The following is a 144,179-nucleotide window of genomic DNA, read 5'->3' as shown; positions in this document are numbered from 1 at the left end:
GAAATTAGGTGAAAGAGAGAGAGATGCATTCAATTAAGTTACAGAATCGTCAGTTGATTTTTAAAGCTATGTCGATGTACCCTAAAGTGTCTAATTAGGTTATTAAATTGATCTAATGTCATCTAAACGAGTTATATGTGAACAATCAGAGGTCATACCAACATGTGACGGGTCCTAGGGTGGGTCGAATCACACGAAACAAAGGAGAGGTCAAAAGCGAAGAACGAAGTTAGAATTTGTTTTATTAATGCCCTACCTTGAACACGAGGATATGTAAATGAGACGGGGGTGTACGACCGACTGATGTAGCGGTTTCTTTCCCATCTCAAGTCAACGCGGGTGTTCATGGTGGTACTTTAACTCATACTCGGACTAAACTAGTTTCGTAGTTAATTATAACAATCGATAAACGAAAACGATAAACAAACAAAAACGAACTATAAAAAAACAATCATAAAAAACGAAATAAAAGGGAGAAAGAGGAGGATTTGATGGACCCTCAACCTACATGTATCGTTGACACCGTCTTGGGTCGTAATCGATGGTAGATTTTATCTCGAGAGGCCGTCGTCGACGAAGAAACAAAGCAAACAACACGTTTTTTGCAAATCTGGACAGCGACTTTCAAACAGCGATTTCTCTCTCTTTTCACGGTGAAAATTCGATTTAAAAGATGTTTTGAAAACTAGAAAGAGAGGAGAACAGAGATCTTAAAGCAACCCCTGCTCGTTTTGAGTTATTGGGTACGAAAAACGAGCACAAACAGAACTGGACAGACAGGAAAAAGCCGCGAAAACAGAGTGTATAACACTCTGTTTTTCGAGGGAATTCGTGTACTCTCAAGGGCAATTTGGCTCGTAAATCTTTGTCTAATATGTATATGGATGTTTTATGGTTAATTTGGAACAAGAAACTCGAATTTTGATGGATGTTTGAAGGAGGAACGAATTGTATTTCGAAGAGGACACACAAACTGTTCCAGTTTGCAAGTCGGTTTTGTGGAGGGTTTTTGAGAGGCAATTAGGGTTTGTTTCTGGAGTTTAAAGCTTGTGAGTGACGGTTATATGTATGGATAACTTAGAGGAATGAATGTATGGTGAAGGGGTCGTATTTATAAGGAGTTAAAGTAGGGTAAATGGGGGGAGAGGCAGTCGGGCCTGTTCGCGCATAGCTGCTGTCCAGCAGCTTTTGTGAGGGTTTGAGAGGGGTTTTCTTGGTGGTTAAGCTAAGGTAATATGGGTAGGATACTAGGGTATGGGTTAGGGTTAATGGGCACGGGTTTTGGTGGTATTTGGAGCGGGTTTTGGGCTCGGGATTTGAGCTGCAAAACAGGGGGGCTGCTTTGTGTTTTGCGGGCTGGTTGGGGGTGATTTGGGACGTGATTTGGGCCATGGATATGGGGTTCGAACTGGGGTTGGATGGGTAGTGGCTTAGGTTGATTAGTGTACTCGATATTCGTGCCAACTCGTAAAGAAAACGGGCTCAAAAACCGAGCTAAAATCGAGCTCAAAAACGTGTGGCTGAAACGAGTTCTTTTTGATTTTTAAATCGATTTTTCAAATCAATTAACACATTAAAATAAATGATTTTTCAAACCAAATATACTCATAAAATGATTTTTCAAATCAAATATTTATTTTATTTTTGATAAAATAAACTTGGGAAAATAAATTCAAAACAAAATAAAATAAATTGGATTCACCTAAAAAAAAGCTATAATTTAAATATCATTTAAATTAATAAAATAAACTCACTTAAAAAAAACATTAATTTAAATATCATTTAAATTAATAAAATACTTCATCGACGACGCACATTCTACATCGTAAAACGAGCTCCAAATAATGACAATGACAACTAAAGAATACATGTGTCCTATCATCATCGGGTGTTTGTCGGGTTCTCTATAAATTCCAATATCGACGGATACGGGTATCTACAATGATTTTAATTGCTAAACCCAAGATTTCTTTAAATTTTACCCAATTCCTGTTAATTTTGATCTATTTATGATTTCTTTGTCAAAGTTTAATATTACATTTTCAGAAATTTGACTCCATTTTGAGTTTAAAACTGAAACCTTTACTTCTATTATGGCTTTTGCAAAAGGAAATTTGAGTGGATTACCTTTTCTTTTGATTTTAACGTTGATGGGATGTTAGAACCCGTTATTAGAGACGTTTAATAACTTGTTCTACCCTTGTCGGCGAGTGATTTTTGTCTTAAATTTGTTTTTGACTTGGAAAGTTAGCTTTCTTGTGTGCACGACAAGAGCAATTTCTTTCCATGAATGAGACTTATACTTTCGAAAACTCTTCATAAATGTTGTTGAAAGCATTTTGATTTTTGATCTCTACAAATGTTTTGGTATTTGACCTTATCTTTGATTTGGAATGTTTGATGTTCTTGAATGCGCAACGAGAGCACTTCCGTTCCTTTGATGAGTATTTGGTTCTGTCGGAAATTCTACTTGAAACTTTTGAAAGAATCTTAATTCTCACAAAGAGTAACCTTTCAATGTTTTAGTCGCTGAAATTTCAAAAAGTACAGTTTCATTTTTATAACCTTTCATTTTCTACTTTCAAGTTTTGAGGACGAAACTTTTTAAAAGGTGGGGTGATTGTAACACCCGCGAATTTCTCATTTTGACATTTATAATTTATTTAACCATTCTATTACTTTATTTTACATTTTTAATTATTTAATTTAATTAATTTTATTTTAAACACGATTTTTATGAAAGTAATATTTTAAAGCTTAATTTATATAAAAATACGTATTTTAGTCGGATAGTATTAATAATGATAATAATAATAATAACAATGTTTCCGTCTTATGATATAAACATAATTCCGTCTATTATAAGACCATCACATTTTCGCATATGAGACTATTCTCGACCTATCCTATACCGACAACACATACACACACTCACCTACTTTATACCCCTAACTAATATAATAATCTCTCTCTCTCACCCACACTTACAACCCACGGTCCAATCCCCAGCCCACTTACCCTCATTCATTCTTTTCGAAAATATCTGACAAAACAAACCAGCAGCTTCAGCAACAATAAACCCAAAACGAGCAAAACACCATTTTTAGCCAATTTCAAGCTCGGATTTCAGGCTCGTTTCTCCATCGTTTCTTCTAATTTTTGTACCATCCTCCTCCTTACTTCTTCCTTCATCTTTCTAGGTAAGAAAGCTATGATTTTGTGGTGATTTCAATTGGACCCGCCTCATTAAAGTCCCGATTTTCAGCTTCCTTATTTCGTTTTCTTCCTCCCAGCTAAAGAAACTGATGAACCGGAGGGAAGCTCGTATTCTTTAAGCGCTTTCCTCGGAGTTTTGAAGGGCAAAAAGGTAACGGTGATAGGTTACTCGACAAACATGTCGAAATTTCTATCTTACATGTCGTTTTTGTGTTCTTATTTAATAAAGTTTAATTCTTTACCCTTTTTATTGTTTGTATGGTAAATGTGTCTCGTTTCGATGCCTGAATGGAACGGCATCATCCTCTGTTTCTCTGACCGTCGAAATAATGGTCGCGGACTGTTGTTGTGCAATTTCTAGTAGTCGAGATAGTGGTTGTGGATTCCTGTCACGGTCTGGGTAGGGTCTGTTTTGATGATTTTAGCTGAGTTTTTCCGTCTCAATGATGGGTAAATTGGCCTGTTTCCCTGGTGGTCTTGAGTGTCGTTGGGTTAGCTTTGTTTTTCAGCCGAGAAAGGGGTGTTTACAGTCTGTTTGTGTGCCCTGTTACGGCCTGCACTTCGGCTTTGTCCTTGGCGGGTCAGTGGGTTGTTTTGGGACCGTTTGTTTGTTCTTGGTTTTTAGGACGATAAAATGTCGTTTTGTAGGACGGGTTTTCTGAGTGGTTCTGGTTGTCTTTTGGGACTGTCTATGTTTGCTTATCTCACTCGTATTTCCATCTTAATCTCGCCTCAAGTGTTGTCTTAAAGTGGGTTGAAGTGGACTGTTTGGGTGTCATTGTTGGAGCCGTGATAGACGGACTTCGTGCTGTTTTGTGGGACTGTTTCGGTGCTATTTTGGGGACGGTCTTATGAAGATTTCGGGACAGTTTGGGGCGGGTAATTGGTACCTTTCATGGACTGTTTTTGGAGCTGTTTTCGGACAGCCTAGTTGCGGCTGCATTTAGACGGGATTGGGACAGTTTTCACGGTGAGTTTGGGTTGTTGTGGGTGGTAGTGAGCTGTAAAAAGGGGGTGTCCGAATGGTGCCAATGAGTCGTGGCTATGGGTACCCTTAGGCGCCTAGCTTAGTTTATTTGATATGTTTAAATTTCCGTCTCCTTTATACTTAAAGGCTTCTTGTATCGCTTACTTGAATGGATGCTTTGGATGAGGGATTGTGTCGTGTGTTGGACTGCTTTTGGAGGATGGGTCACGGTGGGGCTGAACAGGGGCTGGCCGTGGGCTGTTGGTGTTAGCCACGGCCCATGGTTGGTGCGAGAGGATGGTGACTCGAGTTCATGAAAATGGTTGAATACCTTGTGACTCTTTATGCTTTCACTCTAGTTGTCTTCACAATTTTGATGACTTAAGTTTTGGGCTTACCACAAAATTCTAGTTGGACTCCTCATGTCTATTTTGTTGGACTTGTATGAGTAAATAGTTTGGGCCAACCTTATGCTTAGTAGTAGGCTCATGAAGGAATTACTTGAGTGGATCTTCATTTTAATCTGTAAATTTTCTTTGACGTAAATTATTCACTACTACTTGTTATATTTTATTTCACCGGCATGTATAATTGTAAAATGAAATGTTTATTTTATATCTTACAAGTATGAAAAGATGATTATAATAATTACTTGTAAGAGTCGTATTCTTGTAGAAATGTCATGATATTATCATATATGCTTGGTTTACATTTACGCCTTACTTATGCCGTTCTGCCAAGTATTAGTTTACGCCGCTCTCGTGCCGTTCTGCCGGGAGTTGGTTGATTTATGTTTTTCCCGCCTCTTTGGACTGTTCTGCCGATTGTGGGTTACCTCATACCGTATTCTGGTGACAATGCCTTTATGCTATACATTTTGCTTGACTTGTCTTTACGCCTCTTTCGGACTGTTCTGCCGATTGTGGGTTTAGCTCATATTTTTCCGCCTCTTTCGGACTGTTCTGCCGATTGCGGGTTCTCGACTTCCGTTCTGTCGATCGAGTCTTGGATGCGGACTGTTCTGCCGCATGTCGAATCGGGGACCGTTCTCGCCCGAGAGTCGGCGATTTAGACTAGGACTGAGTCTTGGGAGTACCACTGTCGTCCTACCAGGGGAATTATATATTTATATATGAGTAGTAGAGGTCTTGCTTGGTTATAGATATTGGTATTTGTCTGTTGTTTGTCTTGGTCCTATCGGATACTAGGGGTGAGCTATAAGCCCTCTAGTTGCGATATGATCGTCGGGATTGATGCTCCCATCCGTTCTTATGGTGAGATGCAAGCCATAAGTATGAATGTGACATTAGTAGCCACGTCCCGTGCAATGTTTGCTAAGTGGTTTTCCAAATAATGGCTACGGTTTCTGTTCTTGTAGTTTGCATTGGTTGATCCCTTACTTAACTGTTTCACATGATTCGGATTCTAATCTCACATCTATGTCGTATTTCCTTGAAATGCGTGCTTTTGCATAAATGACCGTATCCTTGTCTTTCATATTATTTAGTTGTCTCACATTAATAGCTGAATCTTTATTATGCTAATGTTGGTCCATCTTGTTCCATCTCATTTAACTACCCTGTTTACATATAAACTTGATATTCTTATTTTTTTGTAAGTATCTGATATGACTTACTTATTTTAGTTCTTTGTCATGTTCGTTTCGACATTTTGTGGCTGGGAGAACCTTGAGTTACTCCCCACTGACTGTGGCGTTCATGTTTACATGAATGACAGGTATTAGTTGGTGCATCTATGGGGTGAAGACTTGTGTGAGCTAGCGAGCACTTTGGCATAGTAGTTGGTTTATTAGGATTGCTTAGATTTACCTTTTATTGTATTGTCATTCGAGGGATATATTTTCCCTCACCTTGACTATCACGTTTGTATAATTTAAACTTTGTTTCCGCATTCTTTATTTATGTTTTGGATTTTAATGAACCCGCGCTTTAAATTTTAAAAGTTTCAAAAATTCCCTATAATTCCGCATTTTATTTAGTTATATTTTCCGTTTTATCGCGGGGTGTCACAGTAAGAGTCCGTCTATTTGGTCACAAATTGGGGGAGGGGGGGGGGGGTTGTAATTGGTTTTCTAATTAAAAGGTTTAAAGGAAGAGAAGCAAAGAAAGAGCAATAAAGACAGAAAATGAGAATAAACTATAAATAGAAAGGGGACATGTCAAGATTTCGGTTCACTACGGTAGTCCGGTGACTCAACTGTAAACAACTCAGATAAATTACTGTGAGACGGATATGGAAAGGTCCTTCCGGTCCACTTTCTATCCTAAATTACCACTAACTTAACTTCCGTCCTCGTCAGGGTAGTCTACTGTTCATAGCAGGCCTATTTAGTCCAATCTTCCGATCCAGGATTAAATTTAACCAGATTAAAAGGGTGACTCATAAGCGTGCACTCAACTAAGTCGGTAAATATAGTTATATTGCTATGGGGACAGAACCTCACAATTAATTCATCTAACCTATTTACTACATCGTCACATTTCTACCGTAGATCCCCTAATCCCAACATGAAATGATTTAGCTACTCATATCGCTAATGTTGTCCATAATAACAATATTGAAATAACTAATATAAAGCATGGTGAAGTAATATTTAAAATGCATAAAAGTAATTAGGGCAGAAAATTAAAGGAACTAAACAAGTAGTTAAGATGAACAAAAGAAAGATTAATATTGAAAAGGGAGAAAGAGATTACAATCGCAAGAATCCGGCGTAAAGAACAAACAAATCAGAGCAAAATAACCCCGAAAGCAAAGTTACAGTGAAAAGGGAGAAAGCAACGCAGTCTTAAAAATGATAGATAAAAAACTGAATAATGACTAGAATAGATCGGATGCTAATGACCTAGTTATGCTGCGTTTAAATAGAAAACTAACTAAGTCCAAAATCTAAAACACACTCATGGACTAAATAAAGCCCATGACAGCCAAAACCACTCGATCGAGTAGTCTGAAATAACTCGATCGAGTAACTCTTCAAGTAATCTACTCGATCGACCAAAATTGTTACTCGATCGAGTAACCCCTAATTCCAGCTCTTCTTGATCGAGTATCATACTACTCGATCGACCAACCAATGCCATAGAAACCACTCGATCGAGTGATTAAACAACTCGATCGAGTATTCTTCCTCCAAAACAGCTCAAACTCATGACCGACTGCTCCGTAGACCGTTCCTTCACGCATCCCAATGCAAGATCTCACTCTGAACAATCTCGTCTCCTCAATATGCATGCAAAAAGGGACGAAAATGGTACGATTCCACTACTTTCGCGTTTATTTCTACAGAATGGACAAAACGAACCAAAGTAGCCAATTCGGGGCATAATACTATATAAACAGTACAAAAGTCTATGGAAATACGTGCTGAAATAGGCTAAAAGAACTATACAAAATGCACGTATCAACGATTCGTATCTACTTTTCACACGTCTCCACTACTACAAGTCCAGGCAACTACAACGCCCCTTTAACAACGCTTGTTAACGAAAATCACCATAGACATTGTAGAACGTATGACGCGAATTTTACTAAAATTAATTACAACGGTTATGGTTATATAACCGTTGTTATAAGTTTTAACAACGGGTCAAACATGCACAACCGTTGTTAATAATTTGGCGTAAAATTGGCGCAAAGTTAGTGAAAAGTAATCACAACGGTTATTTTTTAAACCCGTTGTTAAAGCTTTTTAACAACGGTTTTTGTTTAACAACCGTTGTCAATACTTTCCATACTATAAACCATACAAACACAGATCAGCTACAGCCACAAAACACAAATCTTAACACAAACACAAACACAGACAAACACAAACACAAACACAAACACAAACACAAACACAAACACAAACACAAACACAAACACACACTTTCTCATCGTCTCTTTCTCTCTTTCTCATCGTCGCTTTATCATCTCGCTCGTCATCCTTTGTTGGTTTCATCGTCTCTTACTTTCTCTAATTATCGTAAAAATCTAAGTAAATCCTTTGTTGGTTTCATCGTCTTTCATCGTCATTAATTTCTTTTTCTAATTATTTCATTTGCATGTATGTGTTTTTATCGATCATTATGTTATTTCTCTAAGTATTATTCGCTTAATTAGCTAGTAAAATAAATTAAATAAAATAAAACAAAGAAGAAGCAAGATGATAGAGAGGAATGCATGATAAACTTAATTAATATATATATATATATATATATATATATATATATATATATATATATATATATATATATATATATATATATATATAAATACATAAATTAAAAAAATAATTACATTGATAAAAATGCAATTCTTATATTTTCATAGAGAGTCTTATTCTGTTCTATGATATCCATCCTCTACTCCTTAGCTATTTGGAGGTTTCGTTCAGCAGTTGCTATATCGTCATATAGCTGCAACAACTGCTGCTCTGTCAAGCCATTTTTTTCGGCATCCTGTGCGGATCGAGCATCCACAAGGTAGCTCCTGAAACTGTCCTCAATGTGGAGCAATCGGCGGATGAAACTGTTGTTGTTCTCGGTCATAGTAAGAGTCTTAAGGATGGTATCATTCATTTTGTTGATGAAGTTTGGAGTTTGTTTGAAAGATTAATTAGTGTTTGGAGTTTGTTTTAGCAGTTAGGGTTTGGAGATAGTGAGATATAATGGAATGGTGGTTGAGATAATGCATGTATTTATACTAAGTAATGTGTCGTTTGAGTTGTTTTTTAATTAATACATGTTTAGAAAGTTGTGCCATAATCATCATCATATCTCTCACTGCTGTTTCAAATCTTATTATAACCCTTCTCATTCCATATATTGTCCATTCATATGCAGGGATGTCAGTAATAATGCATGCATCGGAATTATAACGGGCCGTAATTATGCACATACATCTAGTAATATTTAATTTAATTTTTTTTTTAAAAAACAAACAACAACGGTTATTGAGAAACAACCCGTTGTCTTTAGTTATAACAACGGTTTTTTATATTACAACCGTTGTTATAACTTTACCACCAAAATTGAGTCACACTTTCCACAACGGGTTTTTATGCTTAAAACCGTTGTTAATAGTTTTAACAACGGGTTCCTTAAGAAAACCAACCGTTATTAAAACCTTTTACAACGGACGCTTTAACAATGTCCGCTTTTTTATATAACAACGGTTTTTAACCGTTGTTATAGCCTGTATCTGTACTAGTGCTCCTAACACGTGTCCTTCATCGCACCGCTTAAAAAGCAGTAATCTAAGCGACATCTCTTCGTAACACACATTCGATTTTTTTGGATTCTTTTATTAAAAATCCCTTTTACTTTATAATAAAATATCTTCCAGAACTTCTTACTCCATAAGAAAATCCTCAAGTCGCTTTTCAAAAACTTTCTTTGTTTTAGAAAAAATCTTAAAAATTACCATGGCATCTTCTTCATCTGCCACCGTAATTGGACCAATTCGTTACAACTCTCTGCAAGGAAAAGATCTCACTGCAATCTATTCGATTGCAAATACACACAACGTAATTTATCACCCCCTAGGGTTAGTTATGGATCTTAAACCCGAGATGGTGATTTTTTTTACGCCACCTTAGGCCCTTTCATTCAACCACTCCGATATGTCGACGGCGATAAACTCTTACTCAAAGCCCAACAAGGCCCGGCCTCTCACTACTTGGATACTTATGATACCCGTTGTGACACCCCCATATACCAAGGGCTCTTAACAAGACCTTCCCTAGCATATAAGGGCATCACCATCTCGGTTGCCCGAGGACAGTAATAATCAAATGTCGATAAAAGAACAATTAAGTTACATTACAGTGATTAACAAACTAAGATATACAAAGATACAACTCGGACTACTATCAACTATGTGATCTACACTTCTGTCATGACTCGTGAAAGACTCATCCCTCCAAGTATCCAGCTATCATCCAAGACATCACCTGCTAAGACTGACTGCTCACCATAAGGGATCACGGTAGACACAACAGAAACAAACAAGAAGACAAAACCACACAAGGTCAGTAACTGAAGAGACACGCCAACCACTGACATAACAATGCAGACACAACAACACACACACCAGCCACATCTCCACCAATCAATCATCGTCACCGACTGTTCACTGGACCAGACTTGCCAGTGGGGGACCACAGCCGTTCCCACCTAAGCCCCGCTCATCATACAGAGCAATAACCCTGTCCCATTAATGTGCACATCCCCTCCCGTGGCGTGTTTCACGGAGGGTGAAACTAGGGCGTGAAGTCACTCCCGCAAGTGACTCCACTCAGCCGAGGACGCACCTCGAGAACCAGAGACAAACAAACACAATCAGCTGTACCACAACAACGACAACGAAACAACACAATACCAACCAACAATCACAATTAGACCACCACACCTACACTACAGCAATCAAATCACATCAAAAGACACTCTAGACAATCAACAGTACTGCGTAGGTGAACCTACCTTTAGCGCACCGCAGCGACTCCACTTCCGATCACAAGATGTCATACAACCACGCAACACACCTATACAAACAGTATAATCATCTATCATAACCACTACAACCCTAACGGAAACGAACAACGATAATGATGATGATGATGACATACCTACGTATAGCATTCCGGCGTCAAGACCGCTACCCGACTCAAGCAACTTATCCCTATGGCACAAGCATCCTTAAAGGCTCCCATGGAAGGGGCTATGGTGAAGGGAAGAAGAAGAGACGACATTTAGGTTTAGGGAAGAGAGGCGGAAATGATTTGCGGTTTCTCAAAATACGATATATAAATCCCCGCTGTAAAGACGTTACTCGATCGAGTAACTAACTTACTCGATCGAGTGACTCCTACTCGATCGATCCTCCAGGCTACTCGATCGAGTGGCCTCGACTAGATCGAGTACCATACACCCAAAGCTTACTACGTCACCAGACATCGCTCGTAAGGTTTTCCAAAGGCCAAGACATGTCACTAAGGTCGATCAACGTCAGTCAACGGGTCCCAAAAAGGACGGGTATTACAGTCTTCCCCTCTTAAAAAGAACTTCGTCCCCGAAGTTCGACTCATCCTCTCCCGAACAACACGACAAAGAACCAAGGTTGACACCCCGTTTACCCTACACAGGTCAACATAACTGTTTAAAAATACTATCCCACTACGTATGTCCATCAAACATCATCATCATCATCCACCTCAGCGCACAGTACCCCACATCACTCCCATGGATTACCGAACTCATACAAAACATAAGGACGACCAACCCGACTGTCACTTACACTGCTACATCACATTATTCAAACATGCACCAACACAACCACAAGACTATACTTTCATTCATCACCGGCCAACAATTACCACTTACAAAACATATAACGCAACGGTCTTATCATAGATTCACAACAACACATGTTCCTGATTTACACCACATATGTTTCATTATACTCGATTACTTTAACCGCACAATACCATTCTGCTAATAACATTGAATTCCCAAGTCGTCATAACGAATAACTACTGAAATAAAGTATACAACATGATACCACTTTGTGACACCCCCATATACCAAGTAGCCTTAACAAGACATTCTCTAGCATATAAGGGCATCACCATCTCGGTTGCCCGAGGACAGTAATAATCAAATGTCGATAAAAGAACAATTAAGTTACATTACAATGATTAACAAACTAAGATATACAAAGATACAACTCGGACTACTATCAACTATGTGATCTACACTTCTGTCATGACTCGTAAAAGACTCATCTCTCCAAGTATCCAGCTATCATCCAAGACATCACCTGCTAAGACTTACTGCTCACCATAAGGGATCACGGTAGACACAACAGAAACAAACAAGAAGACAAAACCACACAAGGTCAGTAACTGAAGAGACACGCCAACCACTGACATAACAATGCAGACACAACAGCACACACACAAGCCACATCTCCACCAATCAATCATCGTCACCGACTGTCCACTGGACCAGCCCTGCCAGTGGGGGACCGCAGCCGTTCCCACCTAAGCCCCGCTCATTATACCGGGTGATAACCTTGTCCCATTAATGTGCACATCCCCTCCCGTGGCGGGTTCCACGGAGGGCAAAACTAGGGCGTGAAGCCACTTCCGTAAGTGACTCCACTCAGCCAAGGATGCACCTCGAGAACCAGAGACAAACAAACACAATTAGTTGTACCACAACAACGACAACGAAACAACACAATACCAACCAACTATCACAATCAGACCACCACACCTACACTACAGCAATCAAATCACATCAAAAGACACTCTAGACAATCAATAGCACTGAGTAGGCGAACCTACCTTTAGCGCACCGCAGCGACTCCACTTCCGATCACAAGATGTCAAACAACCACGCAACAGACCTATACAAACAGTACAATCATCTATCATAACCACTACAACCCTAACTGAAACCAACAACGATAATGATGATGATGATGATGACATATCTACGCATAGCATTCCGGTGTCAAGCCCACTACCCGACTCAAGCAACCCATCCCTACGGCACAAGCATCCTTAAAGGCTCCCATGGAAGGGGCTATGGTGAAGGGAAGAAGAAGAGACGACATTTAGGTTTAGGGAAGAGAGACGAAAATTATTTGCGGTTTCTCAAAACACGATATATAAATCCCCGCTGTAAAGACGTTACTCGATCGAGTAACTGACTTACTCGATCGAGTGTCCCCTACTCGATCGAGCCTTCAGGCTACTCGATCGAGTGGCCTCGACTAGATTGAGTACCACACACCTAAAGCTTACTACGTCACCAGACATCGCTCGTAAGGTTTTCCAAAGGCCAAGACATGTCACTGAGGTCGGTCAACTCAGTCATCGGGTCCCTAAAAGGACGGGTATTACACCCGTTCCCTTGCCTTTTACCTAGACCCTTTTCAAATTAATCGGGTTGGAGTCTCCAACCCAATCAAGGGATGGTGCAATGGCAATGATAAAAACAAAACTCTAGGAATCAGCGCTTGGTACAACCGCCAATCCATGTTCCATGACAAATGGGCAGAAAATCGAACCAACCCATTCATTTGTTTAACGCATTATAACATTCTCCCCTTTGACAGTACCATTTGTTCGGTACTCGTGTCATTATGGAATCCAGCGTTAAACTGCTTCTTCCTACCGCATGGCGCCATGACCATTACTTTGGCTTATATTAGTTACCTGACTGGTTTATCACCAGTTGGCCCAGCCAAAAATTTCATTTCTTTGGACAAGAATGAGCTCTTAAATGAGGCAAACGTCTCTGCAAAGGAGCGTTTGAATTATGGGATCAGCGCATTGCTGCGCCCAAGAAAGGTTTCTCGGAAATCAAGAAAAAGTTGAAAAGTGCCCCCCAGTTGAATTTGAGGACATCATCTTCCTTGCTTATGTATTCTCCAGGCTCTTAATGCCTAAGAGCGGTGGATGCGTTCGCGGATTCATTCCACTTGCTGCTGAAATTCAATTATGCACCGGACCAATTCCTCTGGCGCCTTTGGTGTTAGGCTCAGTCTACAGAATACTTCGATGCTGGTTGCTCGTAAATTTCCTGAGGATGATGACAAAGAACCAGGCCTTACTCCAGCTTGTAGTGGTGTAAGTGGTCCCCTATGGCTTTTATCTTGTTGGGCAACTCTCTATTTTCTTTACTATAGCGTCATTGACCTTAAACTATCTGGAAAGGCAATGTCAACCTTAAATGCTATAGACTTGCCGAATTTTTCATCAACGCTACCAATTTAAACTTATCTAAATCAGGCGACATAGTCGACTCTTTTCTTTGTCAAAGAAATTCGCTTTGCGCTGTTACTCAGTGTTATGTGCAAGAGCACCACTTATATGATTCCCCAACTTCTCTGTTTAAGTTGATTCTGCTTCCATGGATGAACACCATGGAATTCTCTGTTCTTAAAGAACCAACTCAGGAAATTTAGGACAACTTTCTGTGTCCTAGGGACTTACCGTATTCCCCATTCCTAACTACTAATTTTGGTGCGGAGGTATATAACCCTCAACTTGTTGCACCCCAATTTGGCCTTTTCAGTCTTTTGCAATTCCATTCTTGTGGTCAATAAACAGTTTATGGCATGATAGAGTAAAATTAAACGTTGCGGACGTTCAAAAGCTCTTTACCATTGTTGTTCTAGTATCTGTGACACAAAGCTGGCACTATTGTAACACCCCATACACCAAGGTGCATTACTAGAACCACCTAGTGCATGAGAATGCTACCATCTCGGTTACTCGAGGCATAATAATCAAAAGTGACAATCAAGAAACGTATTTTAAGTAAATAAATTTAAAGTGTACATCAAAATCAAAACTGCAAGGTACGATACAACTGTTCTACACCAAATCCAACTAAAGTAAATAAAATGTCAAGACACAACAGCGGAAGACTACTATCTGACTGGTGGTGACTCCAGCCCCATCTAATCTCGCACATATCCAACGATACCTGCTAAAGAACTGCTCACCATCCCTGAATAGATCACCACAGTTTTCAAAACATTTAAATGGGGTCAGTTACTGCATAAACAATATAAGATAAAACAACAAACCATTACAGAATCACAATCTCCAACACCGTCTCATCACCAATCATCTGACTACACACTAAAGTGTGTAACCCTGCCAGAATATCCATCGCGACAGATATTCCACACCACTAGTGGGGGACCGCAACCGTTCCCACCTAAGCCCCGCTCTTTTACGTCGAGCAAATAACCCACGTTCATTAATGTGCACATCTCTCTTGTGACGGTGTAGATACCCAGTATCTGCACCTTCTAAAAACCGCCCGATGATAATCGGACTACAACGTGTTTTTGACATGCGCGCTGGATTGGCTATACATGAGACGGTTTAATGCATTACTCGGATATGAAAAATGATTACAAAAATGGTTTTCTAACTTTATTTGCATTAAAATAACACTATTTAGAGTTAAAACCATCTTTAGACCCAAAACCAACTCATAAACCCGCAACTCGAGTCAATCTGAGTTAACCTGAGTTAACCCGAGTATTTAATGTCAAAAATAATGCCATAAATGGTTTTATCATGCCATTTGCATTAAAATGACTCTAATTAGAGTCAAAACCGACACCGAGCTAAAAACCGGCTCAAAATTTAAATCCCGACTCAACACGGGTTAAACCCGAGTCAAGCACACAAAATACCTACCCTAAATAACACCCAAAAACCATCTTATTAGATGACCATATTGTTACACGACATCCTATTTCAATACCACAAATCACAACCAACAAAACATTGGTTAGAACAAAGGCCACGCCCAAATTGAAAAGGACATGACACTACAAATGATAATCATGTGATTCTAATTGGAGATGAAAGCTTATCTTCTTAGATTTCCAACGCCATGAAAATCCCTTGTTTCCGACAAGTAACAAAGAAATGGCGGCCATTTGAAGTTTAGTGCGCGAAGCAGGAAAACTACTCGATCGAGTAATATAGTGCTCGATCGAGTACTTTATGTGCTCGATCGTGTACTTTGGATCTCTTGATTGACTACCTTGATTCTTAGTGTACTCGATCGAGAGCTTTTGAGGAAGAAATACCACCCCACATTTCTCTATAAATACCCACCTTCACACACCATAATACTCACGCGAGCGTCCGCGCCCTCACATCTCCCTTAAACTTCTAGACCTCAACTTCCTAAGTCATAAATCGACACGTGTTTTCGACTTAGTGATTGAAAACACAAGCCTTACACATTTGTTTGTACCATCGCCGTGCATTCGACCAACTCAACACATTAATCAACATGTTTTTCAAAAACATATTTTCAACACATTTTCAAAACAAAATCCTTTTTAAGGCACTCTTTTAAACTTCTTTTGATACCGAGTAGTCGCATAAAGAACAAACCGTCTCAAAAGTCGTCTACCTTGCAAACATCATAACATGTAAGTTTGAGGGTGTAAACAACTCACTTATTTCATGTCTTTACTATTTTTATGACTTTATAAATATGAAGAATTCATAACATGATCCAAAATACGGATTGATCGAGCCAAAAACGGATTTTGACTGGAGACAGAGGCTGGTAGTCACCACTACCAACCTCGCGCCTCTTATGGGGTCCCTGGTCAGAATCCAAACGTGTTTGTGCTCGTCTTTCCTATATTTCATTTCATATTTGCAATCGGTTTTTACCATTTCAAATACTTTAAATCATTCTTACAACAAGCATTTCTAACCATAAATCGCAATCACCCTTGCTTCCTTATACCATGACGGTTTAATCCGTGACTCGGTGATATTATGTGGTTAATTACATTTTAAAGGGTATTCTAACACTCTTTTATTTTATTTGCCATTTTTCTCATCTATTTACACTTGCAAACCTATTAGTCAGAATTCATAATCATCCTTGGTTCTTTATACCATGTCGGTTTAATCCGAGTATGATGATAAATATTGACTAATTACATAAATGAACATAACATATTTAGTTCATATCAAACATTTCTTTTTATTTCTTTTATTTTCATCCTTGTCTTGACCATATTGGATATCACCCGTGGTTAAAATAAATACCATGTCGATTTAATTCAAGTACAGTGATAAAACGGTTAAGCACACACATTTTACATTTTTATTTGTAAACTATACTTTTCAAACATGCAAAGCCAAAAATGAATATTTCTAACATAATGGTAATTATTCCAAGTCATGCAAATCATAGTTGCAAATCATTAATCACAAAAGCGATTTTTAAAAAACTAGGAGACGCCCCTTTGGGTCGGCTCATGGCTCGCGCCCGAAGAGGCCGTCTGTTTTCATATTTCAAAACTTGAACAACCCTTGTTCTCTCGCCAATGGGCTCGCACCCTAATGGGCTGTCTGGCACTTTTCTGATTCGTTAATTTTTAGCATTTATCTAGGACGATCCCGATTATAGTTAGCCCGAATACATGACGGACCAGATTGACAAGTTTATGTTTTTACACTTTGTCATTTGACACCCTTTTTCAAATAATTGGATCGTGTTAAGCACCATAACCTAAACTTGGTAAATGGTTGTCTAATTTTCGTTTTCACATGCAAATCAATCTAAATCCAACTGGACATCAATTACTTGATATTTGGATAAAAAACCGACTTAGCAAACTTTCACATGTTAGGTTAAACTTGTGAATGCACATTCATGCATTTAAACCGTTTTATTAACTTTTGCACTTAAACAACCACGATCGATCAGTAGAGGCCGCTAATGCGAGCGGGATTGGCTGTCTGATTAAAGGGCTTCCCAATACCTACCCTCACCCCTTACTCAGAACCTTTGGATAGTGGACAACCTTATCCATGGCAACGAGAGTCATTCTAGCGATATAATGCTAAAGGCGGACGAGTCCTTATCTTTAGTACCAATGTCAAGCACCTTTTTTTGCCTTGATTGACCAAGGTATAAAGTGGATTCGAACAGTTTCCAAGCATCCCATAATTGCTTGGTGGTGACTCCGAACATATCTGCATCGTTTCGAGACCTTCACCAAAATGAAACCGACCGATCTAAAGCGATCCGATCGAAAGCATTTCTACGTCTCTAAACGTGGCTTTCCGACTGCTGCATGTCCATAGATTGGGTTGGTGTGCAGGTGGCCCTTGTCTACAGACTGGTAAGTGGCTTATGTCAACAGATTGGCGACTCTGTTGGGGAGAACTAGGACACTTGTGTCTTTGTGATTGTTAGAGGTGAAACTTGAACGAGGCCGTGGTTAAAGTGTATTAATTGATATAACGGTCATAAGTCGGGTTCCTTGTCCGAGCCCACAACCTAACCTTTATCGACCAATTGGCTTGTCTTGTCGGCGTGAGGTTTCTCATCCTCGCGTCTCGACTACTGATTGCGTCAAGCATACCGTTGGCGTTACACATTTCTGTTTCATCAAAAGGCTTTCCCTTCCTACGTGAACGAGGCTAGGGCGCCTTTCATACACATTTTGTTTGGATTGACATCCCTTTCGATGATCGGGGTTTGATCACTTGGTGGGTAACCACCCTTATTAAGTCAAAACCCTTATTAACCAAATATTATCGCCGAGTCACAGATTAAACCATCATGGCATGAAGACCCAAGGGTTTGATCGCTAGATGATAAAAAAATTTACATTTGCAAAACCACATTAGTCATACATGCATAATCATCCTTAGTTCTACATACCATGTCTGTTTAATCCGAGTACGATGATGAACTTTGACTAATTACAAAGCAATGAACTTAATAATTAGTTCATATTAAGCATCTTTTTACACTTTATTTACAAAGCAATGAACTTAACATAATTAGTTCATAACAAACATTTTTACATCCATTTTTACAAAACTATTCATGACAAGCTTGCAAAAGCGAACCCGACATCGAATATTATCAACATAATGATAATTATTCCGAGTCCCGTTCTTTATATTAGCACAAAAGCGGTCTTAACGACCTTTTTAACAAAACGGGTTTTTACACCCTCTTTTACAAACGATTTCACAAACAATTTAATAAGCATTACTAAACAACTAGGAGAGGCCCCATATGTCGCCGAACGGCTCGCGCCCAAGCTAGCTCCTGTTTTCTACATTTTAAACCAGGACAGGCTCCCTTGAATCGCCTCATGGCTCGTGCCTCAATAGGCTGCCTGATGCTGCTCCTGTTTCCTTTTACGCACTCGTCCGGGAAGACCCCGAATTTGGTTAACCCGAATACAGGACAGATCAGATTGATGAGTTCCCATTTTAAAAAACACTTCTTTTAAGACAAATGGATTATGTTAGGCACCATAAACGTAACTCGGTAAAAGGATTTTTAATTTATGTCTTGCATGCAAATCAACATTAAATCGAACTCGACATCAATTACTTGATATTTAGATAAACAACCAACATAGCAAATCTCACACGTTAGGTTTAAACTTGTGAACGCGCATTGCAGCAAGAGCTAAGGACCATAGCCTTAACTTTCTGAGTAATTACCAAGCTTAGCCTAGCCCTGACCTCCAGTTGCCAAGCAATGTCCTAAGTTTACCAACTTATGGCCAAGCCACAGAAGGCCACAACCTAGCCATGCCAGGCCAATGTAGCAGAGATCAGGCCAGCATCAATCCATTTCCTACAAGTCAATCAAGCCAGCACCAGTCACACCAGCAGCAGCTACCCTGGCTAGCTGAATCTCTTTTCAATTAAGTCCAAAACAATCCAAGGAGCCAGGCCAGAAAACCATTGTCATCCACATAAATTAAACTGAAGCCAAGCTGCAATTGGGACAAGAAAAGCATAAAGCATAAAACAACTTTCCATTTCTGGCTAAGCATTTGAAGACTGTCCTTAAAAGAACCTTGGCCTTGTCCCATACATTTTCAGATATAACCTAGTGGAAGTCAAGGCCTCAACCAGTCTTTATGCAAGCAGCCAAAGTTAGGCAACTGGCCAATGCAACAACCTGTCACTTTCACCTGCAATTGCCTTTTGTTTTTTCTTCAGTTTACTTATTTTCACTTTGTATCCGTTGTAAAATATTTCCCCTATGTTTGTTTGCTCCCTAAGAACATTTGCTGGCCCTTGGATGAGATATCTAGGGTTTATTTGTAACTTCAAGACAAGGAAAGGCGTATATAAGGACCTTTACCTCCACTGTTTTCAACAGACTTTTATTAATGAAAAACCTTGAGATTTCTCTCAACAAATCAAAATCTTATGAACTTTGCTTAGTCTTGGTTATAAATCAGGCTTAATAGTGTTTTGTGCTTGCTTAGTGATAAGCCCATAATTATTTATGTTTTTACCTCGTATTCGTATATTGTTAGTGTCGTCTTTCGGGTTAATTGAGCTATAGTATTATGTATTTGTAGTTTCAGGATTTAATTACTAAGATTATTATTATACTTATAAATTGGCTCACTAAGTGGGTTTTGGTGTAACAGATTACAACTCAAGTGGGCCATGTTACGGAAATTGGATCAAACAAGCAGAGGAATGCATGTATGTACACAAGCACCGTATGAACAAAAGCAAAGTCAAAGCAGGAAGCCCAACAAAGTGGACCCATATTTGATGAAGTCCAGAAAAACGTCAAACAAAGAAATGCAGGAGACAAGAAACAAAGAAGCTACTGGAAACACAACCAACGACGAACGAGATGGAAACTCCATCTCGAATTCGATCTCGTCCCATATTTTAATCACAAAATCTATCTTATATCTCACAAAATTTGATCCATATACCGACTTTGTCAAGTATAAATACCGATGATTTATGTCAGAATAAGGGAGCCGAATACCTAGATATTTTCAAGATATTGAGCGATATGGAGTGACGATTTGAGACCTAATTGGGTCGTGAGAGCAGTAGGAGACCGTACTCGGTCGGAGTCTTAGCACACCTCTCTTGTATTCAATTTATGGTTTATTTTCGTTGATTAATTTTAGTATTGAAAACAGATTGGTTGTCTAATTGTTAATCTTTCATTTATTTGTATCCAAAACTTTACTCATTCTCGATTGACAGTTGCAATTTTCAGTTTATAATTTGTTATCTTATTATGGTCTGAGATTGTTAACTATGCTAATTGTGTGATTCTGGCTTAGTTCGAGTTACATAATCTGAGTATCAACTAGTTTAGATTAATCTCTGCGAATTGGGGTTAGCCTAAATTAGGAGTAAAGTTTGGTAAGTTAATCTTTAGGTAGTGACGACACTTTAAGTGTTAATTGGGTTAATGACGTCTTCTTGGTTCGATAATGCTTCTAATCGGGTCATTAGTAGGGTGCGACAAACTTACATTGGTTAGTTAGTTTAGAACTGATCTAGGCTTAGTTCAGGTCGGTCTTAATCTAAGAGAAGATAGGGAGTTCTTGTTAACTTGAGTTCCACGTTTAATCTATATATAAACTGGAGATTTGACGTAAACAATAATCAGTTCACAAACTAGAATTACCAGTAGAATATGTGCTTAATGGGGTATTTAACTTCGCATCTAGCTTTAATATTTAGTCCTGTTAGTTTAGTTCAAAACTACAAACAAACTCCCTCCTAATCGTACATAATGTTAATAGCCGTAAATATGTAAATAAATGGTATATATGTAAGTTAGTGAATAAAAGTACTCAATAGTTAATTAGTTTTCCAATCTCTCAGTGGGATCGACCCTACTTATCCTTTACTATGTTTATATTTTTGAGGTTAAGATAGGATTATAAATTATTAATTTGTATATGCTTAACGACACGTATCACTTAGATACTTATTAAGTACCTGGTGGTGTGTCTTAGACAATCCTGTTCTTGTTGTGATTTGTTTGAGTCACATTGTGTCTGGATTTGTCATAACTTATGCTTGCTATGGATGTGTCAAGTTTAGATTTTCAAATTGTTAAGCTAATATCATGTGCTTGTTGTGGTTATTGATTTTATAATTATATCCCTCTTTTAGCCAAAATTTATCTCAGAAATTAATCACAGTTTCAGTCAGGCAAAATCTTTAGAAATTGTGTCTGTCAGTCTGAGTTCTTCAATTTATTAAAATTACTTAGTCAACTTGGAAATTCCTGAAATTTGGCACAGTTTTAGGTCATCATTAGGACTAAATTTTCACAAAAATTCCAACATTTTAAAGGCTCATTTACTATTTTTGCCAATTTACTGAAGATGATTGCATTACAAGCTGTGTTGGGAATTTGTCTGGATTCTTTTGAATTTTCTGATAAACCCTATTGCTTACACTGCAAATTGGTATATCAGAGCCAGGTTATAACACAATTCCACCTTTGTGTTAGCCTTGGATTGAGAGTATTGTGAATTCATCAAACCTACCTACAACAAAAACACAAAAACAGCCATGAGTGAAGAAAGACTTACTGGTATTGAAGCAAGGATAGAGACTCTAGTAGGAAATGTGGATACACTGCTTAATGATTTGCACACAGTAATGGAGAGGATTCCAAATCATAATCCAAAAAGACAACCACTTGACAGAGGCAGAGGTAGGGCCAGAGGCTTCTTTGTGGGAGCAGGGAGAGGACAACCACCACATTGACATAAGTATGAGTCAGATTTTGAAGAAAGCAACAGGACTCAGAAGGAGGTTCATGAGCACATAGACATGCATCTAAAGGTAGAAATCCCTGAGTTCTGGTAGCCTAAATCCTGATGACTTATTTGAATGGATTAGGGATATTGAGAAAATATTTGAGTATAAAGGATACACTGATGTTAAAGCCTTTAAAGTTGCTGTCTTGAAATTAAAAGGTTATGCTTCTCTATGGTTTTATAATTTGAAATAAAAACTTAGAGAAGGGAAGGAACCACTTAGGTCTTGGTCTAAGCTTAAGAAAAAGATGCTGAGTAATTTTATCACTAAAGATTACACCCAGGATCTCTTTATTAAACTATTAAAACTTAGGCAAGATGAGAGACCCATTGAGACCTAGTTGAGAGAGTTTGAGCAGTTGACCTTGCAATGTGAGATTAATGAAAAACCTGAGCAAAGGATTGCTAGGTTTCTAGAGGGTCTTGAAAAAAATATTACTGCAAAGTTTCGGATGCAACCACTATGGTCTTATGATGATGTGGTAATCCTAGCTCTCAGAGTAGAGAAAATGGGAAAGCCTAAGCCTGTTGTGTCTAAACCTAAGCCAGTTTATAAACCTTACACTGGTGTCAGGATTAGTGAAACACCCAAGCCAGCAACCCAACCTACAGGAGACAAGGGGAAGACACCCATGAACCTAACAATTAATCCAACTGTAGCAAGGAACAAAATAAAATCCGTTCAGTGCCAAGGTTTTGGCCATTTTAGGAAGGATTGTCCTTCCAGCAGAACCCTCACAGCTATGGCGGTTGAAGAATAGGAAAGGGAAGGCTTGATTGAGTATGGGGAAGATGAAACTTTGGTCCTTGAGGAAGTGGAAACTGAGGGAGGGTTAAACCAGGAATAGATTGTGGCCCACCCTAATACATGGCACAGTCTAGTTTTGTGGAGAGTTATGCACTCACAACAAACTCCACTGGAGCCTGACCAGAGATCCTTGATATTCAGGAGCATGTGTACTATCTAAGAAAGAGTGTGCAACATGATTATTATTGGGGGGAGATATACCAATGTAGCCTCCACCACTTTAGTTAGCAAACTAACCTTACTCACTCAGGACCGTCCAAATCCATATAAGCTAAGGTGGTTGAACAAAGACTCTGAAGTGAAAGTTGATAAGCAATGCCTTGTGTCATTTTCAATTAGCAAGGTGTACAAAGATGAAGTCATGTGTGATGTAGTCCCTATGGATGCCTACCCTCTGTTGCTAGGGAGGCCATGGAAATTTGACAGGAACACCATGCACCAAAGGAAGGATAATACTTACAGTTTTAAGCACAATGGGAAGAAAGTCACCATGACTCAATTGCCACCAAACCAGATAAACTATGGAAGCCCTAACATGCCTGAGAAGGTCAATGGAGTGCTATTCTTATCTGAAGCAGCAATTATTAGAGAGATCACACAAGACGAGCCTATCATAATCTTATTGTCAAAGGAGATCAAGGAAGGGGAAAGCACTGCTGTGCCTGCAGAGGTTAAACCTCTCATTCAGAAATATAAAGATGTCTTTCCAAGAGAGCTGCCTCATGGATTGCCACCCTTGAGAGGGATTGAGCATCACATTGACGTTGTGTCAGGATCTTGATATGACTCTTAATCGCGCATATTTAGTCCCTTAATTGAACCTAATTTGCATACTATTATAACATTTCATAGCCATTATATCCGTCAAATCCTTTCTACTTTGCTTTCCTAGTGCATTTTGTATGCTTTGTAGGAAAGAAGAGAATGAGGCGGAATTCCCGTCCCCCGTGCACATTTGGAAGGATGTTGACAACCCTAGATGTGCTAGTATGAATAGGAGGCAAGAACGACGACCGACAAAGCGAGAATAAGGAGTATGCAAAGATTAAAAAGGACGTGAAGCAAAAGGATCACACTGTGCAACAATTCGAGCGGACCGGCATAGCAGGATCTGAGCGTCCCGTACTGGAGACGAGCGTCTTCCTCCCCTCCTGATCCGAGCGTCTCCTCTCCTGGTCCGAGCATATCGTGGTAGCACTAGTGACGTGATATGCTCATTTCCTCGCAAGACTTGCATTTCTCCACTTTAAAACTTAGCATTGTTATTTACTAATCTAACCTTACTTAACCTAATAATGTACTACTATATATACTCCATTTGTAATATTCACGAGGACGCCAAGAGGTTCCCATAATAGAAAATCCTCTTAGATTAGATTAGGAGTAGATTAGAATAGATTATTCTTTAATCATTCCACAAAATCACACATTAATCTTTTCTTAATTATTGTTCAAGTTTATTATTATTGGGTAATTGAAGATTATTGGGTTATTATTGGAGGATTGACAAATCTTCATCATTCAATCAACTTCTCGTCTTTTATTCTTTTCATTATTATTTGGATCATCTCAAGTTTGGTATAATCTCTTTACTCTTTACTCTTTACTCTTTATTTTTGATTTCCTCATCTTCTTATCATGTTTATACTTGTTCTGATGATTGACACCATTAATGACATGTTTCCCATGATAATGAGTGAGTAGTCCTTTAGCTAGGATTAATGGGAAATTAGGGGAAACAAACATGGGGAATGATCCATGCTTAAACTAATATGTTTTCATAATTAAATTGCTTGCTTGTTGTGATTTCAACTTAAGCACATGTTATGTTGATGAAATGCGAGCCTATGAATCCTTGCATTTTTTACCCATCACCTATCGTTTCAATGAGACTTGTAAGCTTATACACTAACTCGAGTCTCATTAGACCATGCATAGAATTGAATAGGAAGGACTAAGTCGACTTGTAGGTGCTGTACAATCTAATCGATTCGGCTCTGGGACCTAAACCTTCTTAGGTATTGTAAGCTTATAAACCAACTCGATCCCATCACAACAATACGTGCTTGCTATATAATTGAGAACATGTTTGTACGATCAACTCCCATGAATCCCTTAAGATCCCATGACATCCTAGTATCCTTTATTATTTGTTTACACCTTTATTGCTTGTTCTACTTTGTTTGTTGCATTAGTTTAGAACACAACTACAAACCCAAATCAATTGTGACACTAGCATAAATTGAGATAGATTGACTTAGAACCCAAAGCACACCATCCCGTGGATCAACCTCGGCTTAACCACTAACTAGTTGTTTGTTGAGAATATAAATGTTTTTGATTGGGAGACACGACGACACCTCCCATCAGATCTGTATTGCCTAACAAACTTGCTTACAGGAGTGATCTAAGAGCAACCAAGAAACTCCAGCAAATTGAGGATCTAATGAGCAAGGTCTTTGTAAGGGAGTCATTGAGTCCCTGTGTTGTGACTGCCTTGCTGGTGCCAAAGAAAGATGGCACCTGAAGAATGTGCACTGATATCAGGGCCATAAACAACATTACAGTCAAATATAGGTTTCCAATTCCTAGATTGGATGATATGCTTGATGAGTTGAGTGGTGCTAAGATCTTCTCCAAAATTAATCTCGGGCAAGGGTACCACCAAGTCAGAATTAGGGAAGGAGATGAGTGGAAAACTGCATTTAAAACTAAGCATGGGCTTTATGAGTGGCTTGTGATGCCATTTGGCCTGTCAAATGCACCCAACACCTTCACGATATTGATGACTGAAGTGCTGAGGACGTGTTTGGGCAAATTTGAAGTAGTTTACTTTGATGACATTCTGGTTTATAGCAACAATCCATCTGAGCACATCAAACATCTTAAAGTTGTGTTCATAATTCTCAAAGAGCAAAATTTGTTTGGCAAACTGGAAAAATGCACCTTTATGGTTGAAGAGGTAGCATTCACGGGCTACATTGTATCTAGAAGGGGAATTTATGTTGATTAGGAGAAGGTAGCATCTATACAGTCATGGTCAATTCCTAAAACGATCACTAAGGTAAGGGGATTCCATGGGCTGGCTTCATTTTATAGAAGATTTATCAAAAATTTCAGTTCAGTTGTTGCACCTATCACTGAGTGTATGAACAAAAGAGAATTTCAGCAGACTGAGAGTGCCCAACAGTCCTTTGAAAAGGTTAAGAAGCTGATGTGTGAAACTCCTATTCTCAAACTGCCTGGTTTTGATCAACTGTTTGAAGTAGAGTGTGATGCCATTACTGTTGGGATTGGAGCAATCCTAATTCAATACCAAAATCCTGTGGCATATTTCAGTGAGAAATTGAATGGTGCCAAGCTGAAATATTCCATCTATGATAAAAATTTCTATGCCATTGTGAGGTATGTGATGCACTAGAGCCATTACTAGAAACCAAAGCCATCTGTGCTGCACTCAGACCATGAGGCTCTGAGATTCATAAACAGCCAGCATAAGCTCAGTCAACGACATGCCAAATGGGTAGAGTTCTTGTAGTCCTTCGCTTTTTCAAGAAAATATAACGAGGGCAAGCTCAATGTTGTTGCTAATGCACTGTCCAGGAGACACTCCCTACTCACAGTCGTTGAGCAAAGAGTTCTGGGGTTTGAATTTATGGAGGAGCTGTACGAAGATGATTCTGATTTTTCGGAGGAATGGATCAATCAAACTGAGGGTGGTCCAGCTCAGGGGAAGAAATATCTACTTTAGGAGGGATTCTTATTCCATCGGAACAAGCTCTGTGTTCCAAAGGGGTCATACAGGGACCTGTTAATCAAAGACGTTCATTCAGGGGGCTTAGAAGGACACTTTGGGGTTCAAAAAACTTTGGATAGCTTGCAGGATCAATTTTACTGGCCTAGGATGATGGGAGATGTCCATTAAGCTTGCCAAAAAGCCAAGAGCGCATTTGAACCAAGACCCTACACCCCTCTACCAGTCCCTGAGAAACCTTGGGAGGATGTAAGCATGAACTTCATTGTTGTTCTTCCAAGAACTACTAGAGGAAAGGATTCAGTCATGGTAGTGGTTGATAGGTTCAGTAAAATGGCCCATTTCATTGCATGTAATAAAACTAAGGATACCGCAAGCATAGCTGAATTGTACTTGAAAAAGATTGTGAAGCTGCATTGGATTCCAAAAACCATTGTGTCAGATAGGGACATCAAATTCATGAGTTATTTTTGGAAGACACTATGGAGACTCTTGAAAACCAGGCTCTTGTTCAACACATCCCACCATCCACAAACTGATGGCCAAACAGAGGTCACAAACAAGGCTCTTCGGAGAATTCTGAGGTGCATAGTTAGAAAGTCATTGAAGGGGATTTGAAGCTAGAATAGGTAGAGTTTGCATTCAATAGAGAACCCTCATCTACCACAAGACACAGTCCTTTTGAATTTGTCTATGAAATGAACCCTCTCATGCCTATGTACCTGTCTTTTATGCCAAGAGAAGAGGTAAATTGGGATGCCAAGAAAAGAGCTGAACAAATGTTAAAACTACACAAGTCTCTAAGAAAGCAAATTGAGAAGTCAAATGAACAATACAAGAAGCAATCCAAGGTCCCTAGAAAGAAGAAAAAGTTAGAGGCAGGGGACTTGGTATGGCTGCAGTTAATGAAGGAGAGGTTTCCAGCAAAAAGGGGAAACAAACTAATGCCTAGAGCTGATAGACCTTTTCAGGTCATTGAGAAAGTTGGAGCCAATACTTATATGATAGTTCTACCTGGTGAATATGGGGTGCATGGGACATTCAACATAGGCGATCTCAGTCCATACTATAACTCACAAGAAGAAGAGAATACAGGCTTGAGGTCAAGCCCTTTTGAAGAAGGGGGTTGCAACAAGAGCTAAGGATCATGCCCTTAACTTTATGAGTAATTACCAAGCTCAACCTATCCCTAGCCTCCATTGCCTATCAATGGCCTAAGTTTACTAGGTAATGGCCAAGCCACAACAGGCCACTACCTAGCCATGCTAAGCCAACGCAGTAGAGACCAGGCCAACATCAATCCTATTCCTACAAGTCAACCAAGCCAGCACCAGTCACACCAGCAATAACCACCCTGGTTAGCTGAATCTCTTTTTTAATTAAGTCTAAAACAACCGAAGGAGCCAAGCCAGAAAACCAATGTCAACCGCAGAAATTAAAGTGAAGCCAAGCTGCAATTAGGCAGGAAAATCATAAAGCATAAAACAACTTTCCATTTCTGGCTAAGCATTTGAAGATTATCCTTACAAGAACCTTGGCTTTACTCCATACATTTTCAGATATCACCTAGAGCAAGTCAAGGTCTCAACCAGTGTTTATGCAAGCAGCCAAAGTTAGCCAACTTCCCAATGCAATAACCTGTCACTTTTACCTGCAATTGCCTTTTGTTTTCACTTCAGTTTACTTATTTTCACTTTGTATCCGCTGTAAAATATTTCCTTTATGTTTGTTTGCTTCCTAAGAATATTTTATGGCCCTTGGATGAGATATCTAGGGTTTATTTGTAACCTGAAGACAAGGAAAGGCCTATATAAGGACCTCTACCTCCACTATTTTCAACAGACTTTTATGAATGAAAAACCTTGAGATTTCTCTCAACAAATCAAAATCTTATTAACTTTACTGAGTCTTGGTTATAAGTAAGGCTTAATAGTATCTTGTGCTTTTTTAGATACGTATTAAGTACCTGGTGGTGTGTCTTAGACAATCCCGTGCTTGCTGTGGTTTGTTTGAGTCATATTGTGTCTAGATTTGTCATAACCTATGCTTGTTGTGGTTGTGTCAAGTTTAGATTTTCAAATTGTTAAGCTAATCTCATGTGCTTGCTGTGGTTATTAGTTTGATAATTATATCCCTCTTTTAGCCAAAATTTATCTTAGAAATTAATCACAGTTTAAGTCAGGCAAAATCTTCAGAAATTGTGTCTGTCAGTCCGAGTTCTTCAATTTATTAAAATTTAATTATTCAACTTGGAATATCCTAAAATTTGGCACAGTTTTAGTTCACCATTAGGACTAAATTGTCACCAAAGTTCAGTAGTTTAGAGGCTCATTTACTATTTTTACCAATTTACTGAAGATCATTGCATTCCAAGCTGTGTTGGGAATTTGTTAGGATTCTTTTGAATTTTCTGATAAACCCTATTATTTATACTGCACGCATTCATGCATTTAGCCCGTTTTATTATCTTTTGCACTTAACCAACCAAGATCGATCAGTAGAGGCCGCTACCGCGGGCGGGATTGAGTGTTTGGTCGGGTCGCTTTGAGCTTAGATTTCGGTTGCTTGTAGTTAGGAGCACCTAGACCAAAACAATATTTATAACTTCACAAACAACTCTACTATTAGTAAAGAGGCAAGTAAAGGTCGGATCCCAAGGGACGGGTATTGATGTAGGATTTTCGATTGCAAGTAGTGGTGTCTAGGGGTGTCACAATTTGGGTTGAGATAAGAAGATCACTAAACTAAATTACAATTAAAGTAAACAAGCAAGATGACTAAAATGAGATGTAAACAATTGATTAAAAGCACTAGCGTGCCATGGGTTCATAGGGGATTCATGGGAATTGATTATACAAATATATTCTCAAATTATAAGCAAGCAATTATTATTGTGATAGGATCGAGTTGGTTTATATCTTACAATCCTAGGAAGGTTTGGGTCCTGGAGCCGAATCGATTAGATTGTACAACACCTACAAGTCGACTTAATCCTCCCTACTCAACTATATGCATGGTCTAATGAGACTCGAGTTGGTTTATGTCTTACAAGTCTCATTGAAAAGGTAGGTGAAGGGTAAAAAATGCAAGGATTCATAGGGTCGCATTTCATCAAACATAACAAGTGCATAATTTGAGATCACAACAAGCAAGCAAATAAATTATGAAAACATATTAAATTAATCATGAATCATCCCCCATGTTGGTTTCCCCTAATTATCCATTAACCCTAGTTAAGGAAACTACTCACTCATTATCAAGTTTAACATGTTAACAAGGTTGTCAATCATATTAACAAAGCAAAACATGATGAATAAATGAAGATGATTCACAATAATCAAAAAGGGATTAAGAGAGTTATACCTAATGATGATTCCAAAATAATAATGCAAAGAATAAAAGAAGTACTTGCTGATTGATGGAAGGTTGTCAATCTCCCAATAAACCCAAATAATCTTCAATTACCCAAAATAAAGGATGAACAAAAGAGAAATTAAGGAAATGAGATTTGTATTAATATTTGATTAGAAGTTGATTACAAGATTAAAGAGAGATTAGAATAATATAAACTACACTAAAGATTGATAAGAAGAACATGATAACCTAATTAGACTAATGGGGTATTTATAGTGGGGATTAGGTGCACAAATTAGGGTTACTAAGGGCTTAAATGACGACTAAGTCCTTGAGGAATCGCTCCTCTCAAGAAAAGATGCGGGTCTCCTTTTAGCTAGTCTTCCAAAAATATGCGCATCTTTAATGGAAGGAAGAAGAGGACGTGTCGCTCTGGAGAAGAATCCGAGCGTCCAAGGTTGGGACGGGCGGATTGGGGAGCTGCTGGACGAGCGGCTGGGTGGCTTGGACGAGCGTCCTGGGAAGCTGCTGGACGGGCGTCCCGATGGTTTGGACGAGCGTCCTGGGATTCAGCTTCCTTTTCTTCTTTTCTTCTTTTCTTCTTCCAACAATCCTCCGGGATTTTGTCGGGGATGCAAGGATCTTTTTCATCATTGCCCATCTACTACATTATGTACAAAGGCCTTCTTGTCTTGTCTTCACTTTGATGCTTGGTCATTAGATTCGATCAATTTAGCTCTATTTTGCCATGAAAATGCAAGGTTTGCACTCCTCTCCTACCAAGGAAACAAAACCTCAAAGAATATGTAAAACAAAGGAATAAAGATAGTAAATGACACAAATATGCACTAAAAAGCATAGGAACGAGGCTAATTCGGGGACTAAATATGCTCAAATATTGATCACATCAAATATCCCCAATCCGAACCTTTGCTCATCCCGAGTAAAGAGGTGACAAAATAAGGACCCTTATTTAAACTATTCTACTAATATAGCCGATATGAGACAATTAGCGGGTCTCACTCCGCCCCTTCAACTCACAACAAGACAACCATGAGGTAGGATGCCTTCTTATTAGGCAAGGCGGGGCTTGCCAAAATGGCGACACATCCAAGCATTAAAGCACACAAAATCAAGTTATGTATGCATCTACAAAAGAATAGCCACTTTCCTCATCTAATTGGCGGAAATTATCTAAAAGGGAAGCAATTCAAGGGTACACACTCCTTCATAGATATGGTTTCTTCAAACTACTAAGCCTAAAAGGATACCAATAAATCACCTCCAAGTTGTGTCAAGCTAGGGTACCTTTGTCCTCAATCGTTAAATGCTTTTGTCAAGAATAGACTCCCTATGGTGTTAGAAACACTGGAGGATCACCGAATTCCCCCTCTTGCCTAGACAAGAAGGAGGGTCGTCCCCTCTCTACCATGCACAAAATGGATACGATGGATATAAGGATTAATAGTAATTGAGTTTTATTTGGGAGTTTGCTTTTGTTGTTGTTTTTCCCCCAATTTCTTATGGCATTTGACATTTGAGAACACTTTCTTGCCATTTCTTTGATGTTTGGCATTTCAATACTTGACAATTTTTCAACTTTTTGCATTTTCTTTTGAACATTTTCAAAGTCACCTCAATTAGTAACGAGGGTGCCTTATATTTGAAGCATAGAAGTTTTTATTTTTGTTACTCCTCTTTTATTTTGATGCAATTTGCAAACTTTTTGACTTTTCATTTCATTTCTTGAACTCAATTTGAATAATTTTTGTGCCCATTCCCTTTTTGATGACAAAATGTATGGTAGAACATGGATGAATGATGGTTGCATGGTTTCAAGGGTCACCTTGGAATAAACGGTAGCTAAGGAGTTATCACACCATAAGGTACTCTTGACTAGGCCTTAATCAATGGGTCAAAGGATACTAGCATGACACATCCTAGGGTGTTTTACAAGTATTCTAACAAGCAAAGTCTTAAGAAGAAAAAGCATCTACTAGGGCCTATATACACTTGTCAAGCTTCCCAAATAGATGGTTTCACAAAATTTTTCCGAAATGCAACTAACATATATACATCCTAATGCATATGCTTCTACCAAATAATATGCCATATAAGCTAAATGCAATCCTAAATTCACATTGTTTTTACCGCATCAATCAAAATAAAGCCACATAGTCATTAACATAGAGAGGAAAAATGAGATTGGAAAGATCATACCATGCGGTCTTCAATATCCTCATGTCTCGGATGTAGCGTAGTCAATCAATGTGAATAAGGATGAACAAACACAGTATATACAAAACAATATATACAAATCCATACTAAAAAGGAATGAACATGTTTTTGGATTTTCAATTTTTTTGGATTTTTTGAAATTTTTGATTTTGAATTAAAGTCAAGTTAGAATTTCCCATCCTCACACTAGTATGGGCATTGTCCTCAATGGCCAATACGATAGGAAATTATGCAATGAATATGCATGATTTCTAAACTAAATGCAAACTATACTAAGTTACACTACATGATGCATGTGTTTTTTTTTATGGCGGAGAGCAATATTTAAGTTAGCTCCCGATGCATATGCATGGACTTCCCCAAACCAAAATAGCTCATTCACAATTGCCGGATCTCGGCGTGCAAGAATAGTTTCGGATAAGAACTGGTAAGTGAGCCTTAGAATAGGGTTTTGGATGTGAAATACTAAACATTCCTTGATATACAAAAAGTCTCGACCGGTCATGGCTCTCCACAATGGTGCCACACTATACTTCTTAGGTTTTGATGTTCGGGTAGGCGAAACATCCAAACCGAGTACATTTGCAAACTAAACAAGAGTCATCATCCTTGTTACATTCTCCAATCTAAACTCTATGCAAATTGTTTTGTTCAAAGTTGTGATCTTTAAGAAATTTAAGAACTCAAGAACAAGAGGTCGGTAGGTTTGCTCATGTAAGTGAAATAAGGTAGAAAGACCAAACAACTCAAAAAGGGCTTCCGTTTGATGGTATATTCCAAGCTTTCTTAAAGTTTCATGGCATAGAAATTTGGTAGGAAGAATATTCTTACCAAGTAGTCGGTGAAAGACAAGCCTTTGAACATCGTTCACAAAGTCAATGTTGGAAAAATCGTCAAGCTTGGTGAGATCCACAATCTCTTCATGTTCCCTCCTTAGAGTGTTGATGTGAGAAGTAGATGAGCTTCCTCTCACTCTTGGTCTTCTTCTTTCCCTAAACGAAGATCCTCTTGGTCCCATTCTTTGATTGTAGATTTGGAATTTGACTTGTTGAAATATGGAGACGCTCTTTGTGAATTAGATCTTGCTTTTGAATCTTTTTGAAACCCTAGAATTTGGGGGTTTTTGTTTTTGTGGAGTGAATGAGTGCTTCGGATATGTTTTGGAGTCATAAGAGAGGGGGTTTTTATATTGTAAGTGGAAAGAAGGATGAAGTGTCACAAATTGTGTGGTGGGGGAGAAAATTGATTGCGAAAATCGGGAGTAAAAGACACAGGGGGACGAGCGGCTTCGTCATCGGGACGCTCGGATTCTTGGGTGCTGGGATGAGCGGATTCTAAGTGGGACGCTCGGATTCTTTTACAGAGAAAAATTCCAGATTTTGAAACAGCCAGGACGAGCGTCCTCAGGTTGGGATGAGCGTCCTCAAGTCGGGACGAGCGTCTTTCAACAGTAGGACGAGCGACTACTCTGGGAGACGCTCGGATTTTGTTACAGCGAAAAATCCCAGAAACTTTTGCCAACTAGATGAGCGGATTCCTATCACGACGAGCGTCCGGAATAGGACGAGCGGATTAGCACATGAGATGCTCAGATTTCAGGTCAGAACTAAACAGCTGCTTGTCAGCTCCAGTAGGATGAGCGGATCAGCAGGGCGACGCTCGGATTCTCTGCTTGGACGGGCGTCTTCCTCTCGGGACGCTCGGATTCCTCCTGTCTTTCTTTCCCTCGGATAGAAGTATTTCCCACACTTGAAAACTAGTTCCTTCATTCATCAAAATTATTAGTGACCCTCCCTCACTTACTCTCATGGAAAGAATCATGTTTATAATAGAAATGCAATAAAATTAAAAGTACAAGTAAGAAGGGTTAGTATATTTACAAGTGGTGGTTTAGGGAGGACTCCACCAAACTCTCCTTTTGATGATTTCTTCAAGGATGAGGAGGCCCGAGGTAGGTGACCTCGACCTCTCCAATGAATGCTCCCTCATAATATGGCTTCAATCTTTGGCCATTGACCTTGAATTTGCTTCCATCTTCCGATTTGATCTCAAAGTCTCCATACTTGCCTACCTCGCTGATCACATAAGGACCCATCCATCTAGAGTTCAACTTCCTGGGAAAGAGTCGATATCGGGAATTGAATAGAATAACTTTATCTCCTTTGTGCAAGGCCTTTTGCTTGATTCTCTTGTCATGAAGCAACTTCGTCCTTTCCTTGTAGATCTTGGCGTTCTCATAAGATTGTAGTCGGAATTCTTCCAACTCTTGGATTTGTATCATCCTCCTTTGACCACTTAATTTGAGATCAAGGTTGAGAGCTTTGATTGCCCAAAAAGCTTTGTACTCTAACTCAATTGGCAAGTGGCATTTTTTCCCATAGACAAGCTTGTAAGGGGAAGCTCCTATGGGAGTCGTATAGGCCGTCCTATAAGCCCAAAGAGCGTCATCAAGCTTCATGCTCCAATCTTTACGAGTCTTGTTTACAACTTTCTGAAGAATTTGCTTGATCTCTCTATTTGAAACTTCAACTTGACCGCTTGTTTGAGGATGGTATCCTAAGCCGGTTCTATGTTGAACACCGTATTTGGTCAAAAGGGATGTGAGCTTCTTCTCGTGAAAATTCGTTCCTCCATCACTTATGATTGCTCTAGGGGCTCCGAATCTTGGGAAAATTATTTTCTTAAAGAGCTTAGTAACCGTTTTTGCATCATCGGTTGGGGTGGCAATTGCCTCCACCCATTTTGAGACGTAGTCTACGGCCACAAGGATATATTTATTTCCCTTGGATGTCATGAACGGCCCTTGGTAGTCGATCCCCCAAACGTCGAAGATCTCCACCTCTAGTATGCCCCTTTGTGGCATTTCATTCCTCCAAGAGATATTCCCCGTCCTTTGACAAGCATCACAATGAAGGATGAATTCCCTTGCATCTTGGATTATCGTAGGCTAATAGAAGCCCGATTGAAGAATTTTTGCGATGGTTCTCCTTGCTCCGTGGTGTCCACCGTAAGGTGATGAATGGCATCCTTCCAAGACTCCTTGAATCTCCCATTGAGGGATGCACCTTCGCGGTAGAGCCTATCACTACACTCCTTGTAAAGATTTGGGTCATCCCAAAAATACCTCTTTACTTCGAATAAGAACCTCTTTCTTTGGTTGTAGTTTAAGTTTGGAGGGAGTACTCTTCCAACAATATAGTTAGAATAATCGGAAAACCGTGGGGTGATATGTTTCTCAATTTGTGTTTGAATAGCCATCATGATATCATCGGGGAAAGAGTCATTGATCGGTGTTTCTCCTTCTTCATCATGAAACCGGATCCTTGACAAATGATCCGCCACTACATTTTCGGCTCCATTCTTATCTCTTATTTCTAAGTCGAATTCTTGAAGAAGCAAAATCCATCTCAACAACCTCGGTTTTACCTCTTTCTTTATCAAGAGATGTCGAAGGGCACGGTGATCCGAAAAGACAATCACTTTGGATCCAAGTAAGTAGGAACGGAATTTGTCCAAAGCATAGACAATGGCAAGAAGCTCTTTCTCGGTGGTATCATAGTTCGCTTGGGAAGAATCAAGAGTCTTGCTTATATATTAGATAGCATGTAGAGCTCTCCCTACCCGTTGGCCAAGAACCGCTCCAACGGCGTAGTTACTAGGATCACACATAATCTCGAATGGTAGTTCCCAATTTGGAGGTTGAATGATCGGTGCCGAGATTAGTGCTTCCTTAATTCTATTAAAGGCTTCAACACACTCATTAGTGAAATGGAATTGGGCATCTTTAAGTAAGAGTTGAGTGAGGGGTTTCGCGATTTTTGATAAATCTTTTATGAAACGGCGATAGAAACCCGCGTGACCGAGAAAACTTCTCACCCCTCTAACATTCACGGGAGGTGGGAGTTTCTCTATCACCTCAACCTTAGATTTATCGACCTCGATGATATTTTCCGAGATTAAATGACCCAAAACAATTCCTTCATTGACCATGAAGTGACACTTTTCCCAATTTAAAACAAGACTAACATCTTCACATTTTTGCAATACGAGAGAAAGATTATGCAAACATGAGTCAAAGTCTTTTCCATAAACGCTAAAATTATCTATAAAAACCTCCATTATGGTCTCTAAGTAGTCGGAAAAGACACTCATCATGCATCTTTGAAAAGTAGCGGGGGCATTACACAAGCCAAAAGGCATCCTCCTATATGCAAAAGTACCATAAGGGCATGTGAAGGTGGTCTTGTATTGGTCATCCGGGTGTATAGGGATTTGAAAGAATCCCGAATACCCGTCAAGATAGAAAAAGAACTTGTTGGAGGCTAGCCTCTCAAGAATTTGGTCAATGAATGGTAGGGGAAATGATCCTTCCTTGTTGCGGAATTCAATTTTCGATAGTCAATACACATACGCTAACCGGTGATCTTCCTTGTGGGTATTAGCTCATTCTTTTCATTTGTCACTACCGTGATACCTCCTTTCTTAGGTACTACTTGAACGAGGCTAACCCACAAAGAGTTCGATATGGGATATATGATTCCCGCATCAGTAATTTCATAACCTCTCCTTTAACAACTTCTTGCATGTGGGGGTTTAATCTCCTTTGAGATTGGATGGTAGGTCTATGGTCCTCTTCTAAATGAATTCTATGCATGCAAAAGTTGGGACTTATCCCCTTGAGGTCATCTAGACTATAACCTATAGCCTTTTCATGTTGTTTTAACACATCAAGCAATTTTCCCAAATGGTTTTCATCAAGTTTGTCATTAACAATCACGGGTTTTGTCTTAGATTCATCAAGATAAGCGTATTTCAAATTTGGAGGAAGGGGTTTTAAAGTTGGGACTTGTACCTCACTTTCCTCCATCGAAGGTTCATTAGGAACTTGCTCCATTTCCATTAGACACTCTGAAGAGTCTATTGATCCAAAATACTCAAGAGGGGGGGGGGGGTGAATTGAGGATTTAAAACTTTTGAAAGCTTTTTCGATTATGTGTATGTAATTGATTATTTAAAGTTTATTGATTAAACTTTAACTAATCAACTAGTGAATGTAAAATGAAATAAACAAACGAACGGAAGAACGAGGAGACACACGGTTTTTGAAGTGGTTCAGTTTCACAAGTCGAAACCTACGTCCACTATTCTCGATTAATAAATTTAGTACCTTTCTACGGATTATAAATTTACTAACCCAACTCGTACAACTAACTATAGCTGTAACTCAATGAGTACCGTTCAATACTCGAGTGACTAACTTACGCTAATAAGAAAGCACTAATGATTCTAACAAAGGTTCACGTTAATGAACAAGTAAGAAATAAACTAAGCACTATTATCTTATAACGATGAAAATAAGAACGAGTATACGAGTTTAAAAAACACGACCTTTCAAAATAACAAATCGGTTTTTCTGCTTGAAAACACACGGTTTGCTTTGTAAAATTAAAATCAATTTTTATGCTTAAGGTCTCTACTTTAAATGTTGTAAATAGCAAAGTATTTATAGGAAAGAAAGAGAAAGGCAATTCGGTTTATAGAAACCCTAATTTGCCGAATAAAAGAGATATGTTAACAAATCATATCTTCTATTATCTCTTTCCTAAAAGCCTTAAAAGATAATAAAGAATATTCCAAAAGATAGAATATAATCTATTCAAATATTATCTTTACTATAAATTCTAAGATATGATAAGATTTCCCAATATATTAAGTAAGATATATAAGATATGTAAAGATATTAATACAGAATAAAATCTTTACCAAATATACCCTAGGTAACACAAGATGTCACGGCTCATAAGCCTCGTGACTCGTGCAAACACTAGCTCAATATATGGGTTAGAATTTAGGTTTTAAGAGAGGTCTTGTTAAAACCCTAATTAGTAGCAAGGTCCAACTCATAAGTTGGTCCAAAACAACTACTAGTCAACGTCCAACATAAAACCAAACTCCGCATTAAACCGGGCTTTATTATATAAATACTTTTATCAAAACATTTAAAATAAACTATAAATAATTTTCAAAACAATTTTGAAATATTATAAGTCGTGTATAATAAACTCAGCATCTCAATGTTATAGTAGGAGAGCTATAACAATGAGTTCTTTTACTAGTAATGTTATAGCTACAAAGCTATAACTTTACCAATTCAAGAAACTCATTCTTGGTTATCATTACGAGATAATCACCTATACTATTCTAATCTTCAAGGAGATCTTCGAGTATAGGCTACGTCATCATCCAAGCTTGATTAATCTTTAGACGGATTTCGTCTTCATATAAATCTTGAATGAATCTTTATATCGTTTGATCTTGAATAGAGGCTTGAACACTTCATACTATCATCACAATCTTCTTGTTTGCTCGCGTGTAATAAGTTGATTCTAAAACACTTTGACAAACGATTACACGCAACAAGTATATAAAATGTAAAGCATCTTGACATCATCAAAACATAAACATATAAGCTATTTAGTTCAACAAATTCCCCCTTTTTGATGATGGCAAGCCTCCTAATAATTGTGACTAAGAATGTAAATTCCCCCTCAATATAATACCGTCATCTTAATAATAAAGATCAACGCAAGAGCAAAATGATTTATCAAAAATCGAAACTTTAAGGACTTTAAGAGACAATCGGTCTTGACAAGGAGAAAGCTTAGGTAGATGCTTACTATAGACGTTCTTTCCCCCTCTTGACATCATCGAAAAGCTAAGAACAAATAAAAAATGACTAGAATAATATAAGACGAGACAAGAGATAAAACGTCATAGAAAATAATATTATCATACATAACTAAAAGCATTGAGAAGTTTAATTATTAAACAAACTTAAGAAAACATGCATAAAGCCGATGGGCCGAATAGAACACATGTTTAAAGAAACACTTGGGCCATAATCCACAAGTGCGTGCCAAAATTGGGCCGAATGATAAGTTTGTGAAACACACCATATGAAAATAAGAAAGAAAGCTAAAAATAGACAGAGCTAATTATGGTAAGGCAAGGGTAGATCAAATGTTGCGGGTGCGGTAAGGATTCACGTAGTCGGGCCGAGTACGATGCTCTAAAGCATCAAGACGATCGAAAGAACTCCGCACAAGCTGAGAAAGAGTCTGAATACTCCTTTCAAAGTTGAGCACTTTCAGGGACAGAGCTTTCGTGGTCTCCAATGTAAGCGATTGATCACTTGCCATAGCCTTCCCGTGCATGACCAACGCTCCACCTTGACTTGTGAGGAAAGTAAGACGGTCACCATGTGGGAACACTTCCCCATCGATTGCCTTCAATTCCCGTTCAAAACCCGCTAATCTCTTATCCACCGTTTCCATCAAAGAATACACCCGAGAAGCATCCAAATTCGACTCAAAAGACCGAGATGGTTCAACCCGTGACAATACCGTAGCCAAGTTGGTTGAATGCTCCTCAAACTTCTCCATTAAACCACTCATAAACCCTTCCAATTTCGCTTCCATAGCTCCAAACCCGAATCATCCGGGGTTTTCTCAACATCCTTAACAGTAAATCGGGTCCATCAACAACAAGACCCATAAGCTTGATCAACCGATCACACATGCAATCCCGTGCACTTACACCGTAATTATCCCGTCCCACCACTTGTTTTATCTCCAACAACCGAGACACCCACATCCCATATGGTAAGTCGATTGTTGTACTCAATTTCTCCTTGGTAACCGTGAGACTCGTTTGAATGATACGATGCAACACAAGATTAGCCAAATTCACTTTTTGTCCCTCCAACCATGAATAGACTACAATAGCCTCATAACTCGAAACTTTATCACGACCTCCTCTCCTCGGCACAACCGTGTTCCAAAGAAAGTTCAAGAGGAACATGATTTTTGCCGAGAGGGGACGAACCACAATGTTACCTCCGTCCGTCCCTACCTCCTCAAAATACCTTTTATCTAACATCTCCTTTTCACTCACCACATTAGACCATTCAAGACTCGGATTAACTTCAATTCCGTCATCGGGAACAGAAAAAGCAGAGCAAAAATCCGAAACAGAGACCGTCACATCAACCTCATTAACCACCGCATGCAAGACTCTCTTCTTAATTGACACACTAGCAAAGAATTGAACCACTTCAACCGGATAAATAGGACCCAAAAACTGACTAATGTGACTCCACCCTTTAAAATCAAGAAAATCAACAAAGAACTTAAGAGCGGGAATATTAATCAACCAAGATTTGGGATAGTACCTTCCTCCATGAATAGAATACCTCAAAACACGATTAACAAGGATGCTTTCGTCATGAGTAAGCCGAACACGATTTAACCCTTCCTTTGTTGCGGCTTTCGAAACATCCCGAAGCAAGGTACGAGCAACACCGTTCCGAACAATAACCTCGGGTTCCTCCATATCTTCACCTTCATCAACAACTACCTTATTTTTCCCTTTAAAAAGACGGCGTCTTTTACCTTCGGACATCGACTCGTCCCGACCACGAAACAGAGGCGTAGTTGGGTTTGGTTTAGGTGAAGAGAAATTAGTGGAATTATGATCATTAGATGGTAGAGGTGATGATGGTTTATGAAAGTGGCGGCTTTGTTGATGGCGAGTTGAGGATCGGGTTTTTGCATGGTTAGGATTCATTATGAAGGTGATAGTTGAATAAAGGAAGTGATGGTGATGGTTGTGTAAAGAGGATGTTGGTGATGATGGTAGAATTTATATAGTAAGAGATAAAATTTAGGAAGTAAAATTGTATATGGAAAGCTAGCCGTGTAACATCGAAGGTGATTTTAAGGAAATTTGTATGTGGATTGGAAAGACAAAAGACACGGTGTGTCATATTTATTTTATATAGAATTAAGTTTGTACAATAATAAAATTCTAAATAACAAATAGAAATTTATAACAAATATATATTCCTATAACGAAATTATTCATGCAACGCAATATACGGACACAGTCATACAATCTTAACTTAACTAGTCAGTCATAGGAAAATTGAACGTGTATAGAAACTTAGGTACCACTGATTAAACCAATTTGCAACCGTACAGTCTTAAATCGTTCTCTAGCTAATGATTTTGTCAAAATGTCTGCCAATTGTTTTTCAGTACTACAAAACTCGAGTTTTATATTCCCTTTCTCAACATGGTCTCGAATAAAATGATGTCTTATTTCAATGTGTTTGGTACGGGAATGTTGTGCGGGATTTTTAGAAATAATAATTGCACTAGTATTATCACATAAAATAGGAATACATCCTACATCAATACCATAATCACGTAATTATTGCTTAAGCCATAATAATTGAGTACATACCAGTCCTGCAGCGATGTATTCGGCTTCAGCAGTTGAGAGGGCAACCGAATTTTGCTTCTTCGAACCCCACGTAATAATACATGGTCCAACAAATGTAGCGACACCCGACGTACTTTTTCTGTCTAGAGAACATCCTGCATAGTCGGCATCAGAATAACCGACTAGATCAAAATTACACTCCAACGGATACCATAAATATAGATTGGCCGTTCCAATTAAGTATCGTAAAATTCTTTTTACGGCCGTCATATGCGATTCTTTGGGAGATGATTGATATCTCGCACAAACGCATACGCTAAACATAATATCGGGTCTACTTGCGGTCAAATATAATAGTGACCCAATCATCCCACGGTAAGTTGTTTCATCAACTGATTTACCGTCTTCATCCAATGTCAATTTCTTGTTCTCGACCATTGAAGTAGGCATAGCATGAGAGTTTTCCATCCCGAATTTTCGAATTAATTCTTTAATATATTTATGTTGATGGATTTTAATGCCTTCTTCAGTTTGTTGTATTTGCAGACCTAAGAAGAATTTTAATTCTCCCATCATGCTCATCTCGAACTCGGAGGTCATTAACTCAGAAAAGTATTTGCACAGGCTTTGGTTGGTAGATCCAAAGATAATGTCATCGACGTATATTTGAACAACTAACAGGTCTGATTCCTCGGATTTTAAAAATAGGATTTTATCAACAGATCCTCTACTGAATCCACTGTCAAGTAGAAACTTGGATAACCTGTCGTACCAAGCCCTAAGTGCTTGTTTTAATCCATATAGGGCCTTATCCAACTTGAAGACGTGATCTTCAAATTTTCTATTTTTAAATCCGGGAGGTTGTTCAACGACAACTTCTTCCTGTAAATACCCATTCAGAAATGCTGTCTTGACGTCCATCTAGAAGAGCTTCATTCCTTTATGTGCAGCGAATGCTATTATAAGTCTAATAGCTTCAAGACGAGCGACAGGTGCGAAGGTCTCGTCATAATCTATTCCTTCTTGTTGATTATAACCTTGGACCACCAATCTTGCTTTGTTTCTGACAATGACTCCGGCATCATCTAGTTTGTTCCTAAAGACCCACCTTGTTCCAATGACTGAACGATCTTTTGGTCTAGGAACTAAATGCCAAACCTTGTTTCGTTCGAAATATTGCAGTTCTTCTTGCATGGCTATAATTCAATCCGATTCTGCAAGAGCTTCAATGATATTTGATGGTTCGATCATGGATAGAAAAGAGTAGAAGGAGCAGAAGTTATTCAAGGATCGTCTTGTTTAAACACCTTTCTTAATATTCCCTAGAATATTGTCCATAGGGTGTGAGCTCTTGTATTTCCACTTTGTTGAAGTGCTTGGTTCATCATCGTTATTTGAGCTTGTCCCAACTTCATTTGGATCGGAATTGGAGGAAGTTCCCCCTGAATCCAATCCGGGTGTTGTATTAGAGCCGATTATAACCTCGGACTCTACACCTTGATTTGGATTCAATGTTATAGTAACATCATCTATAACATTGGTTTGGGAGTCCTTATCTTGAGTCAATGTTATAGTATCATCAACTATAACTTTGTTTTTCTTCTTTTTATCTTTTGAGGAACGATTAAGTTCATCATTCGTTCCCTCAATCTCATTATCTTCCAATTCCAATTTCGGGGAATCGTCTCTTCAAAGACGGAAGTCGGGTTCATCCAAGTCTTCTTCCTCATCTTGTATAGGCTTATCAAACACGTTATCCTCATCAAAGATGACATGGACCCTTTCTTCAATACAAAGAGTTCTTTTTTTGAAGACTTTGTAAGACTTGCTATGATCTGAATATCCTATGAAAATCGCCTCATCACTCCTAGGGTCGAACTTACTTAACCTGTTTTTACCGTTTTTGTGAACAAAACATTTACTCCCAAAGCAACGGAGATGGGAGATATTAGGTTTACGACCTCTAAGGAGTTCGTAGGGGGTTTTCTTAAGAATAGGTCGAATCATAGCACGATTATGGATGTAACAAGAAGTACTAATGGCTTCAGCCCAAAAGTTACGAGGTAAACCACTACACAAAAGCATTATACGTGCAATATCTTCTAAAATTCTATTCATACGTTCAACAACACCGTTTTGTTGAGGAGTTCTTGGTGCAGAAAAATTATGCCCTACACCATTAAATCTACAATATTCTATGAAAGCTTGATTGTCAAACTCGGTGCCATGATCCGTACGAATAGATACAAGATTAGTCTTATATTTGTTTTGAACTCGTTTCATAAGACAATCAAATTCATCAAACGTTTCATCTTTTGAATGAAGGAAGATAGGCCATACATACCTTGAATAATCGTCTACAAGAACAAAGACGTACCTGGAACCTCCTCTACTTCTTACCTTCATTGGTCCACATAAATCCATGTGTACTAATTCCAAGGCTTGATTTGTGCTTACTACTCTTTTTGATTTGAACGATGATCTTACTTGTTTGCACCTAGCACACGTGTCACACATCCTTTCTTGGTCGAACTTGATCTTAGGTAACCCTTCAACCAAGTCCCACTTCTTGAGTTTGTTCAAGGTCAGTGAGCTAATGTGACCAAATCGTTTATGCCATAGACAAGGATCATCAAGAGTGACTTTCATGCATGAAAAAGAGTTAGTAGGCACAGCATTTAAATCTACCATATAAACATTTCTTTTCCTGTGGCCTTCTAGGATAACATTGCTAGTTCCTTCAATAATAATGCGACAACTATTAGTATGAGAAACTACTTTGTTACCTTTGTCGCATAGTTGAGATATGCTTAGCAAGTTATGTTTTAGACCGTCCACGAGATAAACATCACTGATCGCGTGAGACATAGAAATTCCGATTTTGCCAACGCCGATTACTATTCCCTTTTTGTTGTCCCCAAACGTCACTCTTCCTCCGTTGAAGGGCTTGAGTGAAAGAAACAGGTTCTTATATCCGGTCCTGTGTCTTGAACATCCACTATCAAGATACCATTGATTGTTTTCTTTCACTAATTTTTGCAGAAAGGATTAGATACAATTTTTAGGTACCCAAGCTAAGTTGGGTCCCTTGTGATTAGTTACTCTATATACTAAATCCTTTCGAATCCACACTTGTCTAATAACCGTTTTTCTAACTCTTGGTTTATTATGCTTGGGAGAAGTTCTTGGGTTAGGGTTTTCTCTTGATCTAGGAACTTCTCTAGGTCTTTCATGACTATTTCCCTTGTGAATAGGTCTACTAGGTTGAGATCGACAAGGGTTTTGTGAGGTGCTAGGTTTCTTGCTATAGTCAAAGGCCATGTCATAGAACCAACGAAATTTATTGTTCCTTTCTTCGTTAGTTTCATTAATGGGGGTTTCATCATTCTCGTCAACCGTGTCAATAGTTTTAGCATGGTCGGCATTTTTTCGTATATCACGAGCCTTTTTGACACAATTGATTTGGATGTGACCCATATGACCACAATAATTGCAAATCAGGTATTCAGGAAGATCAACATACTTCCTTTTTCTGAAATCAAAATCCGAAGGTGTTGATTTGGATTTAGAGTGATCTCTACGGCTGTAGCACTCATGTCCGAACCCCATCTTCATATTATTGTCAAATTGTTCGGTTAGGAAGTTTATGACTTTTGTGCTACCTTCCCACTTATCATGGACCTTTCTAGCATGAAGAAGTAGGTCTTTTAGGGTTTTAATTTCCTCTTGACATTTCGTGTGATCTACATCATTATCTTTTTTAAAGTTATCACGAAAGTCTTGGAATCGTTTGTTAAGAAGGAACACAACATCGGAGTGTTGTTTCTTAACATTGATCATATCGGACTTAGATTCCTTTAATTGCTTTGAAAGAGAATCTATCTCTTTCATTTGGTCTAAGATCACTGCTTCATCAGATGTGACCTTAGTTTCCAAAATCTCTTTGGCTTTTCTAAGTTCTAAAGTTATAGCTTCATTAGTTATAACTTTGGCTTGAAGGTGCTTGATGTTAAGCTTTAGGTCTGAAGTTATAGCTTCATTAGTTATAACTTTGGACTCTAATAACTTCTTTTCAGCCATAGTAGAATCTAACGTTGTTGCTTTCTCAGCTATAACCTTAGATTTCAACTTCTTAGCTTTGGCCTTCAGAGTATGATTCTCTTCCGCAATTTCGAGAATCTATTCCTTTAGATCTTTTAATTCCAAGTCCTGTTCGTGAAATTTATCAAGAGATTGTTCAAAGAATTCAATTAAAGCACTTTTGGACAATTTCTTAACGCGTTTTTTAAGCTCAAGATAACTTACCTCTTCATCATCATCTTCGTCTGATTCTCCGAGAAAGCAATAATTTGATTGAGAGTTAGTGCTTTTATCGTCGCTGTCAGAGATTAGGTCAAGACTAACGCTGCTAAGATAAAGGTTAGCAACTTCGTCGGCTTCAGATTCCTCATCATCTTCTGAGTCAAGCTCTCCCCAACACGAAGCCATCATAACTTGTTTGAATTCTCTCTTTGTCTTCTCACGTTTTGTCTTGTCCTTAATCTTCTACCAAGTTGGACAATCCTTGATCATATGACCAGATTCTCCACACTTGAAGCAACCTCTATTTGCGAAGGACGACTTTGATTCAGTAACCTTTTTGTTGGATGATTTATTGTTGTTGTTGTAGGATGATTTTGTTTGTTTGTTTCGAAATATCTTATTTTTGAAACAGCGTGTAAACAGAATAGTTTCATCCTCTAGTTCAGAGTCAACTTCTTCGCTCTTCAAGGCCATGCTCTTATTTCGGCTTGGTTCAGCGTCATCCTTGTTAAGAGTAATTTCATGGGACATGAGAGCACCGATGAGTTCTTGATAGGATAGGTTTTCAAGATCTCGTGATTCCTCCATTGCAGTGACTTCAGCACGCCACTTCTTAGTCAGGCTCCTAAGAACCTTTCTAGCAATGTCCTCGATCTTGAATTTCCTACCTAGCTTTTTCAGTTCGTTTATGATGCTTGAAAACCTTGCGGACATACTATCTAAGGACTCATTAGGCTCCATAATGAATAGCTCATATTTTTGCATAAGCAAGTCTATTCGGTGCTTCCTAACAATGGAAGTACCTTCATAAGCTAGTTCAAGCCCATCCCATATCTCCTTGGCCGTAAAGCATGAAGAAAACCGATCAAACTCCGTAGAAGTCATTCCGTTTTGCAGGAGACTTATTGCTTTGGAGTTCTTTTCAGCCTTCTTGTAATCGGCCTCGACATGGTCCTCTTCTTTCTTTTCATAGGTAGTGCCTTCCTCGGATGCTACAAGAATTTTGTGCGGTCCGTTTTGGATAATCCTCCAGCACTCCCAATCGTGACATTTCACATAGTGAGTCATCATGTCTTTCCATAATTCATAAGTCTTCCCATCAAAGATGGGACACTTGAGATATTTGGAATCCATTTATCACGTGATAGGCCGCGGAATATAAAACAATAAGATAAATAAAAAACAAGATAGATCAGCCTCTTTGCGGTTAGGCAATCAAGAGCACGAGGCTCTGATACCAATTGAAGAGTCTATTGATCAAAAATACTCAAGAGGGGGGGTGAATTGAGGATTTAAAACTTTTGAAAGCTTTTTCGATTATGTGTATGTAATTGATTATTTAAAGTTTATTGATTAAACTTTAACTAATCAACTAGTGAATGTAAAACGAAATAAACAAACGAACGAAAGAACGAGGAGACACACGGTTTTTGAAGTGGTTCAGTTTCACAAGTCGAAACCTACGTCCACTATTCTCGATTAATAAATTTAGTACCTTTCTACGGATTACAAATTTACTAACCCAACTCGTACAACTAACTATAGCTGTAACTCAATGAGTACCGTTAAATACTCGAGTGACTAACTTACGCTAATAAGAAAGCACTAATGATTCTAACAAAGGTTCACGTTAATGAACAAGTAAGAAATCAACTAAGCACTATTATCTTATAATGATGAAATAAGAACGAGTATACGAGTTTAAAACACACGACCTTTCAAAATAACAAATCGGTTTTTCTGCTTGAAAACACACGGTTTGCTTTGTAAAATTAAAATCAATAGTTATGCTTAAGGTCTCTACTTTAAATGTTGTAAATAGCAAAGTATTTATAGGAAAGAAAGAGAAAGGCAATTCGGTTTATAGAAACCCTAATTTGCCGAATAAAAGAGATATGTTAACAAATTATATCTTCTATTATCTCTTTCCTAAAAGCCTTTAAAGATAATAAAGAATATTCCAAAAGATAGAATATAATCTATTCAAATATTATCTTTACTATAAATTCTAAGATATGATAAGATTTCCCAAAACAAGAATATCTGTTATCATAAACAAATATATTAAGTAAGATATATAAGATATGTAAAGATATTAATACAGAATAAAATCTTTACCAAATATACACTAAGTAACACGAGATGTCACGGCTCATAAGCCTCGTGACTCGTGCAAACCCTAGCTCAATATATGGGTTAGAATTTAGGTTTTAAGAGAGGTCTTGTTGAAACCCTAATTAGTAGCAAGGTCCAACTCATAAGTTGGTCCAAAACAACTACTAGTCAACGTCCAACATAAAACCAAACTCCGCATTAAACCGGGCTTTATTATATAAATACTTTTATCAAAACATTTAAAATAAACTATAATTAATTTTCAAAACAATTTTGAAATACTATAAGTCGTGTATAATAAACTCAGCATCTCAATGTTATAGTAGGAGAGCTATAACAATGAGCTCTTTTACTAGTAATGTTATAGCTACAAAGCTATAACTTTACCAATTCAAGAAACTCATTCTTGGTTATCATTACGAGATAATCACCTATACTATTCTAATCTTCAAGGAGATCTTCGAGTATAGGCTACATCATCATCCAAGCTTGATTAATCTTTAGACGGACTTCGTCTTCATATAAATCTTGAATGAATCTTTATATCGTTTGATCTTGAATAGAGGCTTGAACCCTTCATACTATCATCACAATCTTCCTTGTTGCTCGCGAGTAATAAGTTGATTCTAAAACACTTTGACAAACGATTACACGCAACAAGTATATAAAATCTAAAGCATCTTGACATCATCAAAACATAAACATATAAGCTATATGGTTCAACACACTCCATTCTCATGGCATATTCAACTTGTTCTTCAAACTCATTAATCTCGCCATACTCAAATTCCATGACAAATTCTTCTTGCTCTTCGGCTTGTAGGATGTCTTCTATGATTGCTTGCTCTTGTTCCATAGGTTGATATGCTTCCACAAGGATGTGATGTACCAATTCGGATTGCTCATGAGTAAGTTCTTTGTTAGCTAGAGCGGCCTCAAGAAGATCTACCCGCAACTCCCAATGTATATTTTTGGCCTCACTTGCTTCCAAGGCTTCCAATGCTTGCATAGGGTCTTTGAAGAAAGGCATACTCAAGTGGTCCTCAACAAAACAATCTATAATATCCATCTTGCAAAATATCAAACAACTCGAAAATAATTAGAACAAACCTTGAGGAATTTTACTTCCCCAAGGCAAAGAAAGACACAACTAATAACAATCAAAGAAAATCAAATCAAGGTAACACCGTCACCGGCAACGGCGCCATATTTGGTCGGGTCGCTTTGAGCTTAGATTTTGGTTGCTTGTCGTTAGGAGCACCTAGACCAAAACAATATTTATAACTTCACAAACAACTCTACTATTAGTAAAGAGGCAAGTAAAGGTCGGATTCCAAGGAACGGGTATTGATGTAGGATTTTCGATTGTAAGTAGTGGTGTCTAGGGGTGTCACAATTTGGGTTGAGATAAGAAGATCACTAAACTAAATAACAATTAAAGTAAACAAGCAAGATGACTAAAATGAGATGTAAACAATTGATTAAAAGCACTAGGGTGTCATGGGTTCATAGGGGATTCATGGGAATTGATCATACAAACATATTCTCAAATTATAAGCAAGCAATTATTGTTGTGATTGGATCGAATTGGTTTATATCTTACAATCCTAGGAAGGTTTGGGTCCCGGAGCCGAATCGATTAGATTGTACAACACCTACAAGTCGACTTAATCCTCCCTACTCAACTATATGCATGGTCTAATGAGACTCGAATTGGTTTATGTCTTACAAGTCTCATTGAAAAGGTAGGTGATGGGTAAAAAATGCAAGGATTCATAGGCTCGCATTTCATCAAACATAACATGTGCATAAGTTGAGATCACAACAAGCAAGCAAATAAATTATGAAAACATATTAAATTAAGCATGAATCATCCCCCATGTTAGTTTCCCCTAATTACCCATTAACCCTAGTTAAGGAAACTACTCACTCATTATCAAGTTTAACATGTTAACAAGGTTGTTAATCATATTAACAAAGCATAACATGATGAATAAATGAAGATGATTAACAATAATTAAAAAGGGATTAAGAGAGTTATACCTAATGATGATTCCAAAATAATAATGCAAAGAATAAAAGAAGTACTTGATGATTGATAGAAGGTTGTCAATCTCCCAATAAACCCAAATAATCTTCAATTACCCAAAATAAAGGATGAACAAAAGAGAAATTAAGGAAATGAGATTTGTATTAATATTTGATTAGAAGTTGATTACAAGATTAAAGAGATATTAGAATAATATAAACTACACTAAAGATTGATAAGAAGAACATGATAACCTAATTAGACTAATGAGGTATTTATAGTAGGGATTAGGTGCACAAATTAGGGTTACTAAGGGCTTAAATGACGATTGTCCTTGAGGAATCGCTCCTCTCAAGAAAAGATGCGGGTCTCCTTTTAGCTAGTCTTCCAAAAATATGCGCATCTTTAATGGAGGGAAGAAGAGGATGTGTCCCTCTGGAGTAGAATCCGAGCGTCCATGGGTCGGCACGGGCGGATTGGAGAGCTGCTGGACGAGCGGCTGGGTGGCTTGGACGAGCGTCCTGGGATGCTGCTGGACGGGCGTCCCTATGGTTTGGACGAGCGTCATGGGACTCAGCTTCCTTTTCTTCTTTTCTTCTTCCAACAATCCTCCGGGATTTTATCGGGGATGCAAGGATCTTTTTCATCATTGCCCATCTACTACATTATGTACAAAGGCCTTCTAGTCTTGTCTTCTCTTTGATGCTTGGTCATTAGATTCGATCAATTTAGCTCTATTTTGCCATGAAAATGCAAGGTTTGCACTCCTCTCCTACCAAGGAAACAAAACCTCAAAGAATATGCAAAACAAAGGACTAAAGATAGTAAATGACCTAAATATGCACTAAAAAGCATACGAACGAGGCTAATTCGGGGACTAAATATGCTCAAATATTGATCACATCAATGTTTGATTAAAGGGCTTCCCAATACATACCCTCACATCTTACTCAGAAACTTTGGATAGTGGACGACCTTATTCAGGGCGAACGAGAGTCATTCTAGCGATATGATGCTAAAGAGGAACGAATCCTTATCCTTAGTACCTATGTCAAGCACCGCTTTTTGCCTTGGTTAACCTAGGTATAAAGTGGATTCGAACGGTTTCCATGCATCCCGTAATTGTTTGGTGGCGACTTCGAACATCTCTAACATCGTTTCGAGACCTTTGCCGATATGAAACCGACGAGTCTAAAGTGATCCAGTCGAAAGCATTTCATACGCCGCCAAGCGTGGCTTTCCGACTGTTGCATGTCCACAGATTGGCTTGGGGTGCAGGTGGCCTATGTCCACAAATATACAATGATTAGTCATTCACTTACGAGGTATAAACATAATTTACAACAATGGTATCTAAAATACCATTTTTGAGCCGCGTAATCTAATACCCTTGTGAGGTACTCCATACAAATTGTAAATAATAAGGGAGAGAAATGATCTCCCTGCCTGAATCTTCTCTTCCCCTGAAAGTACCCAAACATAGCTCCATTTAAATTCAAAAAAATGGTGGTAGTAGAAACACAAGTCACAATTAGCCTCCTGAACCTTTTAGAGAATTTCAGAACCTCTAGCATTTGACCAATAAACCCCAATTCTATTGAATCATGTGCATTTTTGTAAATACATCTTGGGGAAGCATTCTGTAATACTACGCGATTCTGGACCTTGGGTACACGGTCGAGTGGTTGTACTCGACCGAGTAGATGGCTAGTGTGTTTCTGTCAGGCTTCTGCCTAGGTATCACTTGACCGAGTTGGTGCAACACTTGGTCGAGTAGACCATACTCAGTCGAGTGTCTCCGGTACTCGGTCAAGAGCCCGGTCTGGGGTCGTGTTTTGTGTGGTTTGATTAGAATGACAGTTAGTTAGATTAGTTTGTTTTCTTCCACTGATAGATAGTTGGTTTTGCTTTGAGTCGTAATCAATATCTTATAAAAAGTTATTAAGTTATCTAAGTTGTTCTTTTATTATCTATTTGATATAACCTACCTCGGGCAACCGAGATGGTAATGCTTTCATTTGCTAAGGTAGGTCTTGGTAAGGCTATTTGGTAAATGGGGGTGTTATAAAGTGGTATCTGAGCGACAATTTTGGAACCTAAAACCAATGTAAAAAATGAACATAGGGCGTCTAAATAAAATGAATCTAGGTAGAGTTGTTTAGAGCTACGGCAAAGGTTTGGGAGACGTCCTAAAACCGCAAAATTGCGCTCATAACCTTGAGCCGGTCACTACGAGGTGTGTCAAGGAGATCGTTGTGAATATGTGTGTTTGTATGTACGTATAGAGTGAATGTGTGTATACTACAAAAAGGTGAAGTATCATGGTGTGGAGTATATGGAAATGAAGTGAAAGATATAAAAGTGGATATAGTGTGGCATGTTTGATGTGACTCTTAATTGCGCACATTTATTCCCCTAATTGAGCCTCTTTTGCATACTATTATAACATTCCATAGCCATTTTATCCGTCAAATGCTTTCTATTTTGCTTTCCTAGTGCATTTCGTATGTTTTGTAGGAAGGAAGATAATTAGGCGGAATTCCCGTCTCCCGTGCATATTTAGAAGCTTTTTGATGATATTGGATGGACTAGTATGAAGCAGAGACAAGAATGATGACCAAGGATGTAGGAATAAAGAGTATATAGAAGGATCATAGGCTTACAAGCAAGGATGACGAGAAGGAAGCCATTACATAAAGAAATTACTCGGAACCCAAACCAAAAGTTGCTCCTTTGGCACTGAAAGTATGCTAGATGAAACGGCGTCAAAAAATCAAGTGGTCTAGGCTTTTGACTCACTCCAATAGGAGTCCGTATGAGGAAATGACGTCCGTTTTACGATCCGAGCTCAAATAGACAAGCTGTCCGCCAATCTGCGCGTCCCGAGACTCAAGACGCTCGTCCCCAGACCCATGACGAGCATCTCCCCTTCAAGACACTCGTCTTCCTTTCCTATTATCCGAGCGTCTCCCCTCCAAGACGAGCGTCTTCTCCCCTCATAATATGAGCGTCTCCTCCACGATCCGCTCAGATCACAATCCAGGGAGCCCGTGCCTATTCTCCAGACGTTCGAGACGAGCATATTGTGGCGGGACTAGCAACGTGATATGCGCATCTTCTTCGAGAGGAGCATTTCCCTACTCACCACTTAGCAATGCTATTTACTAATTGTGGACATGGGCCACGTCTCGGTCTGTGGATTTGGGGTCACAAGCCGATCTGCGGTCACGGGCCACCTACGAGCCCACTTCGATCTGTGGACGCATAGCGGTCTCTTTGAAAGCCACGCTCGGCGGCGTAAAAAATGCTTTCGACCGGATCGTTTTAGATCGGTCAGTTTCGTCTCGGTAAGGGTCTCGAAACGATTAGAGATGTTCGGAGTCGCCACCAAGCATTTGTGGGATGCCTGGAACCCGTTCGAAATCCACTTTATACCTCGGTCAAATCGAAGCACAAAGCAGCGTTTGACATAGGTACTAAAGATAAGGAAATCGTCGCTCTTTAGCATCCTATCTCTAGAATTACTCTCGTACGCCCTGGATAAGGTCATCTACTATCCAATGTTTCTGAGTAAAAGGTGAAGGTACGTATTGGGAAGCTCTTTAATCAGACACCCAATCCCGCCCCCGTTTAGCGGCCTCTACTGATCGATCTTGGTTGGTTGAATGCAAAAGTTGATAAAACGGTTTAAATGCATGAATGCGCATCCAATAATTTAAACCTAACATGTGAGAGCTTTCTAAGTCGGTTGATTTAATCCAAGTATCAAGTATAAGATGTCGAGTTGGATTAATGATTGATTTGCATGCAAGACGGAAATTAAACATCCATTTACCTTATTAGGTTTAGAATGCATAACATGATCCATTTGTCTTAGTAAGGCATTTTGCAAATATGGTTTTGGATAATCAAATAGTCATCTGATCCGTCCTATATCCGGGCTAACCGGAGTCGGGATCGTCCTAGACTAATGCTGGAAGGGAACAGGCCCTGTACCAGACGGCCATATGAGGCGCGAGCCAACCGGCGGTGTAAGGGGCCTCCCTCTGGTTTTGAAAATGAGAAATGGGGAGCCTGTTTAGGTGCGGGTTAGCCCACGGTTTATGTGTCGTGTTCTGACCTTTTAGAAAACTTTATAAAATGTGTTGAAAATGGGTATTTGACCCGGTTTGATTTGAAGGGGTCGTTTAGACCGCATTTGTTGATTTGAAGAACTCGACTCGAATAATCATCATTATTTTGATGATATTCGGTGTCGGGTTCGTTTTGACAAACTTGACATGAATAGTTTTGAAAATGATTATGGACTAATTGTTTTAAGTCCATTTGAATGTTATTAGTCGGTACTCATCATCGTACCCGGGTTAAAATCCGGCATGGTATGTAGAACCAAGGATGACTTTGTGTTGGGGACTAATATGTTTGTTTGAAAACGTAAAGAAATGAAATAAAAGGCTTTAAAATACCTTCTAAATGTCATTAACCAAATATTATCACCGAAACACGGATTTAACCGTCATGGTATGAGGAACCAAGGGTGAAAAATGCTTTATGGTTAAAACATGTGAAATAAAATAACAATGGTTCGAAAATACTTGAAATGGTGAAAACCGATTACAAATATGGAAAATGGATTAAGGGAAATGACTAGAATAAACACGGTTGATCTCTGGTCTGAATACTCCATTTAGGCGCGGGCTAGTTGGCGACCTAAGAGGCTTCTGCCTCAGACCAAAAATCAGTTTTGGCTCGTTTATTCCATGTTTTGGCTCATGTTATGCATGTTTTAGCATGTTAGAGTCATGAAACAAATGAAAACATAATAAAAGAGGATTTTTACACCCTCATACTTACATGTTTGGTTATGGCGAGTGACCGACGTAAGTGTAACAACTCGTTTGATCGGAAAAAATTCGGTTTAAAACCGTTTTGGTAAGTAAAAAGAGTGTTTTAAAAGTTTAGTGATGGTGTAGTGGTCGAAGTGGTCGGTCAAGTGATTTAATGCAAGATGACGGTACCAAACAATGTGTAAGGCTCGTGTTTACGATCGGTAGGTCGTAAATACGCGTCGGGTTGTGACTTAAGAAGTCGAGTCGAGAATTTTAAGGGAGAAAAGAGGGGGCGGACACTTGCGTAAGTCTCAAATGGGTGGCATTTGAGGGGTATTTATAGAAGAATGAGTGGTTGTGTGAGTTTTGAGCGACGTGGCCACCTGGGTTGCTCAAAGAGGCACGAGCCACGTCGCGGTTCTTCGAGTTGTGTTGTCACTTTCACAACAAACGCAATCATGATTTGTTCTATCCTAGGTTTTTTAGTCACATATTTGGTACTTGACCAACATGAATCCGGGAAAACTTAAGGTAGAAGGTTTGAAATGTTTTGTTTTTGGTGGTTGACTCGGTTTGACTCGTTGTTAGAGTCGGGATTTGAATTTTCGAGTCGGTTTTTGGTCCGGTGTCGGTTTTGACTCTAGTTAGTGTCATTGCGACCCCGTCGTCGTGCATTAAACACTCCAGGTATTTTTGAAATGTTTTATTTTCGAAATCGTTTTAAGTTTTTCGACGTAAAGTTGTACACAAACTGTCGATCAAACGCCGCGATTCCAAAGCATGTTGTAGTCCGATAATCATCGGGTGTTTGTTGGAGTCTCAGCAGATACTGGGTATCTACAGAGCCCCCACTTTGACTGAGGCTTAGACAGGGCGAAAGTCAAAGTAGAGTCCCCAGGTCAATTAAATAATACAACCTGGAGACCCAAGCGACGTCGAGGCGGCTCGAAAGGATTCGGGTCAAGGACCTGCCGTCGGGAAGGGCGACTCGAGGGTATGAGCCGAGGACCTGTCGTCGGAAACAGCTTAGAGTCTGTCGACTGTCCGTGTGGGTCGTTTAAAGTCCGTTAGACTACGTACAAAGGCTCGCCAGCCATAAGAAGGAGTCATACCTGAGGCATCTTCGGATATGTCTTCGCATGTTTGCGGATAAAGGCTCGCCAGCCATTGGCAAGGAAATGTACCCGAGGCATCTTTGGGATCTGTCCTTGAAAGGTTGCGGACAAAGGCTCGCCAGCCATGATAAGGAAATGTACCCGAGGCATTTTCGGGATGTGTCCTTGAGGTGTTGCGGACAAAGGCTCGCCAGCCAATGGTAAAGAAATGTACCCGAGGCATCTTCGGGATCTGTCCTTGAAAGGTAAGGAAATGTACCCGAGGCATTTTTGGGATCTGTCCTCGAAAGGTTGCGGACAAAGGCTCGCCAGCCATTGACAAGGAAATGTACCCAAGGCATCTTCGGGATGTGTCCTTGAGGTGTTGCGGACAAAGGCTCGCCAGCCAATGGTAAGGAAATGTACCCGAGGCATCTTCGGGATCTGTCCTCGAAAGGTTGCAGATAAAGGCTCGCCAGCCATTGACAAGGAAATGTACCCGAGGCATCTTCGGGATGTGTCCTTGAGGTGTTGCGGACAAAGGCTCGCTAGCCAATGGTAAGGAAATGTACCCGAGGCATCTTCGGGATCTGTCCTTGAAGGGTTGCGGACAAAGGCTCGCCAGCCATGATAAGGAAATGTACCTGAGGCATCTTCGGGATGTGTCCTTGAGGTGTTGCGGACAAAGGCTCGCCAGCCAATGGTAAGGAAATGTACCCGAGGCATCTTCTGGATCTGTCCTTGAAAGGTAAGGAAATGTACCCGAGGCATTTTCGGGATCTGTCCTCGAAAGGTTGCGGACAAAGGCTCGCCGGCCATTGACAAGGAAATGTACCCGAGGCATCTTCGAGATGTGTCCTTGAGGTGTTGCGGTCAAAGGCTCGCCAGCCTATGGTAAGGTCGGTTAATGGACCATGGGAATAGCCGCGTCAAATGGGCTTGTTTTGAAAGTAGCGAACTCGTGATGCCGCTGGGGAAATAGTGAGTATGGATTTTCACTATCACTGTTTTTGGAATGAGCGGGTTCCGCGAGGAAGCCCCCTACTGGTATTTGAAAGAATAGTGAATTTGACATTTTCACCATTCATCGTTCCTCTTTGAACTTGAAGTTGCGGTTTTGATCGCCGTTTGTTTAAATTTTGAAGGAAAATAGCAAATTTGAGTTTGCTATTGCGTTTGAAGTGACGGTTTATATGCCGCCGTTGACATTTGTAAGAAATAGTGAATTTGGAATCTTCACTATTAATTGAAGTGACGGTTTATATGTCGCCGTTGACATTTGATGAGAATAGTGAATTTGGAATCTTCACTATTGATTGAAATGACGGTTTATGTGCCGCCGTTGACATGTGTGGTGAGAAAAGTGGAATTCAATTTCCGACTATTATTTTGAGCATGACGGTTTTAATTGCCGTCGCTTGAAATTTGGAGAAATAGCGGTTTTTGAATTTTCGCTATTATTTTTGAAATTTTGAAGGAAAATGGTGAATTTTGATTTCACCATTATTTTTGAAATTGGCGGTTTTGATCGCCGTTTGCTTGTAAATTTTTGAAAATAGCAAAAATTCAAATTTTCACTATTTGCTTTTGTTTGTCTTTGAGGAAATGACGATTTCCAATATCGTCAAAGAAAACTTGAAGTTTATCACGGGAAATTGGGCTAAAGCCTAAAATCCGCTGAAAAGAGCAATGGGAGGCCTGGTTTAGGCGCGAGCCACCTGGCGAACCAAAGGGGCTTCCCTATTTTTCTGTAAAAGACGCAAAGTTGGTCCGCATATCAACCTCACTTCATCTTCTTCCTTTCGACACAAAAACCGCAAAAATCGCCATTTGAAGGACCTTTGCTAGCTTCCACTCGTGCCATCATCAACAATGTCGTCTCAAGGTATGTATTTCCTCTTGAATCCATTTAAAATTGTTGATCCTTAGCTTGATTGAATTAGGGCGAATTTTACCCTAGAAAATCGAATTGGGCGTTTTTGATTGAACCCATTTCAAGTGAAATTGATGCTTGCATTAGGTTAGAAACCTGTTTAGGAGTATAGGGGTGCTTTTAGTTTGCATTTTGGTCCCCGTTCCCGCTCCCTATGCTCGAAAAACGTGAGTGAGGCGAGAAACCGTCTCATTTCATGACGCCAAGTTTATTTGCTTGGGTAGTGGGTCCCAATAGGTTGCATTGTAGTTGGGAAAACCCATATTCGCCATTTATGGACCTTCGTTGGATATTGTGTGCAAAATTGGATTTTTGCCTTTTGTGACGGTCTTACGCCTGACAAAATAAGCGTCTGTTTGGGCTTGAATTGAGTCAGTTTGCCTTGAAATGGACCTTATTGGTAATTTAGGTCGCCTTCAGGCGTGATAAAATCACGTTTGCCTTTTTGCGGTCGTTTTTGAATTTTGACCGGTTTGGGCTCAAATTAGCATATGAATTGCCTTTTTGAGCCGTAGAAAAATACCCCATTGTGTCGGGAATGTATTTTGGTTTGTAGGCGGACCTCGTATGGGTCTTGAAGTGTCGTTTTTGTGATTTTGACTCGTGTTTTGCTTGAAAAGAGGGGCGAGTCGTTTTTGTGTTTTTTTTTTGTGAACTTTGTTTGGTTGGTATTTTGGACGGGATTGCCCTTGTTTTGCATTGCAGGTTGCGTTTTTTTTGGATTTATCCATTTCATGCCGTCGTAATGCCGAAATTTCGGCTGATGTTTTTTGTTTGTTGTTTTTTTTTGATCGCAGGGTATCGTTTGGGACCTATGGGGTCCGTCGTTGAGGCTTTGGAGGAGGAAGTCGATCCTGGTGGGGCTGTAGCGGCCGAGGAGGCTGCCGTATTCGAGGCGGTGGTGGAGGATGCTTCCGTAGAGGAGGAGAGGCGGCTGATGCAACCGGCTTGTCCTTTTCGTTGTGGCTCATAGACAGGGTGGCTGATGAGTGGGGTTCAGTACTGGGGTGGTGCATCGCATCATGGTTCTTGGCCTCCTCATCACCCGAAGTCTGCAAGACACTGTCTTTATTTTTGTCGTGGAGCAGGAACGGGGTATTACCATAATGTTAATCACCTCTGCTTCCGTTGTTGCTCCTCTGTTCCCTATGTTGCTCCCTTTCTTTTCTGGTCGGGAGGGTAGGGAGTGCGTAGTTCGGTAGGTGGCAGATAGCCCCCAGTTTATTGTCTTAGGCCAGTGTCTGTATGATAGACGGTTGTTTTAGGCCAGTGTCTGTATGATAGACGTCCGCATTGGATCTTGTTTGTACGGTCAGTTGCTCGTATCAAACGCGTGTCGATGTATTTTGCGTGAGGCGGTTTGTATACATGTGTTTTTGGATTGTGGTTTATTTTGTGATTTTTGGCTTTTTTGTGTTGTGTTTCGGAGGAGCGCTGTCGGCTGTTGATTCTCCTTTTGCTTTGCACCAGTTCCTGCATCGTTAGTGTAGAAAACAGGCAACACATAGCACATATGCGAAAATGCAAATACGTAGAAGCATTTTGATTGAAAACACGTAAAGCATTTGTTTGAAAATCAAAATTAACCAAGATGACTTGAAGTTAAAATTGAAATTTTGAAATGAATTTTGAAAATTCCGTGACAAATCGTCACGTTCGGAATTCAAAAGGAATTGATTTGAAAATTTGAGCAATTAATCGTGTTGTGAATTAAATTGCGTCGAAATTATTGAAATTGACTCGAAAAATTCAAACTCAAACCGTCAGGAAAGAATTTTTAGAAAAGGATTTTTGCGAGTATATTTGATTTTTGAGGTCAAGACTCGAGTTTGTGAGTGCTTGAATTTTTGAGGAAAATTGATGTCGTGTTATCAATCTTCGATTTTAAAAATTTGATGGAAAATTGCGAAAAACGAAAAATTTTCGGAATTTCGACTGACATAGAAATGATCCATCGCGGATCGGGGCGACTAGCCCTTCCCCCCTTAAAAATAGAAAGAAAAATCCGTATGTTTAAAGCTCCGTCATGAAAACCGTGTCGGATTTCGTAAAACGCGAAAACAAGAAAATGTGAGTGTGAGGAAACACAAAATATCCTGAATCATCCCGAAGAGGCGCGAGCTTCCTGGCGGGAGGTTTGAGGTGTCAGGAGAAAGCACAAGTTGAAAGAGACAAGTCAACAGCGGGAATCCTGGGGAAGGTCCAAGAGGCGCGAGCAGCCTGGCGATGGAAGCCGGCTCTCCCCTTTTTCTGAAAAATGCGCTGATCATTTTGTATAAATAGGGATGTTTGCGCTCCATTGTTTCATCATCCGAAACACAAAATCATCTCTACAAAACCTCTTCTTCTTCCACAAAAATATTTCATGGATGCTTTTGAGAACGCATTGCGACAATGGTGCCGGGATTTGTCGCCTCCCGAAAAGTTACAACTCGCTTGCATGGGAGTTGGTCAATTGTTGGTGCTTCGTCAAGTCAAGGTGCAACCTTCATTTCTTGAAGCATGTTCTCGGTTTTGGGATTCGAAACATCATGTTTTTGTTTTCCCGAAAGGTGAGCTTTGTCCTCTTGCCGAAGAAGTTGGAGCCATTGGTGGGTGGCCGGGTTGTGTTCCGGTGCTTCCTCCGACTCGGTTGTGCTACAAGGAGAAATTCCGTTCCATGTTGGGCTTGTCAACAAGCCAAATCAACTTTCTTCTTGCTCCACATGGCGTGGACATGTTGGCTCTTATCAAAATCTTTTCAAACCGATTAGATGTTAATGTCTCGGAGGTGGCTAGGAGAAGGGCTCTTGCATTTTGCCTCGTCCATGTGTACCTCTTTGTTGTTGTCTTGAAGAAGGAGGGGCCAAGATGCCATGGTAGCATGACCCTTATCCATGTGATTGAGCAAATGGAGCATGGTAGAGATCCATCATGGTTGGTGTTTGGAGAGATTATCCAAGCTTTGGACAAGGAAGGCTCTTGTGGAGAAGCTCCCTCTTTCGAATCCCCGAGGATCCTTCAAGTGTGGCTATTGGAGAGGCTAAGGTATGTAGAGCCTCCGGTTAATCCTTCTTCTTACTCCTTCCATCCCCTTACCATGAGGAAGAAGTTGTACCCGGATAGTTTTGATTCCACCGAGGCCTATTGGGCCGCAAGATTGGCGGAGGAGGGTGGTCCTCATATCCGTTGGGTGGTGCCGTGGTGGCGCTTGAGGTCCTTCACGGGGTTGCCCGCTTCGGATGCTAGTTCTCGTTCTTTGATGGTGGTGGGTTTGAAGGTTGTTTCCTTCATTTATCCCAAAAGGCTCATGAGGCAAATGGGGCGTCAACAAAAGGTGCACGCTCAAGATACTCTTGTCCAAGAGAATATTTTCCGGAACTCCGAGCTTGTGGAGTTCTTCGAAAGGTGGTGGGCCACTCGGCCGCTTTGTAAGGTGCCAAACCCCGTTGCCACGACATGGGTGACTCCCGCTTATGTCAAGTGGTCACGTGCTCCGTCCTTGGAAGAGAGATCCAAATTTCGTAAGGACGAGGTTGTCGATTTGAAGCATCGAGAGGTTGGCAAGGCCAACCGTGCCTTCTTTGAGGAGTATGTTGATGGAGCTACCCCCGATGTGATGAGACCACCAAAGAGGAGGAGTTCCGGCCACAAGAATATGGTGGGCCGCGCATTGGCTCCTCTTGGGTCGAATATGGGGTCTTGTGATAGACTGGAGGCCATTGCCGTCTTAGATCCATTGAGGATCCGTTCCGAGGAGGAAATCCATGCTAGGCGGGCCAACAAGAAGAACAAGGGGAAGATGTACTCCGAGGGAAAAGGCAAGGGTAGAATGGAAGAGTGAAGACCTCCATTACCCACTTTATTATTATGTTGTATTATTTTTGTGAGTTTTTATTATGTTATACTAGCTAGTTATTGTGTGTTTCGTGCTAGTTTTGTTATGTGAGGTGTGTTAGTTGACACCTTAGCTTCGACAAGTTGTAGACTCGTCGAGCTCTGTTTGTTGAAATTGTAATCCCTCCCATTATTAATTAAATAAGAGGATTGTCCGTGTCGAAAATTGTGAACGCTTGTTTCTTCCATCCATTTGGTGAAGGCAATTCAATTTGAATCGTCCTAAACAATTGCACTTGGGAAAGTGGTATTTTTGTGGAAAGGGAGAAAGGCTTATTTTTGTATTTTGTTGGAAAGGGGAATGGTTTCCCTTCCTCTTTTTTGATGGGGATGTTTTTGTATGTGGGTAATGTTTTTTTTATTGTGGGAATGGTTGTATCCTTCTTGTGAAAGAAAGGACTGCCTACGTATTCACCCGAAGAGGCGAAATCAAACCATGATCGTAGTTCGAAATGTCTTGTAAATTTGAATTGGGTTTTGTGGTTGTATCCCTCAGGCGTAAGAGGGACTGCCTACGTATCCACCTGAAGAGGTGAAATCAAACCATGTTCGTAGTTCAGGGGGTTGTTTTGTTTTAGTGCAAATGGACGTTGCCTTTGACGGATCAAAGGACATTCGAAATGGGCAAGGTGCCGCAATTTAGACTCGATAAAACATGCAATTTCAAATCAGAACACGTTGAGGAACTTGACTTGAAAAGGGTTGAGGTCGTTGCTAGTTGTAAAACTAGGCTAGGTCGTTGGTTGCTAGGGTTCAAGGGTAGTATATCTTGAGTTGGTCTAGGTTGGTCGGGTTTGTAAAGTCTTCCCCATCTAGGTCACTCAGTCTCACTGCGCCCCCCCGAAAGTATTTTCTTGACCAGGTATGGCCCGGCCCAGTTGGGTTTGAATTTTCCCCTCGGATCGACGGGTAACGGTGCTCGAACTGACTTGAGGACCAAGTCGCCTACCTGGATGTTTCTGGGTTTAACCTTCTTGTTGAATGCCCGTTGTATACGTCGTTGGTATAGCTGGACGTTGTGCAAGGCGTTGAGTCGTCGTTCGTCTAGAAGAGTGAGTTGTTCGTACCTTCGACGGGTCCATTCCGCCTCAGGGATTTGACTCTCTAGTAGGATGCATAGAGATGGGACCTCTAACTCTACTGGTTAAACCGCCTCCATACCGTATGCTAGGTATAAGGGTGTGGCGCCTGTCGGTGTTCGAATGGAGGTTCGGTATCCCCAGAGTGCGAATGGGAGTTTGCTCGGCCAATCGCGGTAGTTGTCTTGCATTTTCTTGATAATGGTGACAAGAGTTTTGTTCGCTGCCTCCACCGCTCCGTTGGTTTGGGGACGGTAGGGGGATGATCGATGTCGCTTGATCTTGTACTTGTCCATCAAAGCTTGAGTTTCCGCCCGGAAGTGAGAGCCTTGATCGCTGATGATTTTATGGGGTACCCCATATCGGCAGATGATGTTGTTTTGAATGAACTTGGCCACTTGTTTGGCGGTCAAGACTGCATATGACTGTGCTTCTACCCATTTGGTAAAGTAGTCGATAGCGACGAGGATGAAGCAATGCCCCTTTGTGCCTATCGGGTTGACTTTCCCGATGATGTCGATGCCCCAGGTTGAGAATGGCCAGGGTGATGTCTTGGTGTACAAAAGGGATGGTGGTATGTGTTGTATGTTGGCGAAGATTTGGCAATTGTGGCAATGTTTGACGTAGTTACGGCAATCGGCTTCCATGGTGGTCCAATAGTAACCTAGCCGCGTGATTTTCCGTGTAAGCATCATTGCACTCATGTGAGGGCCACATTCTCCGTCGTGAACCTCTCCCATGACTTTTTTGGCTTTGTGATGGTCAATGCATAGGAGGAGAATTCCTTGGGCCGTTCTTTTGTAGAGTTGATTTTGGTTTATCACGAATTGTGATGCAAGTAAACGGATGGCTCTTTGTCCTCTTTGATCAGAGTTGGGAGGGAATTCATTTTTGGTTTTATAATTGAGGATGGCTTGGTACCAAGGTTCATCATGGCTTTCCTCGTCGTCGATAATGGCATAAATGTGAGCTGACTCGCTCCTTCGCTCGACACATAAGGGCATCGTCATCATGTCGTCAGGTATGTTGACGAGCGCGACAAGTTTTGCCAGGGCATCATCAAATTGATTTTCCTCTCGTGGCAGGTGGAAGTATTCGACTTGGTCGAAGAACTCGGCCTCTTGACTGATCTTGGCTTGGTAGGGAGCTAAGCTGTCAGATCGGATTTTCCATGATCCGGATACATGATTGATGATGAGTGAGGAATCGCCGTTGACCCTCAGTCTCTTGATGCCAAGTGTAATGGCTGCTTATAGGCCGATGAGGCATGCTTCATATTCAGCGGCATTGTTGGTGACGGCGAAGTCTAGCTTGACCGAGATTGGAACATGTTCTCCCTCCGGTGATATTAGAAGGATTCCTACCCCGAAGCCTCTCAGATTAGATGCACCATCGAAGTATTGGTCCCATGCGTCGGAGTCGGCGCAAAGGATGTCCTCGTCAGGAAGTGACCAGGTGTCGGTCGTTAGATCCTCGTTGACGAGATTTTCTGCTAGGAAATCGGCAACTGCTCTTCCCTTGATAACCTTGTGGGGTACAAACTTGAGGTCAAATTCGGACAGCATGAGTGTCCATCTAGACAGCCTTCCGTTTAGTACGGGTTTTTCGAAGATGTATTTGACCGGGTCCATCTTGGAGTAGATGTGGACCGTATAGCTGAGCATGTAATGCCGCAGCTTCTTAGTTGACCATACTAGGGCAAGGCATGTCTTTTCCAGTTGGGTATACCTCGTCTCGTACTCAATGAACTTTTTGCTGATGTAGTAGATGGCTCGCTCTTCGTTGCCAACTGTTTGTGCTAGCATTGCTCCCATGGCCGTGTTGGTGACAGTCAGGTATAGGGATAGAGGAATCCCCGGTTGAGGTGGCATGAGGATAGGAGGTTTGGATAGGATTTCCTTTATCCTGTCGAACGCTTTCTGACAGTCGTCGTCCCAATCAGCGTGATCGGAGGCACGAAGCTTTTTGAATATCGGTTCACAAATCATAGTGAGCTTGGCAATGAACCGGCTGATGTATTGGACCTGACCGAGAAATCCCCGAATCTCCTTCTCGTTCCTAGGCCGAGGCATTTGTTGAAGGGCTTTGATTTTGGTTGGATCAATCTCAACGCCTCTTTTGCTGACGACATGTCCCAAGAGTTTTCCGGAGGTGACCCCGAATGCACACTTCTGAGGATTTAGTCTCATGTTATATTTCCGCAGACGAGCGAAAAATTTCCGGAGGGCACTGATGTGGCCGTCCCGTTCTTTTGATTTGACAATCATGTCATCGACGTATACCTCTACCTCCTTGTGCATCATGTCATGTAGGAGAGTAGTAGCGATTCTTTGATAGGTTGCCCCGGCGTTGATGAGGCCAAAAGGCATGACCGTGTAGCAATATATACCCCACTGTGTAGTTAACGCAGTCTTGTACATGTCTTCCTCAGCCATTTTAATCTGGTTGTACCCAGCATACCCGTCCATGAATGATAGGAGAGCATGTTCGGCAGTGTTGTCCACCAGAATGTCAACATGTGGCAAAGGAAGTCGTCTTTTGGACTCGCCTTGTTCAGATCCCTGAAGTCGACCCAAACCCGAATTCTTCCGTCTTTCTTTGGTACGGGCACAATGTTGGCCACCCAAATGTAGTATTCGGACACTTTGATGAACCCACCTTGAACCGTTTGTCCATTTCTTCGTTGATTTTTAGGGCCCACTCAGACGCATCCGGCGTAGCTTCGCTTTCAGTTTAGCCCCGGGTTTAATGGGTCTCCTGCTCTGCAATTTCTCTGTCAATCCTGCATATCTCTCGTAAGACCAAAGAACACGTCCTTGTATTCGTGGAGGAGGTCAATGACTTGCTGTCTTTCCGAGGGGTCCAGGGTTGTCCCTATCCTAAGTTCTTGAGGTGTATTGTCGGTTCCTACGTTAATAGGTTCGGTTTCCTCAATGATGGGGGTTTTGGTTTCCCGTTTGTCAAGTTCTTTGGCTAGGTGAGGTGGGTAGTCACTCAAGTCAAATTCCTCATAGTCATTCAGAATTGCATTGCAGTTAAATTGAGACGAGCCATAAGCAAACTTAGCGTTCATTAAGTTGACACGAGCGAAAAGCTCGGAAAGGATAGACATATCGTGGTCAGTCAGAGGTGACACAACAGAGGAAGCGGCCCCTGGAACAGGCTCCAGGTTGTCACCTTTCATGGGAGTGGGGGTGACCCTAGTAGACTCAACCTCTGAATCAGCCACGACTTTGTGATAAAACAGTGGGAAGGGGACCTTGACCGGGACATTAGGAGCATTAGGAGCTATGATAGACTCTGACTCCGACTCAGACTCAGACTCAGATCCTTCTTCACTTCCCTCCTTGAACATAGGGCCCTCTCCAGTTGTTATCTTGAGAATGCGGCCTTGGCGATCGGTCCACTTGACGGTTTTCCTCCAGCCTTGGGTGGCTTTCTCTGGGTCAGTATCGGAGATCAAGGCGGTTGGATCAAAATGATTGTCCTTCAGGGTGATGTTGATGATGTCCTCATAGTCGAGATGTTTGACGTTATCTTCCCCAAAGAGGAGTGTGACAGCTTGTCCGTCAAGACATGGTGACGGCTTAGACTCAGTTGATGCAGCTTCGATGTTGTCGGGGATAAAGTAGCAGTTCTGGAAGACTTCCACTCCCCGGTACCTAGCCTTGGCCACAGAGTCATAGATTGGTTCCGGAAAGCCATGGTAGAGCTCGGACTCTCCCTCGGGGACAAAGTATCCGTTGAGAGTCAGATGGTAGGGACGGAGGATGACTCCGTGCTTCTTGCGTTTTTGGACTAGGAGGTTCATCTCCTGGATATCTTCGTCAGTAGGCTCGTATCCCTGTCCAAAGGGAATGTTGGGGACCTTAGCCTGTTTCAAGGGAGGCAATGGGTTCTTCAGTTATGGCGTTTGACCGTGAGGTTGGTGAACGGGTCACGATCAGAGGGCGTTAATTCATCAGTTATGGCGTTTACGGCTTGGAAACCCCACATTTCATTGTCGTCGTCCTCAATGGCTTGGGAGGCCATCCCCTTTCTCATAACTGCTTTGATTGGGGAAGCGGGAATTGTGATCGTTTTCCCGTTGAAGGGGACCCTGATCTTCTGGTGGAGAGTTGATGTGACCGCTTTGACGGCGTGAATCCAGGGACGTCCCAGGAGCATGTTGAAGGATGCGTCAATGTCGACCACTTGAAAACTGGTTTGTCTTTCCAGTGCTCCGGTTGCGACGGTCAAAGTGATAAGCCCGGCAACCTTGCGACGAGTACCGTCGTAGGCGCGTACTCCTTGATTCGTTGGGACCAAATCAGATTCCTTGATACCCAACCTGTGGGCAGTCTTAAGAGGAATGACATTCACCGCGGAACCGTCATCCATGAGGACCATGGGTATATTTTTCGGGAGGCATTGTACGGTGATATACAGGGCCAGGTTATGATTGGCTCCGAATGGAGGGATGTCCTCGTCAGAGAAGACGACCGGGTTGTTTAGATCAGTGGCGTCCCTGGTCATGTGCGCCACTATTTCTTCTGGGGAGGAGGTGGAGGGCACGGTTAATTTTCCCAAGGCCTATCGATGCTCAAAAGATGTTGCGATCAGTTGCCAAATTGAGATTTCGGCTTTCGCTTTCTGGAGCTGTTTCAGGATTGAGTTCTCGGGGGCCTTTGGTTGAGTGTCCACCTCTGGGACGACTTGGTCATTCGTTGTTGGAACGACCGTTGGATTGTTCGGATTCCGATAGGGATGTCCGGACCGGGTGAGATGTCCGATTTCTTTCGCCCGTTTCTCCTTCCCTGGGATGATATAGACATCCTCAACATCATCTCTCCATATGCCGTTAATTTCGGAGTCTCGAGGATACCTTGGAGGGGTATACCTCGGTGGGTAGTTCTTATGAGGGATATTTTTGTGAGGGCCATTTTTATGGGGGTAGTTATTTTGAGGGTAGTTATTTTGAGGGTGATTTTCGTGAGGTCTATGCCAGAATGGTCGCGGGAGCAATCCATCCTGGGGTGGGTAGTTTTGAATGCTTGGGGAATTCTCCCTTGGGCGCGGTGTTGGTGGATTGAAGATGAGTCGACGGTAGGCGTCGTCGAGTCGGGTGATTCTCTCAGAGAGGCTGGCTATGGCCTCCTCAACTTGTTGAAACATAGTGAGCATGGTGGCAGCACTAAACACAAACACTCCGTTTGAAGGATCCTTTTCTAAAGCATTTACCTCGTCGTCAATTGGCAGGATGAGGTGAGAGTAGTCTAGGGTCGGCTCATAATCAGAGATAGCATGGATCCCCAAAGGATTCGTTTTGTTATTCGGCTTAGTTGGTGGGGGTAAAGGCAAATCTCCCTTCTCAATCATGTATTGAATAAGGTGCTTGAGCTTGAAGCAATTTTCGGTATCGTGCCCTTTCCCTCGATGATACTGACAGTAGGCGTTGGGGTTCCAAAACCGGGACTTCTTGGCATCAGTCGGATCTGGGGTGGGTCTGATCGGTTGTAACTTCTCTTGGTCCATGAGCCTTTTCAGGGCACTTGCATAAGTCGACCCAATGTTGGTGAACACTCTCTACGGGCGTTCAGTTTTCTTAGCAGGTGGTTCGACAAGGTTGACCTCATCAATCTTGTTCGTCTGACCGTAAGGGCGAGATCCGGTTGAGGTGGATCCCTGGTAACCTCTCCCAGTAGTCTTGGCTAAGACACCCTTTCGGAGGTCGTCCTCAATACGCGTCCCCAGAATCTGCAGATCTTGAAAAGTCTTGATATTCTGATACCTCAGTAGGTTGGCATCAACTGGACGGAGATTGTTGACAAACTTTTCCACCAAAGTTGATTCACATGGCTTACTGACCAATTGAGTACTCACCCTCCTCCAACGGGTTAGGAACTCAGTGAATCCTTCCTTGTCGTTCTAGGTTAGCACTTCGAGAGTACGTGTATTGGCCTGGATCTCGACATTATCGGCATACTATTTGGCAAACTCAACTGCGATCTCATCCCAAGTAGTAAGGTTTTTCGGATCAAGGGAGTAGTACCATTGGCGAGGAATCGGCTCCAAAGAGGATGGGAAGATCCGGGTAAAAAGTTCCTGTTTGACCCCTTTAATGGCCATGTAGTCCTTGAAAGCTCGTATATGGTTGAGTGGGTCCTCCACTCCCTTGAACTTAGGCACATCCGTCCTATATCAGGGTTAACCGGAGTCGGAATCGTCCTAGACTAATGATGGAAGGGAACAGGCCCTGTACCAGTCGTCCATATGAGGCGCGAGCCAGCCGGCGGTGTAAGGGGCCTCCCTCTGGTTTTGAAAATGAGAAATGGGGAGCCTGTTTAGGCGCGGGTTAGCCCACGGTTTATGTGCCGTGTTCTGACCTTTTAGAAAACGTTATAAAACGTTTTGAAAATGGGTATTTGACCCGGTTTGATTTGAAGGGGTCGTTTAGACCGCATTTGTTGATTTGAAGAACTCGACTCGAATAATCATCATTATTTTGATGATATTCGGTGTCGGGTTCGTTTTGACAAACTTGACATGAATAGTTTTGAAAATGATTATGGACTAATTGTTTTAAGTCCATTTGAATGTTATTAGTCGGTACTCATCATCGTACCCGGGTTAAAATCCAGCATGGTATGTAGAACCAAGGATGACTTTGTGTTGGGGACTAATATGTTTGTTTGAAAACGTAAAGAAATGAAATAAAAGTCTTTAAAATACCTTCTAAATGTCATTAACCAAATATTATCACCGAAACACGGATTTAACCGTCATGGTATGAGGAACCAAGGGTGAAAAATGCTTTATGGTTAAAACATGTGAAATAAAATAACAATGGTTCGAAAATACTTGAATGGTGAAAACCGATTACAAATATGAAAAATGGATTAAGGGAAATGACGAGAACAAACACGGTTGATCTCTGGTCTGAATACCCCATTTAGGCGCGGGCTAGTTGGCGACCTAATGGGCTTCTGCCTCAGACCAAAAATCAGTTTTGGCTCGTTTATTCCATATTTTGGCTCATGTTATGCATGTTTTAGCATGTTAGAGTCATGAAATAAATGAAAACATAATAAAAGACGATTTTTACACCCTCATACTTACATGTTTGGTTATGGCGAGTGACCGACGTAAGTGTAACAACTCGTTTGATCGGAAAAAACTCGGTTTAAAACCGTTTTGGTATGTAAAAAGAGTGTTTTAAAAGTTTAGTGATGGTGTAGTGGTCGAAGTGGTCGGTCAAGTGATTTAATGCACAATGACGGTACCAAACAATGTGTAAGGCTCGTGTTTACGATCGGTAGGTCGTAAATACGCGTCGGGTTATGACTTAAGAAGTCGAGTCGAGAATTTTAAGGGAGAAAAGAGGGGGCGGACACTCGCGTAAGTCTCAAATGGGTGGCATTTGAGGGGTATTTATAGGAGAATGAGTGGTTGTGTGATTTTTGAGCGACGTGGCCACCTGGGCTGCTCAAAGAGGCGCGAGCCACGTCGCGGTTCTTCGAGTTGTGTTGTCACTTTCACAACAAACGCAATCATGATTTGTTCTATCCTAGGTTTTGTAGTCACATGTTTGGTACTTGACCAACATGAATCCGGGAAAACTTAAAGTAGAAGGTTTGAAATGTTTTGTTTTTGGTGGTTGACTCGGTTTGACTCGTTGTTGGAGTCGGGATTTGAATTTTCGAGTCGGTTTTTTGTCCGGTTTCGGTTTGACTCTAGTTAGTGTCATTGCGACCCCGTCGTCGTGCATTAAACACTCCAGGTATTTTTGAAATGTTTTGAAATGTTTTATTTTTGAAATCGTTTTAAGTTTTCCGACGTAAAGTTGTATACAAACTGTCGATCAAACGCCGCGATTCCAAAGCATGTTGTAGTCCGATAATCATTGGGTGTTTGTTGGAGTCTCAACAGATACTGGGTATCTACACTAATCTACCCTTGCTTAACCTAATGATGTACTACTATATATACTTGATGTGAACATTATTTGCACACATTTAGTCCCCTAATTGAGACTATTTTGCATACTATTATAACATTCCATAGCCATTTTATCTGTCAAATGCTTTCTATTTTGCTTTCCTAGTGCATTTCGTATGTTTTGTAGGAAAGAAGATAATAAGGCGGAAATTCCCGTCTTTTGTGCATATTTGGAAGCTTTTTGATGATATTGGATGGACTAGTATGAAGAGGAGGCAAGAATGATGGCCAAGTATGTAGGAATAAAGAGTATATAGAAGGCTCATAAGGTTAAAAGCAAGGATGACGAGAAGGAAGGCATTGCATGAAGAAATCGCTCGAAACCCAAACCAAGGGTTGCTCCTTTGGCTCTAAAAGTATGCTAGATGGAACGGCATCGAAAAATCAAGTGATCTAGGCTTTTGAATCACTCCAATAGGAGTCCGGATGAGAAAATGACGTCCGTTTTACAATCCGAGCTCAAACAAAGAAGCTGTTCGCCAATCCGCTCGTCCCAAGACTGAAGACGCTCGTCCCCTGAAGGAATCCGCTCGTCCACCCCTTAAATCCACTCGTCTTCCCCTGCTACAGTCCGAACGTCTTGCTCCAAATCCGCTCGTCTTCCCCTGCTACAATCCGAGCGTCTCGAGACCAATCCGCTCGGATTCCCTTACAACAACTTTCGTGTTCTTCTTGTTCTATGAAGGATGCGCATATTTTTCAAAGACCGGCGAAAAGGAGACCGGAGTCTCTCTTGAGACCGGCGATTCCCTACCCAACAATTAGCATTATTAAATTACTATTTTACCCTTACTTAACCTAATGATGCTCTATTATATATACCCCATTTGTAATAATCAAATCATCAAGTTTCCTTAGATTAAATCAAGCTCTCTTAGCTAGAAAAAAGCTTTCTTAGATTAGATTAGGAGTAGATTATTATAGATTACTCGTTAATCGTTCCACAAATTACACATTAATCTTTCCTTAATTATTGTTCAAGTTTATTATTCAAGTTTATTATTGGGTAATTGAAGATTATTGGGTTATTATTGGAGAATTGACAACTCTTCATCAATCAATCAAGTTTCTTATATTATTCTTTGCTTTATTATTTGGATCATCTCAAGTTTGGTATAATTCCTTTACCCTTTAATCTTTATTGTTCATTTCTTCATTCTATTATCATGTTTATACTTGTTGTGATGATTGACACCATTAATGACATGTTTCCCATGATAATGAGTGAGTAGTCTTTTAGCTAGGATTAGTGGGTAATTAGGGGAAACCAACATGGGGTTAGTCATGCTTAATCTAATATGTGCACATAATCAAATTGCATGCTTGTTGTGATTTCAACTTATGCACATGTTATGTTTGATGAAATGCTAAGCCTATGAATCCTTGCATTTCTTACCCATCACTTATCTTTTGAATGAGACTCGTAAGACATAAACCAACTCGAGTCTCATTAGACCATGCATATAGTTGAATAGGAAGGACTAAGTCGACTTGTAGGTGTTGTACAATCTAATCGATTCGGCTCCGGGACCCAAACCTTCTTAGGGATTGTAAGATATACACCAACTCCATTTCATCACAATAATAAGTTCTTGCTATTTAATTGAGAACATGTTTGTATGATCAACTCCCATGAATCCCATATGATCCCATGACATCCTAGTATCCTTTATTATTTGTCTACACCTTTTATTGCTTGTTTTTACTTTATTGCTTGCATTAGTTTAGACTCACCAACTACAAACCCAAATCAATCGTGACACTAGCATAAATTGAGATAGATAGACTTAGAACCCAAAGCACATCATCCCATGGATCGACCTCGACTTAACCACTAACTAGTTGTTTGTTGAGAATATAAATGTGTTTGATTGGGAGACCCGACAACAATCTCACCATCAATGTTGTGTTTAATTTATATGTTCGTATGATAAAGTTTCACCTTGGGTACTGGTTTTACGAGTGTTGAGTTGCTATTGTTTGCATTGTTAAGGTTTAAGTTGTTTTGTTAGAGATATTTAATTTGTATGAAGTCTTATTATGGAAGGGTTGTCTTAAAACTGTCCTATGTCAAGTTCAAGGAATGATATTGATGTGATTCCATTTGGAGGTGATAGATTGTTCTTGTAAAATTATAACGGTAGATCGCACGCCCAAAATGACCAAGATATGAGTGATATATGAACATTTTACGAAAACTGGACATTACGGAGAACTGTGTAGGGCACTCGCCGAGTGGACATTTGTATCTACCGATTACCCCGTACTCGATCGAGTGAACCTTTTACTTGACCAAGTATCCCTAATACCTGATTTACGTTCATCTAGTCTCCCATACTCGGTCGAGTAGACTGAGCACTCCACCTAGTAACCCCTGTTATGGTCTTATGCTTATATTTAGACCCTTTTGCATGTCATATTTATTTCAAAGATGTTCTTTTGCTTCTTTATGCATTATTTTACATATGTATTGGTTTTATTGCATGAGTTAGCCAGATCTTATAATGTGGGGAGTATCATATTGCGAATATCATGGTTAGTGAGCATCAAATGAGAGTGTGGCGGATGCAAGAGAAGTTGATGAGTTTAATTGGGTCAAGGAGCACGTTTTTTGAGTTGTGATGGATGTGAGCTTGAGGAATACAGTGATGAGCATATGTGGTCAAGTGGTAATGTAAGTTTAAGAAATGTAAGAATAAAGGATTGATTAGATATATGAGTCGATGCAATTTGGGATTTGCATGAATTGACGGAAGGGAATAAGAACACTTATATTGGCTAAGGATAGATGTGATAGAGAAATGTTATAGTAGTATGGAAGGGATGATGTCTAGCGAGCTTAGATTGATTCATGCCACAATGTAGATTGGTATATAGTCGTTGAGTGTAAAAATATGGATGTGATTACTTGGGAAGGTAATAGTATGAAGTGAATTTTGGTTTCTGGAGATATTGAGGAAGGATGTAAGTAACTAAAGAGTAATCATTGAGTATTTGGACTTATTCGTGGTGAGTGAGAGTGAGTAGCATGTTTAGAGACATTATTAATAAGAGTGAATAAGAAGTTACTGATACGAATTAATGGGATTGGAGTTTTGAAGCAATGAGAAGATAACGATAGTACTGAAGAACTACGAGGTAAAACTATAGACATGAGTTGTTAATCGGAGTTGTCGAGTGTAATGGGAACATAAGGGTGGAAGTAAGATGAGTGAAGGTTGACATGAATTATGGGACATGAATATAACGAATCATGATGGCTTAGAGTACTATAATTAGGATCCGAGTGTAAATTTGAAGGTCTATGAGTGTAACTTTGGTCCTTTATGTGTAACATTGGTCCTTTATAAGTGTAACTTAGTCAGACCACCGACAAACACCTCCGCCGTCCTCCATCACCACTTCACCAGCCCACACTAAAAAAAAAGGAAATCTAAAAGATAAAAAAAAGATCTGAAAAAATGAGTGTAAATTTAATAAAATAGGAGTCTAACTTTAATAAAATACAAGTGTAAATATGAAAAATTAGTGTAACTTTAATAGAGTAAAAGTGTAAATCTGAAAAATGAGTGTAACTTTAAAGAAATACGAGTGTAACTCTAATAGAATACAAGTGTAAATCTGAAAATGAGGGTAACTTTAGTAAAAAGACGAGTGTAACTCTAATATAGTAAAAGTGTAAATCTGGAAAATAAGTGTAACCCTAATGAAATACGAGTGTAAATTTAATAAAGTATAAGTGTAAATCTGAATGAATGAAAAAAAAAACTACATCTGAAAACAAAATAGGGTGTAATCAAATATTAAAAGAAAATGAAAAAAAAAACAAATATGCAACCACACGACGAAATATGAAAAAAAATATACAACAAGACAAATATTAACAAGACGAGATTTTAAAAAATATATAAGAAAACGATATTTGCAATATAAAAAAATAAAATAAAGATCTAAAAAACAAAATAATCTTTCATACTAACAAATTAACTACAACCACCATCATTTTTTTTTTCTAAAAAAAAAAACAGATCTCAACGTAACTAAAAAAAAAAAACGAAACAATAGCAACTGCAACAAAACATAACCTGTGACACCTCCATACTCCAAGTGCCTTACCAGGAGCACTCAGGTATAGGAACATCACCATCTCGGTTACCCGAGGCAATGAATATCATAAGACAATAACGAAACGTAATTTAAAAGTAAATATAATTTAAATGTTTACATGCTCAAAGTCAAACTGATAAATCAAATACAAGTTCCAAAACCAGATGTCTACTAGCCGAAACTGAATACTAATGACATCTTCTGACACAGCGGAATACTCTTCTAATCCAAGTGATAACTCATCCCAGCTAGCCCAAAAGCGTCATATCAAACCTTCTCAACAACTGCTCACCATCCCCGAATGGATCACCACAATTTTACAAAACAAATAACGGGGTCAGTACTAATTACACGATATAAATCAAACACGAAGCAACTGCCAAACAACTCAATCAACATATCAAACCCCAATCTCCAATATCAATCTCCACACAACTGACTACACACTAAAGTGTGTAGTCTTGCCAGAGTACCCATCGCAACAGATACTCCACACCGCTAGTGGGGGACCGTAGCCGTTCCCACCTAAGCCCCACTCATCTCATCGAGCGATAAACCCATGTTCCTTAATGTGCACATCCCTTCTGTGGCGGGTTCCATAGAAGGCGAATCAAGGACGTGAAGCCACTCCCGCAAGTGACTTCACTCAGCCAGGGACGCACCCCGAAGAACACAGACAGTTAAACAGTAACCACAATACAACATCAACAACCGTCTGAAACAATCAACATATGAAATCACAACCGTCTGAATCAATCAACAATCACTAACTACAGCACAATCACCACAAATCATGTAATTAATACTAAGTAGGGAAACCCTACCTGGAGTGCAATCACAAATCAGACGATCAAGCAGCTGTCTCAAAATCTCTCCTCTACGAATCCGCCTCCTATACAAATATTCATACAATTACTCTCTTAACCATATAAAACATAAAAACCCCCAAATCCCCAACTTAGGGTTTAACCAACATCAACCAAAAGCTATTAAAACGGTACGTAGAACTTACCCTTGACGCAAGGATCACAATGATATCAAAAACAAATGAAACCGACTCCTTTAGCTCCGGGATTTGTCAATAAAACGGAAGAACAAAGCAACGTAATATGAAATCTCTCTTAATCAGTGAATTATGTTTGTAAAAGTGTTTAAGAAAGATGACAAAAAGTATTATATATTAATCCGCCTTATTAACAAACCCGTCCAATAATACCCGATAACCGACCTACTCGATCGAGTAAGTCTCGTACTCGATCGAGTGCCACTAACTCGATCGAGTGCCAAGGCTACTCGATCGAGTACCCTACAAGCAGACTACTGTTTCGTATTCCAAACCTACTTACTCGACAGAGTAAGTCCCACTCGATAGAGTACCCAGAGACTCATAAAACCGCAGTATTACAGTCTTCCCTCCTTAAAAAGAACTTCGTCCCCGAAGTTCAAACCACAACAAAACAAAAACACACTAACACTCTCCCGACACAACAACAAATACATAACTCAACACAAAACTCCAAAACATGCTCACCAAACCAAACTCGACCCGACTCAAACAGCTACTACTATATCAAAATCAACATAAAAATATGCAAAAACACTTCGTGACCATCTTCTACCCCCTAAAAGAAACAAGGTTACGTCCCCGTAACCATACACACCTGATAAAAAAAAGACGGGTAGCGCTCTCTCATGGCCTCCTCCGCCTCCCATGTAGCCTCGTCAACCTCGTGATTAGACCAAAGAACCTTAAGCACCACTGTCTCACCATGTCTAGTCTTCCTAACCTTCCGGTCAAGGATCTGTTTAGGCACCTCAAGATAAGACAAGGACTCATCCAGCTCTATGTTCTCCAACTCTAGCACATGTGACGGGTCCCTATCATACTTCCGCAGATGAGACATATGAAACACATTATGTACCCTATCTAAAGCAGACGGTAAAGCTAACCGATAAGCAACCTCTCCAACACGGTCTAAGATCTCATATGGTCCAATGAACTTCTGACTCAACTTCCCTTTCTTACCAAATATCATGACTCCACGCATAGGGGACACTTTCAAAAGAACCTTGTCTCCAACCTGAAACTCTATATCCCATCGATGTAGATCTGCATAACTCTTTTGTCGATCCTGGGCCGCTCTTATCCTCTCTCATATCATCTTAATCTGCTCTACCATCTCGTGTACCATCTTTGGTCTTAAAACCACTACCTCAGCTGTTGAACCATATAGTGTATATGTTTATGTTTTGATGATGTCAAGGTGCTTTATAATTTATATACTTGTTGAGTGTAATCGTTTGTCTAAGTCTTTTAGATTATCCAATACAAACAACAAAGGAAGTTATGATGAAAGTATATAAGAATCAAGCCTCAATTCAAGATCAAACGATTTGAAGATTCATTCAAGATTTATGTGAAGATGAAGTCCGTCTAAAGATTAATCAAGCTTGGATGATGACGTAACCTATACTCGATGATCTCCTTGAAGATTATAATAGTATAGGTGATTATCTTGTAATGTTAACCAAGAACGAGTTTCTTAAATTAGTAAAGTTATAGTTTTGCAGCTATAACATTACTAGTAAAAGAGCTCAATGTTATAACTCTCTTACTATAACATTGAGATGCTGAGTTTACTGTACACGACATATAATGTTTTAAAATTGTTTTTAAAATTGTTTAAAGTTTATCTTTAAATGTTTTGATAAAAGTAGTTACTTGATAAAGCCCGGTTTAGTGCAGAGTTCGGTTCTTTGTTAAACGTTTACTAGTAGTCGTTTTGGGTCAACTTATGAGTTGGACCATGCTACTAATTAGGGTTTCAACAAAGCCTCTCTTAAACACTAAATTCTAATCCATATATTGAGCTAGGGTTTGCACGAGTCACGAGGTATATGAGCCGTAACATCTCGTGTAGACTAAGATATGTTTGGTAAAGATTCTATATCTTTACATATCTTATATATCTTACTTAATATATTTGTTTATGATAAAAGATATTCTTGTTGGAGAAAATTTTATCATATCTTAGAATTTATAGTAAAGATAATAATTGAATAAATTATATTCTATCTTTTGGAATATTCCTTATTATCTTTTAGGCTTTTAGGAAAGAAATAATAGAAGATATGATTTGTTAACATATCTCATATTATTCGGCCATTAGGGTTTCTAAAAAACCGAATTGCCTTGCTCTTTCCTTCGTATAAATACTTTGTTCTTTGCAACATTTAAGATATATACCTTAAGCATAAAAATTGATCTTATTTTTACAAAGCAAAATCGTGTGTTTCAAAGCAGAAAACCGTTTTGTTATTTTTGAAAGGTCATGTGTTTTAAACTCGTATATTCATTTGTTAAATTATCGTTATAAGATAATAGTGCTTATTTTATTTCTTACTTGTTTATTAACGTGAACCTTTGCAAGAATCATTAGTGCTTTCTTATTAGCGTAAGTTAGTCACTCGAGTATTTAACGGTACTCATTGCGTTATAGCTAGAGTTAGTTGTACGAGTTGGGTTAGTAAATTTGTAATCCGTAGAAAGGTACTAAATTTATTAATCGAGAATAGTGGACATAGGTTTCGACTTGTGAAACTGAACCACTTCAATAACCGTGTGCTTCCTCTCTTTCGTTCGCTTGTTTATTTTATTTTACATTCATTGGTTGATTAGTTAAAGTTTAATCAATAAACTTTAAATTATCAATTACATTCACACAATCGAAAAAGATTTCAAAAGTTTTAAATCCTCAATTCACCCTCCCTCTTGAATATTTCGGATCGATAGACTCTTCAATTGGTATCAGAGCCTCGTGCTCTTGATTGCCTAACCGCAAAGAGGCTGATCTATCTTGTTTTTATTTATCCTATCGTTTTATATTTCGCTGCCTATCACGTGATAAATGGATTCCAAATATCTCAAGTGTCCCATCTTTGATGGGAAGAATTATGGATTGTGGAAAAACATGATGACTCACTATGTGAAAGGTCACGATTGGGAGTGCTGGAGGATTATCCAAAACGGACCACACAAAATCCTTGTTGCATCCGAGGAAGGCGCTACCCATGAAAAGAAAGAAGAGGACTATGTCGAGGCCGACTACAAGAAGGCCGAAAAGAACTCCAAAGCAATAAGTCTCCTGCAAAACGGAATGACTTCTATAGAGTTTGATCGATTTTCTTCGTGTTCTACGGCCAAGGAGATATGGGATGGGCTTGAACTAGCTTATGAAGGTACTTCATTGTTAGGAAGCACCGAATACCTTTGCTTATGCAAAAATATGAGCTATTCATTATGGAGCCTAATGAGTCCTTAGATAGTATGTCCGCAAGGTTTTCAAGCATCATAAACAAATTGAAAAACCTAGGTAGGAAATTCAGTACTAAGGACATTGTTAAAAAGGTTCTTAGGAGTCGGACTAAGAAGTGGCGTGCTAAAGTCACTGCAATGGAGGAATCACGAGATCTTGAAAACCTATCCTATCAAGAACTCATCGGTGTTCTTATGGCTCATGAAATTACTCTTAACAAAGATGACGCTGAACCAAGCCGTAATAAGAGTATGGCCTTAAAGAGCGAAGAAGTTGACTCTGAACTAGAGGATGAAACTGTTCTGTTTGCACGCCGTTTCAAAAATAAGATATTTCGAAACAAACAAACAAAATCATCCTACAACAACAACAACAAGTCATCCAACAAAAAGGTTACTGAATCAAAGTCATCTTTCGCAAACAGAGGCTGCTTCAAGTGTGGAGAATCTGGTCACATGATCAAGGATTGTCCTACATGGGAGAAGATCAAGGATAAGACAAAACGTGAGAAGACAAAATGAGAATTCAAGCAGGTTATGATGGCTTCGTGTTAGGGAGACCTTGACTCAGAAGATGACGAGGAATCTGAAGACGACGAAGTAGCAAACCTTTGTATCAGCAGCGTTAGTCTTGATCTAATCTCTGACAGCAACGATGAAAGCACAAACTCACACTCAAATTATTGCTTTCTTGGAGAATCAGATGAAGATGACGATGAAGAGGTAAGTTATCTTGAGCTTAAAAAACGCGTTAATAAATTGTCTAAAAGTGCTTTAATTGAATTCTTTGAACAATCTCTCGATAAGTGTCACAAACAGGACTTGGAGCTAAAAGATCTAAAGGAACAGATTCTCGAAATTGCAGAAGAGAATCATACTCTAAAGGCCAAAGCTAAGAAGTTAAAATCTAAGGTTATAGCTGAGAAAGCAACAACGTTAGATTCTACTATGGCGGAAAAGAAGGAATTAGAGTCCAAAGTTATAGCTAATGAAGATATAACTTCAGACCTAAAGCTTAACATCAAGCACCTTCAAGCCAAAGTTATAGCTAATGAAGCTATAACTTTAGAACTTAGAAAAGCCAAAGAACTTTTGGAAACTAAGGTCACATCCATGAAGCAAGATCTTAGACCAAAAGAAAGAGATAGATTCCCTTTCAAAGCAATTAAAGGAATCTAAGACCGACATGATCAATGTTAAGAAACAACATTCCGATGTTGTATTCCTTCTTAACAAACGATTCCAAGACTTTCGTGATAACTTTAAAGAAGACAATGATGTAGATCACACGAAATGTCAAGAGGAAATTAAAACCCTAAAAGACCTACTTCTACATGCTAGAAAGGTCCATGATAAGTGGGCAGGTAGCACAAAAGTCCTAAACTTCCTAACCAAACAATCTAACAACAATATGAAGATGGGGTTAGGACATGAGTGCTACAGCCGTAGAGATCACTCCAAATGCAAATCAACACCTTCGGATTTTGACTTTAGAAAGAGAAAGTATGCTGATCTTCCTGAATATCTGATTTTCAATTACTGTGGTCATACGGGTCACATCCAAATGAACTCCGCCAAAAAGGCTCATGATATACGAAAAAATGCCAACCATGCTAAAACTATTGACACAGTTGACGAGAATGATGAAACCCCCATAAATGAACCTAATGAGGAAAGGAACAATAAGTTTCGTTGGTTCTATGACATGGCCTTTGACTACAGCAAGAAACCTAGCACCTCACAAAACCCTTGTCGATCTCAACCTAATAAACCTATTCACAAGGGAAATAGTCATGAAAGACCAGATAAATTCCTAGACCAAGAGAAAACCCTATCCCTAGAATTCCTCCCAAGCCAAATAAACCAAGGGTTAGAAAAACGGTTATTAGACGAGTTTGGATTCGAAAAGATTTAGTATATAGAGTAACTAATCATAAGGGACCCAACTTTGCTTGGGTACCTAAAAACTGTATCTAATCCTTTCTACAGGTAATGGTGAAAGAAAACAATCAATGGTATCTTGACAGTGGATGCTCAAGACACATGACTGGAGATAGAAATTTGTTTCTTTCACTCAAACCTTTCAACGGAGGAAAAGTGACATTCGGGGACAATAAAAAGGGAAAATTAATCGGCATTGGTAAAATCGGAATTTCTAAGTCTCACGCGATCAGTGACGTTTATCTCGTGGATGGTCTAAAACATAACTTGTTAAGCATATCTCAAGTATGCGACAAAGGTAACAAAGTAGTTTTTCATACTGATAGTTGTCGCATTATTATTGAAGGAACTAGCAATGTTATTCTAGAAGGTCACATGAAAAGAAATGTCTATATGGTAGATTTAAATGATGTGCCTACTAACTCTTTTTAGTGCATGAAAGTTACACTTGATGATCCTTGTTTATGGCATAAACGCTTTGGTCACATTAGCTCACTAACCTTGAACAAACTCAAGAAGTGGGACTTCGTTGAAGGGTTACCTAAAATCAAGTTCGACCAAGAAAAGATGTCTGACACGTGTGCAAGGTGCAAACAAGTAAGATCATCGTTCAAACCGAAAAGAGTAGTAAGAACAAATCAAGCCTTGGAACTAGTACACATGGATTTATGTGGACCGATGAAGGTAAGGAGCAGAGGAGGATCCAGGTACGTCTTTGTTCTTGTAGACGATTACTCAAGGTATGTATGGCCTATCTTTCTTCATTCAAAAGACAAAATGTTTGATGAATTTGATTGTCTTATGAAACGTGTTCAAAATAAATATAAGACTAATCTTGTATCTATTCGTACGGATCATGGCACCGAGTTTGATAACCAAGCTTTCATAGAATATTGTAGAGTTAATGGTGTAGGGCATAACTTTTCTGCACCAAGAACTTCTCAACAAAATGGTGGCGTTGAACGTATGAATAGAACGCTGGAAGATATGGCTCGTACAATGCTTTTGTGTAGTGGTTTACCTCGTAACTTTTGAGCTGAAGCCATTAGTACTTCTTGTTATATCCATAATCGTGCTATGATTCGACCTATTCTTAAGAAAACCCCCTACGAACTCCTTAGAGGTCGAAAACCTAATATCTCCCATCTTCGTTGCTTTGGGAGTAAATGTTTTGTTCATAATAACGGTAAAAACCGATTAAGTAAATTCGATCCTAGGAGTGATGAGGCGATTTTCATAGGATACTCAGATAATAGAAAGGCTTACAAAGTCTTCAATAAGAGACCTCTTTGTATTGAAGAGAGTGTACACGTTATTTTTCATGAAGATAACGTGTTTGATAAGCCTTTACAGGATGAGGAAGAAGACTTGGATGCACCCGACTTCCGTCTTTCAAGAGACGATCCTCCGGAACTGGAATTGGAGGACAATGAAATTGAGGGAACAAGTGATGAACTTGATCGTTCCTCAAAAGATAAAAAGGAGAAAACCAAAGTTATAGTTGATGATATTATAACTTTGACTCAAAATAAGGACTCCCAAACTAATGTTATAGGTGATGTTACTATAACATTGAATCCAAATCAAGGTGTAGAATCCGAGGTTATAATCGGTTCTAATACGACACCCGGATTGGATTCAGGGGGAACTTCCTCTATTCCCGAGCCAAATGAAGTTGGGTCAAGCTCAAATAACGATGAAGAACTAAGTACTTCAACAAAGTGGAAATACAAGAGCTCACACCCCATGGACAATATTCTAGGGAATATTAAGAAGGGTGTTCAAACTAGACGATCCTTGAATAACTTCTGCTCTTTCTACTCTTTTCTATCCATGAGCGAACCAACAAATATCAATGAAGCTCTTGCAGAATCAGACTGGATTGTCGCTATGCAAGAAGAGCTACAACAGTTCAAACGAAACAAGGTTTGGCATTTAGTCCCTAGACCAAAGGATCGATCTGTCATTGGAACAAGGTGGGTCTTTAGGAACAAATTAGATGATGCCGGAGTCATTATCAGAAATAAAGCAAGATTGGTGGTCCAAGGTTATAATCAACAAGAAGGAATAGATTATGACGAGACATTCGCACCTGTTGCCCGTCTTGAAGCTATTAGACTTCTGATAGCATTCGCAACACATAAAGGAATGAAGCTCTTCCAGATGGACGTCAAGACAGCTTTTCTGAATGGGTATTTACAGGAAGAAGTCTTCGTTGAACAACCCCCCGGATTTAAGAATAGCAAATTTGAAGATCATGTCTTCAAGTTAGATAAAGCCCTATATGGATTAAAGCAAGCACCTAGGGCATGGTACGACAAATTATCTAAGTTTCTACTTGACAGTGGATTCAGTAGAGGATCCGTTGATAAAACCCGATTTCTAAAATCTGAGGGTTTTGACCTTTTGGTTGTTCAAATCTACGTCGATGACATTATCTTTGGATCGACCAACCGAAGCCTATGCAAGTATTTTTCTGAGTTAATGACCTCCGAGTTCGAGATGAGTATGATGGGAGAATTAAAATTCTTCCTAGGTCTGCAAATACAATAAACTAATGAAGGCATTAAAATCCATCAACAGAAATATATTAAGGAATTAATTCGAAAATTCGGAATGGAAAATTCTCATGCTATGCCTACTCCAATGGTCGAGAACAAGAAATTGACATTAGATGAAGACGGTAAATCAGTTGATGAAACTACTTACCGTGGAATGATTTGGTCATTGTTATATTTGACCGCAAGTAGACCCGATATTATGTTTAGCGTATGCGTTTGTGCGAGATATCAATCATCTCCCAAAGAATCGCATATGACGGCCGTAAAACGAATTTTACGATAATTAATTAAAACGGCCAAGCTGTATTTATGGTATCCGATGGAGTGTAACTTCGATCTAGTCGATTATTCCGATGCCGACTACGCGGGATGTTCTCTAGTCAGAAAAAGTACATCGGGTATCGCCACATTTGTCGGACCGTGTATTATTACGTGGGGTTCGAAGAAGCAAAATTCGGTTGCCCTCTCAACTGCTGAAGCCGAATACATCTCTTCAGGACTGGTATATACTCAATTATTATGGCTTAAGCAATAATTACGTGATTATGGTATTGACGTAGGATGAATTCCTATTCTATGTGATAATACTAGTGCAATAATAATTTCTAAAAATCCTGCATAACATTCACATACTAAACACATTGAAATAAGACACCATTTTATTAGAGACCATGTTGAGAAGGGGAATATAAAACTTGAATTTTGTAGTACTGAAAAACAATGGGCTGACATTTTGACAAAATCGTTAGCTAGAGAACGATTTGAGACTTTACGGTTGGAAATTGGTTTAATTGGTGGTACCTAAGCTTCTATATATGTTTAATTTTCCTATGACTGACTAGTTTAAGTTAAGATTGTATGACTGTGTCCGTATATTGCGTTGCATGAATAATTTTGTTTATAGGAAAATATTTGTCATAAATTCTATTTGTTATTTAGAATTTAATTGTCATACATACTTTATCTTTTATCAAGATACACCATATTTTGTTTGTTTCCTAATTGCAAAAAATTCTCACAAAAATAGCCTTACAAAATTGCACGTATTATGCTTCATATTCCTAATATATTCAAATAATCTTACTTCCATATCTTATCTTTTACCATATTCAATTGATCACTTAACATCCTATTCATACCTTAACTTGTATCACTTACCATAATTGATTAACACTTGCCTAAACCTAAACCTAGCCTATAATTACTCCCCTTCTTTCTTTGCCGTGTAAACATATCCACACCCCCACTTGCATAACTTTTTCTCTTTTCAAAATATTTACCATCATCTCACCATCACCTCCTTTACTCAACCATCAACATCACAATGAATCCCAAGCATGCAAAAACCTGATCATCAACCCGCCATCAACAAAGCCGCCACTTTCACAAACCATTATCACCACTACCATCTCATGATCTTAACTCTACTAGTTTCCCTTCACCTCAACCAAACCCAACTACGCCCCTGTTTCGTGGTCGGGACGACTCGATGTCCGAGGAAAGAGACGTCGCCTTTTTAAAAGGAAAAATAAGGTAGTTGTTGATGAAGATAATGATATTGAGGAGCCCGAGATTGTTGTAAGGAATGGTGTTGCACGACCTTTACTCCGGGATGTTTCGAAAGCCGCGACAAAAGAACGGTTAAATCGAGTTCGGTTGACTCATGACGAAAGCATCCTTGTTTCTCGTGTCTTGAAGTATTCTATACATGGAGGAAGGTATTATCCCAAATCTTGGTTGTTTAATGTTCCTGCCCTTAAGTTTTTCATTGATTTTCTTGATTTTCAAGGGTGGAGTCACATTAGTCAATTTTCGGGTCCAATTTATCCGGTTGAAATGGTTCAATTCTTTGCTAGTATGTCGATTAAGAAAGGGGTCTTGCATGCATTGGTTAATGGTTTTGAGGTGACTATTTCTGCTTCGGATTTTTGCTCTGCTTTTTCGGTTCCCGATGACGGAATTGAAATTAATCCGAGTCTTGAATGGTCCAATGTTGTTAGTGACAAGGAATTGTTGGTTAAGAAGTATTTTGAAGATGTTGGGACGGATGATGGAAACATTGTTGTTCGTCCTCTCTCGGCGAAAATTAAGTTCCTCTTAAATTTTCTTTGGAACACGGTTGTGCCGAGGAGAGGAGGACGAGACAAGGTTTCGAGTTATGAGGCAATTATTATTTACTCATGGTTGGAAGGACAAAAGGTGAATTTAGCGAGTCTTGTTTTACATCGTATAGTCCAAACGAGTCTCACGGTTACCAAGGAGAAATTTAGTACAACAATCGACCTTCCGTATGGGATGTGGGTGTCTCAGTTGTTAGAAGTAAAAAGAGTGGTGGGACGGGATAGCTACGGTGTAAGTGCAAAGGATTTCATGTGTGATCTCTTGATTAAGCTTATGGGTCTTGTTGTTGATGGACCCGAGTTGGTACTTAATAAGGATGTTGAGAAGATTCCGTGTGATTCGGGTTTGGGGCCAATAGAGGCAAAATTGGGAAGTTTTATGACTACTTTAATGGAGAAGTTTGAGGAGCAATCCACCCACTTGGCTACGGTTTTGTCACATGTTAGACCATTACGGTCTTCGGAGTCGGGTTTGGATGCTTCTCGGGTTTATTCTTGGATGGATGAGGTGGATAAGAGGCTAGAGGGTTTTGAGAGGGAATTAAATGTAATTCGTGGGGGAAGTGTTCCCACATGGAGATCGTCTTACTTTTCTCACGAGTCAAGGCGGTGCTTTGGTTATGCATGAAAAAGCTATGGCAAACGATCAATCACTAACTTTGGAGGCCACTAAAGCTTTGTCCTTGAAGATACTCAACTTTGAACGAAGTATTCAAGGTCTTTCTCAACTTGTGCGGAGCTCCTTCGATCGTCTCGATGCCTTGGAACATCGTACCCACCCCGACTACGTGAACCCTTACAGAACCCGCAACATTTGACTTTGTCTCACCTTGCCTTATTTAGCACCTTCTCTGTAGTACTCCGTATTTTGATAATAATTTATGAAAGTAATTTATATAATTTAATAATTGATTAAATGACATTTCTAATAATAAATACAAGTAAGACGTTAATTAAATAATAAATTAATAATTCAAGTCGGGAATTGGGTTTAACTAATATTTAGCATTGGGTCGTGTGCCATTGTTATTTGGGCCGAATTTTATGGTTCATCTAGTATGAGCGTGATCTGGATTTGTATCGGTAATTAATAATAATATAATGTGGAAATAATAATATATAAAGGTAATAATAGTTATATTAATAATAATAATAAAGTTATGCCAATAATAAATTAGTAAATATTGTATGAGGGAATCCTAGTTATGGTAATATTAATAATATATGATAATAATATAATAGTAATAGTAATTCCTATACTAATTAGAATAAGGTAAATTATGTAGTTTCCTAATTGACCTCGCGTTCTCTATAATCCTACACTATAAATGTGACACCCCGCGATAAAGCGGAAGACATAACTTATAAATTCAAGCGGAAAATAAGAAATTTTTAAAACTTTTAAAATTTAAAACCCGGGTTCATTAAAATACAAAACGCAAATAAAGAATGCGAAAAAAAAGCTTAAATTATACAAACGTGATAGTCAAGGTGAGGGAAAATATATCCCTCGAATGACAGTACAATAAAAGGTGAGTCGAAACAATCCTAATAAACCAACTACTAGGCCAAAGTGCTCGCTAGCTCACACATGTCTTCACCCCATGAATGCACCACTAATACCTGTCATTCATGTAAACATGAACGCCACAGTCAGTGGGGAGTAACTCAAGGTTCTCCCAGCCACAAAATGTCGAAACGAACATAACAAAGAACTAAAACAGGTAAGTCATGTAAGACTCTTACAAAAATATGGATATCAAGTTTATGTTTGAACATGGTAATTAAATGAGATGGAACAAGATAGATCAACATTAGCATGATAACGGTTAAACTACTCATGTGAGACAATTAAATAATATGAGAGACAAGAATACGGTAATCTATACCAAAGCACGCATTTCAAGGAAATACAACATAGATCTGAAGTTAGAATCCGAATCATGCGAAGCGGTTAAGTGAGGGGTCATCCAATGTAATTTACAAGAATAGAAATGGTAGCCATTATTTGGAAAACCACTTAGCAGACATTATACGAGACGTGGCTACTAATGTCACATTCATACTTATGGCTTGCATCTCGCCATAAGAACGGATGAGAACATCAATCCCGACGATCATATCGCAACTAGAGGGCCTATAGCTCACCCCTAGTGTCCGATAGAACCAAGACAAACAGCAGACAAATACCCATATCTATAACCAAGCAAGACCTTTACTACTCATATATCAACATATAATGCCCCTGGTAGGACGACAATGGTACTCCCAAGACTTAGTCCTAGTCTAAATCTGGCCAGACTCTCGGGGCAGAACGGTCTCCGATTCGACATACGGGAGAACAGTCCGCATCCAAGACTCCATCGACAGAACGGAAGTCGAGAACCCACAATCGGCAGAACAGTCCAAAAGAGGCGAAAAATATGAGCTAAACCCACAATCGGCCGGACAGTCCGAAAGAGGCGTAAAGACAAGTCAAGCAAAATGCATAGTATAAAGGCATTGTCACCAGAATACGATATGAGCTAACTCACAATCGGTAGAACAATCCGAAAGGGGCGGGTAAACATAAATCAACCAACTCCCAGCAGAACGGCACGAGAGCGGCGCAAACCAATACTTGGCAGAACGACACAAGTAAGGCGTAAAGATATATCAAGCAATACGGTATAGCATAAAGGCATTATCAAGGATACGACTCTTCACCAGTAATTATTTATAACGATGCCGGTTAAATAAAATATAACGAACGATAATGAATAATTTACGTTATATGAAATTACGGAATAAAATGTGACAAATCTCAAGTGACTCATTTATAGCCCCAATAAGTAAACTAGACAAGTCTAATTAAATTAACAAGATAAATCCACTTAAATTAACAAGACAAATCCACTTGAATGAATATGACAAGTCCAACCAAATAAACATGTAAAGCCCAATAATTAGAATGTGTAAAAGGGCGATAATTAACGGATTACTTATATAAAACACGAGACGGGGATTAATAATATTTTAATTACACCAAACTAACGCCCAACAAGGAATATGGTAAGCCCGACAAATAAAACCCAAGAGCCCAAAAGTCAAATGAACCCAACAACTAAATCAAATGAGCCCACCAAATAAATATGTGACGATATTAATGGGTTACGTTATATAAAATATGAGACGGAAATTAATTATTTCGAATATAACTCGAACTTGCGCCAAAACCAACTCGACCCACGACCCTAGTGGCCGTTGAACCGCCCCACGCCCATTACCAAACAACCAGCCACTACTCCACCTAATGGACCACCCAATCATAAACAAAGGAAAGGAAGAAAGGGGAAAAACAGGGGTATGGGTACCCCGTGTCCAACCCAACACCTCCCCGTTCAACTCTCCCTCCCCCACGGCTGCCAAGCAGCCAACAACCATCCCTACCAACACCTATTATGGCTGACCAAACAGGCCATTTCTACCGCCTTCCACCATCCCAAAACAGTCCTAGCAATGTATACAACCCGTCTCCAACTCTCGACATACATTCATCTCCAAACCTGCACAAAAAGGACTACTCACAACCGAACAATATACTCGTCCTCACGGCTCAATTCAGACCCAAACAAGCAGCCATAAGTAGCCATAGGAACCGTGTAAAGCAACCTCAGAGTGTCTGTCCAAAGTCGAGCCAACCATAGTTCATACGACCCCTATGATAGCCGTTCTTATCTCACCATAATCAGTTCCCACCACCTATACACGACCCGGTATAAAAATCCGCATTTCAAGACAACTTAAAGGCGGGTTTCCATGTGTAAGCAAGGCGGAAATTCGACCATAGCAAAACGGAACTCCTATGTAAAATCGCACAAATGAAAGTAAGTATAAAGAACACAACTTCAACACGTAAAAGGTTCAAAACGAGTTTATGGGGCGAAATATCGACTCATTGTCGAGTAACCTATCACCGTTACCTTTGCTCTCGAATTCTCGGGTGAAAACGTCCAAGGCACGAGCTTTACTTCAGTCTTCAACTAGAAAGGAGGAAAAACGAGTAACATGGGTCACAAAACCGAGTTTATATTAAGATACCCATTTCGAAACTATGTCAAAACATAAGCTTTCTTATCTTAAAAGAATGAGGACGGAGAGAGGAAGCTAATGGTATAAAAATGGTGGAGTTTGGTTGAGAAATAAGGGGGGAAATGGAGGTTGAAGGAGGGGAAAATGGTGTTGTACGGTGCTCTGATTTTTGTTGAGCTGTTGCTGTAGTTTCGTTGTTGGGGTTTTGATTTTTGTGGTTGCAGGTGAAGTGTGAATAGAAGAAGAGACAAAGAAGGGGAGTGGGGACGCTAATTGATTAAAACAGCCAAACAACACTACATAATAATATTAACATATAATAATATATATATATATAATAATAAATATATATATATATAAATATAAATATATATAAAGGATATATTTAAAAGTAGGGTGTAAGAGGGTAGGTGAGCATGTTGTCGATTTCTGGTTGGTCCGGATTAAAGCAGGTACAAAGTGAAATGTGACGGTCTATAGCTAGATGGAGAAACGTCTCGAGTTTATTTTAACTTGAGACGGAAACTAATATTATTTCTGTCACTATTATCATCCGACCAAAAACACGTATACATTTATTCTCATATAAATTATGTCTCAAAAATATAATTTAACAATACGTACTTTAAAATATTCTTTTCATTAAAATCGTGCTTGAAATGAATTGATTAAATTAAATAATTTAAAAATATAAAATAAGGTAATTGAACGGCTAAATAAATTTTAAATGTCAAAATGGAAAATTCGCGGGTGTTACAATAAATACCCTATTAAATCTGAGAAATAAATCACAAATTAAGAGGAGGAGCTTTTGGAGACGGAATTAGCAAGCGATATTAATAGGTAACAACTTTTAATCTCGTTTTATTTTCTTATACAACTGAATGTGAGACGATCTTAAGACACTTAAAAACTGACCCAAACCTTGACGGAATCAGACCAAACTTTGGGAGGTGGTTCGTGGGGTTGCAAGGGTTGGAATGGGTGTAGTGGTGGTGTCTGGGAAGGCTTGAGGTGGCGGTGGCAGGCGGCTAAAGGTGGCTGGTCAGGGGGGTCACGGGTTTTGGATGGGTAATTGGACCCATAAACAGGACTGACTTGACCTGGGTTGTGGTGGGTTGGCTTCAGGGGGTTGGGTCGACCACGATGGGAGTGTTGGTAGGGTAGCTGGTGGTGGTCGGGATTTCGCGAAACAGGGGAGAGCAGGGGGTAGTTGTCGCAGGGTTTAGGGCGTGGGTTTGTGAGTTTCTAGTGGCGGTTTAGTTGGTGTTTAGGGGTGAGTTGGATGCTCTGGGTTGCAAGCTGGTGGTGGCTAGGTCGGGTAGTGACGGTGGTGCCGTGTGGTGTTGATGGTAGCCGGGTAGAATAGTGACGGGTTTTCGGTATTGGCCTGGTAGTGTTGTTGCTGATTGTTGTCTATTGTTGTTACGGTGGTGGGTGGAGGTGTCATGGGAGAAGGTCGGGTCTGGTGGTTGTGGCTGGGCTGGTGGTTGTGGTTGTGGCTGGTCTGGTGTTTGTGGGTTGTCGAGGTGTCATTGTTGTTAGGTTCATTGTTGTTAGGTGTGTGTGTGTCTCTCTCGTGTGTATGAGAGTTAGTATATGGGTTGACATGATTTAGTTATGAGTTAGTTATAGTTATGAGTCGGGAGTGGAGTTGGGTTTGAAATGGGTTTTTGAATTATATTATAAGAGATTATAATTGACGTAATTAATTAATTTATAATAAGTGAATCGAGTTTTAATAATCGTAAACCTTTAATAATTATAATAAATAAATTGGTTTGAATAATTTGTATACTAAACGGAATAAATAAATGAATAATTGAATTGAATTGAATTATAATATTTTGATTAGGTTACGGTTGTGAAGAATTATAATCGAATCGGGTTGCTTTATTTATTGGATTGCTTGAGCTGCTTAATTGGAATTGCTTATCAGGTAGGGATAAATCCTACTCAACTTTTACTCGATAATGTTTGTTGGATGATTTATATTAAAATGAATTGATCATTGAGAATTGTGTTGGTTGATATCATTGAAATTGTTGGAGGGGATAATTATATTGTAAATGTTGGTTGGATTAGTTATGATAGAGTTACTGTCATTGCATTGGTTATTCAGTTTAATACTGGCAGACATCCCTTCGTGGTGATGTAGATTATTATTGAGGTTATATTGGCAGACGTCATGGTAAGAGCCTTCGGATGACGTATTTCAGATTTATTCTGGCAGACGATATTTATCTTGTTTACTCGAGGCAGGCCCCAGATTGGTCTGCAGGCCATCTGGTGGATATTAATCAACTATATGTTGAGGTAGACATTACCTTTTGGTAATGTAGTTTGTGTTTACTCACTTTCGGGTTGAGGCTGTCCCGGTCAAGGATTAGCGGGATGATTAGTGTAACGAGTAAGCAAAAGGAAGGAGCACGTTGTTAGGGGGTTGTGCAATGTAAAAAGGAATTTGGTTGTTATTGTATGTTTTTGTTGTTAGTATTTATTCCTACTCAACCTCGCGGTTGACCGTGTATTCGTGAACACCTGCGGTGAACCGTTTTATGGGGAGCAGATTTGACAGGTACTAAAGATTAGCTGACTCGGGAGCATTGGGATGAGAGCTTGACTTGGACCATAGTTGAAGTCTAGATCACATAGAACAATTACATCACTTTATTTATTTCCGCAGCGAGTTGTAAATATTTTTATATTAAGTTTTAGTTGATTCATGTGTAATAAACATGTGATCGCTAAGTTTTAATTTAAAGTACTTTGCTATTGTTGTACTTTGTTATTTACTACCTCGGGAAACCGAGATGGCAACAGTCCTATTTATTTGGGAATGTCTAGCTAAAGGCTCCTAAATAAATGGGGGTGTTACAAAGTGGTATCAGAGCAAAACGATTCCCAGGCCTAACCAATGAACAATAATGAACTTAGGTTGTGTCAAAATAAAATGAACCCCGGGTAGAAACTGTTAGGAGCGCCTCTTAGCACCATTAGGAAAGCGCGCCTAATCGTACCTTGGCCCTTCCAGTTTTGAACCGGGTACCTTGAGAGATATTTCAGTGTGGGGTAATTTAAAATGAATATAGTATATTTCCCTTAGGAATTTTTTTGTCTTGTTTGAATGACTGTTTTCGTTAATGATTGCGGATGATTTCTTTTTAAGCATTATGATAAGCATGTCTTTGATATGGGGAAGGTATTTTGGCATGTATGTGGGAGGTGTGAGTATGTTTAATATGTGAAGTGTTAAAGAAATTGCGTGAAATTGTGAAGAATGCAATTTTGGTGGATTTCTCGAAATTTTTCACTTGATTGTTTTTGCTGCCATTTACTACCTGTTTAAAATCCTTGTACGAAAATTTTATATGTGATACTCTTGTGAGTTAGCTTTTATATGCCACTGGTCTCGTGTTCAAATAATATAGCTTTTAGAAGAAATAAATATTTTAGTGGATAGTGGTCAGAATATTCCTGTACAGTGATATTTTCGCGCCATGGTTTTGTAAAAATTGCCTTTTAAAAACTGCCTGTCGATTTAGTGTAATTACAACTCCATTGTTTAATATATTCTTATATGTTTCTAAATTGATAAGCCACATTGCAAGGTAAAGTTTTGACAATTAATAGTGATTTTTACAAGTTGACCTAAGTTTCTGACAAGTTGCTGTAAAATTTCTGTTTCGACCAAATAATTTGTAAAATGCATTATAAATTGTTCTTATGAGTTTTTGACTTGATTCTTTTTCTCATGGTTTATTAACTCTCTTTATTTTATAAAAAAGTATAAATGCTCAAGAATTAATTATGTTATTATTTATTTATGATTTTTAGAAGTTATAACATGTTTTTTTTCCTAGCCTTGAAGAGTATAAGTTTTGTTTCATATTTCTTGTACATTATATTTAATGTTGTCAATCATCTGAAGTAGGATGATATGTCTAGATATCATTATGGAGAAAAATTAAACTAAACAATTGTGCGTATTTTGTTATAGATTATTATTTAGTATGGCAATGTATTCGTCGGTAGTTAAGTAAAATAGTTGAATTTAAATAAAGTTAGTTCGAATATCCTATATGATGTGGTTTTGCTATTTGGAGGTAAATCAAAGATTTTATTCATTTAACCATTGATTTGTGTTGTCTTGGAAATAATGGTTGTCTTGGGTTACAATGTGTGTTTTGATATTTTGTGGCGTTACAACAATGATTTGATTGTTCCTATTATTTGATGTTCCAAACTTCGAGGACGAAGTTTATTTTTAGGAGGAAGGAATGTAATACTACGAATATTTTGAGTTATTGTTGTGTTACCTTGTGATAAGATTGGCGTGATTGATAATCGTAAAATGCTTAATTGTGTTGGATGATGCTTAGTGATGAGGATGTTATAAGTGTTGTGGTAGTAGTTGTGGGCGAACTTCGGGACGAAGTTCATTTTAAGGGGGGAAGACTGTAATACTCCGTATTTTGATAATAATTTATGAAAGTAATTTATATGATTTAATAATTGATTAAATGACATTTTTAATAATAAACACAAGTAAGACGGTTATTAAATAATAAATTAATAATTCAAGTCGGGAATTGGGTATAACTAATATTTAGCATTGGGCCGTGTGCCATTGTTATTTGGGCTGAATTTTATGGTGCATCTAGTATGAGTGTGATCGGGATTTGTATCGGTAATTAATAATAATATAATATGGAAATAATAATATATGAAGGTAATAATAGTTATATTAATAATAATAATAAAGTTATGCCAATAATAAATTAGTAAATATTGTATGAGGGAATCCTAGTTATGGTAAGATTAATAATATATGATAATAATAATATAATAGTAATAGTAATTCCTATACTAATTAGAATAAGGTAAATTATGTAGTTTCCTAATTGACCTCGCGTTCTCTATAATCCTACACTATAAATACCCTATTAAATCTGAGAAATAAATCACAAATTAAGAGGAGGAGCTTTTGGAGACGGAATTAGCAGGCGATATTAATAGGTAACAACTTTTAATCTCGTTTTATTTTCTTATACAGCTGAATGTGAGACGATCTTAAGACACTTAAAAACTGACCCAAACCTTGACGGAATCAGACCAAACTTTGGGAGTTGGTTTGTGGGGTTGCAAGGGTTGGAATGGGTGTAGTGGTGGTGTCTGGGAAGGCCTAGGGTAGCGGTGGCAGGCGGCTAAAGGTGGCTGGTCAGGGGGGTTACGGGTTTTGGTCGTGGGGTTTTGGATGGGTAATTGGACCCATAAACGGGACTGACTTGACCTGGGTTGTAGTGGGTTGGCTTCAGGGGGTTGGGTCGACCATGGTGGGGGTGTTGGTAGGGTAGCTGGTGGTGGATGGTACTGGTGGTGGTCGGGTTTTTGCGAAACCGGGGAGAGCAGGGGGTAGTTGTCGCGGGGTTTAGGGCGTGGGTTTGTGAGTTTCTAGTTGCGGTTTCGTTGGTGGTTAGGGGTGAGTTGGATTCTCTAGGTTGTAAGCTGGTGGTGGCTAGGTCGGGTAGTGACGGTGGTGCCGTGTGGTGTTGATGGTAGCCGGGTAGAATAGTGACGGGTTTTCGGTATTGGCCTGGTAGTGTTGTTGCTGATTGTTTTCTATTGTTGTTACGGTGGTCGGTGGAGGTGTCATGGGAGAAGGTCGGGTCTGGTGGTTGTGGCTGGGCTGGTGGTTGTGGTTGTGGCTGGTCTGGTGTTTGTGGGTTGTCGAGGTGTCATTGTTGTTAGGTGTGTGTGTCTCTCTCGTGTGTATGGGAGTTAGTATATGGGTTGACATGAGTTAGTTATGAGTTAGTTATAGTTATGAGTCGGGAGTGGAGTTGGGTTTGAAACGGGTTTTTGAATTATATTCTACGAGATTATAATTGACGTAATTAATTAATTTATAATAAGTGAATCGAGTTTTAATAATCGTAAACCTTTATTAATTATAATAAATAAATTGCTTTGAATAATTTGTATACTAAACGGGATAAATAAATGAATAATTGAATGGAATTGAATTATAATATTTTGATTAGGTGACGGTTGTGAAGAATTATAATCGAATCGGATTGCTTTATTTATTGGATTGCTTGACCTGCTTAATTAGAATTGCTTATCAGGTAGGGATAAATCCTACTCAACTTTTACTCGATAATATTTGTTGGATGATTTATATTAAAGTGAATTGATCATATGAGAATTGTGTTGGTTGATATCATTGAAATTGTTGGAGGAGAGAATTATATTGTAAATGTTGGTTGGATTAGTTATGATGGAGTTACTGTCATTGCATTGGTTATTCAGTTTAATACTGGCAGACATTCCTTCGTGGTGATGTAGATTATTATTGAGGTTATATTGGCATACGTCATGGTAAGAGCCTTCGGATGACGTATTTCAGATTTATTCTGGCAGACGATATTTATCGTGTTTACTCGAGGCAGGCCCCAGATTGGTCTCCAGGCCATCTGGTGGATATTAATCAACTATATGTTGAGGCAGACATTACCTTTTGGTAATGTAGTTTGTGTTTACTCACTTTCGGGTTGAGGCTGCCCCGGCCAGGGATTGGCGGGATGATTAGTGTAACGAGTAATTAAAAGGAAGGAGCACGTTGTTAGGGGGTTGTGCAATGTAAAAAAGAATTTGGTTGTTATTGATGCGTGCATTTTATATACACCTTTTAGGCCATATTGGCACGCATTTCCATGCTTATTTCGTAGTAATTTTACTACAAATATCCCCCGAATAGTCTACTTTGGTTTGTTTTGTATTATTTGCAGATATGAGCCGGAGAAGATCATAAACAAGCCTAAAATATGTCCCTACGCATGAATTTAGGAGATGAGTTGAGTCGGAGCTTGGAAAGTGCTATTTTGAGATGCGCATTGGAGTAAGGAAGTTAGGTGAGCCAAGAGAGTGCTTCAATTTGATAGTTCCTGCTTGTAAGAGCCATATCTCGAGTTCTACAACATCAATTAAGGTGATTTCAGTTGGAGGTGAAAGCTTATCCTCTTAGCTTTCCAACGCCACCAACCACGCCCTATTTGTCCAAGTAACGAAGAAATGGCGGCCATTTGAAGTTTGGTGCGCAAAGCAGAGTTACGCGCTGAGCTCGATCGAGAGCCCTTCTTTTTGCATCTTGATCGATCGAGAGCTTATGTACTCGATCGAGAGGTCTAGTGACTCGATCGAGAGGGGTTATCGCGTGGGCTTTAATTCCGTTTTGTAATTAGGTTTGTTTAAGTTAGTTTTAGTATAAATAAGAGGCGAGAAGTCAAAATTAAGCCTCTCTTACTCTCTCACGCCTTATCACTGTTCCTGTAGCGAGGAAACGGAGGAAACTCCGTCTTCCATTCTTATTTATTTTCAAGATCTAAACTCTTGCAATCATTATTTATCGGTATTAATCTTAATTCCTTCTCTCTTTTCTTCTTTTATGCTTTGGTCCTTTATTATGCGTAACTAATTTCCTCGCTAGGACTTAGGGGATCCGCGATTATGATAGAATAGTAATCACCTTATCAGGTTCATGCTATTATAATCTATGTTGTTAATTGTTGCATTTAATTGCTATAGTTTAATTGAGTCGACGCAATTAGCCTATAGGCCGTAGTAAACCTTGACCTGGACCGAAAGGTTGGAAAGGGTGAGACTCGCAGCGATACATTAGGGCACGATAGTGAGGGCGAAAGCTAAGCTATTGTCGCTTTAGGGTGAATTGAGACCGAAAGGAGATATTCGCTACCCCATAGATCGTATTTGTTTTGACCTGAGACCAGATTGTTAGACTTGATTAATTATGGTGAACCGACTGTCTTAGCTGTTTCCTTTCCCCTGATCTACTCTTTATTTCTCTTGCCCTTCTCTCTTCCCTTTTCTTGCTGTAGTTTAAAAATCATTTTCAAAATCCCGTTTGTGACCGAATAAGCGAACCGTTAAAACAGATATCTTGCCTCCCTGCGGATCGATCCTTATTACTACCTTTTAGTAATTTGGTTTTATAAATATTATTTTTGATACTAAAACGACGGTATCAAATTTTGGCGCCGTTGCCGGGGAGGCAATTGTTCTATCTGTTTTTTGTTTCGTTTATTTCTTTCCGCCTCGGGGAATTTTATTCCCTGCGCCAGTTCTTATCTCCTTTGCTAGTGTTGTTTTGATAGGTCTTACAGGTCCTATCGGTGGTACTTCGGAGGAGTCCACCTATGTTCCGTTCATCGGAGCAACAGGTGGTATTTTGTGAGAGATGTGGCACCGTGGGACACGATGCGATTCTTGTTTTGCGATCGTGACCAAGTTTATGCTTATCAACAGTATAAGCGAAGCCACTATGTTTCGTTCCCACCTTGCAGTTATACACCGCCACATCCATACTATCAACAAGGCTACCAAGAGCCTTCTTATTCCTATTCACCGCCGCAACAACAAACTCCCCCTCCTGCTGTCCAAAATGAAGAGATGGATGAATTAAAGTCGCTAATAGCGACACTTACTCTTCAAAAGCAACAAGTTGAAGAAGCAAGAGAGGCCTCTATCAAATGTCTTGTGCATCAATTTGCGCAATTGACAGCTGAGCCAGAGGATGTTATTTATGACTCGGATTTCGAGAAAGTCTTCAATGTTGCTGCTTCTGATTCAGCTATGGAGTTGGTCGATCGAGCAACTGAAACAGCTCGATCGACTGATTGGGATGAGGATTTCCCTCGATCGAGTGACTTAGTTGCTCGATCGAGTGGTTTTGTTGAAGAGGGTTCTCGATCGAGCGACCACATTGCTCGATCGATTGGTTTTGGTGAAGAAGGGACTCGATCGAGTGATTTATTCACTCGATCGAGCACAGTAACTTTGGACAACACTGTTTCATCACCCGAGGTTGTCCCGACTAGCGATGAGAAGGTAAACGAAAGTCATTCCAACACATTAGAAGGTAATATTTCTTTTGTTGACCCCGCTATAATTTGTGTTATGCCTTCCATTAATTCATATACTGCTTTTGAATTAACGCCTCCGCCCCAACTCGGGAGCAATTTGGAGGAAAATCGTTCTGTTTCTTCTTGCGCAGGTCTAGTGAAGTTGAAGGACCCGGGAAGGGGATCGCAAGATTCTACCCCGCCAAAGAAGAAAGTGCGGAAAAGGGTTGATAGAAGAGTGTTGGACGCTATAATAAGCCGCATCCGTGCTGTTGCTGTGCTTAGGGGGCCGATTGTGAAGCTCTTAATGGCTGAAATCACTGCATTCAGTCAGAAGCCGAGTAGGAGGCCGTGGATTTGCTGACGAAAGATGGTCAAGCTGGGACCTATCTGCAAACTAGCGCTGTCCGGGAGGCAACCCGGAGTTTTTACTTTTTTTTATTGTTACTTTTTAATACTTTCGTTTTTATTTCGTTGTGTACTTAATAAACTGCGGAATTTTTAGCCTTGGTATTTGGCGGTATTTTTGGGATGTTATTAGTTGATTGCAGGTACAACTACGCTATTTTGTCGCTTGCTGATGCGACAAAGGATTCAGTCGAGTCTTTACTTACTCGATCGAGCGACAAAGCCACCTGAAGCACTCGATCGAGTACCTCCTTACTCGATCGAGCAGTCCCAATTTGCATGCCCTCGATCAAGCTCCTTCCTTGGTCGATCGAGAGAAAAGCTGGCCATATGTACTCGATCGAGCGGCTGTTTTGTCGATCGAGTACCTGCACCTCCCATGTCTGGTTCGGTTTGGGGAGGTCCGTGGTTTGCGCGCTTTTGTAAGTTTCTGACTCATCCTCTCTTTAGTTTGCATTTTCTTTTCCTTTACTTTGTACAATGGGAACATTGTACAGTTTGGTTTGGGGAGGGTATGCATCCATATCGTGTCTGCATGTTGTTTTTACTGCATTTATGTAATCACGTTTCAATTTCTGCATGCATTGTTGTTTAATTTCAAAAATAGAAAAATTCATAAAAATCAAAAAAAATTTCGAAAAAACCAAAAATATTACGTTTAATTTTCCATATTAGATTGAGTCGGATTGGAGTAATTCATTGCTGATAATTGTTTTTTTTGCTTGAGCCTTGCATTGTTTCACATCTTTAAGCAAAAGTCTTTTGCAATTTCTCGAATTTCGTTTCAAAATTTGTTGAACAAGTAGACTTGACTGAAATTTTGGCAAACTACATTACTTTCTGAGGTTTAGAGCTGATTTAACTGGTGTCATTTATGACCAGTTTATTTAGGATTGTGAGTAGTTACTCCATGTATGTCGTGTAACATTAATTTGCACAAGTATGACATTTAATTGCTTTATGCCTGCATACATTCGGGTTACTGGATGGTGTCACAGGTTGGAGAGTACTTGCAATTTCCTTTTTCTCATTCTTACCCATTAACTCCACTTTTAGCCAAAACTGCCAGTTGACCCATAAACTACACCCAAATCTTAGCCTACCTTGCGTTGAGCTAGTTTAGTGTTGTTTTGTGGTACATGTTTATCGTCTTAGGTTTTGGTTTATATTCATTTTTTATGGAGAATTTGGAAGTTGATGTCGGAATTGGTTATATGGAAATATTAGCTGAAAATCAAGAGATGAAAAAAAAAGAGACTGAAAAAAAAAAGAGGAAAAAATGAAAAAGAAAAAGAAAAGTGAAATTCCCAAGTTCTAATTTGTATTTGTGAGGGAATTGTTAGCGCATAATAAGCTAATTAGCTTTTTGTTTCCGATTCATCTTCTATTTGGATTTTAGTGAGTTTATGCCAAGGATGGTACTGAGTTTATTATTATTGGAGTAGTAAGTCGGATGGATTTATTTGGTTTGATAGGTTCTAGCTTAACGCTTTAACTCCTCTTATCCAATATTGTTTTGCCCCTTTCTACCCATTACCTCACTTATCCAAACTTTTGCAAGTATTCGGCATGTGATTGATCCTGAACGGTTGGAATGTATGCGTACAGTAGTTAGAATTACTTATCATACTATATTGCATGCACGATTGTGTTGGTCGCAGTTAGGTGAGCGACTGTTATTTCTTCTTTCTCTTTTACATATAATTTGCTTACCATTTGCTTTGTTGAGATAAGAGTGACCCGGGAGAGTTCAATTTTGAAGTCTTGCAAGGTCAAACGTTCAACATCATTTTAAAACATGCATAAGTTCGTTTGCGTGACATTGAGCTTTTAATAGTTGATTCATGAGCATTAAATTGGTTCAAGTCGACGGTTTTCAGTTTGTCCGTGTTTTACTCCTTTCTAGTTAGTCTTTAGTTAATTGCATGAGTTTGCTTGAGGAAAAGCAAGGGTTTGGTTTGGGGAAGTTTGATGCGTGCATTTTATATAACCTTTTAGGCCATATTGGCACGCATTTCCATGCTTATTTCGTAGTAATTTAACTACAAATATCCCCCGAATAGTCTACTTTGGTTTGTTTTGTATTATTTGCAAATATGAGCCGGAGAATATCATAATCAAGCCTAAAATATGTCCCTACGCATGCATTTAAGAGATGAGTTGAGTCAGAGTTTGGAAAGTGCTATTTTGAGATGCGCATTGGAGTAAGGAAGTTAGGCGAGCCAAGAGAGTGCTTCAATTTTCTAGTTCCTGCTTGTAAGAGCCATATATCGAGTTATACAACATTTATTAAGTTGATTCCAGTTGGAGGTGAAAGCTTATCCTCTTAGCTTTCCAACGCCACCAACCACGCCCTATTTGTCCAAGTAACGAAGAAATGGCGGCCATTTGAAATTTGGTGCGCAAAGCAGAGTTACGCGCTGAGCTCGATCAGGAGCCCTTCTTTTTGCATCTTGATCGATCGAGAGCTTATGTACTCGATCGAGAGGTCTAGTGACTCGATCGAGAGGGGTTATCGCGTGGGCTTTAATTCCGTTTTGTAATTAGGTTTGTTTAAGTTAGTTTTAGTATAAATAAGAGGCGAGAAGTCAGAATTAAGCCTCTCATACTCTCTCACGCCTTATCACTGTTCCTGTAGCGAGGAAACGGAGGAAACTCCGTCTTCCATTCTTATTTATTTTCCGGATCTAAACTCTTGAAATCATTATTTATCGGTATTAATCTTAATTCCTTCTCTCTTTTCTTCTTTTATGCTTTGGTCCTTTATTATGCGTAACTAATTTCCTCGCTAGGACTTAGGGGATCCGCGATTATGATAGAATAGTAATCACCTTATCAGATTCATGCTATTATAATCTATGTTGTTAATTGTTGCATTTAATTGCTATAGTTTAATTGAGTCGACGCAATTAGCCTGTAGACCGTAGTAAACCTTGACCTGGACCGAAAGGTTGGAAAGGGTGAGACTCGCAGCGATACATTAGGGCACGATAGTGAGGGCGAAAGCTAAGCTATTGTCGCTTTAGGGTGAATTGAGACCGAAAGGAGATATTCGCTATCCCATAGATCGTATTTGTTTTGACCTGAGACCAGATTGTTAGACTTGATTAATTATGGTGAACCGACTGTCTTAGCTGTGTCCTTTCCCTTGATCTACTCTTTATTTCTCTTGCCCTTCTCTCTTCCCTTTTCTTGCTGTAGTTTAAAAATCATTTTCAAAATCCCGTTTGTGACCGAATAAGCGAACCATTAAAACAGATATCTTGCCTCCCTGCGGATCGACCCTTATTACTACCTTTTAGTAATTTGGTTTTATAAATATTATTTTTGATACTAAAACGACGGTATCAGTTATCGTATGTTTTTGTTGTTAGTATTTATTCCTACTCAACCTCGCGGTTGACCGTGTATTCGTGAACACCTGCGGTGAACCGTTTTATGGGGAGCAGATTTGACAGGTACTAAAGATTAGCTGACTCGGGAGCATTGGGATGAGAGCTTGACTTGGACCATAGTTGAAGACTAGATCAGATAGAACAATTACATTACTTTATTTATTTCCGTTGCGAGTTGTAAATATATTTATATTAAGTTTTAGTTGATTCATTTGTAATAAACATGTGATCGCTAAGTTTTAATTTCAAGTACTTTGGTATTGTTGTATTTTAGTATTCACTACCTCGGGAAACCGAGATGGTAACAGTCCTATTTATTTGGGAATGTCTAGCTAAAGGCTCCTAAATAAATGGGGGTGTTACATTCTCTTTTTAGTATATTTTCTTTATCTTCATGGTGTATTTTGCAAACTTAAATTCGGCCCATTTTGGCATACACTTGTGGATTATGGCCCAAGTGTCTCTTTAAACATGTGTTTCATTCGGCCCATCGGCTTTAAACATGTTTTCTTAAAGTTTGTATGATAATTACTCCTCTAGATGTTTATAGTTATGTGTGCTAATATTATGTTCTATGACGTTTTTATCTCTTGTCTCGTCTTATATTATTCTAGTCCTTTTAGTTTTATTCTAGTCCTTTTAGTTTTGTCCTTGTCAAGACCGATTGTCTCTTAAAGTCCTTAAAGTTTCGATTTTGTGTTAATCGTCTTGATCTTGCGTTGATCTTTATTATTAAGATGACGGTGTTATATTAAGAGGGAACTCTTTACTTAGTCACAACATTAGGAGGCTTGCCATCATTAAAAAGGGGGAATTTTTTGCCAATATAGTGTATATGTTTATGTTTTGATGATGTCAAGGTGCTTTATAATTTATATACTTGTTGCGTGTAATCGTTTGTCTAAGTCTTTTAGATTATCCAATACAAACAACAAAGGAAGTTGTGATGAAAGTATATAAGAATCAAGCCTCAATTCAAGATCAAACGATTTGAAGATTCATTTAAGATTTATGTGAAGACGAAGTCCATCTAAATATTAATCAAGCTTGGATGATGACGTAACCTATACTCGAAGATCTCCTTGAAGATTAGAATAGTATAGGTGATTATCTCGTAATGTTAACCAAGAATGAGTTTCTTGAATTAGTAAAGTTATAGCTTTGCAGCTATAACATTACTAGTAAAAGAGCTTAATGTTATAGCTCTCTTACTATAACATTGAGATGCTGAGTTTACTGTACACGACATATAATGTTTTAAAATTGTTTTTAAAATTGTTTAAAGTTTATCATTAAATGTTTTGATAAAAGTATTTACTTGATAAAGCCCGGTTTAGTGCAGAGTTCGGTTCTTTGTTAAACGTTTATTAGTAGTCGTTTTGGGTCAACTTATGAGTTGGACCATGCTACTAATTAGGGTTTCAACAAAGCCTCTCTTAAAACCTAAATTCTAATCCATATATTGAGCTAGGGTTTGCACGCGTTATGAGGCATATGAGCCGTGACATCTCGTGTAGACTAAGATATGTTTGGTAAAGATTCTATATCTTTACATATCTTATATATCTTTTACTTAATATATTTGTTTATGATAAAAGATATTCTTGTTGGAGAAAATTTTATCATATCTTAGAATTTATAGTAAAGATAATAATTGAATAAATTATATTCTATCTTTTGGAATATTCTTTATTATCTTTTAGGCTTTTAGGAAAGAAATAATAGAAGATAAGATTTGTTAACATATCTCATATTATTCGGCCATTAGGGTTTCTAAAAAACCGAATTACCTTGCTCTTTCCTGCCTATAAATACTTTGCTCTTTGCAACATTTAAGATATAGACCTTAAGCATAAAAATTGATCTTATTTTTACAAAGCAAAATCGTGTGTTTCAAAGAAGAAAACCGTTTTGTTATTTTTGAAAGGTCGTGTGTTTTAAACTCGTATATTCATTTGTTAAGTTATCGTTATAAGATAATAGTGCTTATTTGATTTCTTACTTGTTCATTAACGTGAACCTTTGCAAGAATCATTAGTGCTTTCTTATTAGCGTAAGTTAGTCACTCGAGTATTTAACGGTACTCATTGAGTTACAGCTAGAGTTAGTTGTACGAGTTGGGTTAGTAAATTTGTAATCCGTAGAAAGGTACTAAATTTATTAATCGAGAATAGTGGACGTAGGTTTCGACTTGTGAAACTGAATCACTTCAAAAACCGTGTGTCTCCTCTCTTCGTTCACTTGTTTGTTTTGTTTTACATTCATTGGTTGATTAGTTAAAGTTTAATCAATAACTTTAAATAATCAATTACATTCATACAATCGAAAAATCTTTCAAAAGTTTTAAATCCTCAATTCACCTCCCCCTCTCTTGAGTATTTCGGATCGATAGACTCTTCATCAGCACTGTTGTTCCAACAAATCGGACTCCTACATCTCCTCCCATATAAAGCCTCAAATGGCGCCATGCCAATACTGGTCTGATAACTATTGTTGTAAGAAAGTTCATTCAAATCTAACCTCTATTCCCAGCTACCACCAAAATCCATAACACAAGCTCGCAACATATCCTCTAGAGTCTTGATGGTCCTCTCAGTCTGGCCATCTGCCGCAGGATGAAATGTTGTACTCATCTTCAATGTAGTTCCCAAAGACTCCTGAAACTCCTTCCAAAACCATAAGATGAATCTCGAATCTCTGTCAAACACTATATCCTTAGGCACCCCATGCAATCTCAGCACATTCTTCTATAAGCCATAGCTAACTGTGCCTTAGTCCATGTATCTTTCATTGGCACAAAATGAGCTGACTTGGTAAGTCGATCCACTATAACCCATATCATGTTGTTACCCTATTGACTCTTCGGTAAACCCACTATAAAATCCATAGAAATGGACTCCTACTTCCACTCAGGTACCTCAAGAGACTGAATCCTACCTTGTGGTCGTCGCTGCTCCCCTTTCACTCTCTGACATGTCAAACAACGAGCCACAAACTCAGCTATTTCTTTCTTCATCCCAGGCCACTAGAAAGTCTTCTTCAAATCCTTGTATAGCTTCTCACCACCTGGATGTACCAAGTATGGTGTACAATGAGCCTCTGTCATGACCATCTTTTTCAGCTCCTCATCATTAGGGACACACCACCTCCCATCGAACCTCAAACTACCATATGTATGAATAGAGAATCTAGACACCGTCCCTTTCTCTACTCCAGCTCTCCACTCCATCATCTTGGTATCCAACACATGTTTACCGCGAATATCATCATAAAGATCAGGCTGCACTGTCAAATCTCCCATAGCATCCCCTTTCTGGATCATATGTATCCCGAACTTTCCCACCTCATCTCTCAATCTCATCAAATATATAGCTGTGCACAAAGAATGCACACTCTTTCTGCTCAAAGTATCTGCAACCACATTGGCTTTCCTTTCATGGTAGATAATATCCATGTCATAATCGCCAATAACTCCATCCACCTCCTCTGTCTCATGTTCAACTCCTTTTGAGTGAAGATGTACTTGAGACTCTTGTGATATGAAAATACCTTAAAGGTCGCCCCATATTGGTAATGTCTCCAAATCTTAAGAGCAAACACAACTGCACCCAACTCCAGATCATGTGTAGGATAATTCTCCTCATAAGGCTTCAATTGCCTAGAAGCATAGGCAATCACTTTCCCATTCTGCATCAACACACAACCCAACCCATTATTTGAAGCATCCGTATACACCTCAAAGTTCTCACTCCCTTCAGGGAATGCTAAGATTGGAGTTGTGGTCAAACACTCCTTTAATGTTTGGAATGCCGTCTCACAACTTTCATCCCAACGAAACCTGTTCTCTTTCCTCATCAAAGCTGTCATAGGTCTAGCAATATTGGAGAAATCTTTCACGAACCGTCGATAATACCCTGCTAAACCCAAGAAACTCCTGATCTCAGCTACATTTTTCGGTGCTTCCCACTTGGTAACTGCCTTAATCTTTGCAGGATCCAAAGCTACCCCTTCCTTTGAAATCACATGCCCCAGAAAAGCAACCTCCTCTAACCAGAACTCACACTTAGTGAATTTTGCATACAACTCATGTTCCCTCAAGGTGTGCAACACAATCCTCAGATGCTCCTCCTTAGTCTTAGAAAAGACTAAGATGTTATCTATGAAAACCACCACAAACTTATCCAAGAACTGACTAAAGACTCGGTTCATCAAATCCATAAACACAGCTGGTGCATTAGATAACCCAAATGGCATCACCACATACTCATAATGACCATACCTCGACGTGAAAGCTGTCTTTGGTATGTCCTCCTCTCTAATCTTCACCTGATGGTACCACGACCTCAAATTAATCTTAGAAAAGACTGCTGCACCACTCAACTGATCAAACGGGTCATCTATCCTAGGCAAAGGATACTCTTTCTTCACCGTCACTCTGTTCAGCTCCCTATAATCTATGCATAACCTCAGGCTCCCATCTTTCTTTTTCACAAACAACACTGGTGCTCCCCATGGTGATACACTAGGTCTAATATATCCCCTCTCAATCAGATCATCTAACTGCTTCCTTAGCTCCTCCAACTCCTTAGGGACCATACGGTACGGTGCCTTAGAGATTGGCCACGTCCCCAGTTTCAGTTCAACACTGAAATCTATATCCCTCTTCGGTGGCAACCCCGGAATCTCCTCTGGAAAGACATCTGGAAACTCTCCTATAACTGGTATCTGCTCAACTGTCGGACTTTCCACTATGTGATCCCTCACATGGCACAAGATCAACGGGCACCTCTTCCTCTGATAGGACTTCAAGGTCACTGCTGCAATCAACTTAACTTTGGGTTTGACAACAAACCCACGATAAGACACACTAATCCCCTTAGGACCTCTCAAAGAAACTTTCTTTTAATGACAATCTATCTTAGTCTTGTACTTTCCCAACCAATCCATCCCGACTATCATCTAAAAACCGTCTAAAGGAAACTCTAGAAAGTCTACGGGTAGATCAACTTGCCCAACTATCATGGATACACCCCTATACAACCTCCCACAAGATACAGACTCACCCGAAGGTATGAAAACTTCCTCTCTTAGAGACTCAAACTCACTCAAACCCAGCTGTTTAACATGACTCGATGATATAAACGACTGTGACGCTCCCGAATCAAACAAAACAAAGGTATAAACACCATTAACAAGAAATGTACCAGTGATAACATGAGCATCATCCTCAGCTGCTTTCTTCTCCATCATAAACAGCTTGCCACAAGTCTTCTGCCCACCTCCCTGGACAGTACTAGCTGAGGTAGCCGGCTTAGCACCCGACCCCTGGTTGTTATTGGTGTTCGTAGCTGGTTTCTGATAAGAATTACCGCCATTGGGGTTACCCCCACCGTTGTTGTTCTGACCTCTCCTGTTGTTCCATGACTCAGCCGGTCTATTACTCGCATAACTCTGTGCAGGTGTAACACCCCCATACTCCAAGTGCCTTACCAGGACCACTCAGGTATGAAGATATTACCATCTTGGTTGCCCGAGGCATGATATTCATAAAACAATAACGAAACAACTTAAATGATATAACTTTAGTGAAAAGTACAACTGAAACCAAATCCCAAAATACGGGTAAAAGTTCTCAAAACCGATTGTCTACTGAAATACTGAAATGTCATAAAACTAAAAGACTACAGCGGAAGACTTCTATCGTCAGACGGTGGCACCTCCCAGCTATCCCAAGACTCAACTCAAACCCGCTCACCATCGCTCACTATCCCCGAATGGATCACCGCAGTTTGCAAAACAACAACCGGGTCGACTAATCACACAACTCAATATATCAACAATAAGATAAACAGACAGCTTAACCGTCACACACACACACACACACATCCACACCAATCCAACAATTTCAATCACCGACTGTCCACTGGACCAGCTCTGCCAGTGGGGGACCACAGCCGTTCCCACCTAAGCCCCGCTCATCATACCGAGCGATAACCCTGTCCACTAATGTGCACATCCCCTTCCGTGGCGGGTTCCACGAAGGGCGAAACTAGGGAGTGAAGCCACTCCCGCAAGTGACTCCACTCAGCCGAGAACGCATCTCGAGAACCAGAGAACAATCAATCACAATCACAATCACAGCCGTCCCAATATAATTACTATATCAAACAATCAATCTCAACACATCAACAATCATCCCAATATGGGACTAATACTGAGTAGGAAATCCTACCTGGAAAGCACAACTATCAGACGGTCTCTACAAACCGTATCAAAAGCTTCTTCTACGAAACCTCCTCCTATCACACAACATACAAATGCTACCAAATCACAAACTACTCAAAAACCCCCAAATCCCTAGATTAGGGTTTAACCAACTTAAAGGAAAGACAACAAAAAGGGTACATAGATCTTACCCTCGACGCAAGGATCTCAACGGTATAACAAACGATGAAAACTGACCTTCCAAACTCTGGAATTTGCTAACAATGCGATTAAGATGATGAACGTACTTGCTTTCTCTCTTTGACAGTAAATTAGGTTTTGCAAAAGTGTTTAGAATGATGACGGAAAAGATTATATATCTTAATCGCTTAATTAACAAAACCCGAGAAAAACTCCCAGAAACCGCTACTCGATCGAGTATCTAAGGTACTCGATCGAGTACCCCTTACTCGATCGAGTATCCTAGTTACTCGATCGAGTACCCAACAGTCAGAAACTATTTTAAAACGCAACTTACCCTTACTCGACAGAGTAGGGCCTACTCGATAGAGTACCCAAAGACTCATAAATACGGAGTATTACAGTCTTCCCTCCTTAAAAAGAACTTCGTCCCCGAAGTTCAAACCACTACTAAACAAAGGTACTCCCACAACACTTCCGACTCAACAACCAAAACAAAACTCAACATAAAACATGTTACTAACCCAACTCATCCCGACAAACATACCGACACAACATACAAAAAGGGTATAAAACTCTTAAAAACTGTTCGCGATCATCTCCTACCCCCTAAAGAAACAAGGTTACGTCCCCGTAACCATACATACCTGATCAAAAGAAAAGGGTAACGCTCTTTCATAGCTTCCTCTCGGCTCCCATGTAGCTTCCTCAGTCTCGTGGTTAAACCAAAGGATCTTAAACAAAACTGTCTCACCACTCCTAGTCTTCCTAACCTTTCGGTCAAGAATCTGCTTAGGCACCTCAAGATATGATAAGGACTCATCTAGCTCTAAGCTCTCTGCCTCTAACACATGTGACGGGTCACTCACATACTTCCGCAGCTGCGATACATGAAACACGTTATGCACTCTCTCTAGCGCAGCTGGTAAAGCCAGACGATATGCAACTTCCCCAACTCGCTCTAAGATCTCATAAGGCCCAATGAACTTCTGGCTTAGCTTGCCTTTCTTCCCAAATCTCATAACCCCACGCATAGGAGACACTTTCAAAAGAACCTTATCCCCAACTTGAAACTCTATGTCCCGGCGATGTAGATCTGCATAACTCTTTTGCCTATCCTGAGCTGCTCTCATCCGTTCCCTGATCATCTTAATCTGTTCCACCATCTCTGGTCCTAAAACCACTGCCTCAGCATTATCGTCCCAACAAATGGGACTCCTACATCTCCTCCCATACAAAGCCTCAAACGGTGCCATACCAATACTAGTGTGATAGCTGTTATTGTAAGAAAATTCTATCAAGTCCAGCCTCTGTTCCCAGCTACCACCAAAATCCATCACACAAGCTCGCAACATATCCTTAAGAGTCTTGATTGTTCTCTCAGTCTGTTCGTCTGTCGCAGGATGAAATGTTGTACTTATCTTCAAAGTTGTTCCCAACGATTCCTGCAACTCTTTCCAAAACCTTGATATAAATCTCGCATCTCTGTCAGACACTATGTCCTTAGGGACTCCATGAAACTTTAGCACGTTCTTTCGATAGGCCATAGCCAATTGAGCTTTAGTCCATGTATCTTTCATTGGAACAAAGTGAGCTGACTTGGTCAGTCGATCCACTATTACCCAAATCATGTTGTTACCTTGTTGACTCTTTGGCAAACGCACGATAAAATCCATGGAAATGGATTCCCACTTCCACTCAGGTATCGAAAAAGACTGAATCTTACCTTGTGGTCATCGTTGTTCCCCTTTTACTCTCTGGCATGTCAAACAATGGGCCACAAACTCTGCTGTTTCTTTCTTCATCCCAGGCCACCAAAACGTGTTCTTTAAATCCTTATATAGCTTGTCACCACCTGGATGTACTGAATACGGTGTACAATGTGCCTCTGTCATGATAATCTTTTTCAACTCCTCATCATTAGGGACACACCACCTACCATCAAACCTCAAACTACCATCTGTATGAATAGAGAATCGAGACACTGTCTCTTTCTCTACTCCAGCTCTCCACTCCACTATCTTAGGATCCATCACCTGTTTACCTCGAATGTCATCATAAAACTCAAGCTGCACTGTCATATCACCCATGGCATCTCCTTTCTGCATCATATGTATCCCAAACCTCGCTACCTCATCTCTCAGCCTCATCAAAGATAGAGCTGTACACAGAGAATGTACACTCTTCCTACTCAAAGCATCAGCAACTACATTGGCCTTCCCTTCATGGTACATAATTTCCATGTCATAATCGCCAATCAGCTCCATCCACCTCCTCTGTCTCAAGTTCAACTCCTTTTGAGTGAAGATGTACTTTAGACTCTTGTGGTCAGAAAATACTTTAAAGATTGCTCCATAAAGGTAATGTCTCCAAATCTTGAGAGCAAACACCACTGCACCCAACTCCAAATCATGAGTAGGGTAGTTCTCCTCATAAGGCTTCAATTGCCAAGAAGCATAGGCAATCACTTTACCATTCTGCATCAACACACATCCCAACCCATTCTTTGAGGCATATGTATAAACCTCAAAGTTCTCAATCCCTTCAGGCAATGCTAAGATAGGAGCTGTGGTCAAACGCTCCTTTAATGTTTGGAACGCCGTCTCACAACTCTCATCCCAACGAAACCTGTTCTCTTTTATCATCAACGCTGTCATAGGTCTAGCTATCTTGGAGAAATCTTTCACAAACCGTCTGTAGTATCCAGCTAAAACCAATAAACTCTTAATCTCAGCAACATTCTTTGGTGCTTCCCACTTTGTCACTGCCTCAATCTTCGCCGGATCCACAGCCACTCCCTCCTTAGAGATCACATGCCCCAGAAAATCAACTTTCTCTAACCAGAACTCACACTTGGACCGCTTAGCATACAACTCATGCTCCCTCAATGTTTGCAACACGATCCTCACATTCTCCTCATGCTCCTCCTTAGTCTTAGAGTAGACTAAGATGTCATCGATAAATACCACCACAAACTGGTCCAAAAACTGTCTGAAGATTCTGTTCATTAAATCCATAAATACAGCCGGTGCATTAGATAACCCAAACGGCATCACTACATACTCATAATGGCCATACCTCGACGTGAAAGCTGTCTTTGGTATGTCTACCTCTTTAATCTTCACCTGATGGTACCCCGACCTCAAATCAATCTTGGAAAAGACCGAAGCACCATTCAACTGATCAAACAGGTCATCTATCCTTGGCAAAGGATACTTGTTCTTCACCGTCACTCGGTTCAGCTCCCTGTAATCTATGCACAACCTCAAACTCCCATCTTTCTTCTTTACGAAAAGAACTGGCGCTCCCCACGGCGATACACTCGGTCTAATGTATCCCTTCTCTATCAGATCATCTAACCGCTTCCCCGAGCTCCTCCATCTCTTTAGGACCCATCCGGTACGGTGCCTTAGAGATTGGCCCCGTCCCCGGTTTCAACTCAACGGTGAAATCTATCTCCCTCTTCGGTGGCAACCCCGGAATCTCCTCTGGAAAAACATCTGCAAACTCTCCCACCACCGGTATCTGATCAACTGCCGGACTCTCTATCCGGTCATCTCTCACATGACACAAGATCAAAGGACATCCCTTCCTCGGGTAAGACTTCAAGATGACAGCTGCAATCAACTTAACTTTGGGTTTGACTAGAAACCCACGATAAGACACACTAACACCCTTAGGACCTCTTAAAGACACTTTCTTTTGATGGCAGTCTATCTTAGCTTTATACTTTCCCAGCCAATCCATCCCAACTATCATCTCAAAACCGTCAAAAGGAAACTCTAGCAAGTCTACAGGGAAATCAACTTGTCCAACTATCATAGGTACATCCCTATATAAACTCCCACAAGATACAGACTCACCCGAAGGTATAAAAACTTGCTCACTAACAGACTCATACACCCTCAAACCCAACCGTTTAACATGACTCGAAGATACAAACGACTGAGAAGCCCCCGAAACAAACAAAACAAAGGTATGAATACCATTAACAAGGAAAGTACCGGTGATAACGTGTGCATCCTCCTCAAATGCTTTCTTCTCCATCATGAATAACTTTCCACTGGTCTTCTGTCCACCTCCCTAGACAGTACTGGCTGATGTGGTCGGCTTAGCACCCGACCCTTGATTGTTGTTGTTGTTCGTCGGTGGTTTCTGATAAGAATTACCGCCGTTGCGATTGCCTCCACTCTGGTAGCTCTGACTTCCCCGGTTTGACCACGACCCAGCCGGTCTATTGCTCGCGTAGCTCAGCGCAGGTCTCTGGAAAGTTCCCGGTGCACTTGTGCATGTATGTCTCTTGGGGCCTACACCACCACAACTGAAGCAGGTCACTCCCCAACTACCACTACCACCTCCACGGCCACGCCCAAAGGAAGCCCCAGCACTAAACCCTGACCCAGAAGAAAACCCTCTAGACTGATTGTGGTTGCCTTTCTTGTGATTAGATTGGCCACCACCCTCGCTCCTAGACTTTCTTTTCTCGCCACCTAACCTCTCCTGAGCTATCTCCACCAACCTCTTAGCTCTCCCAGCCCTCTCATAAGCATCCTTAACATCAGTAAGGACTCCCACGGGTAACTTATCCATAATCTTAGGGGTCAACCCCCTCTCAAACCTCAGCGCCAGATTCTCCTCATTCAAACCCATATCCTCAAAGATACCTAGACTTCTCATTGAACCGCTGTAGTACTCGGCCACGACATCTCAAATGTCATCTTAAAACTGTCAAACTTTTCTCTCAACTTACTCCTCACATGCTACGGTACAAACTCTTTTCTCATAGCCCTACGAAACTCTTCCCAAGGTATAGCAGGTAAACCTTGGTTCGCATATAACTCCTTAGCACTCACTTTCACCGTATCCCACCACTTGCCACCGCCTCCCTCGGATAGAACGCAGCTGTTCCACTCTCATCTCATCGACAAGAACCAAATCTAATATGTTCTCCATCTCTCTAAGCCAGCTATCAAGAAGGTTAGGCTCCCCAACTCCCTTGTACTCTTTCGAGTTAAACCTCGCTATATAGAGGCTGATTTTAGAATGATCAACCTCCTTCTCCTTATCCTTATCCTTATCTTTCCCCACAGTCTTTAAAGCCTCAGTAAGAGCATCCTGATGCTCCAACATCTTAACGATGTCATCTATGTTCATAAGCTCATCTCTCGCATACAACGCATTCTTCTTGGGCGGCATCTTGAAACTATAACAGAAAAAGGGGTGGATATAAACATACGCGCCAAAACCTCAAAACAAGAAAACAAGCTGCCCAGACCCTACTCGATCGAGTTCCCAAACATACTCGATCGAGTAACAGGCTACTCGATCGAGTGCCCACCATACTCGATCGAGTGCCCCAACATCAGACCCCAAACAGACCTTCTGATCTCTAACATACTACTCGATCGAGCGACCCACTACTCGATCGACTGCCCGAGGTACTCGATCGAGTGCCCAAAAACACAATTCTGGACTCAAAATCGTCAAAAACCCACCCGATCAAGTCAGTCCCACTCGATCGAGTCATGCTAACTCAGAAACGCTACCCGCATGCTATATCATATGCTAACATGCTAAAAACTTTATAAAACCAACGTTATAACACAACTAAGCATATAATGCTACGCATCTTTTCATACGATCTACGAAATCATTATATCATGTTATTAAACGCCACATTGTAAACATCCATCATGTTCCTCATTCCAATAACAGTTCTACATATATCATCAACCTTTCTTTCACATTCTCAACTTTCTACTCCAAACATCAAACAATTACACACACTTCATCACATTCATACACAAGCTAACCAAACAACGCATACGACCTTGACATACACCCCCCATGTGACCGGTTCAAATTTGTAGGGCAAGTTCGCGATATTAGGAGTCTCCCAAGCCTTTGCATTAGCTCCTACAACCTTTACCCTGGGTTCATTTTAATTGACTCCCTATGTTCATTAGGTTCATTGGTTACAGGTTTCAGGATCGTCGCTCTGATACCATTTGTAACACCCCCATACTCCAAGTGCCTTACCAGGACCACTCAGGTATGAAGATATTACCATCTCGGTTGCCCGAGGCATGATATTCATAAGACAATAACGAAACAAATTAAATGATATAACTTTAGTGAAAAGTACAACTGAAACCAAATCCCAAATTACGGGTACAAGTTCTCAAAACCGACTGTCTACTGAAATACTGAAATGTCATAAAACTAAAAGACTACAGCGGAAGACTTCTATCGTCAGACGGTGGCACCTCCCAGGCTATCCCAGTACTCAACTCAAACCTGCTCAACTACTGCTCACCATCCCCGAATGGATCACCGCAGGTTTACAAAACAACAACCGGGGTCAGTACTAATCACAAACCTCAATATATCAACAATAAGATAAACAGACAGCTTAACCGTCACACACACACACACACACATCCACACCAATCCAACAATCTCAATCACCGACTGTCCACTGGACCAGCCCTGCCAGTGTGGGACCGCAGCCGTTCCCACCTAAGCCCCGCTCATCATACCGAGCGATAACCCTGTCCATTAATGTGCACATCCCCTTCCGTGGCGGATTCCACGAAGGGCGAAACTAGGGCGTGAAGCCACTCCCGCAAGTGACTCCACTCAGCCGAGAACGCATCTCGAGAACCAAAGAACAATCAATCACAATCACAATCACAGCCGTCGAAATACAATTACTATATCAAACAATAAATCTCAACACATCAACAATCATCCCATTATGGGACTAATACTGAGTAGGAAATCCTACTTGGAAAGCACAACTATCAGACGGTCTCTACAGCTGTATCAAAAAGCTTCTTCTACGAAACCTTCTCCTATCACACAACATACAAATGCTACCAAATCACAAACTACTCAAAAACCCCCAAATCCCTAGATTAGGGTTTAACCAACTTAAAGGAAAGACAACAAAAAGGGTACATAGATCTTACCCTCGACGCAAGGATCTCAACGGTATAACAAACAATGAAAACCGACCTTCCAAACTCCGGAATTTGCTAACAATGCGATTAAGATGATGAACGTACTTGCTTTCTCTCTTTGACAGTAAATTAGGTTTTGCAAAAGTGTTTAGAATGATGACGGAAAAGATTATATATCTTAATCGCATAATCAACAAAACCCGAGAAAAACTCCTCGTAAACCAGCTACTCGATCGAGTATCTAAGGTACTCGATCGAGTACCCCCTTACTCGATCGAGTATCCTAGTTACTCGTTCGAGTACCCAACAGGTCAGAAACTATTTTAAAACGCAACTTACCCTTACTCGATAGAGTACCCAAAGACTCATAAATACGGAGTATTACAGCAGGACCCTGTGAAAAGCTCCCCTGTCTCGGCCTCTAGAAACCCCCACTCACCGCACTGGTGCACTCATGTCTCTTGTGGCCTATACCGCCACAGTTAAAACAGGTCATACCCCAACTACCACCACTACTACCACTGCCTCGCCCGTAAGAAGCCGCAGCACTAAACCCTGAACCAGATGAATATGCTCTCGCCTGATTATGATTACTCTTCTTATAACCGGACTAACCACCCCCTTCGCTCTCAGCTTTTCTCTTCTCAGCACCTCTCTCTTTGGTCATCTCAACCAGCCTCTCAGCTCTCCCAGCTCGCTCATAAACCTCCTTAACATCTGTAAGGACTCCCACCGGTAGCTTCTCCATAATCTTGGAGGTCAACCCCTTCTCAAACCTCAAAGCTAGATTCTCTTCACTCAACCCCATGTCCTCAGCATATCTGGACTTCTCATTAAACCGGCGGTAGTACTCAGCCACCATCATATCAGATGTCATCTTAAACTCATCGAACTCCTCCCTCAGCTTACTCCTCAGATGCTCTGGCACAAACTCACGTCTAATGGCTCTCGTGAACTCATCCCAAGGTATAGCAGGTAGTCCCTGCTTCATATACATCTCCCTAGCACTCACCTTGACCTTATCCCACCACTCTCCTGCCACTTCCCTCAAGTAGAACGCAACTTGTTCAACTTTCAACTCATCCGGGGAATGAACTAACTCCAGGATATTCTCCATCTCTCTATGCCAATTATCCAGCAGAATTGGCGCCCCGGTTCCCTTATACTCTTTCGAACTGAACCTAGATATATGGATGCTGATCTTGGAGTGATCAACCTCCTTATCCTTTCCCACTCTCTTCAAAGCTTCCGTAAGAGCATCTTGGTGCTCCAACATCTTTACTATATCATCAACTGTCATACTCTCAGCTCTAGCATACAGGGCGTTTCTCTTTGGCGGCATCTTGTAACTATATAAGAAAAGGTAGACATAAACATGCATACTATAACCCAAAACACGCATACGACCTGTACAGAACCCACTCGATCGAGTACCAGAACCCACTCGATCGAGTACCAGAACCCACTCGATCGAGTTGAGGCCACTCGATCGAGTGCCCCACCTACTCGATCGAGTGCCTCGACTCTAGAACCTGACCAGAAAATTTTCTAACACCTACTCGATCGAGCCTCTAACCCATTCGATCGAGCTGACCCCACTCGATCGAGTGCCCCTACCTACTCGATCGAGCGCCCAAAATATCACTTCTGCCCAGAAAACGTAAACTACCCACTCGATCGAGTCAGACCCACTCGATCGAGCCATGCTGACTCATAAACACTACCCGCATATTCATCTTACTTTCCCAACATTATATACAACTTCTATACTTTCAACATAATAACAACAACTACGCATGTATATATACGCAACTCTTTATATATCAACAAAACAATCTACTTCATATTACCAATATGCCGCATCATAAACAAACAACATGCTTTTCATCCAATGCAACATATAAATCTCATATCTTTCAACCCTTATTTCACACCTCCAATTCTCCACATTCAACATCCATCAATTCACACCATATGCTACTATATTCATTAGATTCATTGGTTACAGGTTTCAGGATCGTCGCTCTGATACCACTTTGTGACACCCCCATACTCCAAGTGCCTTACCAGGACCACTCAAGTATTGGAACATCACCATCTCGGTTACCCGAGGCAATGAATATCATAAGACAATAACTAAACGTACTTTAAAATTAAATATAATTTAAATGTTTACATGCTCAAAGCCAAACTGATAAATCAAATACAAGTCCCAAAACCAAATGTCTACTAGCCGAAACTGAATACTAATGACATCGTCTGACACAGCGAAAGACTCTTCTAATCCAAGTGATAACTCATCCCAGCTAGCCCAAAAGCGTCATATCAAACCTGCTCAACAACTGCTCACCATTCCAAAATGGATCACCACAGTTTTACAAAACAAACAACGGGGGTAAGTACTAATTACACGATATAAATCAAACACGAAGCAACTTCCAAACAACTCAATCAACACATCAAACCCCAATCTCCAATATCAATCTCCACACAACTGACTACACACTAATGTGTAGTCCTGCTAGAATACCCATCGAAACAGATACTCCACACCGCCAGTGGGAGACCGCAGCCGTTCCCACCTAAGCCCGCTCATCTCATCGAGAGATAAACCCATGTTCCTTAATGTGCACATCCCTTCTGTGACGCGTTCCATAGAAGGCGAATCAAGGGCGTGAAGCCACTCCCGCAAGTTACTCCACTCAGCCAGGGATGCACCCCGAAGAACACAGACAGTTAAACAGTAACCACAATACAACATCAACAACCGTTTGAAACAATCAACAATATAAAATCACAACCGTCTGAATCAATCAACAATCACTAACTACAACACAATCACCACAAATCATGTAACTAATACTAAGTATGGAAACCCTATCTGGAATGCAATCAGAAATTAGACGATCAAGCAGTTGTCTCAAAATCTCTCCTCTACGAATCCTCTTCCTATACATATATTCATACAATTACACCCTTAACCATATAAAACATAAAAAACCCCCAAATCCTCAACTTAGGGTTTAACCAACATCAACTAAAAGCTATAAAAACGGTACGTAGAACTTACCCTTGATGCAAGGATCACAATGATATCAAGAACAAATGAAACCGACTCCTCTAGCTCCGGGATTTGTCAATAAAGCGGAAGAACAAAGCAACGTAATATGAAATCTCTCTTAATCAGTGAATTAGGTTTGTAAAAGTGTTTTAGAAAGATGACGAAAAGTATTATATATTAATCCGCCTTATTAACAAAACCCGTCCAATAACACCCGATAACCGACCTACTCGATCGAGTAAGTCTCGTACTCAATCGAGTGCCACTTACTCGATCGAGTGCCAAGGTTACTCGATCGAGTACCCTACTGGTGGACTACTGTTTCGTATTCCAAACCTACTTATTCGACAGAGTAAGTCCCACTCGATAGAGTACCCAGAGACTCATAAAACCGTAGTATTACATAACCACAAAATGAGACAACAAAAAGAACAAAAAAAACGCTCAACCACAAAAACCACCACCTTTTTTGGCAAATCTGAAAATAAAATGAAGGAAAAATGAGAAGAGGGGCGGCAGCCGCGACATAGGAGGATAGGAGGTGGTTTGATGGTGATTTCGACAATAATGGTGTCGGGTGGTGGATCTAAGTGGTGGCAGTGGGCGCGTGAGGGAGAGGGTAAGAGGAGGTGGTGGTGGTGGTTTCGGCCATGGTGGTGTCGGGTGGTGGCGCAGTGTGGCGGATGTGGGGGCGTGAGGGAGAGTGAGGAAGAGAGGAGGTGGTGCGGCGGGAGTTGGTGTGTTGGTCGGCTGGTGGTAGTCGACTTGGAGGTGATGCGGCGGGGCTGGGTGTGGTGGTGGGGCGTGACATGGAGGAGGTGTTGGGCTGGTGGTGGTCGGTTGGTGTGGTCGTGGTGGGTGTAAGGTGGTTGGTGGTGGTAAGTTGGTGAGTGCGGAAGAGAGGATGGAAATGTTTTTTTGATTTATTTGATTTTTAGAGAGATGCGAAGAATGATATTTGTGTGATAGGAGAGAGAAGTGAGTGGAAAAAGAAAGATTTTATAATGAAATTAGTGTTTGATTAGTGAAGGTAGAGAGGGAAAGTGTGTAATTAGCATTGATCCCCTACTTTTAGCCTTAATCCCCTCATTTTTCCATTCAATATAAGCCTTCCATCTCCCTCATTCAAGGGTCCTAAAGAGAACTTATGGACTCAAGGAATTGGGGTGGACTCATTAGATCTCATTTATATATATATATATATATATATATATATATATATATATATATATATATATATATACATATATATATATATATACGTGAGACAACCCGTTAGTCATGAGTTTTGAGTAACTAAAGGGATGTGAATTTGATAGAGTAATTGCATTATCTACTTTGGTTTCTCTTGTATTAATTGCAGGTATAAACCGGAGAGAAGCGTAATCAAGCCTAAAACATGTCTCTATGCTTGTATTTAGGAGATGAGTTGAGTCGCAGTTTGGAGACTACTATTTTGAGATGCGCATAGAAGGCAGCTAGGCGAGCAAAGGAAGAGCTTCAAATTACTAGTGCCTACTTTGAATAGCCATATCATTAGTTGTACAACTGATTTTCAAGTGATTCTAAATTGAAATGAAAGCTTATACTCTTAGATTTCCAACGCCATGAAAATCTCTTGTTTCCGACAAGTAACGATGAAATGGCGGCCGTTTGAAATTCAGTGCGCGAAGCAGGAATTACGCGTTGGAAACTACTCGAACGAGTCCTAAAGTCCTCGACCGAGTCCTTTTTGTGTTCGATCGTGAGGTGATATTATGGAGGTCCTCGATCGAGTATTTGAGTTACTCGATCGAGAGGTTTGGTTGGATTCTTCCTCGATCGATAAGATTGAAGATTCTCGATCGAGTGTTTTGAGATCTGACGTGAGATTTTCTAGCGTAAACTTATTTTCTAGATATTTTAAGTTCTATTTAGGTAAAATAAATATCTCTCCTATAAATAGGAGAGACTTAATTAGGTTTAGGGAGTTCCTTTTACTTTTCCATGCTGTTCGACGCTTTGCTTCTTTTTTCCGGATCTCAACTTTTGTAATTCTTTCTTCTCTTTTATTCTAAGTTTTATTTCTCTTTTATCATCTTTATACCATGCTTACTATTGTTTTATCTTCCGTTCTGGCTCTATTCATTGTTATGCGTAGCTAATTCTTTAATGCTAGGATTAGGGGAACCATGGTAGTATAACAATGATGCGATAGTTGGTTTAGAAGGCTTCGTTGTGAGAATTGTTTCATTAGCAATATAACTGTAATTATTAGGTTGAATGGATGCAACTGAAGTAATTAAACTGGTTAAATTCAGACCTAGATCGAGAGATTGGAATGAATAGACCTGCTATGGACAATAGACTACACTAATGAGGGTGAAAGCTAAGTTAGTAGTATTTTAGGGTGGATAGCGGACCGAGAGGACCTTTCCATCACCCTTCTCACATCAGACCGGCTGACCTACCTTTAGCTGATTTGTATAATATCATGGTGAACCGACATCCTAGCATCTCTCTTTCTATTTACCCTCAATCCTTGCTTTTAATTTTAGTTTGTTAGTTTAGTAAAAACAACTTAAACCCCCTACTTTATGACCGTAGACAGACCGAATAACGAGTAGATAGTTACCACCTTCCTGTAGATACGATACCCGACTTACCTCTGCTGCATTAGTTAGAGCCTGTTGGTTTTATTTTTGATAGGGTTGCGACAGCCGTGTCAATATCGTCATTAACATCATCTCCTACAGTATGAAGAGCCAATATTCCTAGTCCACCATGTGTAACACCACCTTCTTAACCAGCCAAGGTAATGGGAGGATGTTACCATCTCGGTTTCCCGAGGCGGTGAATCGGAGTTGCAATTAAGAAACAATTTAAATAAATAGCAAGTTTGGTGATTTACAAATGACTAAATAAATGAATGATAAATGTGAACTAGACATGATATAACTTGTCTACCATCTAAGTTATCTATCTATGCTACTCGACTCCAAATCCGATGCTCGTCTCGTCTCCCGTGTGGCATCAAACCAACCTGTACTTAACCTTCTCCCTATGATCAGAAATATCATACGGATCGACACAGGCCATCCCGGAAATAGGTGACAATTTACACAGACACACAACACGTCAGTTTCAATAATTAAACTTACGACACAACATGGTAGGTAAATATGCAACATGCCGATGATATGAATGAGACATTATTATACAATCACCACACCAGTGCCGGGACATGCCCAGGCGTACCCACAACCACCGGTGTCAGGGACGCGTGTAATACTACGGTTTTCTGGTCCTTAGTTACTCGGTAGAGTAGGTAGTACTCGACCGAGTAAGTCGTCATGTGGCTTCTGGTCAGGTTACTATCCAGGAGCACTCGGCCGAATAGTGAGATACTCGGCCGAGTTGGTCGTACTCGACCGAGTCCCAAGTACCAAGTACCCGGTTTGACGGGATTATTTCCGCGGTTTGATTAAGGTAATTAAAGATTATATATATTTCGTGTTTAATGATAAGGTTATTTTCAGTCGTTGGCCTATCAAAATAAATCCTAAATTACTACTAACTGGTAGCTAGTGGCAAAAAAGAGTCGAATCCTCATGGAGGCGAGTTAATTGTTCTATTTGCTAATATTTAAGTCTGTCTTTAAGGTAACCAATTTTCTTGAAGGATGATTTGTTTGATTACTAACAACTAATTGCAATAAAAGTAAATAAAGACGAGTTCGTGAATATTAAATGGGTCTAGGGATCAAGTTCACTAGGTAGTCATCTGGTGGTGAGATTTAATTCATCAACAGAACGAATTACATTATTTAAGGTTATATCATCGGTCGATTCAATATTCCCTTTAGATCTAATTTAACATGCTTTCGCTATCATTAAATTATCTTGATTTAGTTATCGCAATCTATATTGATTCTAACCCGGTCAGTGAAAGTCTCAATTCGCTATACTAGTCAATTAACCCTGGCCAATAATTAACTAACTAGATGAAGAACAATAAACTGAATAAATAAGTAGTTTAACTATCAATTCATTAATTAACCCCCCTTCTAACAACCTAGATCCCTATTCACCCTAGATTAGAGGTTTAGCTACGCATGATAGAAAGAATTAACAGCAACAATAAGAATAGAAGACATAATTTCAAGCATAAAAGAAGAATAATAGGATAATTGTATAAACTAGAACTTGAATTAATAATAACTAGAGAAGATTAATGAGTACCGTAATAGAGGAATGCTTAGATCTGAAAACAATAATAATAATAATAATAGAACTAACCTAAGAGTTTTTTTAGAGAGTTTCTAGGGTAGATTATACGTACCTAGGTAAAATAAGGCGTAAATATAACATAGGGTATGAATTGGGTATTTATAGACAAACATAACCGACTTAAGAAAATTGCGGAAAAAACCTTCAAAATAGTGTGTACTCGATCGAGCCTGGGTGCACTCGATCGAGTACATTCCCAATTGATCGAGTCTGCTTGGGCTTGATCGAGTATCGTTCTTGTTTGAGCTCTTTTCTTCGTGTTGTCTTCTTCACTTCTCTTCCTTTATTCTTCAAGATTCTCGTGCCATGCTCCGTGCATTCCTTCATTCCCACTCTGCGGTGCTCATTTCATTCCTTTGCTCCACAAATGCATCATTCCTGCATTAAACACCAAATAGCGGAAGTATCGACATTCTAGCATAAAAGGCATGTAATTAATATAAACTAGCACGAAAATTAAACCGTATCAAAAGTAACTAAGGGAAGACGTAAATATGTATATAATTATGACTCATCAAACTCTCCTAAACCATCTCTTTTCTTGTCCTCAAGCAAAGTATCACACAATACAAAAATCAATCATACAAATGGCGAATAAACAACTCAGAGCTAATGTTGATTCATATACAAATCCCAAGTTATCCATATCTATAACAAAATAATGACCAAGGTGTATCAATAAAACAAATTCAAAGGTACGAGAAATAGAAAACGTAGCGCAAGTCTCGTGTCACCGTACTATTGACAAATACCAAATACCTTTCGATCTTGCAAGATAAATTAGTTGGATTTTCGCGGATTCACTCACGCACTCATAAGTATGGGTGATTCATATGTGAAGATAGAAAGAAGTAGAATCACTCACTCAACTTATGAAACATGCATGCAATCTAATGTGATAGAAATATCTCCAACTAATACACATTCACAATATAGATAAAAGTACATGTATCAAGGACAATAAGGTGGCAAATGGGCAAAGGTATACAAGTGGTTTGTGCTAATAGCACGTTATGGATATGTGGAGCTAAGACGGTAGTCGCAGCGCTAAACCAAAACCAAAACCAAATCAATGATGACAGATACAAATAAACCCAACTTAGAGAAATAATCTTGACTTTACAACACATGAGAGCTTATGAAGTACTCCCAAATATGCATTAGACTCTAATAACCAACCTCCTGTTCCCTTAATAAATGAAGCATACATTTTTCTTTTCTTCTTTTCTTTCTTTTCTTTCACTTTTTCGAAATCTTTTTTTTTTTCTCTTTTTTTTCTTTTTCTTTTGCTTCATATTTTTCTTCTTTTTCAAGCATAAGGGATACAACCCAATTGCCAAATAATTCTACTACACCCACAATTGATAATAATAGTCCCAACCCAACCATAGTAGCAAAATAGACATGATAAACAAGCAACTGCGACTGTCCCGATAAGGTTGTAACACCTCCACATACCAAGGTGCCTTACCAAGGACCACTCTAGCATGAGAAGCTGCTACCATCTCGGTTGCCCGAGGTTAGTATATCAAAAGTAACCATTCAAAAACATTTATTAAAGTATAAAGGATTACACCGCCTCAAAGAAATACCAAAACGAAAGTATATAAATCTCAATATAACTGAAACCAAAACAGCTAAACTCGTAACAGCGGAAGCTAGACTCGAAGTTATGACATCCCATCTCGTCCACGTAGCTAAAGACAACCATCACATATCACAATCTGCTCACCATCCCCGATTAGATCACCACAAATTTACAAAACAACAACGGGGTCAGTTCACTGCATAAATAAGATAAGGAAATACAACAATATCGATAACAACAATTCCACAACCGTTCTCCATTCTCCATCATGTCACATAACTGTAAGTGTGTAGTCCTGCCAGATTACTACCGCGACAGATAATCCACACCGCTAGTGGGGGACCGCATCCTTACCCACCTAAGCCCCGCTCATCGCAACGAGCAATAACCAATGTTTCTTAATGTGCACATCCCCTCTTGTGGCGGGTTCCACAAGGGGCGAATCAAGGGCGTGAAGCCACTCCCGCAAGTTACTCTACTCAGCCGAGGACGCACCTCACAATCATAGATATACCACCACAAATCCAATACTCCAGAATACAATCAACTGAGTAGGGAAAACCTACCTTAGCACAGATTGTGAACCGCCACAAAAACGGTAAGAAAGGAACAATAATAAAATGTGGAATTTTAGGAAATTTTTGAAACTTTTAAGAATTTAAAGCGCGGGTTCATTAAAGTCTAAAGCACAAATAAAGAATGCGGAAATAAAGATTAAATTATACAAACGTGATAGTCAAGGTGAGGGAAAATATATCCCTCTAATGACAAAATGATAAATGGTGAGTCTAAGCAATCCTAATAAACGAACTACTAGTCCAAGGTTTAGTTCTCGCAAGCCCACACGTCTTCCCCATGTAAGCATCTTCACAACCTGTCATTCATGTAAACATGAACGCCACAGTCAGTGGAGAGTAACTCAAGGTTCTCCCAACCACAAAATGTCAAAACACAACTAAACAGAAACACATTAGAACATCATAAATATAATTATTTGATGCAAGAACCGAGACATGAGACTAACATTCAAAACATGCGTAGTCAATCATCGATAAGGCATATGATACATACATATGAGACAATCCAACCAAAATGTAATAAATGATAATACAACTATAAACACGGTAGAATATCATATATCATGGATAAATAAGATTAACATCATAATATGTGTGAATGGAAACCTTAGCCATGGACTTTGAAAGCCAAATAACATACAATACACGAAAAGGGACTACTAACATCACATATAAAGCAAAGCATCTGGCTCAGAGGCTACCTTTAAAGCATGTCCGAGACACAAGTCCTTAAGTACCATGGCTCAGCGGTTACCTTTAAAACATGTCCAAGGCACGACCTCTAAAGTATCTGGCTCAGCGGTTACCTTTAAAACATGTCCAAATACTACAAACAAGTGCCCGACTCAGAGGTTACCTTTAAAACATGTCCGAGGCAAAACCAACAAGTATCTGGCTCAGCGGTTACCTTTAAAACATGGCCAAATACAACAAAAAAGTATCAGGGACAGGATTATTAATGTCACATTCATACTTATGGCTTGCATCTCACCATAAGTACGGATGGGAACATCAATCCCGATGATCATATCGCAACTAGAGGACTTATAGCTCACCCCGAGTATCCGATAGGACCAAGACTCTCACAACCGAACAATACAAGACACTATCTAGAATACGACCCTTCAAAAGTAACTACCTATAATAAATATTTTATACATGTATTTTATTAATAAATATTTCACTTCATAAATTAACATGCCGGTTAAATAAAATAAATAAAATATAACAACTAGTAATGAATAATTTACGTTATGTGAAATTTACGGAATAAGATGGAAACAAGCACAAGTGACTCATTCATGAGCCCACTTCAAAATATATGGTTAGCCCGACAAATAAAACATGTCAAGCCCAACAATTGAAACATGTAAAATCCAACAAGTTAATCAAGTAAAGTCCAACCATTTAATCATGTGAAGCCCAACAAATTAACCATCTAAAACCCAACAAATTAATCATGTAAACACGAGGATTTCATAGGTATACTTGAGACGGGAAAATGTTTAATAGCTTACAAAGCAAAAATAATTGAATTGGACGCGTATTATAATGAACACACATCATTTCATATATAAATGGAATAATTAAATAATGAATTCCACAATTATAAATCATGAGATAAAAATATATAAATGAACGATATATAACGATTTACGTTATATAAAACATGAGACGGAATTTAAATAAATCAAGCCCGGATACATGCATTTCGCGGTCAAAAATTAATCTAACCGAGACTACGGCTTAGCCATGACCGGCACCTGCCCAGCCACGGTCTTGCCGCACACCCGACAGGCTCAGCCACGGCCTGCCACAACCCCTGCACAAACACACGCAGCTAACAATGCAGCCAAAACAGAAGTTAAACGCGGTGCTTCCTTCTTGTCCAGCCTTCTTAGGACGGTTTCCTAGGCCAAACCAAGACGGATTTCACCCAAACAAAAGACCCAATCCAAACATTTACATGTACTTGAGTTAATAGAAAGAAAGTTGGTTCAATTTAGTATAAAGAAACCCGTCAAAACAGCCCGCGAAAACTGCTCGACAAAGTCCATTTTCATGATTTATAAAGTTCTTTTGTGACCGTCTTAAGATGAAATTTTAAGCATGAAAAGGGTGAAATTTCTCACATACCACCAACCCATTACATACTTGGATATACAAAGGAGGCGGGAATCAACTATTTGGTTCAAATCATCCGTGGGATCGACTCAAAAACAGTCCACAAAAGTCACTCATCATCAACTTATATATACATGGTTTTTCTAGCAAATTCATGAGGCCGTCTTAAGACAAGTTTTTGAGCATGTTACAAGGCCAAATTCATCCAAACAAAAGACCATATTCATTTATGTATATGCAAATAAGACGTGAGCAATCAAATTGACTCGAACCAACAACAATTTCAGCTCACAAATCGCGTCCAAAAACACCCAAAACAGTCCCCTGTTTCACTTTTCAATTTCCAGTTTTTCGTCCGTCTTAAGACAAGTTTTTAAGCATGGTACAAGGAGGAAATTAACCATAAAAAGGACCCATATGATACTTGGATATACACTTGAGACGGAAGTAAGAGAGTTGGCTCGAACCACCAACCAAACATAGACCAAAACGAGCACAAAAATCGTCTCACAGCTCCTTCATTCACGTTTTTACGTAGCCATATTGAGTTATATTTCGACCCCCATTAAAACAAGGTTTAAGGTGGAGTTTAAAATGATAAATTCGAGCATACAAATGAGTAAAGTATAAAGAACCAATCTTTAACACATAAGAGCATGAAAAACAACATATAAGACGAAATTTCGACACTTTGTCGAGTAACCTATCACCGTTACCTTAAAAGCTCCTTATTCTTCAAATAAACGGTCCCCAAAGGTTGAGTCTTCCACCGGGTCTTCAAAACCTTCATCAAGGAGCAAGAAAACGAAAGGATTGAGGCAAAAACCGAAACTTTTATAAGACGGCGAAAAACAAAACCATCACAAAAATGAGACTTTATTACCTTGAAAGAAGGAGGAAGGAGGAAGAGAATGGTACAAAAATTAGAGGGAATGGTGAAGAAATAGAGTCGAAATCTGGGTTTTAAGGTCACGAAAATGGCGTTGCAGCTCACTGTTTGTTGGTTTGTTGTTTGCAGGGTAAATTAGAAAAAAGAAGGGTGATGTTGCAGGGGATGGGGACTGGAGTATAATAATAATAATAATAATAATAATAATAATAATAATAATAATAATAATAATAATAATAATAATAATAATAATAATAATAATAATAATAATAATAATAATAATAATAATAATAATAATAATAATAATAATAATAATAATAATAATAATAATAATAATAATAATATTAATAATAATAATAATAATAATAATAATAATAATAATAATAATAATAATAATAATAATAATAATAATAATAATAATAATAATAATAATAATAATAATAATAATAATAATAATAATAATAATAATAATAATAATAAGTAAGATTGTAAGAGAGTGAGTGTTGTCGATATATGATAGGTCAAGATTAAAAATAGTCTCACATATGAAAATGTGACGGTCCATTGCTAGACAGAAATTCGCCTTGAACCTACTATAATTAAGATGGAGCTTTATTATTATTATTGTCGCTATTAATATTATCCGACTAAAAACATTTATTTTTATATAAATTAAGCTTTAAAATTATAGCTTTAATAAAAATTATGTTTAAAATGAATTAATTAAATTAAATAATTTAAAATTTTAAAATTAAGTAATTAAACGGTTAAATAAATTTTAAATGTCAAAATGAGAAATTTGCGAGTACTACAATCACTCCATCTTTTAAAAAGTTTCGTCCTCGAAACTTGAAAGTAGAAATGAATGGTTATAAAAATAAAATTGGACTTTTGAAATCGTTAACCAAAACATTAAGAGGTTACTCTTTTAGAGAATTAAAATTCTTTCTAAAGTTTTAGGTAGAATTTCCAACAGAACCAGATTCTCGTCAAAGGAACGGAAGTGTTCTCGTTGCGCATTCAAGAACATCAGACACCAAATCGAAGACAAGGTCAAAAATCAAATCCTTTACATAAATCCAAAATCGAAATACTTTCGAAAATATTTATGAAGAGTTTTCAAAGGTATAAGTCTCCTTCATGAAATGCAATTGCTCTTGTCGTGCACACAAGAACGTTAACTTTCCAAATCAAAGACAAATTTAAAACAAAATCATTTGCCGACAAGTGTAGAACAAGTTATTAAACGTCTCTAATAACGAGTTCTAACATCCTATCAACGTTAAAACCAATTGAAAAAAAAGGTAATTCACTCAAATTTTGTTTTACAAAAGCCAAAATAAAAATAAAAGATTCATTTTTAAACTCAAAAAGGAGTCAAGTTCTTGAAATTATAACATTAAACTTTGACAAGGAATCATAAATAAATCAAAGTTAGTTAGAAATTGAGCAAAATTAAAAGTAATCTCGGGTTTAGCAATTAAAAATCAATAAAAAGGAGTTAAATTCAAAGAACAAAAGAGAATTAAATCAATTTTGCATTTTTCAAATTTTCACAAATAGGTAAAGTTTTGTAATAGTAACATAAATTTTTAACAACGAACCAAAAATGGTAGTTTGAAATGTTTAGGAATTGTACAAAATGAAAAACAACTTAGAAATCATAAATACAAAGCACGCTAAAAGAATTTAACTTATCCAACAAAAGAGCTATGATGAATTTCCTAGGGATAAGAGTCGAAGTAAGGTCAACAAAGATGTCAAAGATAGAATTTTTATAAGCCTCTAGATTAGAATCAAAAGGGAAAGCACAATCAAAAGAGTAGGAGATGCATGAACGATAAAGCTTATGGTCAAGGAAAAGGGGAAAGGTACAAAAGTGAGTTGAGAGGAAGAATTACAAAAGAATTCAAAGGGTAAAACGGAGAGAATGATAAAGAGAAACTCCGAAGGTAAATCAAAAGCAATTTAGAAGAAGGATGAACATCACGGAATAAAAGCAAGGTAAGGTTGATCAAGGATAGAAAACACACCTATAACAGTGTCAGGAGGATCGGCGGCTCTGGCTTGATTCTTGACACGAACGACTCTTCTTGGCTCAGCTACCGGATAATGAGGAGGAGGAGCAATCTTCTTCTTCTCAGGGCAATCCTTGATTAAATGACCGGGCTTCTAACAAAGGTAACACTTAAAGGGCATATCAAAGCATCCAATCCCGGGGTGATAAGCTTACCTACACTTGAAACACTTGTGGGTCTCCTCATGGTTCTCTTCCGACGAGGGAGCTTGTCCACCTTGCACTTGTCCACTTGATACTTGTCCTCTTGGAAATGGCTTCTTCTTCTTCTTAGAAGATGATGAAGATGAGGGCACAAAGGATCTCTTGCCACAGAAGTTAGGACGATGATTGACTTGAGCATTGACATCTTGTTGATTGCAGAGAATTTGAGTAAGAGCTTCCATGATAGTATTCTCCACCTTGGTTGGTCGCACCATCTTCTCAAGACACCAAATAAATCAATCAAGTTAGCACTTAACAAATAACTTACACAAAGAGACTACCAACTTAGGTTCTTAGTTCTACCCATATCTCATTCATTATTTAAGGTCAAGTTCAAACTAAGTTTGGGGTACACGTGTGTGCGTCGGGAGCAACAAAGGCTATGATACCAACTTTGAACCCCCGCAAAAACGGTAAGAAAGGAACAATAATAAAATGCGGAATTTTAGGAAATTTTTGAAACTTTTAAGAATTTAAAGCGCGGGTTCATTAAAGTCTAAAACACAAATAAAGAATGCGGAAATAAAGATTAAATTATACAAACGTGATAGTCAAGGTGAGAAAAATATATCTCTCGAATGACAAAATGATAAATGGTGAGTCTAAGCAATCCTAATAAACCAACTACTAGTCCAAGGTTTAGTTCTCGCAAGCCTACACGTCTTCCCCACGTAAGCATCTTCACAACTTGTCATTCATGTAAACATGAAAGCCACAGTCAGTGGGGAGTAACTCAAGGTTCTCCCAGCCACAAAATGTTGAAACACAGCTAAACAGAAACACATTAGAACATCATAAATATAATTATTTGATGCGAGAACTGAGACATGAGACTAACATTCAAAACATGCATAGTCAATCATAGATAAGGCATATGATACATACATATGAGACAATCCAACCAAAATGTCATAAATGATAATACAACTATAAACACTGTAGAATATCATATGTCATGGATAAATAAGATTAACATCATAATACGTGTGAATGAAAACCTTAGCCATGAACTTTGAAAGCCAAATAACATACAATACACGAAAAGGGACTACTAAAATCACATATAAAGCAAAGCATCCGGCTCAGAGGCTACCTTTAAAGCATGTCCGAGACACAAGTCCTTAAGTACCATGGCTCAGCGGTTACCTTTAAAACATGTCCAAGGCACGACCTCTAAAGTATCTGGCTCAGCGGTTACCTTTAAAACATGTCCAAATACTACAAACAAGTGCCCGACTCAGAGGTTACCTTTAAAACATGTCCGAGGCACAACACATAAAGTATCTGGCTCAGCGGTTACCTTTAAAACATGTCCAAATACTACAAACAAGTACCCGACTCAGAGGTTACCTTTAAAACATGTCCGAGGTACAACACATAAAGTATCTGGCTCAGCGGTTACCTTTAAAACATGGCCAAATACAACAAACAAGTGCCCGACTCAGAGGTTACCTTTAAAACATGTCCGAGGCAAAACCAACAAGTATCTGGCTCAGCGGTTACCTTTAAAACATGGCCAAATACAACAAAAAAGTATCAGGGACAGGATTATTAATGTCACATTCATACTTATGGCTTGCATCTCACCATAAGTACGGATGGGAACATCAATCCCGATGATCATATCGCAACTAGAGGACATATAGCTCACCCCGAGTATCCGATAGGACCAAGACTCTCACAACCGAACAATACAAGACACTATCTAGAATACGACCCTTCAAAAGTAACTACCTATAATAAATATTTTATACATGTATTTTATTAATAAATATTTCACTTCATAAATTAACATGCTGGTTAAATAAAATAAATAAAATATAACAACTAGTAATGAATAATTAACGTTATGTGAAATTTACGGAATAAGATGGAAACAAGCACAAGTGACTCATTCATGAGCCCACTTCAAAATATATGGTTAGCCCGACAAATAAAACATGTCAAGCCCAACAATTGAAACATGTAAAATCCAACAAGTTAATCAAGTAAAGTCCAACCATTTAATCATGTGAAGCCCAACAAATTAACCATCTAAAACCCAACAAATTAATCATGTAAACACGAGGGTTTCATAGGTATACTTGAGACGGGAAAATGTTTAATAGCTTACAAAGCAAAAATAATTGAATTGGACGCGTATTATAATGAAGACACATCATTTCATATATAAATGGAATAATTAAATAATGAATTCCACAATTATAAATCATGAGATAAAAATATATAAATGAACGATATATAACGATTTACGTTATATAAAACATGAGATGGAATTTAAATAAATCAAGCCCGGATACATGCATTTCGCGGTCTAAAATTAATCTAACCGAGACTACGGCTTAGCCATGACCGGCACCTGCCCAGCCACGGTCTGGCCGCACACCCGACAGGCTCAGCCACGGCCTGCCACAACCCCTGCACAAACACAAGCAGCTAACAATGCAGCCAAAACAGAAGAAAAACGCAGTGCTTCTTTCTTGTCTAGCCTTCTTAGGACGGTTTCCTGGGCCAAACCAAGACGGATTTCACCCAAACAAAAGACCCAATCCAAACATTTACATGTACTTGAGTCAATAGCAAGAAAGTTGGTTCAATTTAGCATAAAGAAACCCGTCAAAACAGCCCGCGAAAACTGCTCGACAAAGTCCACTTTCACGATTTATAAAGTTCTTTAGTGACCATCTTAAGACGAAATTTTAAGCATAAAAAGGGTGAAATTTCTCACATACCACCAACCCATTACATACTTGGATATACAAAGGTGGAGGGAATCAACTATTTGGTTCAAATCATCCGTGGAATCGACTCCAAAACAGTCCACAAAAGTCACTCATCATCAATTTATATATACATGGTTTTTCTAGCAAATTCATGAGGCCGTCTTAAGACAAGTTTTTGAGCAAGTTACAAGGCCGAATTCATCCAAACAAAAGACCATATTCATTCATGTATATGCACACAAGACGTGAGCTATCAAATTGACTTGAACCAACAACAATTTCAGCTCACAAATCGCGTCCAAAAACACCCAAAACAGTCCCATGTTTCACTTTTCAATTTCCAGTTTAGCGTCCGTCTTAAGGGAAGTTTTTAAGCATGGTACAAGGCGGAAATTAGCCATACTAAGGACCCATATCATACTTGGATATACACTTGAGACGGAAGTAAGAGAGTTGGCTTGAACCACCAACCTAACATAGACCAAAACGAGCACAAAAATCGTCTCACAGTTCCTTCATTCACGTCTTTACTTAGCCATATTGAGTTATATTTCGACCCCCATTAAAACAAGGTTTAAGATGGAGTTTAACAAAATAAATTCGAGCATACGAATGAGTAAAGTATAAAGAACCAATCTTTAACACATAAGAGCATTAAAAACGACATATAAGACGAAATTTCGACACTTTGTCGAGTAACCTATCACCGTTACCTTAAACGCTCCTTATTCTTCGAATAAACGGTCCCCAAAGCTTAAGTCTTCCACCGGGTCTTCGAAACCTTCATCAAGGAGTAAGAAAACGAAAGGATTGAGGAAAAAACCAAAACTTTTATAAGACGGCGAAAACCAAAACAATCATCAAAATAAGACTTTATTACCTTGAAGGAAGGAGGAAGAGAATGGCAAAAAAATTAGAGGGAATGGTGAAAAAATGGAGTCAAAATCTGGGTTTTAAGGTCACGAAAATGGCGTTGCAGCTCACTGTTTGTTGGTTTGTTGTTTGCCGGGTAAATTAGATACAAGAAGGGTGATGTTGCAGGGGATAGAGACGGGAGTATAATAATAATATTAATAATAATAATAATAATAATAATAATAATAATAATAATAATAATAATAATAATAATAATAATAATAATAATAATAATAATAATAATAATAATAATAATAATAATAATAATAATAATAAAAGCTGCAAAGCCATTCCCTCTAATTTTTAATGGGCAGCAGGCTATGATTTCCTTCCTTTCTCTTTCTCTTCACTTTGGGAGCTGGGTTCGGATGCTGTTGCCTTGCTCAAGCGGATCCAGAAATTCTCAGTATCTCAGGATGCAGAGGCTCGGGTGGCCGCTTACATTTTTACTAGACTTAGCTTTGCTGTTGCTACGGGTGTGGGAGCCCAGATTGTCTCTCAGCTCCCCACCAATTTCATGTAAACTTTTATTTTTCATTTAATGAAAGCTGCGCGCATCCATAATAATAATAATAATAATAAAAAAATATATATAAAAAAAAAAAAAAAAATAATAATAATAATAATAATAATAATAATAATAATAATAATAAAGATTATTTAACTAAGAGTGTAAGAGAGTGAATGTTGTCGATATATGATAGGTCGAGATTAAAAATAGTCTCACATATGAAAATGTAACGGTCCATTGCTAGACGGAAATTCGCCTTGAACCTACTATAATTAAGACGGGGCTTTATTATTATTACTGTCGCTATGAATTAATTAAATTAAATAATTTAAAAATGTAAAAGAAAGTAATTAAATGGTTAAATAAATTTTAAATGTCAAAATGACAAATTCACGACTGTTATACAGATCCGATTACGAGTCAACAAAGGAAGCTAGAATTGCTCTTCAAAAATTTCTCCACCTAACAACAATCACAATAATCCAATCACAATATGCAAAACATCTCTTTTCCCCAATTCCAATACTAGGGTAAAACCTTAAAAGACAAGACTGACAAAAGATATAAGACTAGTGACTGATGAGTCATAATTATATGCATACTTATGCCTCCCTTTAATTACTTTTGATACGGTTTTCGTGCTAGTTTATAATAATCAAATGCCTTTTATGTTAGAATGTCGATACTTCCGTTATTTGGTGTTTAATGCAAGAATGATGCAATTGAGGAGCAAAAGAATGAAATGAGCATCACGGAGTGGGCATGAAAATATACACGAAGTATGGCATGGGAATCCAGAAGAATAGAGGAAGAGAAGTTAAGAAGACAACACGGAGAAAAGAGCTGAACCAGGATGGTTCTTCGATCAACTACAACTAGGCTCGATAGAGGAAGTTGGTTACTCGATCGAGTGCACATAAGCTCGATCGAGGAACCAGTTGTTTCCAATATTTTCCGCAATTTCCTTACGTCGGTTATGTTTTACTATAAATACCCAACTCGTACCGTATGTTTATTTACGCATTATTTTACCTAGTTGCGCTTTATATTACCCTAGAAATGCTCAAATACTCTTAGTTTTAGTTTTATTTTTATTGTTCGGATCTTCTAAGCTTGTTCTTCATTATTATTACGATATTGTTTCTAATCTTTCCTCAATTATTAATAATTCAATTGCTTGTTCATCTTTTATGCTTTTAATTGTGTTTTCCTTTATTATTATTATTATTATTATTATTATTATTATTATTATTATTATTATTATTATTATTATTATTATTATTATTATTATTATTATTATTATTATTATTATTATTATTATTATTATTATTATTATTATTATTATTATTATTATTATTATTATTATTATTATTATTATTATTATTATTATTATTATTATTATTATTATTATTATTATTATTATTATTATTATTATTATTATTATTATTATTATTATTATTATTATTATTATTATTATTATTGTTGTTGTTGTTGTTGTTGTTGTTGTTCCCTCTATTATACGTAGCTAAACCTCTAATCTAGGGTGAATGGGGATCCAGGTTGTTATAAGGGGGATTATATTGATGAATTGATAATTAAATTGCTCTTTGTTGTTGTTCAACTTGTTGGTTTGAATCTAGTTGATTAGCTTCTGCAGGGTTAATTAATTAGTATTGCATAATCTAGGATTTTGACCGACCGGGTTAAGACTAGTATAGGCGACGACAATTGAATAGAATTAACTTAATGATAGCAATCGCATGTTAAGTTAGATCTAAAGGACATATTAGAATGAACTGATCATATGACCTTAAACGACATAAGTTGCTCTATCAATGAATTAAATCACACCCCGAATGACTACCTAGTGAACCTAATCCCTAGACCTCTTAATATTATTGAATTCGTCATATTTACTTTTATTGCAATTAGTTATTAGAAATCAAACAAACAAACCCAATAAAATTGTTACCTTTAAGACGAACTTAAATATAAACAAACTAGATTAATTAACTCGCCTCCATGTGGATTCGACCCTTTCTTACTACTAGCTACTGGTTAGTTGAGAATAGGATTTATTTTAATAGGCCAACGACTGAAAATAACCTTATCAAATTTTGGCGCCGTTGCTGGGTAGGCAACAATTTTTCTGTTTGTTTTTGTTTATTTTTGTCTTTTGTCTCAGGGAGCATCAGTTCCTTGAGACAGTTTGATATTTTCTTGTTGTTTTCGTGTATGCCTAGGTCTAAGAGAATATACCTTTTTGATTCCTAGCCAGAGAAGACTTTTCGCTATAGACAAAAATTTCAAAGAGAATTAAGTCAGGTGGAAGACTTGAGTACACTTGACTACGAGCGGTATACTTTCACAGAAGATTCGTCCTTTAAAGAGGACACACTTATTTATGCACCCGTTACTCCTACAACATCAAAGATGTTGACCTTGGCAAGTCATTTCGAACACACCCTTGATTATATTCCTAAAGGCTTTAAGCTCCCTACCATTGATAAATAGTCTTTTGAGATTAAACCTTCTTATATAAGCCTAGTAGAGAGAAACTTATTTAGAGGAAAAGCGGGAGAGGACCCCGCCAAGCACATGGAGAAATTTGTCACCTATTGTTGTTCTATTCCTTTGACAGTTGAGGTGACTCAAGATCAAGTCAAACAAACTATTTTTCCTTTCTCTTTGAGAGATGATGCAGCAGAATGGCTAAGTGATTTGGATATGGAGGCTGATTCAATCACTAACTGGACTTCATAATTAGCTCTTGTATTCTACAAGAAGTATTTTCCACCGCAGAATATTATTGCTCTTAGAAGCCAGATTACGTGTTTTAAGCAAGGTCCTACCGAAGATTTTAATGAAGCCATGGTTCGTTTAAAAAGGCTAGTTCGATCCGTCCCTCATCATGGCTTCCAGATTTGGTTCCTTTACAACGGGTTGTATGACAATCACAGAGCTTTGCTTGATTCCGTTACCAATGGGAGATTCCAGGATAATACTAATGACGGTAATGCATGGAAGTTGATTGATCAGATAGCTACTCACATTGCTGAGTATGGTAACCCCAGTGGTAGCAAGAGGGGAAGTGGTTCAGATAATGTTATTGCGGCACAACTAGATGCCTTAACGGCTCAAATTGCTGAATTAAAGACATCTAGGTCTGTGGGCAATAAGCAAGAAACGGTCCATGCAATGATTAATCAACAAGTGTCATGTGAGAGATGTGGGATAGATGGCCACACTACGGCCAAGTGTATGAGTAGCATTGAACAAGTTCATGCCTTCCAGTCTTTCAAGAAAAGTACTCCTTATTCTAACTTCTTCCCTGAAAGGAGTTAGAATGTATTTCCTCAAGACCCGCCGCATAATGCTTATATTATTCCTCCATATCGTGGTAATTAACCACAAGGTAATTTTGTTTGGCAGAATCAATGAGGTTTCCAACAGATGCAACATCTTCCTCAAGCTCCGAGTAATGAGATGGCAGAGATGGCAGAGATGAAAGCTCTATAGCAACAAAGTTTGATGATTCAACAAAAGCAAACGGCTCAGATTTCTGAACTTATTGCTCATAACAAGATGTTGGATACTCAAGATGTTGGATAACAAGATGTTGGATACTCAAGTTGCTCAAATGTCCGGCAATCTTCCTCCTCAAGGTAAACAAGCACATGAACAAGTTAACGTTATTTTTTTAAGAAGCTGTACCACTCATCAAAGTCCAGATGTGCTTATTATTAAGTATGAGGTCCCTTACATGCATCCTAAGGGATTGGGTAACCCTGAGCTGAGTGATGATGAGAAATAATTTTACAAGGATCAAACACGGGATAAGCAAAAAGACGAAACATGGAGAAAAGACGTGGGTCCTAGATCGAGCCCCACTAAGATTGATTGGAACCGCGGTGCTCGATCGAGTACACCACGGGCTCGATCGAGGCACGCCCCCCCCCCCCCCCCTCCCCTTAAATTTCGCGTGTTTCAGCTACGGAGTTGGAAAAAAATAGGATCCTCGATCAAGTGACCACTGGACTTGATCGAGTACCCCCTGTAACTGACGATAATGTTTCCAAAGTTATATCTAAAGCAAAACAGGCTGAGCCAATTAAAATTCAACTACGTTTTCCGCAATGATTGCAAAAGTCTAAGCTCGAAAAATAGTTTGGGAGGTTCATGAATGTTGTAAAGGATATTCAGGTGAGTGTACCATTTACTGAGTTGGTCACCCAAGTGCTGGCGTATGCTAAGTTTTTGAAAGAGTTCTTATCAAAGAAGCGGTCTTTTAATAAAGTTGAGACAATAGCATTCACTCAAGAGTGCGCGGCCGCATTACAAGCTAACTCACCACCAAAGCTAAAGGATCCAGGGAGTTTTTCCATTCCTTGTCATATTGGTAGTATAGCTATTGATAAAGCCCTTTGTGATTTAGGGGCTAGTGTTAGTGTCATCCCTTATTCTATATGCAAAAAGTTAAATATGGATCAACTACGTGTCACTAATATGACCTTGCAAATGGCTGATAGATCTTTAAAGAAGCCTATGGTTGTCTTATAGGATGTGCCAGTTAAAGTAGGAAAGTATTTCATTCCAGTTGACTTTATCGTTATGGATATGGCTGAGGATTCTGAAGTCCCTATTATTCTAGGTAGACCGTTCTTTCACACTTGAGGTGTAATACTACGATTTTATGAGTCTTTGGGTACTCTATCGAGTGAGGCTTACTCTGTCGAGTAAGTATGTTTTTATACGAAACAGTAGTCTGCCTGTAGGGTACTCGATCGAGTATGCTTGACACTCGATCGAGTAAGTGGCACTCGATCGAGTAAGTGACTTACTCGATCGAGTAAGTGGTTTTACGGGTGATATTTGACGGGTTTTGTTAATAATGCTGGAATGGTATATAAGGCTTTCGTCACTTTTCTCAAAACACTTTTACAACCTAAAAACCTTCAAGAGAAGATTGGGAGTTACGTTGAATCATCCTCGCCGCATTATTAGCAAATCCTGGAGCTAGAAGTGTCGGATTTCGTCATTCTTTATACCTTTATAATCCTTGTGTCGAGGGTAAGCTTTACATATATCTTTTATATTGTTTTGTTAATGTTGGTTAAACCCTAATTGGGTGATTTGGGGGTTTTTATGATTATTTGGTTAAGGTAGTAATTGTATGTATGTATGTATAGGAGGAGGGTTCGTAGAGGAGAGATTTTGAGACAGCTGCTAGATCGTCTGATTCTATGATTGCATTCTAGGTAGGGTTTCCCTACTCAGTATTAATTACATGATGTGTGTGGTGGGTGCATTGTGATTGTTGATTAAGTATACTGCTGGTGATTGGGACGGTTGTTGGTTATATTGTTTGTTTTATTGTTAATTGTTGATTGTATCTCTGTCTGTGATCTTCGGGGCGCGTCCTTGGCTGAGAGGAGTCACTTGCGGGAGTGGCTTCACGCCCTTGGTTCGCCTCATGTGGAACCCGCCACAGGAGGGATGTGGACATTAAGGAAACTTGGGTTATTCGCTCGGTGGTTGATGAGCGGGGATTTGGTGGGTACGGCTGCGGTCCCCCACGGGCTGTGTGGAGTACCTGTTGTGATGGGTACTCTGGCAGGGCTACACACTTTAGTGTGTAGTCAGTTGTGTGGAGATTGATGATGGAGACTGGGGATTGATGTGTTGATTGAGTTGTTTGGCATTTGCTTTATATTGATTTGTATCGTGTAATTAGTACTGACCCCGTTTAATTGTTTTGTAAAACTATGGTGATCCATTCGGGGATGGTGAGCATTTATTGAGCAGGTTTGATATGATGCATATGGGCTAGCTGCGATGAGTCATCACTTGGCAATAGAAGAGTCTTCCGCTGTGTCAGACGATGTCCCTAGTTGTTCAGTTTTGCTAGTAGACAGTTTTTGATTTGGTTGTATTTTAGTTAACAGTTTTGAGTTTGGACATGTAATCACTTAAACCGTATTTTACTTTTAAATTATGTTTCTTCATTGTCTTATGATTATCATTGCCTCGGCTAACCGAGATGGTGACGTTCCTATACCTGAGTGGTCCTGGTAAGGCACTTAGAGTATGGGGGTGTCACAGCAGGAGCACTCATAGATGTTAGGGATGGTAGTTTGACACTAAGAGTTGGGCATGACACTGTTAAATTTATTATTGATAACGCTTGAAAGCGTCCCCACTCAGTAGCTCCATGTTATATGCTTAATATTGATGATCCAACTATTCATGATTCCTTTACTTTGTGTTTTGAGAGGAATCAGTCTGACGCCCCTTGCTATTGCATCAGGACCATAGAGTCAGGAGGTAGATGACTTAGAGAAGTTGATTTATGGAGATGAGCCTCATCCTGAGCCAATTTATAGCTTTGATGACAATGTTGATATAGAAGCTAAATTGGATGCCTTGGAGGCCGAGATTTACAAAGAAGAGCCCGTCAAAGTTTTTGATGAAGCTTCTATGACGGATGAAGTGTCGTATCTCCTTCCAAATGAAGATGACTTGAAGAGCGATGAACATACTTGCTCATATTTTATATTAGGCTTTGATTTTGATGAGCCAGAACTTTATTCATTACTTATTTTCTTTGCTTGGACTATTTATTTGTGCTACTTATGTCTTTGTGTAACACATGCGCTACTTTTTGATTTACTATTACGAGCTTGAAATTGTATTGATTGTGATTTGTATGGGCATTTGTTTTAAATGCAGAATATTTGCTCGCCAGATGAGTCTCGATCGAGTCTAGCCAGGCTCGATCGAGTACCCTTGCTCTTTGGGTATAAAACGTAGCCAGATGATTATGGAATTGCGTGGTTGGTTATTTTCCCCTATTTTTGCAGCTAGTTTGGGGGAACTCCTACGCTCTTACCCGATATTCTCTTCCCTTGTATCTACTTTTATTGTATTATCTCTATTTCTTTCCCCTTCCTTTTGTTAGGTGTGTCCTTTAGGTTGCTGGAAATTTTTGTGTGATTGTTATGCTGTAGGTGTCACAATGAGGACATTGTGACATTTAGGTTTGGGAGAGGAGTCTTTAATTATGTTGTATGATTTATTTATGTTGTGTGCATTCATATCAAAAAGCCATAAAAATTAAAAAAGTTCAAAATTCAAAAACATGTTTTTCCTTTATTTTTAGGTCGAGTCTTGGTGAATTAAATATCAATGATGATAATTTGCATTGTTTTTGCATTTGAATCCCAATACAGTTACCCATGTACATTGTTTGACCAGTTCTTTTTGAAAACAAAGCTCATAACTCGAGTCTTAACCGTATTTGACATGCCTTATACTACTTAGATTTGACAAAATATGTTGGTAAACTACTTAAATTCTGAGGTCTATAGAGCTTCCCAGGCCAGGAACATCAATAAACAGGTCTCTTGTCAATTAGGCTTGAGTGTGGTTTCTCCTTGTGGAACGTGCAATATCAAACTGCATAAGTGTGACATTGATTTCTTGATACTTTTATTGCTTTCATTTGACTAAGTACATGTGGATAGGCGGTTCTTACCGTTAAAATAAGCCTTATATTACCTTTTATTTAGCCCATTTGAACTCTTTTAGCCAACTTTAAATTACATCCTGTGAGATACAATCCAATAATTTGCCTACCTTATCGGGACAGTCGCAGTTGCTTGTTTATCATGTCTACTTTGCTATTATGGTTGGGTTAGGATTTATTATTGTCATGTGGGTATGGAAAGTACTTTTTAGCAATTGTGTTGTATCCTTGTGTTGGAAAAAGAAAACAAATATGAAGCAAAAGAAAAAGAAAGAAAAATCGAAAAAGAAAAGGAAAGAAAAAGAATTGAAAAAAAGAAACGAAATTGATTGCTTCATTTGATTTTGTCAAGGATCCAAAGGATGGTCGTTAGAGTCTAATGCATATTTGGAGAGTACTTCATTAGCTCTCATGTGTTGTAAAGTTAAGATTATTTCTCTAAGTTGGGTTCATTTGTTATCATAGATATGGTTTTGGTTTTTGTTTAGCTGTAACACCCCCATACTCCAAGTGCCTTACCAGGACCACTCAGGTATGGAGACATCACCATCTCGGTTGCCCGAGGTATGATAATCAAATAGACAAAATAGAAACAACATTTATTATAATAGTTTAATGAAAGAATACAATCCTCGAAACCAAACTGAAAGTGCAATACATTATTCAAACTGTCTGTTCTCAACTGAAATGTAAATAAAGACTAAACTACAAATGGAAGACTCTATCGTCATGTCGTGGCCATCCCTGGTATCCAAGACCATCTCTATACCGCTCAATATCTGCTCACCATCCCCGAATGGATCACCGCAGTTTTACAAAACAACACCGGGTCGTACTAATCACACAATCAATATTGACAACAAAGAATAAGGCAAACAGACAAATTAACCGCCACACACACACACACACACCAACCAACCGTCTCAATCACCGATCGTCCACCGGACTACCACTGGGGGGGACCGCAGCCGTTCCCACCTAAGCCCCGCTCATCGTACGAGCGATAACCCTGTATCATTAATGTGCACATCCCTTCTGTGGCGGGTTCCACAGAAGGCGAAACTAGGGCGTGAGATCACTCCCGCAAGTGACCCCACTCAGCCGAGAACGCATCTCGAGAGCCATCAACGAACACAACCACAAACACAATCACAATTACAATCATCATATCAATCAGCTAATTACAGCACATCACCAATATCCCATTATGGGACTAATACCGAGTAGAAATCCTACCTGAAAGCAAACACGCAGACGATCTAAACAACTGTCTCAAAACGGCTCCTCTACGAACTCTCCTCCTATCATACATAACACATAAAGACTACCATTCAATTCCTACTCATAAAATCCCCAAACCCCAAATTAGGGTTTGACCAAAACTAGCAAAACATTATAAAAATTATGCTAGAAGCTTACCCTCGACGCAAGGAATCCAACAACACGAAAAACAACGAGAATCGACCGTCTCGAACTCCGGAATCGTTAAGGATGCGATTAGGAAGAA

General features: G+C 39.3%; 1 protein-coding gene across 1 annotated transcript; it reads left to right on the top strand.

Moving 5' to 3' along the window:
- Positions 1–23,316: 23,316 nt before the first annotated feature.
- Positions 23,317–23,922, top strand: LOC141589936 (uncharacterized). Its single transcript, XM_074410556.1, has one exon. The coding sequence runs from the start codon at positions 23,317–23,319 to the stop codon at positions 23,920–23,922; it is 606 nt and encodes a 201-aa protein (XP_074266657.1).
- The last annotated feature ends 120,257 nt before the right edge of the window (positions 23,923–144,179 follow it).

The sequence above is a fragment of the Silene latifolia genome, chromosome 7, assembly GCF_048544455.1.
Source record: "Silene latifolia isolate original U9 population chromosome 7, ASM4854445v1, whole genome shotgun sequence".
In the NCBI taxonomy this organism is placed as follows: Eukaryota; Viridiplantae; Streptophyta; class Magnoliopsida; order Caryophyllales; family Caryophyllaceae; genus Silene; species Silene latifolia.
This window is presented reverse-complemented; position numbering and strand designations above follow the sequence as displayed.

Coding starts and splice junctions, on each gene's coding strand:
- LOC141589936 (XM_074410556.1), top strand. CDS start 23,317: ATGATTATTATTGGGGGGAGATATACCAATGTAGCCTCCACCACTTTA.